Below are 135074 nucleotides of genomic sequence, written 5' to 3'. Positions count from 1 at the left end.
CAGAGCACTTAAAAAAAAAAAAAAAAATGATGGAATGTTTCTTAAGAAAATTTTCAAGTATGTAGAAGAGTGGAGAGGCTAGCCTGGCAATACCCACCACGTAGATTTAATCATGGTTAATATGGTGCCATATTTGCTCCACCTGTTTTTGTTGGCTGAAGTATTTTCGAGCAAGTCACAGGCAGGACGGCAGGACTTTTCGCTCCTAATACCTCACTCTCATACCCTGATACACATCTCCAGAGCACTTTTAAAACGCTTCTTTCATCAGGTTCTCACACCAGTCTTGAGTGACGGGATGATTTCATCCCCATTTTAGACAAGTGGAAAAGGCAGAAAGTGTGGCTTGAGGACAAATGGCTGTAGAAGAGCCCAGACCTCCTAACTCCCAGCCCAGGGCACCGGTCTGGGCCACAGGAGGGGATCTCACGTCCACAAGTGTTTCGCTAGATAGAATGAGACATTGCAGCCACTTTGTGACCTTGGGCATGTCAGTTCACCTTGCTACGCTTCGGTTGCCTCATCCAACGCATGAAGATCTGAGGTTCCCTAGTACTGGTCTGTGATGTTTTCATTGGTTTTCTCTGCTGTCAGCCTAGAGCCTGCTTCAGATCCTCTGTCCCCCTCTCTCTTTCTGCCCCTCCCTCACTCTCTCGCTCTCTCTCTCTCGCAAAAATAAATTTTAAAAAAATTAAAAAAAAAGAAAAGACATTGTGAAGAGTTTTTTTTTTTTTTTTTTACAAAGCTAAACTTATTTGGGTATTATGCCCTTCCTCCTTTTTTTCTTAAAAAAAAAAAAAACAGGATGGTTAAGATTCTTTTATGAAATAAAAATGATGGTGGGTTGTAGTCTTATACACTTATTTTGGGGGGCTCTTACCTGCAAGTAAAATGTCAAGACCTCTCTGGCTGGTCCAATTTTTTGTTTGTTTTCCTTTTTATTAATGGTTGACATCGAAAAGTCTGGAAACCGTGCGCTGTGCCAGATGATCCCTGAGTCCCCTGCAGGGCTAAATAAAGTTCCAGGGCTGTGGGGCCTCCCAGACCCGTCCTAGAGGAATTAAGGAGTGCCTATTGTCAGTGCTGGAGACGGCAGGCACGATGATCTGGGAGACCGCACTGTGGTCAATTCCCTTTTACAGATGAAGAAACTGAGAGGAGAAAGAGCAAAGCTAACTTAGGTAAGAGCTAGTGAGTCTGATCCAGGTCTGACACCCAGTGGATCATCCTCACAGCCACCAATGACGCAGACCCACAGGGTTCTGACTTGGTTGTATTTATGCCTATGACGGGGTTGTGTAGACTGGGCTGTCACAATGACCTCCTCTACCCATTTCCACCATCAGCCAATGCAGGGAGAACTGCTCAGGGCTGGACCAGAGACGGATAGGGTCATTCCCAACCCATACCCGCATAGGGATGATTCAGGGGGCTCCCAGAGAATGAAACAGAGATGAGGTTGGACATGAAAACACCTTAGTAAAGTGTGAAAATGCTATATGACCTTGAAATGTGCCCCCACCCCCACCCCCCGAACAAGTTTACATTGACAGCTAAAGTTTGCTAGGCCTGGTAAGTACCTGGATGAGAGGCTGTTCAGGAATACTGTATCATATATAATGTGTGATCACAGCATGAATCCCGGTGGTGGACCCCGAGACCCTGTGACGTCTGCATGGGAGAGGCTGTTTCAGGATAAGGCTTTTCCTCCATGTTTCTCCAATCATCTTATTGGTGGTTATCTGCTAGGCACAAGGCTGGTCCCATTGGAATCCAGCAGGGTCTAGGAAATGAACAAAAGAAATTCTGCAAAGAGAAATGCTAAGTGTTCTCAACAAACACCTGGCAGAAACTTTAACAAGGAAATAACAATAAACCTTCTTTCACAAATCTGGATTTAGCGTCAGTGGCAGCCATGAGAATGAACTGGCATCTCTTGGACTTTGCGTGGTGCATTTTATCTAAGGCCCTCATAGTCTGCCTTGCTTTACTGATTGGTTCTCTGGTGGCCCTGCTGGAGTGTATCAGAGGCGTTCGCTGTTCCCTAAACGTGGGCACAGCACAGAAGGAAAGATACAGCCTGCACACTGCTGGTCTTACTTTAGCTGGCTCTGTGGGCTGCCCTTTCCCTCTGCCTCCTTGGGCAGAACTTTGGGAGATCTCAAGGGAGGTTTCTTGGAAGGGTATGGACTCTCATGGAGAAGGGCTTCCCTGCTACGAAGCGATCTGTGCGGCTGAAAATTCCACGGACGTTGGCTGTTTTTTCAGCCGGTACCCCCCCACCTCCACCCCGGCCTCTTACCACTTCAGACACACAGTTTCTTTCTTAGGCCTATTATTTACTTGAAATTCCACTTAACTCTTATTTTACGCTTCCTAGCTGTAAAATCCTACATAACTTTATAGTTATCTCACGAGCCCTGTGGTCTGTGCTCGTTTGTAGCTCAATTTGCTTCTCTAGTGGAGTTTTGTATGTCTGGTGTCCAGGAATGTATACCCAAGAAAGAGTCAATGAGAGAAAATCCAGGCTTTGTTCGTTTGTTTTGTTAGTTAATGTAATTAGATTTGTTAATTTTGTTAATTTTTAGAGCAGTTTTAGGTTTACAGCCAAACTGAGCAGGCAATACAGAAATTTCCCATACATCCCCTGTCCCCACACATGCATAGCCTTTCCCATAAAGGCAAGTTTTAAATTACCAAGGGCAGGGTGCCTGGGTGGCTCAGTCAGTTAAGCAACCGATTTCGGCTCAGGTCATTATCTCATGGCTTGTGGGGCTCATGGGTTTGAGCCTGGCATCGGGCTCTGTCCTGACAGCTCGGAGCCTGGAGCCTACTTTGGATTCTGTGTCTCCTTCTCTCTCTGCCCCTCCCCTACTCATGCTCTGTTTCTCTCTCAAAAATAAATAAACATTTAAAAAAATTAAATTAGCAAGGGCAAAGATTGCTTTTTTTAAATTACAAAGTGAAAACATACCCATTGAAAATACGGAAAATACCGAAAAGTAAAAAGAAAAAAATAGAGAAAAAAATTACCCATTAAAAAATTACAGTCCCATCATCTGTAAACAATTATTGCTAACATTTTAATATATTCCTTTCACATCTTTTTCCCTTTGTATTTTCAAAAGCATTTTTCTCTCTCCCTACTTACTATATACTATAAAATAATGTTCTATAAACTCTTCCTAAACATGATTTTTTGAAAAATGATTACATAATATAGCATCACATAGATAATACCATACTTTATATTTAATCAGTTTCTATCCTAATGCTGGGATGATCATTTTTGACATAAATCTGTGGGTATGGCATCATTTTCTTGATTTCACTTGTTAGACATAGAATCATTGACTCAAATGGTATAAACATGTTTAAGTTTCATAATACATAGCACATAAGTATTTCCTCCAATAGATGAGAAAAATAAGCCAGATTGCTGAGAATCAGAGGTTCAAATGTTGAAATAATATTTTCACCCACCATACTGGCAAAGATTTAAAAGGCTGGCAATGCCCAGTGTTGGTGAGGATGAGGGCATATGTGTTCTTTTATAGATATATTGGTAAGAAAGAAAATTGGCTATTTAGAAGTATATATACAAACAACGCATGAATACATCCTTATAAAATTTCAGTTAATACAGAAATATGCAGAGTAAAAATCAAAAGTTCTCCTTCAGTCTCTCAACTCCACTACCAATCAGTTGGTACATTCTGGAGGGCAGTTGAGAAATGAGTATAAAAGTTTGGGGTACCTGGGTGGCTCAGACGGTTAAGTGTCTGACTTTCGCTCAGGTCATGATCTCACGGTTCGTTCTGAGGCTTGCGTTGGGCTCTGTATGTTGGGCAGCCTGGAGCCTGCCTCAGATTCTGTGTCTCTCCCCTCTTGCGCTCTGTCTCTCTCTGTCTCTCTGTCTCTCTCTCTCTCTCTCTCTCTCAAAAATAAATAAACATTAAAAAAAAAATTTTTTTAAGTTAACACATGCCCAGTCTTTGATCCAGAATTTCTACTTCTAGAAATGTATTCTAAGGAAAATATAGTGTACGTTCTAAGAGATATAGACAAGACTGTTCATCCCAATATTATTCATAATAACAATAGCTAACACTTACCAGTAATTTATGATATGGCAGGAACTGGTCTAAAAATGGGTTAACTCATTGGATCCTTACAACAACCTTATAATAACAGCAGGTATTGTGGTTATTTCCCTGTTATTGATGAGAAAGCTGAGGTACAGAGAGGTCACAAAGCTAGTAAGTGGCCCTAGGGATTCAAATCGAGGCAGTCCGGCTCTGCAGTCCGCACTCTCCACCTCCATACTATCTTGTCTACATTGCTACACCAGTGACAACATAAGAAAAAAATCTGTCTAATCAAAAAGGAATTTGTCAAATAAATTATGATATATACATACAGTGGAATATCATCAGCTTTTACAATGTTGTTACAGATGGGTATTCATTAACATGAGAGACCAAAAAAAAAAAAAAAAAAGGAAGTTATAGGACTATGTATTTATAATTCCATTTCAAAAACTGATATAATTAGGGGAAATCATGTAAGTTTTCTGTACACAGAGAAAAAAGTGTGGAAAAAATGACAAGCACCAAAATGTTAACCGTGAATTTCCTTTTCTTTCTTTCTTCCCTTCTTTCTTTCTTTCTTTTTCTTTCTTTCTTTCTTTCTTTCTTTCTTTCTTTCTTTCTTTCTTTCTCTCTCTTTCTTTCTTTTCTTTCTTTCTTTCTTTCTTTTCTTTCTTTCTCTTTCTTTCTTTCTTTCTTTTCTTTCTTTTCTTTCTTTCCTTTCTTTTCTTTATTTCCTTTCTTTCTTTCTTTCTTTCTTTCTTTCTTTCTTTCTTTCTTTCTTTCTTTCTTTTCCTCTCAATACATTTCTATATTTGGGAAGTAAAATGACTCTTTATTGCTTTCATCATCTACAAAAAGCAGTAAAGCTATTTTTAAAGGGCTGTGGCAGTCGCTACTCTGTCTGTAAATGTGAGTGCGCTGCTAGTTGATTTTTAAACAGAAAGTGTTGCTGCTTCATATGCCACACCCCGGTGAAGGGCTCCGAGTGGCTTGCTGGCCCAGCACAGAGGTTTCCTGTTTCTCAGCTGCCCAGATGCAGAGTTTCCATGATTGTCCTACACAGATGGGCGTAAACATCTCCGGGTGTCCAACCGCAGTGGTGTTTGGCTAGATTTCTAGTTTCTGGCCTCAAGACATTCCCGCTGATTGTTGCTTCATTAAGCACACAGACTCCATATCTTACCCTAGTAGTTCTGCCTTCTGGAGCATACGGACTACATGGAACCTCAGAAACAATGTCTTAAATAACCCACAAGGGAGATTTGGTGACGTTGATGGTTCTATGCCCTATCTATCTATCTATCTATCTATCATCTATCTGTATTGATTTTGTTCCATTTAGATGCTAGAAAGATCTGAAATAATGTACCTCTAATGAAGAGATGAAAATCAGTCTAAATGAAGTGCATACAGAACAATTTATTCAACCGAGTCAGCAAGCATCTATTTGGTGACACTTGGCAATCAGGCACTACTTGGAGACACAAGGAGGGAGCTCACAGTCTAAAGGGGAAGATTGATTACTTCAGAGAGGGGGTGACATTTCAGTTGGATTTTGGAAAAGGAATAGGGGTGTATCGGGTAGAAAAAGGAGGGCAGGGCTTTCCGGGGAGAGGGAAGAGTAAGGAGTAAGGGCAGAGACCTGACACAGTGCCCAGGACAGCTCAGTGGCAATGGTGGGTATTGAGGACAGTGGCTCCAGAGGAGGGGAGGCAGCTGCACCTTATATTCAACAGGCAGCTAGCAAAGACCGATTCCACGGAGGGGCATAAGCAGACCCACGTTTTGGAAAATTAATGCCGATGCCAATGTCACTGAGGAAATGGAGACATCAAAAGGGAACTTGCACTCACTCTCGTCACTGGGGCACCCACCTGCCAGCACCTGTCCACGGACACTGCCTTCCTCCACCACCATGGATGAACCAAGGGTTCTCGTCTCTAAAATCGATCCCTTCCCATGTATGAAATCTTGCCCCCACCTTCCTACCTAAGGACCAGCTCCAGAAATTCTCCCCCTGTGGCCTACATTAACAAACTTTATCTTTTCTTAAAAATGTTTATTTTAGTTTTGAGAGAGAGAGAGAAAGAGAGTGCGCAAGCAGGGGAGGGGCAGAGAGAGAGGGAGACACAGAATCCGAACAGGCTCCAGGCTCTGAGCTGTCAGCACAGAGCCCGATGTGGGGCTCAGTCTCACGAGCCATGAGATCATGAGCTGAGCCGAAGTTGGCGCTTAACTCACTGAGCCACCCAGGCGCCCCAACAAACTTTATCTTTATACAGCATCATTGCCATTAACCTATAGATATACTGTTATTCTTTCTATCTTGAGAAACCCTCTCTTGACCCCATCTCTCCTTCCAGCCACCGTCCTATTTCTCTCCTCTCTGCAAAACTCCTTGAAAGAGGTGTCATAGTTAATGTCACCAATTCCTCCTCTTGTCCTCTGCCTTAAATCCACTCCAACCAGGCTTTTTCTCCCTGGGCTCCACTGAAACGGCTCTGATCAAGATCTTGAAAGCCTCTGTGTTACTAATAATTGCTGTGTGACCTGACCTCTCCCGGCTCCTAGAAACACGTTCTTCACTTGGCTCCCAGGAACTCACACACCCCTAGATTTCTTCCTATCTCACTGCTTGCTCCTTTTGCGCCCTTTATTTATTTAAAAAAATTTTTTAACGTTTATTTATTATTGAGAGACAGAGAGACACAGAGTGTGAGCAGGGGAGGGGGCGACACAGAATCCAAAGCAGGCTGAGCTGTCAGCACAGAGCCCGACGCGGGGCTCGAACCCACAAACTGCGAAATCATGACCTGAGCTGAAGGCGGTCGCTTAACCAACTAAGCCACCCAGGTGCCCCTCCTTTTGCTCCCTTTATTGATTCCCCTCTTACCCCAGGCTCTTCATGCTGCTATGTCCCAGGACTCAGATCTTGGCCCCCTTCTCCTCTCTGTCTACACTCACTCCTCGGAGCTCATCCATCTATATACCGACAGCCATCAACTTTCTATTTCTAGTCCAGATCTCTCTCCACTGACGCCCCAGGCTTATTTACCCCACTGCTTTGTCAATATCTTCATTTAGTTGTCTCATAATTGTCTCAGATTTAACATGCAAAACTGAGCTCCTGATATCTCTCACCAAACCTGTTCCTCTATGGTCCTTCTGACTCAGCTCGTGCCATTTCATCCTTCAACTCACTCAGGCCAAACACGTTGGAGTCATCATCAGCGATACTTTATTTCTCTTTGCGCTCCACATCCAGTCTGTTAGCAAATTCCACTGGCTCCACATTCAACATCTATACAGGATCTGATGCTTTGCTACCGTCCTGGTCCAAGACACCTCATCTCTGTGATTACCATCTAGGTCACTGCCTGGAGGCCTAGATGCCTAGAGCCTCCTAGGGCTGTTTCAACCCTTGCTCCCCCACCCCCGGCCTATTCTCCATCCAGTAAAGAATGATCCTTTTAAAACTAATCAGGTCATACTGCTTACAACCTTCCAGTGGCTCCTCATTTATCTCGGAGTGAGGGCTAATGTTTTCACGGTGGCCTTCCATTACTAACTTTGTATGTTATGCCATCTGGCTCCCCCTGCATGAATGTGAGCTCCACGTGGGCAGAGGATTTTGTCTGTTGCCAGCATTTGAGCCACGTTTGTTGAATGAATGAATGAATGAATGAATGAGTGTAGAAGGACCAGAGTGAGGAAAGGCTAGAAGCTGGGGGACCAGTCATGAGGTATTGGAATTGTCTAGGTAAAAAGTTGAAACCCTGAATCCAGAAACTGTAACGGGAAAGCAGTGGACTGTGGTTCAGAGCCATTTTTTGACCATAAGTGACCAGACCAAGTCAGTGGTCTGGGGAGGAGTCAGAGAGACTCCCAGCTTCCAGCTTAAACAAGATAGGTAGTGGGGTGCCTGGGTGGCTCAGTCGGTTAAGCGTCCGACTTCGGCTCAGGTCATGATCTCGCGGTCCGTGAGTTCGAGCCCCGCGTCGGGCTCTGTGCTGACAGCTCAGAGCCTGGGGCCTGCTTCGGATTCTGTGTCTCCCTCTCTCTCTGCCCCTCCCCCGTTCATGCTCTGTCTCTCTCTGTCCCAAAAATAAATAAACGTTGGAAAAACAAAACAAAACAAAACAAAACAAAACAAAACAAAACAAAACAAGATAGGTAGTGTGAGAGTTGAAGCAGAGGGGCAGTTACAGAGTTTGTGTTTGAAAATGTTGAATTGGGGCACCTGGCTGGCTCAGTCAGTTAAGGGTCTAACTTCAGCTCAGGTCATGATCTCGCGGTTTGTGAGTTCGAGCCCCGCGTCGGGCTCTGTGCTGACACAGCTCAGAGCCTGGAACCTGCTTCAGATTCTATGTCTCCTTCTCTCTCTGCCCCTCCCGCTCACACTCTTTCTCTCTCTCTCAAAAATAAATAAACGTTAAAAAAAAAAAAAGAAAATGTCGAATTTAAGCAGGAGATGTTCACTCAGCAATTAGGATAACCATAACCAATCCCCTCTTCTTTTTGGAAGGTACTTAACTGAAAAAATACACAGCTTGTATTATGGTGAGTTTCTGTGGTTCAAATATCAATTCTGCCAGTTCAGTGGTCATCATTAGTTAGAAAACAGCCGGCGGAAGCTTAATGAGTGATCCAGTTATGCTTAGCAGATGGTAAGAGCTAATGTAAAAATAACTTTTCCTATTATACAAATAATATATATTCCGCGTCAAATGATCACAGGAAGTTAAAAAATGTTTCTCTCTCCAAGAGGTGGTAAACCATCCAAACAGTTGGGATACATTTTTAAAGTTAACATGAATTAGGCAAGTTATCTGTTTTGTTTTAGTAATTTGTAAGTGTCTTACTCAAGGCAAAATCCTTCTACGTACTCTGACCCACGAACCTGGCTTTCTTCCAGTGGCATTTTCCTTGTGACGGACTGGAGCCACCGCCACCTCCCACCCTCGGCCCCAGGCACCAGGAGGGACATTGCTCAGGGCGAGCTTGTGCCAGCTGTGTCTGCTGGTGGTCTGGCAGCTCCGGGTGGAGGCTGTGTCCACATCCACATCCAGCGGCTACAGAAGAGCCACGTTTCGCCCCAGGTAGAGAATTCCAGGTAAATTTTAGATCAAAAGTAGGACGAAGCTAGTGGACCCTTTCCTGAAAGGACTTACGCCAGAGAAGCAAAAGGACGGGGCGCCTGGGTGGCTCCGTCAGTTGAGCGTCCGACTTCGGCTCAGGTCATGATCTCGCAGTTCGTGGGTTCGAGCCCCACGTTGGGCTCTGTGCTGACAGCTCAGAGCCTGGAGCCTGCTTCACGTTCTGTGTCTCCCTCTCTCTCTGCCCCTTCCCTGCTCATGCTCTGTCTCTCTCTGTCTCAAAAATAAATAAACATTAAAAAAAAAAAAAAAGAGAAGCAAAAGGATAGTGGGAATTTGTAGAGGAGAAACATGAATGTACCTCTTTGAGGAAAGGAAGCATCCCCTTGGCAGACAGAGGAGTCAGTCTCTTATACGGGTCATTCCATCCGCAGGGAGGCAGCTGAAGTGTGGTTGTGTCAAAGGATTTGGAATCTCAGTAACTGAGACCCACTCTGCGGCCTCACTGACCCTTGGTTTCCTCATCTGTAAAACGGGAGAATTACACTGATTCTCAAGTTTGGTGTGAGGTGCAATGAGGTAACGTGTGAATGTTTTGTAAACTTGAAGGGCCTTAAACTTGCCATCTGAGGCCTCCTAAAGTACAGTGTATTTTGATACTTTGTGGGGGAAAAATAGCTTTAGGCAGCCTTTTCTAAACTAGCTGCCTCCTTCTTCCCACACCCTCATCCCAATTTACAACCCCTTATTGTGCTTTTTCTTCCTAGCAGATATCACGACGACCTGAAAATATACTTGTTCGTTCTCTCTCCCCGGGGGAGACGGCCAGCTCCATGAGAGCAGGATTCTGCTGGTCTTGTCCTCCACGGTCGCTCCAAGTGCTCAGAAGGCAGCCTGATTCACAGTAGGAGCTAAGGAAATAGTTGTTGAATGTGAGCAATGAAACACCTGATCTGATTCTTCCAGGAACAGGACAGTGTAGTGGTCAAACAGCTGGTTCTCAAACTTCCGGTTTGCTTGTTTCAAATGCAGGTTCTCCCCTGCCCCCCAGGATGGAGGGATTCTGATTTTGCAGGGCTGGTGAGGGCTACTGAATTTGCTATTTTTAACAAGTGCCCTGGGTGATTCTGATGTGGCAGGCACTAAGAAGGTTACTCTGAATCAGACAGATCTTGTTCTGACTCCAGCCTGCCACTGACTAGTTGTGTGACCTTCCGGAGGTAACTTAACCTCTCTGGGCCTATTTCCGTAAGTGAGAATGACAGCGTTCTCAGGGATTTGTGACGAGAATTAAATTAGGTCATAGATGTAAAGTTCTTGGCATAATGCCAGTTGTGCAGTTAGCTGCTGCTATTACCTTTATTATAATTCTATCATAATTATGCCCTAGCAAGACAATTCCTCCCTGAAGGATCCCTCTTGGGAATCTCCTCAGAGTAGGGTCCCGCCCAGCAGCACAGTATCTCATGGGAGCTGGTGAGAGATCCAGAATCTCTGCCCCGGCCCCGACCTGCTAAATCTGGATCTTCATTTTAACAAGATCCCTAGGTTATTTGCGCACGCAAGTTTGAAAAGCACTGCTCAAAATCACATATACTGTTTTCTCCCTGTCTCTAATTCAGAGTCTACTCAGATTTGTGAGTTCTGGCATATCAGGGTCTGAATCCTTGACAGCTGCTTCTCATCCTTCTGAGTGTGGAGGAGGAACCCCCAGCTCCCTCGAGGTACCCCTCTCGTTGAGGACATCGGGAGAAAGAATTCCCTCACAGCGCCACAACCGACCTTCTGAGCAAGAGCCTTGTGAGCCAGGGGATGGATCCAAACTCTGGCTTGCTTTCTCCTCTGTCCCGAGCCTGTTCCCACCTGGCAGAACCCTGTATGGAAGGTGAAAGAAGCCCAGCCCCCCGAGAGCAAGGCAGAGACCCCCACTTTCCCTGGAGCCCTGTCCCCAGCTCTAGCTTTGCTGACCCTGACTGGTTTTGCGATGAGAACATCCAGGCAAAGAGGGCCAGAGTGGAGACCATTGTCCAAGGCATGTGCCTCTCTCTTAATGCTCTGGTGCCAGGCAATGCCCAAGCCAGGGACAGTCCGTATTGCCCAGAGAAGGCCCAGGAGCGGAAGAGGAAGCAGAGCCTTCCCACGCAGCAAGGCCCTCTGAAGCCGGGCCCTGTCGGAGACCATGGCAGCAGGAAAGGGGGCCCTCGGGTAAGAGAACAGCTCTATCAGCTGAAGCAACAGCTAAGGCATTTGCAAAAGCACATCTTGCAGGCTGCTGAGCCCAGGGACGCAGCTCAGGACCCAGGAGGCTCTGAGATGGACAAGGGCCCTCTAAGCGTAAAGCAGAGGAAGGGCTATGGATCTAGGCCCTGGGCTATGGACAGTGATCACCACCATCAGGGTTCCCGTGGGGACCTCTCCCGGAAAGAAAAACACAGAGCGTCTGAAGTCGAATACCAGTCTGAGGAGCCCAGGTTCCTTCCTTGTGGAGCACAGGATTTGCTGGAGATTCTGAGGAAAGAATTGACCGGGGCCGTGTCCCAAGCTGTGGACTCAGTATTACAAAAGGTACTCTTGGATCCACCGGGCCACCTGACCCAGCTGGGTAGAAGCTTCCAGGGGCTTGTGCCAGAGGGTAGCAGTGAGCCCTCGCCTCCTGAGAGAGGTATCTGTAAAGATCTGTTTCCTTTTGCCACCTTGCCCAGGAGGGCCCAGCCACAGACTGGGGTCCTGTTGCAAAACTTATCATTGGCCACCCCTCTAGATCCTCCTAGGTACCCTGTCTCTTCAAGAATGATCCCCAGACCCTATCAGGGTCGGCCAGCAAACTGTCCTCTGACTGTGCCTTCCCACATCCAGGAAAATCAGATTCTTAGCCAGCTACTGAGTCATGGACGCAGTGACCACTGGGATAGCAGTCTTCCCCAAGACTCATCTTCCCAAAGTCACTCCTCCCCAGACTCTGCCCTGCGACCTTGGGGAGCAGTCAAATTGCGACCGTCGGTTCTGAGCCAACAGCAGTACCCCTTGCCCTTCACTTCCCCCGGTTTGGAAAGACTGCCCCTTCTTCCCTCGGTGAAGGTGGAACAGGGCGGCCTGCAGTGTGCCCCGGATGTGCTTCCATTTTCTTCAGTCCACATATCCTTTACTAGTAACTGAGGTTCTCAGTGCCACAGCTCAGAGAAATGGGAAATCTGGAAGATGAAGGGAGGTGGGGACAAATAACTCCATGGCGTTTAAATAGCTTTGCTTCCCTGGCGGCCTTCTTACTGTAGCTTCCAGGCCTTCCTTCCCTGGGGCTCATAGTTTTTAGGTTCTGAGAAAGTGGTAGCCACATTTTGGGATTTAAGGATGCTGGGAAGATTCATTCACTTTCTTCTGGGACACATTGGATTCTACCACTACTGACTCTTTCCTTTGGGTCTAAAAGAGTTTTGTTTTTAAACTCAAATGGGCTTCCAAAATATGGGCTTCCTTCTATGGAAGGAAAAACCCCATAATTTGGTTGTCAGTGGCCTGTACAGCTAAACAGAGTGAGGGAATGACCTCATCTGAAGCATGGCTCCCCCAATCCCTTGGCTGCACAGGCAGAAAAGCCTGCATTGTCTAGGTAATTCACAGGGAAGCTATGAGGGACTAGAAACTTCTGAGGCAGATGGAAAAGGGGATGCTTTCCTGAGGGACTAGACCCACGAGGCAGCTGGAAGGGGTAAGAAGCCTTTAGTTTAAGGAACAGCTTCTAAGCTGCAGCTGAGAGAACCAGAGCTTGGGGGCTGGGCATGTAGAGGGAAGGGGGGCCCCTGAGGGGAGGACTGAGGGGCCCAGGCTGGGCTGTAGGGGTCTGGGTCTTATTGCAAAAACTTTGCAACCCTTAGGCAGACTCCACTCTTTCAAATAGTGTTGCCCAGAGTAACCCTCCCTCAGGATATTAATAGTTGTTAAATTAGGAAGAAAGCAGCTTGGGTAAATAGTAGGTTATTTCTGCCGGTTACTTAAATACTGATTATTAAACACTGGTTATTTCTACTACTGGGTAGTTCGTGGGACTTCTTAGAGGCTTTAACATGCTGATGTCCTATGTGAAGCTCTAAGAGGAGAATGTATGCAGCCTCAGACTCACATGACCAAAGATCCTCTTCCAGCAAGCATCTCGTGGGAGTGAAGTTCCTGACGACATTATTTTGGATGTTGCATTTTTAGTGAGCTGAGCCCAACACGGCTGCTTCTCATAAGCGGACTGTAATTCGGCCTCCAGAGGTCAACGCATCTGTGGAGCTGCATATCCAGGCGTGAATGGTTGTGTCCTCTTGGCAGAGGGCGCGGGGGTGGGGGGGTGGGGAGGGCTGGGGGGGGGGGGTAGGTGGATTGTGTTAATGGCCGCAGGATGGGGTGGGACCAGCTCACTGCCACAAGAGGGTGGGCTCTTGTGTCCTAAATGCCACGAGCGCCCTCTGCCTGTCACGGGTGTTGGAAACACCCCTAATGCTTGGGCACCGCTGCGTGCTTCCCAGGCAGGCCAGACCGACTATAAAACCAAGGCTAAGAACACCTCACCGGCCACTGCTGCCTCTTCAGGCAGTAGGAAATCTTCTTGGAGGTGTAGAGATTGCCAGGAAATCGCCCCGGCTGACAGAGGCTACCTGTCTGGGCCTTTGGTAAGAGGCCACTGGTTAAGACTCCCTGTTAAAGTCAGGCGGTGGCGGAAGAGCCTGAAGGACTCCGAGCCCAAAGGTTCTCTGCTGTACTTCCCTTGGCAGGGGCATGCTGGTATTTCTGGGGGCACCTACTGCGTGCCTAGCCCCGCTCTGTAAAATGAGGAGTGGACTCAGAGTCTGGGGAGGCTGGGGAGGCCATCGACCGGGCCTGGCTGCATGGAAAGATTTGGGGCTCCCAGGCAGCTTCCTGGTTCCCCAACTGTCCCCTCATCCCTGTTGCCTATGTTCCAGCATTAGAGATGTGTTCCTGTCGGCCGGGAAAGCCACCGAGCGCCAGCACCCATTCATATTCCCACAACAACCCACGAGACAGGTAGAGCGGGAGTGATGAGACAGTAGGGGGCAGCGTTTGCTGCGCCCGTTCCCTGAGGTCGGCCAACAGTTCACAAGTGAGGGTCCACCGGCACTTAGCCACCATTCTGAAACTCCGAGCTCTGAACATCCCTGTGATTTCTCTCCCCTAAGGTGGATGGGAACATGTTTGGTGGCAAAACCCGACCTGCACTGGTTGGAGGCTATTTATAGACTATCCCACTTAGTGTAAATAGTCCTCCAATTTGCCGTGGCAATGTTAACGTATTGGATTGCAGACTGCTGCCACAGCCCCTGCTCTGGCCGTTAACTGACGTATGGTCTATGCACCATATTACCGTTGTAAAATAGTAACTTCTGAAATCCGAACCCCATTTGGCCCGGCGTTTTGGATAAGAGGTTGTGGGCCTGTGTTACGTCACAATCCTCAAGCGGCCACTCTAGATCAGGTATCTGGGAGGCGGGGACAGAGAAGCAAACTAACTTGCCCAAGGTCACAAGACAGACACATGCAGAGCCAGGATTCAAACCCAAGCACAAGTTTTAACTACTATACTCACATTTTAGAAATGAGGCCCGGAGAAGATAAGTGGCTTGCTCAAGATCACACAGCTAATAATAGGTGGCGAAATCAGTATCTGAAACTGGGTCTTTGGACTCTTAAATCCAGGATTCTTTCCACAGCATTTATAAGCCTTTAAGAAGGATAAGAAGTTGGTCCAGTGAGGCAAGGGCAGGGGTCTTCTGGGCAGCAGCCTGGATGCCAGGGCCAGTTGTAACTGAAAATCAGTTGGTTTAGTCTCCTTTGGCTAAAACTGGCATGTCCTACTGAGAAGCCTTAATCGTCCTAAAGGTACAGGTGTCCGACCTGAGCGCCAAGGTTACTCTGTATAATGCTTCTCACCCAGCCCCAGGACTGTCCCTGGGAATGCTATGTGTTCTCGTGCAAGAACCTTTATTTCCTTCCCATGCTGGTCCCAGGCAGTCACAACACAGCTCCCTTCTCTTGTTAGAGGGGAAGCAATCTGTTCTCAGAGTGACGTATGGGTTGGAATATCATTTCCATATTTCTGTACGGATTAAGGCTGACCATATAATCACTCATTCATTCCTTCATCCAACCAACATTTATTGAGCACCTACTATGTTCCTAGCACTGGGCTAGGCATGTGGAATACAAAGATGAAAAGATAAGGTCCTTGCCCTCAAGGAGCTCACAGTCTAAATGGGGAGACAAACATGCAGTAAAAATTCCAGGGAGGTCATTGCTACAACAGAGGTTTGTACAAAAAGCCTCGATAGCCCAGGGTAAGGAAGGCCTCATTCAGCAAGGAAATATTTCACAGAGGAAGGGTGTCTGGGCTGAACTGGGAAGGGTGAGGGAAGCTCTGCCAGGCAAATGAGGAGCAGACACAGCCGAGAAGTTCAAGCTTCCTGAGCTGGAGCCAACTGTGCTCTTGTACTCAGGCAGGTTAGGTGTTTATTGGCTTAAACACTGCAAAGGGAGCTCTGAGAATAGAATGGGGACCATCTAGTGGGCTTGTCTCATTTTACAGATGAAGAAACTGAGGCCCAGAGGGGGAATGAAATCTCTATGTGGGGCTTTGAAATCTGGGACAGACCTGCCATCTTTCCCCATCCTGTTCTGAAAGCACACACACAAAGTACAACAAACTGTATTTGATATCATAAAGGCTGTAGAACTTTCACACATCAAAATGTTTTTTTAAATTCTGCAAATTTACTGTACATATATGGTATTGAGCATCTGGAAAGCAAAAGCTTTTTTCTTAGTTTTTAAGTAAGCTCTAGGTCCAGTGTGGGACTTGAATTCACAACCCCAAGATCAAGAGTCACTGGTTTTACCAACTGATCCGGCCAGGCGCCCTAAGAAAGAGCTTATCTGATCAGACAGAAGAATGGAACTAATACACCATTCGCCCAGAAAAAATGAAACAAAAGAAAAAAAGAAACCGTCAGGAACAGGACAAGTCATTATTTGGATTAACTGATAAAAATCACGTGATAAATCGGTGTTAGTTTTCCTTGACGCTGAGATAAATCCAGGAGGGCCTAAATCCTGGTCACTTGAAGAAGGCCAAACTCCTGTTTTTCTTCACACGCTACCCCAGCTCCAACCTGCTGAAGGCTTATTTCCCTGATGTCCAGGTAAAGTCATTCTTCACCTCTGAAAGCCTCTGCAAAACTCCCAAGAGGGAATGGTTTTGCCCAGTGGGAGGCAAGTCCTAGGTCATCTTATGTGCACCTCAGGTCCCCTTCATGTTGCTGATGGGATCGGTACAATTTCCAGTTCTGGGCTGAGACTCTGTATGAATAACTTTGGGCCACAAAGGTTGGGTATCTGAATTTTAAGCTTTTGACCTGTAGATATACAAACCCATGGGGAGGAAGGGTGGAGGGGAGAGAGAAACATTAGTAAATGGCATTTTTGGCCTGGTGTTTTATCTCTGCTGGGGAAGACTATGAAAAAGATAGAATACGTAAAAGGTTGGACATTGTCACATTTATATTCAAATTGCTGTATTTCAACACTGAATGAAGGTATGTAGACATCAAGCATGATGATAAGGAAAATCAAGCTCTGACAGCTGGAACCAGACTATGCCTGTTCCCTTACCCTGGGTGTTGGGAGAGGGCAGCTAATACTTTGAATCTACTTCTTTGTGTTTTCCAGATTTTTCCCTCATATTCGGTTGCTTGGTTGACTCCTGCACCAAGCTCTGATTTCGATTCATTCTGCAACTCCAAGGTTGCAATGGCCTGCTCTCTGCTCTATACCCTTATCCCTTCCTTTTGCCCTTGACTCGGCAGAGAGCTCTGGGGCTGCTGTGCCACCTGCCCAGGTGCAGCAGAAGCTGGTACCACACTGGCTTTGACCCGAAACCCTCCCAAAGTCACAGTAGACACCATGGAAATCTTTTCATGGGTAAAAAAGTCATAAATATAGTACATCAAAACAGTATTTTCTAATCGGCATTATAGCTAATTCGGATTTTTCTGTGTACAAGTGAAAAGGCTAGGAAAACGGCTGTGACTTCTTTTTTTAAAGAAAGCCCTTTCTCATGGTGGCTGAAGCCATCCTTATTAAGCCCTATGTTGAAATGGAGGCTGAGAGTTCTGGCTCTGAGCACCTCATGGCAAACATCCGACCTGATGGGCCCTGTTGTTTGTACAGTTCAACCGCTGCATTACCTCCCAGATGATCAAGTGGTTCAGCAACTTTCGTGAGTTTTATTACATCCAAATGGAAAAATTTGCCCGGCAAGCGATTTCAGATGGTGTCACAAATCCCAAAACGCTGGTGGTACTCCGAGACTCAGAACTTTTTCGAGCTCTCAATATGCACTATAACAAAGGAAATGACTTTGAGGTAAGGAAAATCAAGCTCTGACAGTTGGAACCAGACTATGGGTCCCTTGAGGTCTGATGAGTGCCTTCCCTTTGTGATTGAGTTTTCGAGAAGACCTCCTTCCGTGTCTGTCTGCAAATCACCGAGAGCCAGGGCAGCCTAGGGCCAATCTCTGTATCACCCACACAGATGAGATTCAACATCTTTTAGGCAACAGGTAGATATCACAAGCTGAATGTACAGCCAGTTTTCATCTGAAACGGAAGCAGAAGCCAGCCGGGTGTCGTGCCATTTGAGAGTTAATACTCTGTAATTACAACTGGCCGTAACTTGCGGAACTTCTCCCCGTAGTGTCAGGAGGCATCCGACTACATGCTACGCTGTTGCCGCACCCAGACTTGGCCTCCGTTATCTTTACAACAATTTTTGGTCATTTCATCATTTTGTTCTTTATTCTCACTTGATCAGTTTTATTTGTGGGCCTTTCACGACAAGTCACCTCAGATCCTCTCTCTCTCTGGAAATAATGAATAAGCAGTACTCCAGCTTCTGGGTCCTTTGGGGACCTCTGTGAAGGCACACTGGTGGCACCTTAGAGGGTAAGGTGTAAAGGGTGAGCAGTGGCCTAGATGTCACCGGTGAGTACTCCTAATCTAGACACGCATTTCCTTGTGTGCGGCGAACAGCTCTGCTGGGCTGCCATTCTGTTCTGCAGGTCACGGACCACCCTTCCCTCGCCTTACCCCTCTCACGTGACTCTGATACTTCCAACAAAGGGGAGGAACGCTGGCATCCATCAGACGTTCTGTCAGAACCTGAGCCTCCTTTCTGAGGCTCATGGGGTCAGGGTGTGTGGACAGGGTGGTGCTGCCACATCTTTGCGTGTGGGGTGGCCATCTGGCATGTGGTGGTGGCAAGCCCTGGGCCAGACTGGGTTTGGAGGACTTGTGGGACTCCCCATCATTTACGATGCCAGTCTGTGTCAGGGCCTGGGACACACTGAGTCCCCCTCAACCTGCTGCTTGGCTTGGGAAGCAGGAATGGTTCCAAGTCTTTTGGATACAACCCCAAAGGATGGTGGGATGAGGAAAACAGTTGTAAACTTGGGCGCATGCCTTTCCACAATAGGCACTAAGGAAGAGAATACTAAAAACCTGCATTGAACCACAGATTTAATTTCGATCAGAGTCCGTTTCTCATTTACTGAAAACGCACCATTAGTAGAATCAGCTTCTCCTCCATAAGGAGTGTCCCTAATATACTTTTTCCCAGGGCTGTCTCATGGGTACCATCGTTTTAAAGTTTGTATTTGATGAGAGAGCAGGGGATTCTGAGGGCTGCAGAAGTCGAGGGCCGGGAGAGCAGGGATGCTCTTATCAGCCCACCACCCCAGGAACAGGCAGCACTGAGATCTGCATGGTGTCGGTGCTTCAGAGCCTCATGTCTTTTCTTTCTTGTGGGTCTCTTTGGGAATGCAGGTCCCGGATTGCTTCTTGGAAATCGCCAGCTTGACGTTACAGGAGTTCTTCAGGGCTGTCTCCGCAGGGAAAGACTCAGATCCTTCCTGGAAGAAACCCATTTATAAAATTATTTCGAAACTGGACAGTGACATCCCAGAGATATTCAAATCTTCCAGCTACCCCCAGGAGCTGTTTCGGAATTAAGATCTCATAAAGTGAGGTGCAACTGATCAGGTCTTCCTGGGTTTGTCTTAAATGGCAGTCAGTACAGCTGTAGTCATATAAAAAGGGCATAGGGAGAACCCCCCCCCCCATAGGCACTAGTACCATTTCTGATCATTTATTTCCCTTTTCAGAATCATCAGAGGTTTAATCTCAACTATAAAATATATCAACCACATGTAACGGCATGTTGGTAGCATACTGTAAAAGGAACACAACAGTTTGGAAGCAGAACTTAAATCTCCACTTCACTGTTTCTGGGTGTTGTGACCCTGGGAACTTGCTGGGATCACTGCGTCTGTAAAACCAGATTGTGAGGATTAAAAGATAGTAAGTCCTGAAGTACTCTGTGAAATGTTACTCACTACACAAAGACTAGTGTTTCCCCCAACTTGGCTTTCAGATAAAGTTACCTTTTGTGGGGTTTTTACAAATTGCTGGTTTTAGTTACCTATTTATCGAGCTCCACTTGTTTGCTAGACACTTTCAAATACATTAGCTTTAAGCTTTTCACCCTGAAAAGTAGATATTAGCTTCATTTGAAAAACAACCACACCCAAGCTTTGGAGCTGTGAGGTAACTTGCCAAAGTAGAAGGTAGGGCATTTGGGGTGGCGGGGACAGTCAGGAGTATGGAGGAACCCAAGCCCTTCCGAAGCCAGACTGCATGCTGGACCACCTCATGCTGCTCTGTGGTTGCAAACAGACTACCATGGCCAGGAAGTATCCAGCACTGCTGGGACGCTGTCATCTGACAAGCCCTGCCCAGCACTCAGGAGTGCTTCATCACCCAGGATTTCCAGGCGCATTCTAGCATGCCCAACGCAAACTTTCTGTAGGACGTGAGTGTTGCTGTTCATTCATTCATCTGCTGGGAGTTTATCAGCAGGACAGCCCAACTAGTCTCTAGCTGACCAGTGCAACTGATGCCCAGCCTCTTACGTGCAGAAGAAACTGAACTTCAGACTTGGAAGCTTAGAAAGGGCCTTAGGAGATATCTGGCCCACCCAGCTTAAATTAGGAAGGAGGGAACTGAGGTCCAGATAGGATATCTGCACAGCCTGTGCATAGTCTCACAGACAATGAATGGCATAAATCGGGGTGAAACACAGCATCACACACAGAAACAGAAATTCTCCCACTCCATAAGGAAAGTACAGGCCATGGTCAATCTTTCACAGACTCAGGAGTTCACGAAATCAATGCCCCGCCCCCCCCCGACCCCCACACACTGGCCCAATACAAATTGTGACGCACTCTGAGTATACAGGCGAGACATGTGCAAAGCTGAGTAACTGCATCTGTCCTGTGAGCTAGTCAGAGCCAAGTCTTTGTAAAGGTGTGTGAGCTGGGGTGGGGTGTCCTACAGAGTTCAGGCTCTGTCATTCCGAATAAGGGATGTCTGTGACTTCATTAGCTTCCTTGTTTCCCATCTACATAAAACAAGTTTCTATATTCAACTACCCCACTTCCTTGACTTTTTGGGTGGGCTGGATCAGAGGAGATAAAATCCCTAAACTATTGCTAGATGTATCAACAAAAAAAGGTACGAATAAAGAACTTTCTTTTGAATTTTCCCTTACTTCAAACAGCTGAGAGGAAAAACAAAACAGAAGTACTCAGCCCAAACTAATCTTCAGGTTGCTTTAAGGTTATTCGTAAGTGCCCTTTGATATATCCAGTTGCACTCAGATGATCTTTGCCATATTTTCTCCCAGAATTTTCCCTTCAAAAATGAAGGAGTCTGCCAAATTTAAGTTTTAAGAGTAGGCAAGCATGGAGTATCTTGAGCAGGAACAGTTATCTGTGTTTGGAGACGGCAGAAGAACCCACTTCAATAACTATTGAAGATATTCATGAGAAACAATTCCAAGTTCACGTGATTGTCTGATATGGAGCTGCCATTTTCTGTCCCAAACCTGAAATTCATCAGCGTGTGTTTTAAAGATTTAGCCACGCCACATCCAGGGCAGTGAACCTTGTCCCAGGGACCAATTAGATGAAATGTACATGCTCAAATTGAAAACATTTGTGTACTACAGTCCTTCCAGAAGTGTTCTCTAACCACTGACCTAAACACAGAAGAATGTATAAATATACATGCCTGCCAACATAAGAATTCTATCTTTGTTATGTTTTTCTGTTTCTACCAAGTATCTCTCTTTCTCTGTTGGGAATACATTCTGAGCCGGTTATTAAGTTCTTTTAGCTGTCATAACATTGCTAAAGATCTGGCCATTCTTTCCATTAAGGTATATGTGGGTACTGTTCTCCCCCAAATTAGACATTTTCAGAGTCTTTCAATGGTAGACATATTTTTATGTCTAATGAGCTAGTCTAATTTCATGGGTAGACAGTAGGACATGGACTGTGGTTTATGAGTTTGGCACCACTGGGGAGTTAATGCCCTATTAATGATTACAAGTAGGCAGTTAGTTGGCATTGCATGCAGGAAAAGGTTCACTAGGAACCCTATTTCAAACATGGCTTCAAAGAGGTACACCCAGCTCCAAACCAGATTTGCACAGTGAGGAGGACAAAGGCACCACCCAGGCATATTGATGGTGCCTGAACTGTTTCCTTTGCATCCAAGGAAGAGCAAAGCATATGGGGTGGAGGTAACAAAGCAATCTTTAATAAGGTTCTGCACCTCAGCCCCATTACTACATGGAGATCTATAGGTCTTTGTTTTCAGTAACAAAATACAGAATCATCAGGAAAAAAAATCTAAAACAAGACATCTCTTGTATAACTTTTACATATGCCTTTAGAAAATATTTTTTAAGTTTACTCCTTTTGAGAGAGAGTGAGAGAGAGGGGGGAGGGGCAGAGAGAGAGGGAAAGAGAATCCCAAGCAGGCTCTGTGCTCAGTGGGGAGCCTGACACAGGGCTCGATCTCACAAACCTGAGCTGAAACCAAGAGTTGGACACTTGACTGTGCTACCCAGGCGCTGCTAGAAAATTTTTTTTTAAAAATCCTTATAAAAGTAGCTAAAATTTTGGTAAGCAGTTTCCTGGATGATATAATCTAAATTTTCATAATCTTTGATTCTGATTCTTTTCTTTGTATTTTCAACTTTTTGCTCTGTAAAGTAGATCAATTTTATGATGTACGCATTCAGAACAAAATAGAAATTTAAAGAAACCTTTGATGTTTTCTATACAAACTCTATTATGCATTTGCATAGATTTCACATAATGCAAGTTCATTTTCTCAGGACTGAGAAATAAAAAACAATAATGAGGGAGTTATGGGTAAGAGAGGGATGAAAAACGCATTGGCTAAAGTAAGTTATAGTTCTACCAGGCTGGTGATTAAATTACGCACACTTGAATTTGAGAAGTGCTCTACAACTCTTAAGAATTGCTTCAGGACTTGAGGCTCTGGAGGGAAAACATAAGCTTGTGAAAATATAACAAATGTAATACTTCTTATGAAAGTATAAAGACATTCTTGGCCAGATTTAAGTACATATAACACACACTGTAAGGAATGAGCTCTGATTACCTATTTGAGAGTATTAATAATGCATACTGTATCTTGGAGGTAGACCACGGTACCTAAGATTGAAAAATATGTATTAAGTGCTCACCTGTAGAAAAAGATAATTCATGAGCAGTGTATTTTTCAGGGGTATACAATTCCTATTGAAGTAATTCTCTCAGACTATACAAACCTAAGTATGCAGGAGTTGAATACTCAGTCATACTGAAAAGAAAACCCTCAAGCCCCTAGATGTTAGCCTCTAGAGGAAGACGGGAATATCTGAGGAAATGTCGAGGGCAGGTTGAGACAATGAAAACAGTAGAGGAACATCCACCCCAAGCCTCACCAGTTCACACATCCACCTACTCACTGAAGAATCTGCTCCTCCTTCACCAAGAGTCTTTCAGGTCGTTTGGTTTCTTACAATCTCACCCCTTGATGCTCACAGATTTGTTTTGCTATTTCCAAATTCTCCAGTCACCCCTCAAACATGCATTAGGTCCTAGTCTTCCCTTTGAACCCCCCATCCCCTCCATTTACAGATTTCTGTGGCTCAGACTCCTATTCCTTTATAACAGCTTCTGGTCTGGAAATTTAGCTTTGGGCAAGAATGTTGTCTGTACCCTAACCTTTTCCCTACCTGATCCTCAGGTATCTAATCTGCTGCCCCACTCCCACCCTCACTTCTCTCTTAACCAATAGCTTCCTTAAGAAGAGACTTCAGTAAAGTGCATGAGCCTTGGAGTGTGGTTTCATCCTGGCTCAAGCACCTACCAGCTATGGACCTCTGCAAGTTACTCTCTCCGCCTCAGCTTTCCCATCTGTAAAATAGAGATAAAATAGTAACCTACCTCACAGCACTGTTCTAAGGTTTAGGTAAAATAATACATGTTTAGGTAAAATAATACAGCACATTCCTAGTGCATGTTATGTTACTACACAGCAGTCATGAACTGTTAGCAAAGTCATGAGTTTGTACTGCTCCACAGCTGAAAAAGAAGTCTTAGCTTAAGAATGGCATGGATGTGTGACATTATAGATGTAAAACATACTCTGAATTTTGTTTTTACTATAACCATGCAGTAAAATGCACGAATACCTGTGATGACAACATAGAACTTAGCTTCAAACTGAGATGTTAATGGTTTCTGAGAGGTAAAGAAAGTCCAGCTTAAAAAAAAAAAAGCCTTGTGCTATAAAGTCTCTATGCATTCCCTCATTTACTCTTTATAACAATACTCCTATGTTGACGCGTTTACTTGGCACATGACATGACTACTATTGCTATTTGCTAGCTGGTTACCAAAGACATTGACCTGCTTTTGTCTTTTACAGGCCAATACATTGCAGTCTGACACCCTCCTAACTATAAGCTTAGTGACTAAGGCATTATTTCTAAAACTATTCAACTTGCCATCTTTCACAAATGTTTTTGGGGGATGTCTCAATGTCCACTGAATAGACTGTTTGGCTTGAATATTTTCTTAACTCCTGCACAGTTGTTCAAAACATCCTTGTTATTCCACTCCTTAGAAGATTAGATGGGTGTGTAGGGGGAGCACATACTGACACAACCTTGGTTTTCCTCTCCTAACATTTAAAATCTATATTCAGGAGCACATTTCTATAAAGATAAGCTTACTTTTTTATTGCAAGTAATCTGGCCTCTTTTCTGTTTTTCATTTTATAGTCATTAATGATGATCTTCCTCCTCTGCTCTTTCATGAATGTGGGATTTGTGATTATCTTTTTCAGAATATTTAAGGCTCTTAATGTTTTTTGGCTACTCTGTTCCCAAATAAATGGACTTTTTCAAATCCAGTGTTATGAGACAATTATATATATATATATATATATATATATATATATATATATATATATATATATAATGCTTTGCTGAAGTCTTACTCTTTTAAATCCCTAAGACCCTAAGACAGTTACATCTAGTGGGATGTATTCTTTTTATAAACACCCCAAAGCTGCTTTTGCCAAATTACTATCTTGATGTTTAGACATTTCACTTCTCATCACGTATCTCATTACTTCATCAGAGCTGAGCTTGCTGGATCCACCAGAGTTTTCCAACCAACCCACTCTAGAACTCTTCTCTCCTCTAGAACTCTTGCTAAAAATAATGTCAGAAATAAGAGTTTCCAAGAAAGACTGGGTTGCAGGTGTTAGAACAAACCACGCATGCAAACGGTTTTGCTAGACTATAGATTCATCAGCAAATCCTGGGAACAAAAAGTTTAACGACACTGAACTTACATTCCTAAGCACCTTAGTTTTGATATACTAGGTGCAGAGACAATTAAAATCCTCACGCCATGTAAATAGTAGATAGGATTATGTATCCTTAAGTTCTGGAGACAGCAATTACCTATAAAACATAAGTGAGGCGGATTTTAATATGTTGACAATGCTTAGAAGATGCTATTAAGTGACTTTCCATTTCTTTATTGTAGAATCATACCTATTCACTTCAAACATACCAGGTCATTTCTCTGGGGGATCGACAGTCTTCTGTTTCAGGAACTAGAAAGATGCACCATTTATTGAACAAGTCTCAAATGTTCTAAAACTTGGCAGAAGAGGAACTTTTCTAGGATTGAGTCCATTGTTGTTATGCCAGAATTGGTGGATTTGCCCCCAAAATAAAGACCACTAACAGATTTTATGTTTTGGGGTATAAATTTATCATTTCACTTCCTTCACATAAAGTGACCATGATTTTCTTCCTCAAAACATAGTCCTTGAGAAACACACCTTTAAGGATGATCACATAAAAAAAAGTCACTTTATGTTGCAAAAGCTATGCTACCTAGCCCCGCAAAGCAGCAGTCCCCCAAAATAAAAAGTCCTGAACTCAAGCTGGTGGGACCACAAGCAAAGTGACTCATTCTGAATCCCTTTACAGTTCTTCAAACCCCACGTGGAACACTGTATCTTGACCACAGTGGTGTTACATGAAACTATACAGGATGACATTGCATAGAACCACACAGACACACAGACACACACACGCATACACATGAGTGTTTGTAAATCAGAATAAGCTCTGTGGAGTATTCCAATGTCAATTTCTCGGTTTTGAGACATAACTCTATATGACATTACCATAGGGGAAGATTTGGTGAAGGATGCATAAGGAATTCCCTGCACATTTTTTTTTTGCAATTTCCTATGAATCTATAATTATTTGAAAATACAAATTTAAAACAAAAACCACACAGCCCATGCAGAATCAGAATGTTTGACAGAGTTCTATTGAAGAACTGATGTCCCTTAAGCCAGAAGCAAACAGAAGTCCACACCACCATGAATGAGAGTGCTTCCATAAGGACACTTAAAACCACAACTAATTATCTCAATACCAAAGCAGGTCAATTTAATAAGGTACCATCTAGCTTTGTGATTAAATATCAATTTTCATTTTGTTAGGCTTGTTTGGTTCTGTTCTACATACACAGATAATGAGAACTAGCAGCTAATTCTGCTCTCTTTGTAATCAGAAGAGTCATAGAAAAATAGCCTCTCCCTTCTGCCCTCTGCACTTGTCTTCTCCCATCTGTGACCTCCTCTACAAATCAAAATTCTCCTCAGAACTTTCCAGTTTAAATAACATTGTACCGCAACTCATTTCTATTGTTAGGAACCTTCACCACAACTGGGAAGGTTGTGGCTTGTTTTCAGGCCCAGGGGCACATACGTGTTTCACATTAAAAGACACTTTAAAATCTTGGCTTTATTTGCTCCTAATAAGCCAGATTCTCCCTGTGCCTAGGCTGTTTCTTTTCTGTCAAGCACTTTTGGAAACTGCATTAACTCTTTGAGGCTTATGGATTTTATTTTGCATTTAAGAAGTTTTATTGATTATTATTGCTATTGGGGCACCTGGGTGGCTCAGTTGGTTAAGTATCCGACTCTTGATTTTGGCTCAGGTCATGATCTCACAGTTCATGGGATCGAGCCCCACATTGGGCATTGCACTGACAACACGGAGCCTGCTTAGGATTCTCTCTCTTTCTCTCTCTGTCCCTCCCCCGCTCATATATGCATTTACTTGTGCACTCTCTCTCAAAATAAAAATTAAAAAATTATTATTAACAAGTATCCTTCCAACACCTCCAACATCTTCCACACCTGCAAAGTACTAACAGACCAGGGCCTTTGGGAATTATTATTAATGAACTTATCTTCATATGGAGATGGAATAAAATTAAACACTTCCTTTAGAACTCTGGTTCTCAAACTTTGCTGCACACTGAAACTCCCTGGTGGGCTTTAAAAATGACCAGTGCTGGGGTGCTTGGCTGCCCAGTTGGAAGAACATCTAACTCTTGATCTCGGGATTGTGATTTCAAAGTCCCACACTGGGTGTAGAGACTACTAAAAAAAAATAAACTTTAAAAAATTAAAAAAAATTACTGGTGCCCCAGTGCCACCTCTAGACTCTAATTGTTATGAGGTGTATATAGCTTGAGCCTTTGGAGTTTTAACAGATCCCCAGGTAATTCTTACATGTCAAGTTTTATAACTAACTGCTCTAGCATATGACTCTTCACATGGAGCACTATTCGTATTTTGTAATTCTTCCAAACATGCACACATAAAGAGTAATCCTATGCTTATGGAATCTACACAATTATTCAACCAGAACCTTACCAATTCTTGGTTCAAGGCCTCCAATGTCAGCATGCTTCCCTGACAATAAACTTTTAGGAATGCCTTTCAAATCCTGTAGAGGCCTTACTGACACACTCAGATTCACATGTAATGAAAGCAGAAGACTCTTATGAAAAATAAAACCTCCCCGAAGTACTTTTTTTTTTTTTTTTTGGTTTTTTAAAAACCGACTTAGTCATATTGGGTTCATAGCAAAATTGAGCAGAAGATATACAGATTTCCCATAAAATTACTTGCCTTCATAAAAGCACAGGCCCCCTCATTATTAACATCCCCATCAGAGTGGTACATTTGTTACAAACTGATAAAACTACATTGATACATCAGCATCACTTAAAATCCATAGTGTTCATTAGGTTTCATCCTTGGTGTTGTGCATTCTATGAGTTTTGACAGGTGGAAATGACATGTATCCATCATTATAGTATCATACAGAATAGTTTCATTGCCCTGGAAAACCTCTCTGCTCACTAAATCCTAGCAATCATTAATCTCTACTGTCCTCACATTGTTACCTTTTCCAGAACATCATATAGTTGGAATTACATAGTGTGTAGTATATGATTTTTCTTTCATTTATTAATATGCATTTATGTTTCCTCCATGACTTTTGATGGCTTCACAGCTCATTTCTTTTTAGTGTTGAATAATATTCCATTGTTTGGATGTACCACAGTTTATTTATCCATTCACCTACTGAAAGACATCTTGATTACTTCCAAATTTTGGCAATTATGAATAGAGCTACTATAAATATCCATGCTCAGATTATTATTGGCCATAGTATTTGAGTCCTTTGAGTAAATACCAAGGAGCATGACTGCTGAGTTATATGGTAAGAGTATGTTTACTTTTCTAAGAAACTGCCAAACTGGTTTCCAAAGTGGCTGCATCATGTTGCATTCTCACCAGCAACAAAGAAGAGTTCCTGTTGCTCCACATCCTCATCAGCATTTGGTGGTGTCAGTGATCTAGATTTTGGCCATTCTAACGGTATGTGAGGATACCTTGTTGTTTTCATTTGTATTGCCCTGATGACATATGATATGAAGCATCTTTTCATATGCTTATTTTCCAACTGTATATCTTTTTGGTGACCTACCTGGTAAAGTCTTTGGCCCAATTTTAAATTGGTTGTTTTCTTATTCTTGAATTTTAAGAGTTCTTTGAGTATTTTGGAGAATAGTCTTTTATCAGATATGCATTTTGCACATATTTTCTCCCAGTCTGTGGCATGCCTTTTAATTTTCTTGACAGTGTCGCTCATAGAGCAGAAATTTTAATTTGAATGACGTCCAACTTATCAATTCTTTCTTTCATGGGTTGTGTCTCTGGTGATCTAAAAGTCATCACCAAACTCAAAGTCATTTAGGTTTACTCCTATGTTTTCTTCTTCTCCTTCTCCTTCTCCTTCCTTCCTCCTTCTCCTCCTCCTCCTTTCTTCTTCTTCTTCTTCTTGCTTCCTCACTCCTTCCTCCTTCTCCTCCTCCTTCTTTCTTCTACTTTCTTCTCCTTTTTTTTTTTTTGAATTTTTTTTCAACGTTTATTTATTTTTGGGACAGAGAGAGACAGAGCATGAACGGGGGAGGGGCAGAGAGAGAGGGAGACACAGAATCGGAAACAGGCTCCAGGCTCTGAGCCATCAGCCCAGAGCCCGACGCGGGGCTCGAACTCACAGACCGCGAGATCGTGACCTGGCTGAAGTCGGACGCTTAACCGACTGCGCCACCCAGGCGCCCCCTCCTTTTTTTTTTTTTTTAATGTTTTTAATGTTTTAAATGTTCTTTTAAATGAAAGAGACAGTGTGAGCATGGGAGGGGCGGAGAGAGAGGGAGATACAGAATCCGAAGTAGCTCTGAGATATCTGCACAGAGCCCGATGGGGCTCAAACCCATGAACCATGAGATCGTGACCTGAGCTAAAGTCAGACGCTTAGCTGACTAAGCCACCCAGGCACCCCTCCTATGTTATCTTCTAAGAGTTTTATAGTTTTATGTTTTACATTTAGTTCTATGACCCATTTTGAGTTAATTTTTGTAAAGGGTGTAAGGTCTATGTCTAGATTCAACTTATTTGCATATCGATGTCCAGGTGTTCTGACACCATTTGTTGAAAATACCATCTTTGCTCCACTGTATTGCCTTTTCTCCTTCGTCAAAGATCAGCTAATTATATTTATGTGGGTCTATTTTGAGATCTCATTTATGTTCCATTTATTTCTGCCTGTTGTCTATTTTGTCATGATTATCGTAGCTCTGTAAGTAAGTCATGAAGTCAGGTAATATCAGTCCTTCGATTTTGTTCTTCTTCAGTACTGTGTTGGCTATCTTGGGTCTCTTGCTTCTCCATATAAACTTTAGAATCAGTTTGTCAATATCCACAAGAAAACTTGCTGAGATTTTGATTTGGATTGCATTGAATCTATAGATCAATTTGGGAAGAATTGACATCTTGATAATATTGACTCTTCCTATCCATGAACATGGACTATCTCTGCATTTATGTAGTTCTTTCTTTCATCACAGTTTTATAGTTTTCTTCGTATGGATTTTGCACACGTTTTGTTAGATTTATACTTATGTATTTTATTTTTAGGGGTGGTAATATAAATGGTATTGTTTTTAAGTTCCACTTCTTTATTGCTGGTGCATAGGAAAGCAATTGACTTTTATATATATTAACCCTGTATCCTGCAACCCTGCTATACTTATTAGCTCCAGGAGTTTGTTGATTCTTTTGGATTTTCTATATAAACAGTACTGTCTTCTGCAAACAAAGACAGTTTTATTTCTTCTGGCCCAATCTGTGTATCTTTTCTTTCCTTTACTTGTCTTATTGCATTATCCAGGATTTCCAATACAATTTTCAAAAGCAATGGTGAGAAGGGACATCTTTGCCTGTTCCTGATCTTAGTAGGAACATTAAACATGATGAAATACGTTAGCTGTAGGCTTTTTGTAGTTACACTTTATCCAGTTAAGGAAGTTTCCCTCTATTCCTAGTTTACTGAGGGTTTTTATCATGAATGAGTATTAGATTTTGTCAAATGCTTCTTCTACATCTGTTTATATGATGTGTTTTGTTTTTTTTTTTTCCCCTTTAGCCTGTTGATGTGCAGGACAACATTAACTAATTTTTGAATGTTGCATATCTTCCCACTTGGCCATGGTACATAATTATTTTTATACATTGTTGGATTCAATTTGCTAATATTTTGTTAGGGAATTTTGCATAGATATTCATGAGAAATCTGTAGCCTGCAGTTTTCTTTTCTTGTAATGTCTTTGGTTTTGATGTCAGGATAATGCTGGCCTCATAGTATGAGCTAGGGAGTATTCCCTTTGCTTCTATCTTCTGAAGGAGATCATAGAGAATTGGTATAATTTCTTCCTGTATCCTGGGATACAGTGAACCCATCTAGGTCTGGTGCTTTTTGTTTTTGAAGGTTAATAATTATTGATTTGATTTCCTTAACAGATACAGGCTTATTCAAATTGTCTATTTTTTCTTTTTTTGAGTTTTGCAAGATTGTGTCTTCTAAGCAACTGGTCTGTTTCATCTAGGTTATCAGATCTATGGGCAAAGAGTTGTTCACAGTATTTCTTTGTTACTCTTTTAATGTCTGAAGTCTATGGGCTCTTTAGTGATGGCCCCTCCCTTTCATTTCTGATATTAGTTATTCATGTAAAGAATGTCCTTTTAATAAAAGTTTTCATACCTAAAAAAATGAACTAGACCCTCTCATGAGAAGTAGGTATTCCAGACTTCACCAAACCAATACTTTTTTTTTTAAAGCAAGGGTACAGTATCAAAACGTGTTATTTTCCAGGATTTCTCAAACTAGTATTAAACAAGATGTGTAATGTGAGAAGATATTTTCATAGCACCTGTGAATCCAGTTGTCATAATTCCAAAGGAAGAAGAGAAAGAGTTGGAAAAAAGAACTTCATGATTAAGAGAGATAATCTTCTCAAATGACAATTTAATTTCCCCACCACTGAAACAGCACCTATTCCCAAAAGCTTAATAGTTTTGATCTATGTATGTCTACTACTTTGAACTTATTTTGCTTATCCTTATCAATTCTAAATTTATTCAAAAGACTGAATTCAAATGAGAGCAGCATAAAAACCTGGATTTTAAAATACCAAGAAAAGAACTTCTTTTGATATACCAGCCATTAGTTAGAACTCTTTCTAAAACACATATACAGAAAATTATTAGGAGGACATAAAAGGAAGAATTGTTTCCCTATGGCCTAATAATTAAATTCTTCTGTATTTTTCCTGGAAAATTTCAAACTATGTCCCAAAACGGCATTTACAAGAATGTTCAAGGCAACATTGTCATGACAGTGAAAAACTGTCACAAATAAGAGAAATAATCTATGTTATACAGATATTATGGAATATACCCATACACATATGTATATTTATATATATGTATGTGTGTGTATATATGTATACACAGACATAAGGGTCTGCAGACAACATGTAAAGAATATCACTCATGTAAAAAAAAACAATAAAACTATATCCTTATGGGTACATATATATGTGTATAAATGCACAGAAAAAGGTTTGGAAAGCCACACTCCAAAATGATAACAGTAATTACCTCCAAAAGGTTTGTTGCTCAATAGGGATTCTAGTATTATCTGTAGTATTTTAATTTCTTTAAATGGTAAGAATGAACGAATTCGTACTTTATGGCTGAAATGGGTTTGAAAAAGATAATGCCCAAAAACATACTTTAAGAAATCAAACATAGCAAAAGTATACCCACCTTGACACTGACAGGTGCCAACAAAGAAGCTTTAATGACATTCATCCTCTTTCCCCAGTAGAAATAGTAGGAAGCAATGGAGAGTTGTGAGCAGAACATTCTGGTTAAATTCACATCTGAGTATGGCTGCTCAGCTGCTCCACTTAACCAAAGGGAATTCTTGCTGTCTTCTTTCTCTGGGATAGGTGTGTGCACACTATTTAATTGTGCACACACAAGGTGCTTACCTACCATCTTGATAAATGGAGGCACAGAAAGGATGTGCCCAAGGGGGAGGCAAAATACATGCATCCATGTAACAGCAAGCAGTGGACAAAAAATAACCTACTGCATATTCAGCATCAGTGTATTATGTATATGTACGTATTGCTATCTGCCTCAATGAAACAGAATTGCTCATTCCAAAATATCAGTTACAAGGTACTGGCCAAAATATTTACATACTATGTATGTAGCAAACCTGATGTTTCTTCTCCTATGGACATCTTCTTTATAGTAATTGTCTTTCAGACATCTTTTATGGTGTATGTCAGAAGTCCCAAAATGATGGCCTGTTGATAATATGTGGTCTCCATAGTATTTTGAAAAGGCTACATCACATAAAAATCCAGCTTTCAACTTTATCTTCATCTGGTAACATTTGGTCTACCTTGCTTCATGGCAACCATGGCTGGAGAAGAACTGTCTCACTGAGATAGGGCAAGTACCCTGCATCATCCCAGTCCCTGCCATGCCCTACTGCCTCCCCAGGCTGAGAGTCAGGTACCATTATCATTCTGCTTCCATTGTTGTTTTTCACACAATAAAGAAAATGAACACTTGTACTTCTACATCTACTAAATGTGGGAAAACTAAAGATACACAGTGAAAAATGTTTCAAGAAAAATTAGAAAGAGGACTTTTTTCCATGAGAATGAAGAATATTCCTACATGTCTAGTTTGTAAACAAAGTATGTTCCTGATGAAAGAACCAAACATGTATGTTCCTGACAAAAGAACAGAACATGGCATTATGAAACCATTAGCCAATTCTCACTTATCTTCCTGTCCATAGCAGGTATTTGAATTTTAATGCCTGGTTTATAGAATACTTATGGATATACCACCAACTGGGAGATACAGAGGCAGTGAAAAAGCAAACTCAAGAATTAGAGTTCTGTGAATTATACATATGAATTAATTTATATTTAAATTTAATCACATCAACTCTAAATATGCTTGTTGAGCACCAACTACACATGACAGGTATTGCATATTAGGTGTTACAAGGATGGAAGCGGAGCAAAATATAGATCTTGCCTTCTAGGAGCTTGCATATGGGAATGGGAAGAAAGAATGGGATGGGGAAGAAAGAACAGACAGGTATATAAGTTACTCTACTAGAAAGATAAATTGAGAGGAGACCATAGACCTACGGATGGATACCTAGATTGCTTCTGTATCTTGGCTATTGTAAATAATGTTGCAATAAACACAGGGGTGCATCTATTTTTCCATTTTCTTTGGGTAAATACCCAGTAGTAGAGTTACCAGGCCATAGGATAATTCTATTTTAATTTTTTGAGGAACTTCCCTGTTTTCCACAGTGGCTGCATCAATTAGCATCCTCATCAACAATAAGACAGTAATAACACTGTTTAGTGACAGATGGTGATCACAGTAATTGTGGTGAGCTGTTGAATCATTATATTACCCACCTGAAACTAATGTTAACACTGTATGTTAATTCTGCTTAAAAAAATTAAATATACCAAAGCTACATGCAAAAGAGAGCGAGAGAGAGAGAGAGATCATAGGACAAATCAAACAAACCCTGTGAGAGCTGGAAGGAGGGAGCAAAACAGGAAGATCAGGAAGAACACAGCTTCAGGTAGAGGGTAGCATGTGAGCTGGGCCTTAAGATACAATTTCTAAAGGAAACCGGAAATTTTAGGGACAGCGCCTACAGTGTAGTGTGCATGTGGTAAGAAGGGTGGAAGAAGAAGCTGGAGAAGTAGTTGGGATCATGTTACTGACAGACTTAATTACCAAGCTGCTGAGTTTGTCCTTAATAAGATGGGTAATAGGGAACTTCCAAGTGAAGTAGGTTACGATGCTTGTCACTGGAGCTGGAACAAACAGGTTAGTTATATTACATAAGAAATCACAAATTACAGAAGACAAAATTACTTCTAGGAGCCATCTGAACAGCAAAACATGATTTCCTCTACTCTGTTCTTACATAATAATTAATTCAATACTTGTCAAAATTTTAAGCTTCTGTGATTAAAAACATTAAACAATCTAACAAATAATAAATGAGACTCCAAGTGTACAGGTATACCTGTGAGAGTGCAAGGAAGAGGATTTTAGAGGTAACCAACTGAATTGTATTGTTCCTGATAGATACGTTTACATCAGAATGCACTTTCAGGTCCACAGAATTTAGAAAACACACACATGTGCACGTGCATACAACACACACAATACTGGAGCATTCACCACCTTAGCACTTATGAAGGCCCTCAGAAAGAATAGGTATCACAGTAAGGAAAAAAGAAAGTGCTGAGTCAGGGATGAGGAAACCCAAGTTCTAGGCTTGTTTCCCCATCTTTGACCAAGTCATTGGTCTTCTCTCGGCCTCAGAAACTTCATCTCTAAAATGAAGGGACTGGACAGGAATGAGCCCTAAGGTCTTTCCAACCTCTTCTCTAAACATCAAGAGTTTCAAGCCGGCAGCCTTCAAGTCTGAAATGGCAGGCGAACCGCACAGGCCAAAGCATTTGCCAAAAAACCCCCTACCAAACTAAACAAAACCCAGAATAGGTTCCTAGTGCCCAAACGCTGATTTCACATAAAAACCTTGATTTTTCACTTCTCTTGAAAACCCAGAAAATCTGGCAATGGCCCACGTCCCTATATGGCCACAATCTGCTGTGGCTAAGCAGGTGCTGCCTCCCCTGTAACTGGACCTACCTTGTTCTCCAGTTGGCCAGTCTCCACCCTCTGACTCACTCCTTAGTTACCTGTCCGACTCTGAGTAAGTGTGTGACTACTGCCATGCTCGCGGGAGATAGCCTCTCTGTTCACTCTACAGACACATGAGCCATGCACCAAGCTAGCTAGATGCTGTAAAAGAAATAGACATTAGACATACTTAAGTCAAGAATTAGAATTCACTGTCAGAAGTAATAGGTGTGAGGGGGATTTCAAGTTATGGTGGAAGAGATTATTTCAATTCTTGAAATACAGAAGAGGGATCTGTAATCTAGCTTAACATTGTCAAAAACAAGAATGTGAGTACTTGGTAGGCAGTTTAAGCTTCTTAAGTAGAAGACTCAAAGTCAAGTCCTTTCTTATATAATAAACCATTAAATCTACAAACTCTTCATAGGATCACAAATGCAAGGTCCTGCTGGCGGGCAGAGGGCTGTGCCTAACTGCAGCTCAGCCCCAGCCATGGGGATGCTCGTTGACTAGGGTCTAATGTGAAAGCATTGGGGCCTAAGAAGTGAATCAGATCAGTCATTGAAAAGCATAAATATCCAGAGGTACAGAGGAGAGAGGCTTAAGGATTTAACTCTCAGTTATGTGTGGCCCAGGGGATCATCAGAGTCTCTGGCCCTCTAAGATGCATCATGATTCTTTGCTTTGTCAGAATCCTATCATGCAGGGCTTTCCAGGAAACAAGGTCTGTTTTTGTCATTTCATTATTGTCATTTCTCTTGACAGGTCACCATTATGCTGTGCTGGCTCTCAAGCACCTGTCACTCTCTGAAGATGTCTATGTAAAGGATGCCATTGGTAGTATTCCTTCATTGCTAGAAATCAGGCAAGTACAGGAAGTGGCAGAGTGATGATGATATACGAAATTCAAAATTTATAAGAGCAAAGACAGCACGGATATCCATCAACGAAAACTTGGTATATTAAATTACGATAAAGACATACGATATTCTGCAGCTGTAAAAGGGAAAAGGGATGGAACGCTACTAAGCAATAAAAAGGAACAAACTACTGATACACATCATAACTGGAATGAATGCCAAAAGAATTACGTCAAGTAAAACAAGGCCACAAATCCAATCCCAAAAGGTTACATCTTATATAATTTCATTTACATAACATTCTTTAAATGATACAATTACAAAAATGGAGAACAGATTAAAGGCTGCCAAGGATTAGAGATGGGGGTGGGAGGAAGATGGGGGTGGACACACAAACCCACCCATGTGATAAAACTGTAAAGAAATATACCTATACGATATATATCCCATGCCATGAAAAGAACAGAAATATAAATGAAGCAATTGCTAACATTTTTCAGCAAAGCTCCTTAAAATAAGAAGGTAACTTTGGGAAACTAAATAGGGGGGGAGAGAGGGAAAGAGAGTGAGAAGGAGGGAGAGAGGCAGAAAGGGAGAGAGAGAGAGAGAGGGAGGGAGGGAGGGGGGAGAAAGGGAGGAAAAGAGACCGGGAAGGAGGGAAGGAGTGGGCGAGAGAAGGAAAGAGAGAAAGGAGAGGAGAAAAGGGGGGGGGGGGGGGAAGAGGGAGAGAAGAGGGGGAGGGAGACTGAGAATGGGAGTGTTCTATAGATGATCTGAATGACTTCTAAGACATACTATTAGAAAGAAAACACAAAAATAAGGTGCTTTATGTAGCACTCTACCATCTGAGTAAACAAAAACAAAAATGTTAATAATCAACGCTTGTCCACAGAATTATTTCTGAAACGAAACAAAAGAAACAGGCAACACTGGTTGCTTCTACAGATGGGATAGGAGGAGACTGAGGGTTGGGATGGGAGACTTTAATTCACTTGCCCTTGAACCTTCTGAATTTGATGCCACATGGATGTATTGCTTATTCATAAAATTACTATTTTCTCTTTGAATATGTGAAAATCAAGACAAATCAATGCTTCAGCGCTTTCACCTTTGTACACACCTGTTGTCTGGTAACTGCTTTCTGTTACTACTTATCCCCTCCTTGGTGCATATTAGCTAACCTTTGCACCTAACCTCTTAAGCTTCCATACTGGTTCTGAAAATCAGTTTCATTGCTTACCTGAAAATGCTTCCGAAGTATTACTCTCCCGACACACACACGCCACACCATTTCACATGGCATAGCTCAGTCTATAAGAGCTGGCTATAAAAGATGACAATTATCTTCAAGCCAAGCGAAAATGTCAAATTTCTAAAGCACATATAAGTACGAGTCAAAAACGAATTAAAACGACGATGATGACAGCTACCGTTTTTTTTTCACCTTTTACTAGGTGCTTGGCACCGTGCCAAGCAGCTTACAAGCATCATCCATTTACTCCTCACTGCAACCTTTGCTAGGTGAGTTTTGTTACTGTCACTTTATAGATGAGGAAATGGAAACTCAGATAGGTTAAATGAGTTGCTTAAGGTCACATGGCTTCTAAGAGAAGAACTTGAACTTGTACCAGGGTCCGTCGATACTAAGAATGAGGAATCATTCTCGTATGGCTTAGTAAAATTCACCTCAGTTTTGGTATTTCTAAACTGTATGTGAAGCAACTATATGGTCTCTTTGTAGCTGACAACCTGTTGATTTTACGGTCCCACCAGTAAGACAGGCTGTAGACACCACTATTACCAAAAATACCTGAAACTCGCACAGTCAGCAGGACAAAATACTTAACGAAAAAGCCTACCTTAACATAAAATACCTAATAGAAAACCTAGTTTGAAAGTTTCAGTCAGTCCAACTCAGAATTTAATACTTGGTTTGCTCAGTCAACAACTGGAATTCTTTCACAAAGGAAGTAAATCCAACCAGAAAATTTAAGACCTTTGTCTCTGTCAATAAACTTCTGAATTAATCACTGATATCTGAATCAAATATAACTTCTCAAAAATTATGTGAATCCAAGTCAGTGTCAACCAACAGAGAGTGTGTAACTGATGGCTTCTGATCCCTGTAATCAATTACAATGTATTTTGAATATGCCAACTTAACCCTAAATAAATGATTTCTAAATAGAAAAAATTTCTGCATCTCACCAAGCAGAGCTGAATCACTGAAATGAGATTTTTCACAGTTTAAAAGGTCTGAAACATTAAAGATATGAGGAACTCTCCCCAATATCAGATTATTATTAAGACACCAGACACCACAAAAGATTTTAAATCAACTTGATAGGATTAAAATAAAAAATTTAAGACACATACCAAGCAGCTTTCGGAGATAAGGAGAACTATCTCCTTTTTTACAACAGTAAAATGCTAGCACATAAATGGAATCCAAGTTTGGTCCCCTGTATTCCAAGGACATCTCTTAATAAACTTAAAATATTTGTGTTATCAAGGTATTTTCTACCAACACGAAATTTCTCCAAGATATTCTTGGGTGTTCTATTCTGAGTCCAGTGATAATGCAAATTCAAGAATGTAATAGTTCTTTAGACTAGCAAAATCAAATATCAACTGACAGTCTCTATTACTTTCTTTTTGGGGCCTCATCTTTTTTTCATTAATCTTCTTTCATTGAAGTTATTTGTTAGACCAACTTCCGAAAGTAGCCAACATTCTATGTTTATCCCCTAAGGTCATGTTAATCTGTATCTTCTACAGATTGTTTCCTCTTCCCTTATCCCCTTTGGTATAAGATCATAGACACAAAGCCATGGCTGCAAGGCAAAAATATGGCAGGTTTATGGTGATTCACAGGTGATTACCACTTCTTATTTCATTGGCATTCTGAATACTGTTAGAACATAAAATGGTTAAGAAAACTAAAGTAAGACATTCTCTGTAAGAACATATATATCTCCATTGTCTTCTGAACTAGAGAACACATTCTGGAAATACTGTCTTTGATAAGAACAGGCATTTGGTAGATTCAAGTGAGTCTCTGTCCAAACAGTAATTCTATTGGCTATCTTGTGATGGACCTTCACTCAACGTCATAAACGCAGCTGAGAAAGATCAGTACATAGAAGTCTACTGTCAGCCAATAAGCAACCAAAGTAAGTTGTTAAATACTACAAACAGTAGGTGTTATTTAATGAAACAAATTACACGTTCAATATTGACTTGTTAAAAGCCTCTTACATGTAAACATTCAGAATTTCAGAGAAGATAAAAAGAACAGAAAGTTGTGAGGATTCCTGTTAAGTTGGTCTTCAGTACTGTAATTTCACGTTCTTGACACCCAAAGCAGTACTATTCGAATGCTAATAAATATCATCTCTGGTCACACGGTATTTAATGTAGGTCATAAACCTAAAAGGTTTTTGTCTGTAGCCCAAAAGTGAGGATTTCAAAATATTCAAGCCTTTTGTGAACACATTTAGAACTTGCAGAGTTGGATTACAAAGTGGAAACGGTGTTTGAGGAGGAAGGCTCTTCTCTAGGTCTTCTCTCATGCTAGAAAATGATATTTTTTTGCTTTGCAGAATAGAAGAGGGAAAAGAATGTTTTTCTGTTTTTAAATTGGAATGATATTTGGGTTTTAGCACCATATATTTTTAGGTTCCACCTGGTACTATCCACAAGAGGGGAAATTCTGTGCAGAAGGCCATGCTTTCCAATCATGAGCAATCTGGCAAGAACCTGAAAACTTGAAGGGCTTAAAGGCTGCCTGCCAGAGGGCTGCACATCTCCATACTCCTTCCCTGAAATCTTGATGCAAACATCAGTTAATTCAAGTTCAGCAATAAGGCAACAAGTTCCTGAGTTCTATGGAGTACATCAGTTTTGTCCACCAGGAGTCAAAGCAAGATGAGGGAAAAATCAAAACATAACGGGGCATGAGGCAACAGCAAGAGGATCAAAGTAATAATAATAATAATAAAAAACAATAAAACATCATGCTACAGAACTGATGTGCTCCAGGGAACTGATGAATATTTGCAGTTGTCTCTACTAGTCTTCAAGATGCAAAGATAAAGAAAGCTATAAAACAAAGATTACGGAGACTTCCTTGTGTTTACAATATGTGCTATGTATTATATTGAGCTATATAATATTCTATAGGAAAGAGGTTTTGGGATGTTCGGGTAGCATGTAATTAGAACACACCATATTAAAAAAGCAAAAAAAAAAAAAAAAAAATTAAGAAAACGAGAGAAAGGGGCCCATGCTGTATAGCCCATGAATCTCATCGGCTTTATCGTGAAAGTTTATTGTTTTTAATCCTAGTACAATCAGCTACCAGTTACATACAGTAAAAAACAAAAACAGCCACAAAGCAATGATGATAGAGATAGTCTGTGACATTGTACAGTGGAGGAAATATTTTCTGTTGGAATCTTCCAGCAGACCCCCACCTGGCTTCAGCAGTTAAGCTATCACTCCCTCCCTCCCCAAAATCGTTAAAAAGAAAAATTAATGTCTTGCTTGGGTACAGCAAGATTCTAATACCTCTTGGGGACACTGGAGAACTTTAAAAAACTAAAGTGGTAGAAACAAAACAAAAACTGAAACGTGGAAGGCAAGGTGACACACAACGAAGCTCCATGAGGCCGTGGCTTCAGATCACCTCAAAGCGAACCACCTGGAAAGAAAAGAAAAGGCTGTCATGCCAGGAGATAGCAAGTAGAAAAGTTCAGTAGACTTTAGTATCTCAACACTCTACTCTTCAAATCTACAGAATCCAAGCTTTTCTCAAGTCTTACGTTAAGTGAGCTGAGTTGTAGAAAACTGCTCCATTTTCCAATACCTTGCACTGTAAATGTTGGCAACTAGCACATACTTAAAAACCAAAAAATAACACGAGAAGCATTTTTACAAAGCATGCTGTCTCCTTTATCTCAAACCCTTCAAAACAACCACACAGTAGAGGCTATTCATATGAGTGTGCAATCTTACCTTAGAGGAACAATGACTCCGTTCAAAAACTAAGTCTCATATATATTTGGTTCGATTGAGGGCTTTTTCAGCCAGGTGACCACTTTCATCTGTGATCTTCTCCCAATCAGTCTGTCCGACCACAAAACCTATGGCCCTTTTCCTATCTGCGTCCTTCTTTTCTTCCAGGTCTGCCCATCTCACCTAAAAAGAACACAGCATTAGGCTGGGCTTTAGGAAAAGTAAATAAGCAAAGGGCCTCTTCCCTCTCTGGATAGTCTAAGGGGTAGGTAACTAATTTGAAACTAAGAATTAAAAAAACATTGGAGATTAACTGGGGAGAAGTGGAGAAAGTCACATGTCTTAAGCTACAGAAAGGAAACTCTCTAGTCAGTCACCAAGTCCTAACCCTTCCAGCCCCTGGAAAGTTCAGCTCTCAGCTCAGTCCTGGCCCCTCCACTATCCTCTGTGGCTCCTTTCTGGTTCACTGACCTCACTTCTTCCTCTGCTTAGTCTTCCTACCTTACATGCTCACTCCCTCCAATCCATCCTGCCAGAATGATCCCCAAATACACACAGTCATGACTCTCACCGGCTTTAAATCTGTCCCCTGCCTGAAGAATAAAATCCAAGCAATAGGTCCCTCTGGATCTGGCCCTTCTACTCTCCAGTGGCATTTCTGGGCAGTGCCTACAGCTTTTGTATAAGTAGTGCACAATTATTTCTGGCTCTCAGAGCACAATGGGCCACTTGCCACCTCTGTAACCTTGCATATTCTAGCCTCCCTTCCTGAAACGTCTTTGCTCTAACCCTGTCCATCTGGCATGAGTCTAGTCATCAATCCTTGCTTTGTCTCTCTTGTTCTTTGACAATCAAATAATTAACCATTGCTTCCTTAGAGCTACTTCTGGGTTTTGACACGTTTACTTTTGAACTTTCACACTATTTTGCAATGATCTACTTATAGACCTGCATTCCCTAATAGACTATGAATATCCTAGGTCAACTGAGTTTTATTTATCTCTACACAATTACTTCTTGAAATTTAATCTTAGAAAACAGGGAGAGAGTATTATCATTTTCATCCATGAGATAAAGAGATGAAGAGATGGACTCAACTGATATCATTTGGATATCAGTTATAATATTATAACTGTGGAAAAATTATAACTATAAATGCATAGATCAGGGATATTTCCCATTGGCAGGTATTCTGACATTTAAAAATGTAAGGAGATGCATTTTAAATTTTAATAATATATCAAATATAGATTCTTATATTAACAATTAAAAGAACAAGCAGATACATCACATTCTGCAAAAGTTGAAACACCTGAGAAACTATGAAACTGTGGACATAACACCAAAGTCTGCAGAGACTGTATTTTCAATATAGCTTGTGATTTATTCTCTGTGACAAGGAATGGGAACCAGAGCATGCATACTTCATGTTCTTCACACTGGACATGGAAATGCATCAGGGCTCTTAGAGGCACATGACCTTCGGTATTACTATTTACCGGACTGGTAATTAATCCAAACAGCAACCACTTGGCCAAAGAGAGGATATGTAGTAATAGCAGTGGGGAAAAACTGATACCACCCAACTCTTTTTAAAGTAGATTTAGGGGCGCCTGGGTGGCGCAGTCGGTTAAGCGTCCGACTTCAGCCAGGTCACGATCTCGCGGTCCGTGAGTTCGAGCCCCGCGTCGGGCTCTGGGCTGATGGCTCAGAGCCTGGAGCCTGTTTCCGATTCTGTGTCTCCCTCTCTCTCTGCCCCTCCCCTGTTCATGCTGTGTCTCTCTCTGTCCCAAAAATAAATAAAAACGTTGGAAAAAAAAAAATAAATAAAGTAGATTTAGTGCGTGGAAAACCTAAATTTCCTTCATGGATTTTAGTAAAAAAGAAAAAAAAAGCCTACTTAATGTGGGCTTTTTATACAGACATCTCTGGACTTCCTACTATGTATTTATGCTGATTATATTTATTTTGAGGGACTCATACACTCTCTCAGTTGCCCTTGGGATCAGGGGGATACATTTAGCAAAAGATGACTATGGCTGAGGAGGATGAAGGATGGACAGATGGACAGACTGGCCAGTGAACAAAGAAATGTTGTAACCAGTCCATAGTACATCCTTGACACAGAGTTAAACACACTGGTCAGTGCCACCCTGAACAAACTAAGAGCTAATTTTTAAGCCTGCAGTATAAATTCTAAGTCTTTAAAACTCAGATAAAATAAAGAACACAGGATTAAAAGAAAAAGTATGTAATTATTTCTTAGATAAGCAATATGTTTTAGCACAAATGCCCACAATTTTAAGTTGAAATGAAAATGTTTTATTCGGGGCGCCTGGGTGGCTCAGTCAGTTAAGCGTCTGACTTCGACTCAGGTCATGATCTCGTGGTTCGTGAGTTCGAGCCCCGCGTCGGGCTCTGTGCTGACAGCTCAGAGCCTGGAGCCTGTTTCAGTTTCTGTGTCTCCCTCTCTCTCTCTGACCCTCCCCCGTTCATGCTCTGTCTCTCTCTGTCTCAAAAAGTAAATAAACGTTAAAAAAATTAAAAAAAAAAAAAAAAAAGAAAATGTTTTGTTCGTATTGCTAATGTATACTGGTGCTGTATTATTTATTTACATGGTAGACTCCTCCACTGGAGGTCCGCTCCTTAAGAGGTCTCATCCACAGACCTGACAGACATTCAACATTGTAGAATGACTGAATGATTACCAAAATACTAAATATATAAGAAGCAGAATAATGACTTTCAATTAGAAATGGTTTCTTAAATGTCAGTGTCCGTCCTAATCTTCCTAGAGGTACTTTTACTGAGATTTATAATCTTTTTTGCCACTTATCTTAGCCATTAAAAAAATGTTTAATACAGAAAAATCTTGACTAACACTCAAAGGTTTGAGGTACATATATTTTATCCACTGTCACTAAAAATATCTATAAAATGTAAATGTCCAGCAAATAAGGGATCTGTTCACCTTCTACAGATATCAAAGAAACACAAAGTCGCCTTGACCTGCCATTTTATGCCCAATTAAGCAAGCAAAATTTTTAAAAAATTGTATTTAAAAAACCTAGCCATTTTGGTAAAACTCTAGTATGATCAACTCTACATAACTACTTGTTACAGTGGACATTAATCCTAGGAACATATCTGGTATTTGTAAAAAGCTGAATTAAAGGAATCAAGAGACCCCCGCAAATGAATAAATTATGAATTCTGCATTTGTTGCTACCCAAAGGATCTCCTTGTAGTCTGATTTTCATGAGTGGTTTGAGAGTTAAAAACTATTTGAAATGAGGATGTGAGGCAGGGGAGGAGAGACAATGATAAGCCGCTTAAAGAACTGGGATGTGGGGGTTAAGAAGATGGCAGCAAAGTAGGAGGACTCTAGGCTCACCTCGGCTCATGAACACAACTAGATAACTAGCAAATCATCCTAAATACCTAGATATTGATCTGAAGACTGGCAGAACCAACTGCAACAATTAAAGGTAGAGAGGAGGCCACATCAAAGAAGGCAGAAAGTGCAGAGACAACAGTTTGGGAGAGAAATGGATGGTGGCTACTATGGTAGGCAGGGAGCAGTGATGGGAGAGAAGGGTGAGAGACATACTAACACACTGGGGAGCATCCAGGGAAAACAAATTCCCACAGTAAGAGAGCAAGAGGGGCCAAATTTCATGATTTATGGCAACCAGCGTGGAGTTTTAAAGATCGGCAGGCTTGGCTGGAAGAGAGCCCTTAGGGCACTGCCTTGCTCTTAAAGAGAAGGCAGGCAAACATACAGCATGGAAATAGCGATCTGAAGAGCACTGGGGGGGGGGAGGGTTACTCGCTCATCTCAGAGTATGTCCCAGAAAGACAGAGTTCACTGAGACACCCCTCTGGGAACAAAGAAACTGGCCTGCACCATTTCTCAACCCTGTCCCTCAGCACAAGCATAGGACTGCCCGTGGGAACCAGTGTAAAGTGCCAACACTTGCTACCTAACTTGCTTAAACCAAGCCCCACCTCCCTGTGCTCTGGTAGAACTGCCTCTCCCACTCACACTTGCCTCAGTCCCAGCATGGTAGGCTCCCTCCTCCAGAAGACCAGCCCAAACCCTTGCTCACACTGTATCTCCCCATGTAGGAACTTTCTGGAGCCTTGGTTCTGGCAGTGATGGTGACAGGTCTCATTTCACAGACAGACCAGAGCACATATAGTTAAAATGCACCACATTATATAGTTAAAACACACCACATTTAGCCTAGGGACCAAACATTGCCCACAACAGACAAAGAAAGCCTCTGCAGATGACTGGCCTGAAGGATAAAATGGCCAGGACAAAAAAGCAGAAGATACGCAAAACACACTGGACACACTCCCAGAAGCACCAGGCCCTAGGGAACAGAGGATACCACAAAGCAGAGCACGACAGGACCTCTTCTTCATAAGGCCATTACCCTTAAGAATAAGAGATATAGTTGACATTCCTAACACACAGAAGTAAGCACAGAGACTTAAAATGAGAAGACAGAAACTTACCGCAAATGAAAGAACAGGACAAGGCCTTGGCCAGAGAGCTAAGTAAAACAAATATTAGTAACATGCTTGATAGAACATTTAAAGTAATGATAATAAGGATACTTACTGGACTTGAGAAAAGAGTGGAACACATGAGTGAGACTCTTAACACAAAGATAAGGAATAACATAGCAAAGATATGAAATAAATGAAATAAGAAACATGGTTAATAGAATAAACAGCAGGCTGGAAGAAGCAGAAGAATGAATTAGCAATCTAGAAGACAGAGTAATGGAAAGTAACCAAGCTGAACAAAGGAGAGAAAAAGAATTACGCAAAATTAGAACAGACTTAGGGAAATCAGTGACTTCATCAAATGTAATAACATTCATATTATAGGACTCCTACAAGAAGAGAGAGAAAAGGGAGCAGAAAACTTATCTGAAGAAATAATAGCTGAAGAATTTCCTAATCTGGGGAAGGAAACATATCCAGAACCAGGAAGCACATCAAAATCAACAAAAGCAGATCTACACCAAGACATATTGTAATTAAATTGGCAAAGTGTAGTGACAAAGTTTTAAAAGGAGCAAGACAAAAGAAGGTAGTAACTTACAAGGGAAAACTTTTAAGGCTAGCAGGAAATTTTTCAGCAGAAACTTTCTAAGCCAGAAGGGAATGGCATAATATATTCAAAGCGCTGAAGGGGAAAAATCTGCAGCTGAGAATACTTTATTCAGCAAAGGCTATCATTCCAAAGAGAGGCAGTTTCCCAGACAAACAAAAAACTAAAGGAGCTCATGATAACTAAACGAGGCCTGTAAGAAATGTTAAAGGGAACTCTGAGTGGAAAGGAGAAACCAGAAGTGACAGTATAAAGGTAGGAAAGACAAAAGCAGTAACAATGAATATTTCTGTAAAATATCAGTCAAGGAACTCACAAACTAAAAGGATGTAAAATATAACAACATATCCCAAAAATGTGGGGAGGAGAGGAGAAAAGAATGGGTTCAAACTTAAATAAGCATCAACTTAATATAGACTGCTATATTCAAAAGAGATGATATACAAACCTAATGGTAACCATATATCAAAACCATTAATAAATATGCAAAGAATAGAGACAAAGAAATCCAAATATATCACTAAAGAAAATCAGCAAATCATAAAAGAGAGAAAGATAAGAAAGGATAAAAGAAAATCTCCAGACAAAACCACAAAACAAATAATAAAATGACAAATACATATTTATCAATAATTACTTTGGGGGTGCCTGGGTGGTTCAGTAGGTTAAGTGTCCAACTCAGGTCATGATCTCACAATCGTGAGATCGAGTCCCATGTTGGGGTCCACGCTGGGCATGAAGCCTGCTTAAGATTCTCTCTCCTTCTCTTTCTGCCCCTCCCTCACTCACACATGCACACATTCTTCCTCTCTCTCAAAAAAATTGTTTTGAATTTAAATGCATTAAATGTTCCAATCAAAAGACATATGGTGACCAAATGGATAAAAAAACAAGCCCCATCTATATGCTGCCTACGAGAGACTCATTGTAGACACTTGCAGATTGAAAGTGAGGGGATGTAGAAACATCTATCATGCAAATGGATGTCCAAAGAAAGACCAAGTAGGGGCACCTGGATGGCTCAGTCAGTTAAGATCTGACTTCGGCTCAGGCCATGATCTTGCAATTCATGAGTTTGAGCCCTGCACTGGGCTCTGTGCTGACAGCTCAGAGCCTGAGCCCTGCTTCAGATTCCATGTCTCCCTCTCTCTCTGTGCCCCCTCCCCCCACGTTCACATTCTGTCTCTCTCTCTCAAAAATAAGCATTAAAAAAAAAAAAAAAAAAGAAAGCACAAGTAGCAATACTTACATCAGACAAAATAGACTTAAAAAAGACTGTAACAAGAGACAAAAAACACTATATAATAATGAGAGGGACAATCCAATAAGAAGATATAACAATTGTAAATATTTATGCACACAACAAGGAAGAACCTAAATTCATAAAACAGTTAATAACAAATATAAAGGAACTAACTGATAATAATACAATAATAGTAAGGGACTTTAACAGCCTACTTATATCATTGGACAGATCATCCACAGAAAATCAACAAGAAAACAATGGCTTTGAATGACACACTGGAACAGGTGGATTTAACAGATATATTCAGAACATTCCATCCTAAAACAGCAGAATGCACATTCTTTTCAAGTACATATGGAATATTCTCCAGAATAGATCACATATTATTCCACCAAACAAGCCTCAGGAAATTCAATTAGATCAAAGTCATATAATGCATCTTTTCTAACCACAACACTATGAAACTAAAAGTCAACCACAAGAAAAAAACTGGAAAGAGCACAAATATATGGAGGTTAAATAACACGCTACTAAATAGCGAATGGGTCAAACAGGACAAAAAAGAAGAAATAAAAAGGAAATGGAAACAAATGAAAATGAAACACAATGGTCCAAAAACTCTGGGATGCAGCAAAAGTGGTTCTAAGAGGGAAGTATATAGCAATACAGGCCTACCTCAAGAAGCAAGAAAAATCTCAAATAAACAACCTAATCTTACACCCAAAGGAGCTACAAAAAGAACAACAAACAAAACCTAAAATCAGGAGAAGAAAATAAATGTTAAAGATTAGAGCAGAAATAAATGATACAGAAACTAACAGATCAATGAAAGCAGGAGCTGGTTCTCTGAAAAAAAGTCAATAAATTATATTGATAAACCTCTAGCCAGACTTATTAAAAAAAAGGGAGAGAGGACTCAAATAAGTAAAATCACAAATGAGAGAAAAGAAATAACAACCAACACCACAGAAATACAAACAATTATAAGTGGATATTATGAAAAACTGTATGCCAACAAATTGGACAACCTAGAAGTGGATAAATTCTTAGAAACATAAAAACTACCAAAACTGAAACAGGAAAAAACAGAAAATTTGAACAGATTGATAACCAGCAAAGAAATTGAATCAGTAATCAAAAAATGTCCAATGAACAAAAGTCCAGGACCAGATGGCTTCACAGGCAAATTCATTTAAAGAGTTAATACCTATTCTTCTCAAACTATTCCAAAAAATAGAAAAGAAAGGAAATTTTCTAAATTCATTCAGTGAGGCCAGCATTACCCCAATACCAAAACCAGATAAAGACACCATTAAAAAAAAGAACTACAGTGAAGAAATGGGCAGAAAACATGAATAGACATTTCTCTAAAGAAGACATCCGGATGGCCAACAGGCACATGAAAAGATGCTCAACGTCGCTCCTCACCAGGGAAATACAAATCAAAACCACACTCAGATATCACCTCACACCAGTCAGAGTGGCCAAAATGAACAAATCAGGAGACTATAGATGCTGGAGAGGATGTGGAGAAACGGGAACCCTCTTGCACTGCTGGTGGGAATGCAAACTGGTACAGCCGCTCTGGAAAACAGTGTGGAGGTTCCTCAAAAAATTAAAAATAGACCTACCCTATGACCCAGGAATAGCACTGCTAGGAATTTACCCAAGGGATACAGGAGTGCTGATGCATAGGGGCACTTGTACCCCAATGTTTATAGCAGCACTCTCAACAATAGCCAAATTATGGAAAGAGCCTAAATGTCCATCAACTGATGAATGGATAAAGAAATGGTGGTTTATATACACAATGGAGTACTACGTGCCAATGAGAAAGAATGAAATATGGCCCTTTGTAGCAACGTGGATGGAACTGGAGAGTGTGATGCTAAGTGAAATAAGCCATACAGAGAAAGAAAGATACCATATGTTTTCACTCTTATGTGGATGCTGAGAAACTTAACAGAAACCCATGGGGGAGGGGAAGGAAAAAAAAAAAAAAAGAGGTTAGAGTGGGAGAGAGCCAAAGCATAAGAGACTCTTAAAAACTGAGAACAAACTGAGGGTTGATGGGGGGTGGGAGGGAGGTGAGGGTGGGTGATGGGTATTGAGGAGGGCACCTTTTGGTATGAGCACTGGGTGTTGTATGGAAACCAATGTGACAATAAATTTCATATACTGAAAAAAAAAAAAAAAAAAAAAAAAAAAAAAAAAAAAAAAAAAAAGAACTACAGGCCAATATCCCTGATGAACACAGATGCAAAAATCCTCAACAAAATACTAGCAAACCAAATCCAACAATACATTAAAAAATGCATTCACCAAGATCAAGTAGGATTTATTACTGGGTTGTCAGGGTGGTTCAATATTCACAAATCAATCAGTGTCACATCAATAAGTGAAAGGATAAGAGCCATATGATCATTTCAACTGATACAGAAAAAGCATTTGACAAGGCACAACATCCATTTGTGATAAAAACACTCAACAAAGTAGCTTTAAAGGGAACACACCTCAACATAATAAAGGCTATACATGAAGAACCCACAGCTAACATCATCCTTAATGGGGAAAAACAGAGTTTTTCCTCTAAGGTCAGTAACACTCTCACCACTTTTATTCAACATAGTACTGGAAGTCCTAGCCACAGCAATCAAACAACAAAAAGAAATACAGGGCATCCAAATCAGTAAGAAAGCAGTAAAACTTCCACTATTTGCAGACAACATGCTACTACCCAAAGTCAGAAAGACTCCCCCATGGGTGCCTGGGTGGCTTAGTCAGTTAAGTATCTGACTTCAGCTCAGGCCATAATCTCACAGTTTGTGGGTTCAAGCCTCGTGCTGGGCTCCATGCTGACAGTGAGGAGTCTGCTTGGGATTCTCTCTCTCTCCCTCTCTCTCTCTCTCTGCCCCTCCCTGACTCACGCATTCTCTCTCTCAAAATAAATAAAATAAACTTATAAAGGAAAAAGAAAAGAAAGACTCCACCAAAAAACTGCTAAACTAATAAATGAAGTTAGTTAAAGTCTCAGGATATAAAACCAATGTACAGAAATCTGTTGCATTTCTCTAGACTAATAATAAAGGTGCAGAGAGAGAAATTAAGAAAACAATCCCATTTACAACCGCACCAAAAATAATAAGATACCTAGGAATAAGCCTAACCAAAGCAGTGAAAGACTTGTACTCTGAAAACAATAAAACGCTGATGAAAGAAATTGAAGACAACACAAAGAAATGGAAAGATGTTCCATTCTCATCAGTTGGAAGAAAAAATATTGTTAAAATGTCTGTATTATCCAAAGTAACTTACACATCTAAATGTAATCCCTATCAAAATACCAACAGCATTTTTCACAGAACTAGGACAAACAATTCTAAAATTTGTATGGAACCACAAAAGACTCCAAATAGCCAAAGCAATCTTGAAAAAGAAAACCAAAGCTGGAGGCATCACAATCCTGGACTTCAAGTTATATTACAAGGCTGCAGTAATCAAAACAGTATGGTAACAGCACAATAATAGACACAGATCAATGGGACAGGATAGAAAACCCAGAAATGAACCCACAACTATACGGTCAATTAATCTTCGACAGGGCAGGAAAGAATATCCAGTGGTAAAAAGACGGACTCTTCAATAAACGGTGTTGGGAAAACTGGACAGCAACATATAAAACAGAGAAACTGGACCACTTTCTTACATCACACACAAAAATAAATTCAAAATGGATTAAAGACCTAAATGTGAGACCTGAAACCATAAAAATCTTAAAAGAGAACACATGCAGTAACTGCTTTGACACAGGCCATAGCAACCTCTTTCTAGATATGTCTCCTTAGGCCAGGGTAACAAAAGCAAAAATAAACTATTGGGACTACATCAAAATAAAAAGCTTCTGCAAGCAAAGGAAACAATCAACCAAACTATAAGGCAATCTATGGAATTGGAGAAGATATTTGGTGAACGACATATCCAGTAAAGGGTTAATATCCAAAATATATAAGAAACTTGACACCCAAAAAACGAATAATTCAATTAAAACATGGGCAGAAGATATGAACAGACATTTCTCAAAAGACATACAGATGGCCAACAGACATATGAAAAGATGCTCATCATCACTTACCATTGGGGAAATGCAAATCAAAACTACAATGAGATATCGCTTCACACCTGGCAAAATGGCTAAAATCAGTAACACAAGAAACAACAGGTGTTGGCAAGGATGAGGAGAAAAAGGAACAGCTGTACAGTTGGTGGGAATGTAAGCTGGTGCAGCCACTGTGGAAAACAGTATGGAGGTTCCTCAGAAACCTAAATTCTAAAAATAGAATTACCCTACAATCTAGCAATCATACTACTGGGTATTTACCCAAAGAATACAAGAACACTAATTCAAAGGGATACATGCACCCCTATGTTTATAGCAGCATTATTTACAATAGCCAAATTATGGAAGTAGCCCAAGTGTCCAGCGATTGATGACTGGATAAAGAAGATGTGGTATATATATATATATATACATACACACAAACATACACAATGGAATATTATAAAAAAGAATGAAATCTTGCATTTGCAAAGACATGGATAGAGCTAAAGAGTATAATGCTAAGCGAAATAAGTCAGTCAGAAAAAGACAAATACCATCTGATTTCACTCATGTAGTGAATTTAAGAAACAAAAGATGAAAGGGGAAAAAAAAGAAAGACAATCGACAATCAAGAAACAGACTCTTAAGTACAGAGAAGAAACTGATGGTTACCAGAGGGGAGGGGGTGGGGGGGTATATTACAGGAGATGGGGATTAAGGAGTGCAATTGTCATGATGAGCACCAGATGTTGTATGAAAGTGTTGAATCACTATATTGTACACCTGAAACGAGTATTACACTGTATGCTAACTAACTGGAATTTAAATTAAAACTTAAAAAAGAACTAGGATGTGCACAGCTTACATCACTTTGTCCACCCAGCTTATGAAGTAAACGTGGGATCACATACTCTGTAGAGTAATAGTTATTTGACGAAAAATAAACTAGAGAAAAATATTTCTCATTTGAGATTATGCATTGTTACTGTACTACACCAAATTATTATTCTCAAGGAAGAGCTATTTCTTTTTCTTTTTTTTTTTTTGAGAGCCTGTGCATACGAGCAGGGGGAAGGGGAGAGAGAGAGAGAGAGAGAGAATCTTGAGAGAGAGAGAGAGAGAGAGAGAGAGAGAGAGAAAATCTTAAGCAGGTTCCAAACCCAGCATGGAACTGACACAGGGTTCAATCTCACGACTGTGAGATCATGACCTGAGCTGAAATCAAGAGATGGACCATGATTAACCGAATGAGACACCCAGGCGCCTGCAGCTGTTTCTGCTTCTGTTGCTCCAACCTTAAAACTGGAATAGGATGAATCCATGCAAGTAGTTCCTGGGTGGAGCTAGGCACATATAGAATGCCACTAATCTCCCTTTCCCTTCCTCACAAGCCACATACACAGAGGTGGGCCTAGGGACTGTATGAAGTATTTAAAAGAGCTTTTGAAAACTGAGGTTCTTCGTAATGTTATCCAATGTCATGATGTGTTACTGGCATTTTTATTTTCTTACAACAAATACTCTTTTAATATTAAAAGTACTGAAGAAATTCATAAAAAAGAAATGCTGTGTAAAGATAAATGATACAGAACCTCATCTTCTTTTTTGTTTAGTAGAGAGAGAGAAGAGACAGAGAGAGAGTGCGGGGGTATGGGGTGGGGGGGGGGGGGCGGAGAGAATCTTAAGCAGGCTCCACACTTGGCGTGGAGCCTGATGACATGGGGCTTGATCCCATGACCCTGGGATCATGACCTGAGCCAAAATGAAGAGTCAGATACTCAACCAACTGAGCCATTCAGGCGCCCTGATACACAACCTCATCTTAATTAAGGAAATGCAAACTGAGATACCATTTTTGTTTTACTCATCAGATGTCAAAAGTTTAAAAGTTTGATAACAGCACCTTTGGTGCAAGTGTGGAAAAACAGGCATTTACTTACAGTGGGTAAACAGGTGTAACCTTTTTAGAAAACAACCTCACAGTATTTGTCAAAATGATAAATCACACTCTATAAGACTGCAGCTTTAGTGCTAAAAATCTACCCTAGGGATATACTTTCAAAACAATATGCATATGCACTATGACTTTCACCATAGTGTTTATATTAACAATAAAATGAAAATAGCCTAAGTATCTACCAATAAAGGGCTGGATAAATACCTCAACAACCAAACAATGGAGATTAGGCAGCTATTTGAAAAGAATGGTAGTTTGTATACACTTATATACAGAAATCAAGACAAATTAGCTAGAAAAGGCTTATCTGGATCACACATAATATGGTATTTTTTGCTTCGTTATTTTGTTTTAAAAGGATATACATAAACGTCTATGTGGAAAGCCTATGCAATATCCTGGTTTCATTTCTCTGCTCCTTTTCACAGCAAAACTTCAAGAAGTTGTCTACCTTGGCTGTTCTATATTTCATTTCCCATTCCTTCTTCAGTCAGCTCCAAACTGGCTTGTGCCCTTCAACTCTCTAAGAAAACCTGCCTGATTGTTGATCAATCATCAGCAATCTCCATGTTGCCAAATCCAATAGCCATTTCTCTGCTCCCAATTTACTTGTCTTCTCTGTATCATGTAACAATTGACTACTCTTTACTTCTTGAAACATTTACCTCTACCTGAACTTCGAAATTCTGGAGTCCTGAGTTCTATTATCATTTCTAACTTAAATGGTCTCTCACTGAACTTCTCATGTTTTACTCTCTAACTGGACTTCCCCAGTTTTCTCTGACTCAGTAAATGGCACCACACACATGGGAGTGCTCATGGCCAGAACCCCGAAGATTCACCTTTGAGTCCATCCACTCCTGGACTCTCTAGATCTAATCCATTAAGATATTCCACAGATCGTCTTCCACACTTTACTCTGCACTTAGCCATTCTGCCCCAGACAAAACAGCACAAGCGGCCCCTTCAAACTCCTTTAAGGTTGACAACGTGCTAGCCACGTGAGATTCTGTTTTTCATTTTTTAAAGTACCTATACATTTTTAATCTGGTAACTTGTAAGGTCTGACTCATTTTTTAAAAATTTGTAATATGATAGAATATAAACTAAGTCACTCTAAAAATAGCATTCATATTCTTATCTGCCTATAACTCTCCAAAACCAGATGCCTAACGGGGCCCTTCCCCTATTGGCAATTATTGACAAAGTCTCTTACCCTCTTCTTCCCAGGCTCAGAAGCACGAGTGTCATAATCATCAGGGAGCTGAAGATAATCCTCCATTCTGCTGGCAATTGCCTCCCAGTCACGTTTCCTTTTAGTACCAGTTCTCAAGCCATCCAACTTGTCTGAGGGACAAACACAGAGCCGCAGCATTAAGGGAGAGTGTGAATTTGCACACAACACACAACTAAAGGAAAAGAAGTCTGGAGCACTGTCAGAGGGCACATCCACATTTTTGAGGGCAGCATCACTTGCAGATCCAACTATCTTCTTGGCGGAGATAACACCAAGTTCTGTGCAATTTCCATCGTTTATTTGATGTTCATACTGGCAGGCATTACGTTACGATGTTGGTTTAAGTAACAAATACAGGCAGAGTAAGAAAAGTCACTGGTCTCCTGGCCTCCCTGCCCCCGCCCCCCCCCCCCCCCCCTCAAGTCACACTTCAGCTCTCATGTCCTGAAGGAAAATGCAAAGACGGGTTTTTCTAAAAACTTTTTCTTCTCCTTTTTTTTATTTCCCCTTTGACACAATATTAACACCACCCATTTGATCAGTAATCACATGTGATACTGTGTCATACGAAAAGCAGGTAGTACCAACAACTTAATGAGCCAAGCTAACGTTTAAAGAAGGTTTTAGATGAACGGTTCCTTGGGAACGGTTGTACGAGGATTTGCCGTTAAGTTAATGTTTCTGAGTAAGATGATTGTACAGATCGCCCTTTTCTTTGTTTATATTATGAAATACTGTTGACCATTCTGAGGCTAAGAACTAGTCAGCCAAAGTGACCAGATCTAACTTTTCTTTCTGAATCCTCAATCTGAGAGGGCTGAGTTTCCTAAGGGGCCCAAACTGTAACCACTTAAATGAACGGAGATTGCAGATTCAGAAATTAGGAGATAGGAGTTTAGGTGTCTGCAAGAAGAACACGCGATGAAAATGTGTAGTGTTTTCCATTGGTTATTAATACTGATTTTGAATTCTGTATGTAGAATATCATGAGCTATATATATTTTTAACTACATTGAAGCACTGAACTTTGGAATCATCTGCGGTTACACACACACACTATTATTAAGCAAGTCAATAAAAGAAAACCTACAAAATGTCAGAAATACACAATAACCACACCTCATTAAACTCCAGAAAGGGTGCAGAGTGTATATAATAGAAGTCTTTTAGGCACCAAGTTGGAGAGAACTTGATATGAAAAGAAAAGCACAATGGAAGCCGTGGCAGGAGGGAGGGGGAGTTTATGCTTCAAATGTAAAAGATTCACACACAACTAACTGTACCATACCATACAGGCTTCAAAAACCAGTAGGATTTCACATACTTGGCAAAGCTTTTATTTCCTAAAACCCTCCCCGATAAAAGCAATATTACTGAAAAATCGGCAAGGCAAACTACAACACTGTACAAAACTCAATAAATTTTTATCATATCGCTTTAGAAAATTTTTTAACGTGGATGAGTTCAACAGAAACAGTTTCCTAATCTCCTCTGCAAATCACATGCTGTACCAAATGGCTCTATTTTCATGTATATGACAGGCCATGATATACAAATGCTTAAAGAAGTGACCCCTTGATTGCACAGGGATGTAGATTATGGTATTATAAACCCAATGAAGTCTCACAAACAATAAAACTGTTCTAGTTCAACAGTCTACAGTATTACCAGAAGAGTAGGAAGCTCCAACAGACTTATTAAATACGCCTCAGAGGATTTCCAAACTTAAGATCAACTTTGACGTTAACATACTTCAAAGGAATAATTTCGTATCTGAACCCCTGGAATGGAGCATGGCCAGGTGTGAAAACTGTAAGAACTGTGCCTCATACACTGGGTATGTGACAGGAGTTACAGACCAGGAGTCCCACATGTGTAACATGGAACATCAGAAGAACATGAACTACTAGTCTGAACACCCTTGTTCGTAATGTTTAATTTGAAATTTCATTGTGCACACATGTTTAAAGCTTCCTTCTTGGGGCTGAAGAAGGGTTCATACCTCTTCCACATGGCATCCTGGAAACCCAAACACACAGACGTATGGCATAAGGTGAGGGAAGAGGAATCTGGGGTGTTAATTACAGCAGACGGCTGGTATCCCATACACTCATACTAAGGATTTTCAGAGGTTTCAATTTCAAAAATGAAGTTTTACGATGAAGATGAAGGTTTAAATACCCAACTTGGCAGGTCACAGAATTTTCCCACATCTTCAGAACAGTATATATTATTATAGCACAACAGAAAAATTTTGTAGACATACACGTATGCATTTTCTAAACATAAATGGTGTTTCTGAAAATCTGTTCATGGTAAACACACAAGGGTTATGTGCCTATATGAATAATAATTTCATTCCAACTGTGAAGAGATGATATTGCCTGACATGTAGAAGGCCAATACACAATAACTCATAAGCAGAGACAAATGACAGATGAGAAAAGTAAAAGTACTCGGTATGGAGAAACCTAAATTAGGGTAACAGTCTCAAACCTTCTTTCAGTTTCTCACAATTTGAGAAACCAAAATCACATCATTGGAATTTAAGTAGCTTCAGTGCTGAACCCCAGCATCCGACGTGGCATGTAACACCCACCCTTGCATTAGGGTGCCTGTGTCCCAGCTGAGAAGGAGCCAGTCAGGTGCAAGTGAAGTGGGCCACAGGTGGTCTTTAACAACTCCATGACACCGATGCCGGATGTATTTCAGGCCAGTTCTGAATCTTTCTAGAATTACACCACTTCCAATTTAACACTCAAACATTGGCTGAACTGCATACTGTACTTAATTAACACAGATCAAGAATCTGCAATGAGATTTAACCAGTTGCATGAAAGGTAAACGAGCACTTTCTCACTGGCAGACTCATTTGTAAATCCAAGCGCCTCAGTTACACAGATTTATCACTTCTGGCTCAGTGTGTTACACTGATGAAGCTTAGTATGTTTCCATCCACCAGAGTCATGTTACCAAAAGGAATTTACGAATGTTGGTAAAGTACCTAGAAAAATAAATTGTACCCTGTAATCTATTAAATTTGTTAAGATAAGGAAGGGCACTATAAATAGGCTGATTCTCGGGTGAAGAGCCTCATGTTTTAGAGAAGAATCTTCTTCTCATTTGGCTCCATGGACCAATCTCAAAGAAGCAAAAGCACTTTCAAGAATGCTCACACTCAATTTGCCTTCCTCCACAGGTAGATTAGCTCGCAAAATAACACCGTGGTGCAAGATGCCAGTCATTATATAAAACATCACTGTCACTCTTACTAAAATAGCAGCAGCAAACATGTTAGGATTTATTTTCTAGATTCATTACTACACCTTCAGTGCCTTTAACTGAATAAGTAAATGAAAATGATTTAACAAATCCATTTCTGGAATTAACTGCCTAACACTCTCTCTTTAAGTTGGAGTGAATTTGTATAAAATATATTTTCTGAGAAGCAAATGGTAGGCCAGAATTTTTTCCAGAAATCAGTACCAAGTTTAATATCATATATTCTTGAATAGTCATCAGAGCTAAATTCCATTTTCCTTTCTCTTTAGAAATTAGAAAGAAAAATAGAAAATGGACTAGCTCAAGTTTAAAAAAGTATTATCCTAGATCATGTATTTGTAATGCCTGCGAACATTATACGCTTGGCTAAAATATTTATCACTTTTACAATCCTGTTGTCTCTTTATTATGATCTCTTTTTGCCCCAGAAGACAATTGCTATTTACAGAACCAGAAGAAGGAAATGATCTTACAGTCTTACAAGTTATTCTCAAAGTACAGAACTTCAAACAGACTTAATCTAATATCAAAATAAGCAGACCTAAGCATTATTATTTAAAAAGTAACTTGTGCCTGTTATTTTCCTACATATGTAATTGCACTTAAACATTTATAAATGCTTTGAAAGTTTAGAGGAAGAGATCATTGACTAGGATTTCCCAAGGAGGGAAGACTAGCATAAGAATATGTCAGTAATCACATATAACTTTCACATATCATACAGTAGAAAAAAATTCTAGACTGTGTAACAAAGTACCTCTCCCAATAATGCAGTAACAATGAAGTTTATGGAACTGCTTTTTACACAGGGCCTAGTGAACCTCAATTGCCCACGTGATCACGTGAGCAAAATAAAAGGCAAAACTTATGCGGTTGTGTGTAAAATGCACTCCTCTTACATCAGAAACACAATGTGTCCCCAACAGTGAAGCAGCTAAATGACTCAGATTTCTTCTAGGAACTTAAGATATTTAGAAGGCTACTTCAGTTTTGGAGTAACAGCATGATACCAGGAAGAGAAACGCAGAGACTGACAGTCATACTACATACATTAGTAAGGTCAATCTTCTAGAAAGTCCTCATCTCATTTTCTTAGATTATTTATTAATACATCTGAAATTGATGTGTTAAAGGATTCTCTTTAAGTGAGGTGAAAAAAGTAAACGAAAAAAAAAGTTTTGCAGTTATGACCATGAAATATTGGGAGGAAAATCCACTGGATATGTAGGATGTTCTGCTTGACGGGATACCTCACGTTAAGCAACTCCAAGTGTTGATTTAGGCAATCATTTTAACCAGTTTACCTTGTAATCTGGCGCTAAAAACAACTTGAAGGAAACTTGACTCTTACAAAGCAGGCTCCTCAAAAACCTAAATTATAGATCTACCTCCCCATACCCAGAAACTCTAATCTATTACACAAGGAAAATAACTGCCTTTAAATTAATGTTTAAACTTCAATATTTATTATTCCTACTACTATTATTACCCAAAGTATTCACAATCAGGTTCAACTTTGGACTGCAGTTAAATATTCTTTTAAAAAAGCAGAAATCTCATCGCACCAACATTTCTGATTAATATAACAGAACGGATTTTACAAGTGACAGCATTTTGTTGCTAAATGCATCATACTTCCGCTTACTCTAATACCCTGAAGTGGTACTGAAGGCAGTTCCTCTAAAATACTCTTCTTTCACTCTGTCCCAAGATGTAACTACTTAAACAAGATGTAGCTAGCACAACAGACTGAGGACGTAAGGTAGGCCAAGAATCTTGGCTTAAAGCAGAAATTTGGGAGAAATTTGTTCTTCTTACAGCAGAAAGATCTATGACCATTACCATCAGGTATCACATATAAAAACAGGAAAAAGGAAATACCCACCTAGCTTGGCCTCAGATGTGTCCATCTCCCATTTGCTTTTCGGAATGTAACCCTAAATCGCACACAGAGAGAAGCTCGAAGGGTTAGAAAGAGACACATACATGCATATCACTGTTGAACTGGAAAAGCATTAAAACTGGGAACGGATTCAGTTTCCACTCACTAGTTACATATATATATATCTATATATATATATCCTTAGGGAAAACACAGTCTCATTATCTCTGAAGAAACTGAATTACCAATTCACCAAACTTCCCTGCCCAGATTTCAGAGTAGTCACTTCAGAATAGTATCATGAAGGCGCTTTGAGGCAGCTACAGTCCAGGACACCCGGCTGTAGTCTGAACAACAGGTAAACAGTAAATATGGAGAGGACGTACGGTCGTTTCTGTGCTAGTATTAATATCATTCAGAGTAGCAGAAGACTTCTAATAACTAGCTAGCTTATTTTCTAAATACAACTGCAATTCTCAAGTGATAGTAGCCATGAGGTACAAAGAGTGTTCTTCAAGACAGCTACTTTATATTTCAGTGTAACTTTACTCAAAAGAAAGAAGAAAACAATGGTATCACTGAACACAACTATGAAGTTCCAACTTCATTTAAAAATGACTCAACCCATTTACCAGTTAGATCTTACAAAGGCTGGTTTCACTGAATCAATGTGAGAGCGTTTCTTCTGCGTCAGTTGGAACCCAGATTATTATTTTCAATGTCTTTTAAAATGATATTTTCCTATTATACGAAAAACCAGAAATCTCCACAGGCAATTTATATTTTATTTAATAAAATAACTGGGTAGTTTATTTCAAACAAAGTCCCATAAGATCTTCAAGTTTTCCAGTGTACCTATTTAATTATGTAGTAATCCTTTTTGTTTATTCACCTAGCAAGTGTATGGTGATGATTCCTCTTTTCCTTCATTTGGACCCTGTTCTCAATTAAACCCTAACATACAGAGCTTTAATATTAGGACTTACTGTACAGAACAGACTCATCAAAGGTGTCAGCATCTTCTTGTAAGAACTAATATATCTACTACTGGGAATATTCAAGGTCATGGAACAGACTGCCACAAAGGTAAGGTGGAAAGTGTGTTGAACGTTTCATGACAGTAACTGTTGTGTTAGAGTACTGGAGCATCAGAATTCTTCCAGGAAACCTATAGGTTTTGTACATTTCTAGTGTTTAAGTCAAACTAAGAATTCACTTTCAACTTATTAGGTAGTACTTCAGGTTATAAGTCATATCATCTTTCCCAAATACATTTCTAGAACAAACCAAGACAAAGCTATGCTGAAGTGATGGTGCTAAAAGTACTGATGAGATCTGTACAAGTGATATCTCAAAAATCATCTGAAAACCTTAAGCATCACTAGAATAATATATCTATAAATTCTGAGTCGTATCTACTAAATTCACTAAAGCACTAAAGAAGGAAAAATATCATACCGATGACCCCCAAAAAAGATTCTCTTAACCAAGAAAAGTTTGGATTTCACCCAGTTGCATTGATCAGCACAGAGTAGAAAATGCCAAGTTTATTGAGAATTCAACGAAAATGGTCTGAACGACATGAGACTTGCTCTTAACCCTTTGGTTAAAATTCTCCAAGAATCTTTTACTGTTGGAATAGAACCCAATAGTAGAAGATCTGGATTCTGCATTTTTGAATGGGTTAAGAGAAGTTTTATAACATAAAGATAAGCAAAATGAGTATATTAATTTCCTTCTGCTGGAACCACCCTGTTCTTCCTTACAACTGTATCATCTTCTCACTGCTTGAAATGTTAGGCTATTTGGAAATAAAAGAGATAGTCCAGCAGGGTAGAGTTTTAAGGCTTCTTTGCCATGTTTCTGGTGTAAAAATAGAGTATTTACAGCGTGTTTCACTTTTCAAAATAATTAGTACATTCAATGAAAAGTTCCAAGCTTTGATCTACACCTACACAAATCAGATGTTATGAACCATGTCCTGAACTGAAATCTCCACAAAAGGAAGACGGAGCTTCAGAAAGCTAACATTATAGAATTCTCACATGATCACTTCCTAGTACACACGCTGCAAGGAGCTAACGAGGTCATTAGCCATATTCCAGAACAGCGTGGACCTTTAAATGAACTTCCTGCCTACATTTTAGATCATATATGTCAAAAAACAACCTAATTAAGAAAAATATTTTGTTTAAAGACAAAAAAACATACTGAGACTCAAATGCCATTATCTTTAAAGCTTATTTTTTAATCCGCATATGAAATCTAGGAATGTAGAGGTTGACACCATCTCTATGTACACACAGTTTCTTTTCAGAGTCCTCTGTATCACACATGGGTTTGATGGGACCACTTCTTAGAGAGTCTGTATTCTCTAGGGGTAGGAATCAGGGTTCTCGCTTTGTACATTTTCAGAAGAATATGAGAAGCAGCTTTAGCAAGGGCTGAAGTATTAAATAAAACAAATAATGTTTTGAATTAAAAAAGAAACACTCTTTCAAGGCATTGCTAATCTCTGTGTCTCATTAGCAAACACTGAAAAGTAACATAACTCTACAGGTCGCGTATTTTTCAATGACAGGGTAAGGCAAACATCTCTACAGAAGTGTGATCAAAAGCATTTACAGTAGGTACACGGGAACTTTGAACTCACACTACAAAGCCTCTAATCAGCCTAAGCAAAATGCATTACCTACACAGTCAAATCATTTTCCCCATCACTCAATAGGATAAAATGCAGAAGAACAAATCCAGCAGTCAGTGGCAACCCTCTGCCTCCTCATTCTAGAAGATCTTCTGCCTCAGTTGACAGAAACTTAATTTTGAAATCTTGTAGCAAAGACGAGACAATTATGCATATGTTGGGTAGGTTGTACCACATATCTGCTGGAATGTGAGAATGCCCTTTCATATGTAATTGATTTTCTTGAAAAGTATACTCCCCTAAAGCCACCCATAATAGATGAGTGACTAGGAGGGTATGTTTCTTAGCATTCTAAAATTTTCATGTAACAGTACAGTAGAAGGTTCTTTTGGTCAGGGGAAAAATAAAAAGTATCCAAAAATCTCCTTAAAGATGATTATGGAAACTTTGACCATTAAGGTGCATATCAGCAGCAGTAATCTGATCACAGATCTGAGATTAAACCCTTAAGGATTTTAATAGAGACACTTTGTTCAAAGTGGTTGGTCTGTCTCCTACCAGTTCGCTTTCCTCTTCCTCTGCATCTTTCTTTTCTTCCTTCTGTTCTTCAATATTTGCATCAAAATCTTCCATCTCTACCTACATTATCCCAATAAAAAGAAATGAGTTAACATTTAGGAAAATGTTGAGTTCCTTATTGAGATCTCAAACAAGCACAGGTGCCCAGAGCAAGGCAGCACAGACTCACTGTTATACCCTAAGGAAGCTTAAATCCTAAACTTTGAAACAGAACTTATAAAAGACAGAATGATATTCCTGCTTTTCGTTTTCTTGGGCTATCCATCTTTATAATTCCCTATGAATTTGAGAATAATAATCTATTCTAAGATGATGATTACCTGTTTTGAATGCCTATGGATTACTAAGATTTCTTTCTAAACCTTTAGCAGGCATTTTCCCAATCAAGTAAAACATGTGTATGATTCAAATTTCAAAATGTAAGAAAGGACATAGTGAAAAGTATGATGATAGTAGCCTGGCCCAGAATGGAAGCAATGCAAACAGAGAGGAAATGGATAAGAAAAGTGTTTATAAGGTAAGCTTGACGAAACTTGGAGCCTGACCACATGGTGGAAGGATAAGGTTGAAAGTTGGTAGGACAGAGAATAAAGAGCAAAGGGTAACACAGGTACTAAGAGTCAAGGTTTCGGCAACCAAGTGATTGGTGGGTCTAATTACTAAGATAGAGAATACCAGAAGAGGAACAGGTTTGTATGATTTACATACTGGATAGGCTGCATTTGAGATGCACTAAAGTAGTATATGTTTTTTGGTAGAGAATTTGGAAAACAATGGTAGAATTATAAAAATCACCCATAACCTCTCTACCAAAATGTAATTAGTGTTACGATACTGCTAAAATTCATTCCAGTCTTGACAGTTTAATATCAAGGGCACATATGTGGCAATCGAAGCTACCAGAAAGATTATCTATATCAAATGTGCAGAATGATAAGAGCCTAAGACAGACAGAGCCCTAAAGAACTCCAACATTTAAGGGCTGAGTAGCAAGAAAAGCCAGAAACGGACAGCCAGAGAGGCAGGAGGAAAACTGGGAGAAGGTGGACTCACAGTAGCCAAAAGAAATATGTTGTCAAGAAGGTGGACATGGGTCAAGTAAGTCATATGTGGCTGCAAAATTAAGAAACAGAAGTGAGAATTATCTACTGTCATGGAAATCTTTCATGAGAAAGTCTCTGGAGAATGGCTGGGGCAGAAACCAGAGGAAATGGATTGAGGAACGACTTTGGGGGATAAAAACACATAAAAATACAATGATAACATTAAGTATAGAAAACCCTCATTCACAGGTTGTCAAACCAAACAGAAGTACACAACTGATTTAAAAAAAAAACAAACAAACCTCTCTCTTCTTCCATGATATAACTGATGTAGGCAAAAATTATCAATGAGTGATAAATCTTTTGAGGAACAGGATATTAACAAGGTATCTAATTACAGATTATTACAAAGGGATAAAGGTAGAAAAATTTGATGGATACCACCTGAACCAAGTGATCAACATTTCAATCATCAGGAATGAAATAAACTGACATCACATGGCTTTTAATATGATGCACTAAGGACCCCGTATCACTTATGTAGCATTCCTGGTAATGTTTAACTTAAAACTAATCATGTGGGAACACCCAGAAAAAACCCAATTGAGGCGCATTCTACAAAACAAATGGTCTACACTCTCCAAAAATTCTTTGTTTTTCTTGACGATGACATGGCTGAGAAAGTATTTTTTATATTAAAGGACCAGGTCCTAGATTTTTAAAAATAGCTCTAAAGCACATTATGGGAACATCTGGTGAAATGTGAACATGGACTATATATGAGATAATTCAAGAAATTTAATTTAGGAAATTTGTACTACTTAATACAGTACTTTATCAGTATTAAATTTCCTGAATTTGATAATTGAGACTTCTAGTTCCGTTAAGAGAATGCCCTTGTTCTCGGGAGATACCTATTCAAATACTGTATTTAGAGGTGAGGGGTTAAAGGTTATGAGATTTACAACTTAATTCTTAAACGGTTTCACAATAACAGTGATAACAGTAGAAGTAAGAAGACGTATCTCTCTGTGTAGAGAAAAATGTGGCAAAATATTAACAATCAGTAAATCTCAATGAAAGTTGAATAGGTGTTCTTATATTACTCATGCAACTTTTCTGTAATTTAAAATTTTTTTGAAATAAAGCAGGTGTAAAAAAGGTCCCTTTTGCACTGCTTTCAAGGCAAAGGACACTTACCTCTTCAATAGCAGCATCTTGCAGCAGAGAACGAATGTCCAGACGCATCATATGACGAGGTGCAGTTTCCCAGTGGTCAGCCATCTGTTGAGAGATTCAGGAGGTCAAGTTATCTCGGGAAACTACTCAAAGAAAGACCAAGTGAGCACCTAAGACAAATTTAACTGATACTGTGAAGTCTAACAGGCTACTTCCAGGAAGAGGTAGGCCACACCTCTTTCACTTAGATACAAAGGATAAGAAACATTTACTAAAGAAGGTAGAAAAGATTTTCTGAAAGTAAAGGAGATAAACAATTATTTCCAGACAACAGTGATCATACAAACAAAATGAAGTTTGGAATACAACACCTCCTATGTTTTCAAAAATCACCTTATTTATTTCTTTAAGCTTTCTTCCATGAATATTTCTCTTGCCACAAGTCTGGTTATCTGCACTCATTTCAGCCAAATATACCTAAGCAAGAATGAACAGTGATTAAGCAAACAAATGTAGCACTTACATGGTAACACAAAGTACTCTACAGTTCTTTTACCTCAAATCCCTTGGTTTTTGCTGCGCTCCAAAACTGGTCAAAATGTCTAACTCTGTCGTTGATGGCATCCAGGATGATAAAGGGGAAAAAGCCATCATCCAGAGTCTTTTTGAAAGTTTTGAACATGCTGGTCCGGTAGGTCTCCTCCATCTCAGCTTCATATTCATATTCCATTACCTAAGATACCCCAGAAGAGATATGGAGTTAGCAAAGACAAAGAATCTTCCTAAACCTCTTCCCTAGTTACCACCAGGATAGAGATAACTTTGTAGTCTTTCCTTCACACCTAAGTACTAAAATTTGTGTTCAAAAAAGAGAAGTCTTTCTTTGTCTTCAAAAAAGCCACATTACTGGGTCGAGTGGGTGGCTCAGTCAGTTGAGTGTCTGACTTCAACTCAGGTCATGATCTTGCGGTTCATGAGTTCAAGTCACGCGTCAGGCTCTGTGCTGACAGCTAGGAGCCTGGAGCCTGCTTCGGATTCTGTCTCCCCGTCTCTCTCTCTGCCCCTCCCAGGCTTGTTCCCTCTCTCTCTCTCTCTCAAAAACAAAGAAACATTTAAAAAAAAGCCACATTACTCTCTGAACATGTTTTCCTTCCAATACTATTAATGAATCAAGATGTAATCTGAGAGGAATATGCCATACCTTCTTTTTCACTTTCTTTCCAGAATCTGGGTCTTTTTCTTCTTTTTCCACTTCAGTGATGAAGTAATCATCTAAGCTTAGGACTCTGGGTGCAGGTCCTCCAAATTCTACCTCTTTATCCTAAGAATCATACAGTCAAGAGAGTTAAAGAGCATTTATAGAATATATTAATGAACGTTAATAACAAAGTTCCTTCTCATGGCTAAATAATATGCAATCTCGTGGATTCAAATCAAGCAGAGGCAAAAATACCTGTTTAAGCAGAACAAAATGTTTATGGGATAGCATCTCCCACATGGGCCAACAAGAATGGATCAAACGAGAAATACCTGGATTGACACCATGCTGCTTGCATGAAGGCAAGTGACTAACAAAAGCAACCAATTCTCTGGCTTTCCCATACTCACTCGAATAAGTTTTGCAACATGTGTCTTTCCACTGCCAGGCAATCCTCTCATTATAACAACAATCTGAAACACAATGAAAAACCAAAAAAATCACTCAGACGATATTTTTTACAATGAGGTCTTACAGTTAAGTGACCTATCATTCTCCGGATACACCATATGACAGACCATGAAACAAACCTTAGCAAATTTGAAAGGGTAGAAATAATACAAAGTATGTCTCTGAACATAATGGAATGAAATTAGAAATGAACAGTAAGAAAAAATTTGAGAAATTCACAAATATGTGGAAATTAAACACCATACTCCTAAATAACAAATAGGTCAAAGAAGAAATTTAAAAATCAGAAAATACTTTGAGATAAATAAAAACGCCAAAACTTACAGGATGCAACCAAAGCAGTGCTTATAAGGAAGTTTATAGCTATAATTGCCTATATTAATAAGAAGAAAGACTCAAATCAATAACCTAACCTTCAGATACTAGAAAAAGAATAAACTAAACTAGAGCAAGCAGAAAGAAGGAAATAATATTAGAGCAGAAGTCAATAAAATAGAGAACTGAAAAACAATAAAGAAAAATCAATGGAACCAAAAGCTGGTTCTTTGAAAAGATCAACGTAATTGACAAACCTTTAGCTAGTCTAAGAAAAAAAGAGAAAATATTCAAATTACTAGAATCAGAAATTAAAGGAGTGACATGATTACCAACTTTATAGAAATAAAAAATGGTTATAAAGGGATCCTAGGAACCATTGTACAGCAACATATTAGACACCTCAGGTGAAATGGGCAAATCCCTAGAAAGACAAAGGGCAACTGAAACTGACCCCAGAAAACACAGACAATCTGAATAGATCTGTGACAAGTGAAGAGACTGATTGAGTAACCAAAAAACACTACCTACAAAGAAAAGCTCAGAGGCCCAGATGGCTACATCACTGAATTCCAACAAACATTTAAAGAACTCTTTACAAACTCTTCCAAAAAATAGAACAGGAAGGAACTCCCTACTCATTTTGTGAGGCCAGCATCTCAAATCAAGCAGATACCCTGATGCCAAAAGCAGACAAAACATCACAAGAAAACTATAGATATCTCTTATGAATATGGATGCAAAAATCCCTAAAAAAAATACTGGCAAAAGGAATCCAGCAACATATAAAAAGAATTATACACCATGACTAAATGGGATTTATCTCAGGGATGCAAATTAACATCCAAAAGCCAATTACTGTAATTAATATATCATTATCAACAGAATAAAGAAAACAAAAATCACATATAAAAGAATAAAATCACACACATTAAAAAGCAAACAAACAAAATCTCAATTAATGCAGGGAAAGCATTCAACAAAATTCAACATTATTTCATGATGAAAACATTCAAACAAACTAGGAAGGGAAGGGAACCCTCTTCAACCTGATAAAGGGCATCTACTGAAAACCCATAGCAACAGCATACTTAATGGTGAAATACTGAAAGTTTTCTAAAAACAAGAATAAACATAGATGTCCACTCTCACCACATCCATTCAACACTGTACTGGAGGTTCTAGCCAGACAACGAGGGAGTTAAAAAAAGAAAAAAAGGATTCAGATTGTAAAAGAAGAAGTTAAACCTTCTCTATCGGCAGATGACATGACCTCATATATAAAAAATCCTAGGGAATCCACTAAAAATTAATTAGAATAAAAGAGTTTAGCAATGTTGCAGGATATAAGATCAATATACAAAAGTCAGTTTTAGCTCTATACAATTGAATAATACAAAAACGGAATTAAGCTAACTATATCAATAATAACAATAAAATGTGAATGGAAAACTTGATCCAACTATATGCTGTGCTTTCTTTTTTTTTTTTTTTTTTTAAATTTTTTTTTCCAACGTTTATTTATTTTTGGGACAGAGAGAGACAGAGCATGAACGGGGAGGGGCAAGAGAGAGAGGGAGACACAGAATGGGAAGCAGGCTCCAGGCTCTGAGCCATCAGCCCAGAGCCCGACGCGGGGCTCGAACTCACAGACCGCGAGATCGTGACCTGGCTGAAGTCGGACGCTTAACCGACTGCGCCACCCAGGCGCCCCTATATGCTGTGCTTTCTAAAGGAGACATGCTTTATTTTGTATTTTCAATTTTTTACTTAAGTTCTAGTTAGTTAACATATAGTGTAACATTGGTTTCGGGAGTAGAATTTAGTGATTCATCATAACCAGTGCTGATCATAACCAGTGCCCTCCTTAATACCAACGCCTATTTAGCCCACCCCCCACCCACCTCCCTAAAGGAGACATACTTTAGATTCAAAGACAAATAGACTGAAAATTAAAGGATGCAAAAAAAGAAATCATACAAACAGACAACCATAGGAAAGCTGGAATAGCTATACTAATAATAGATGAAATAGACTTTACAACAATGACTTATATAATCATATGTAGTCAAAATATTTGATGGAAATCTCTAGCATCAGTTTACTGAAACAGAATCTAAATATTCTGCAATATAAATTTAAGAATGTATGCATGTGACACTTGTCAGAATGGTTAAAATCAACAACACAAGAATCAACAGGTGTTGGCAAGAATGTGGAGCAAAAGGGGGGCGCCTGGGTGGCGCAGTCGGTTGGGCGTCCGACTTCAGCCAGGTCGCGATCTCGCGGTCCGTGAGTTTGAGCCCTGCGTCAGGCTCTGGGCTGATGGCTCGGAGCCTGGAGCCTGTTTCCGATTCTGTGTCTCCCTCTCTCTCTGCCCTTCTCCCGTTCATGCTCTGTCTCTCTCTGTCCCAAAAATAAATAAACGTTGAAAAAAAAAAAAATTTAAGAATGTGGAGCAAAAGGAACCCTCGTGCAGGGTTGATGCAAATGCAAGCTGGTGCAGCCACTGTGGACAACAGTATACAGGTTCCTCAAAAAGTTAAAAATAGAACTACCCTAGGATCTAGCAATAACACTACTGGTATTTACCCAAAGAATATAAAAACATAAATTCAAAGGGATACATGCACTCCTATGTTTATAGCAGTATTATTTACAATAGCCAAGATATGGAAGCAGCCCAAGTGTTCATCAACAGATGAATGTATAAATAAGATATGGTATATATATAACATACATTTATATATATATGTGTGTATATATATATATATATATATATATATATATAAATACACACACACATATATAAATACATACATATACATTTTTATATAAATTACGGAATATTATTTAACCATAAAAAAGAATAAAACCTTGCTATTTGCAATGACATGGATGGAGCAAGAGAGTATAATGCTGAGTGAAATAAGTCAGAGAAAGACTAACACCTTATGATTTCACTCATATGTGGAATTTAAGAAACAAACGAGCAAGGGGAAAAAGAAAAGAGAAACAGAGAGAGACAAATCAAGAAACAGACTCTTATGTATAGAGAATAAACTAACAGTTACCAGAGGGGAAGGGGGCTTGGGTGGGATAGGTTAAATAGGTGATGGGGATTAAGGAGTGCAAGTGTTATGACGAGCACCGGGTGATGCATGGAATTGTTGAATCACTATCTTGTACATTTGAAACTAATGTAACACTATTAACTAACTGGAATTAAAATTAAAACGAAAGAAAACAAAATAAAGAACATAGATATTTAGGGGTCACAAGGAAAATAAGCCCAAATAAATCAAGTCTCCTAATTCTCCCTTTTTTTGTTCCACATACCATAGAACCAAATCCACTTCCCCTCCTCCCCTCTTCAAAATGCAGTTAATGAAGTTCTTATGAATTGTTTTCTAAAATTTTCAACATCTTTTCTTGCCAAGCAATTAAGTTCTAATTTCTTAAATTCTATAGGGTAGGCAATTTATGAATTTATATGATGACTTGTAGATGATAAGATGCCTTGAATCTGATATTATTACCATGTCACAGAAAAGTAGAGAAATTACGTTCAGGGTATTAAAAAGATCTCCTGATAGCTTCTGATTTGCAAGAAAGCTAGTCAACTACACAGGACTCACTCTCTCAGGTCTGCTCTCTCGGCCAGGTGGTTTCAAAATATCATCTACGTTCTTAGATTCGGGTTTCTTCTCAACCCGTGGGGCTGGAGGTGGCTGGTGGCTTAGTGAAGGAGCTGGCAGGGGCATTCGCTCCTCTGGATAAGTTCTTCGTTCTCCTAGGATTTCAGCAATTGAACAAAATTACTATTTATATGGTAATTATTTAAAATTTTAACTCTCTTCAGTCATCCTAAGGTAATAAAATTCATGAGATGATTTGGAGGCCACTTCTAAACCTTAATCAGAGAAAGTTTAAAGTAATGTAAACTTACATTTCTTGAAATCAAGAAAATGAAAAGATTTAGGTATATGATTTTGGGCAAATAAAATGTTCTGAAAAATACTGACTTCATCTTTGTATTAAATTTAGGGAAAAAGTTAAGCAACAGGACATAGGAGAATAATACATACTTTGCCGATAGTCCCAAGTATGACTTACAGTCTGTCTATAACTTCTGGTTTTACAGTTTTAAGAACAAGAGTTACTAGCTTAGGAAAGCTTGTTCTTACAAATAGGTATGCATTTTTGGTTTAGGTGTATAACAGTGAAAAACAAAAAGCAACCTAAATGTCCAATAATAAGAGTCTTCTACTTTATCCACTCAATGGTATATCATAGAACCATTATTATAATAGGTTTACATACAGAAAAATGTTACGTATCACTGAGAATAAACATGATAAAGAAATTCTATTTACACTTTGATTACAACTTCATTAATACATACGTGAAAAGAGAATGAGAAGAAACATACAAAATTATAGTTGTTGTGGTATGGTAGGAGGTGGGATTATAACTGATTTTGTTTCTATTTTCCAAAACTTCTTTAATAATACCAAAGAACAATTTATGTTTTCTTTCATTAATTACATTGCTATTTTTGATGATAATGCTCCCATCTCTGATAAATCAGTGCATTCATTTTATTCTGAAAGTTTAAATCCACAGCTATAGGGGAAACATCTCCAGTGGTCTGTATTCTCAACATCCTCATAGTTAATAAGGCACTTGTTCTACCTCCAAACATGGATGGTCCTTCGTAGGCTGGTCGGTCAGACTTCCGGTCATAGGATGGCCTATCAAATCCCCCTCTTCTAGATGAGGAATGGTCTTTTTTGTCTCGATATGACTGAGTCCTAGAGGTGTAACAGGAAGTACTTTAGAAAATTTAAAAAAAAAAACGAAAAAAGGAGGTCTCTGTATTACAATGCAATACCACTATCTGCCCAATTTTCTCCATGGGTAGCTACTACACATAGTCAATATTTTTATTTTTATTTTGCTTTTCCTTTTATTTTTTTGAGGGGGGAGGGGCAGAGACAGAGGGAGAGACAGAATCATAAACAGGCTCTGTGCTCAGCACAGGGGGGCCCAACACGTGGCATGATCTCACGACATGACCTGGGCTGAAATCAAGATGCTTAACCGACTGAGCCACCCAGGTGCCCCACTTTTCCATTTAGATCTGCCTTGCACACAGACGTCTAAAGGGCTCATGAACTGCAAAAATACGTTGTTGACCTACTAATGAAGTAATGACTGTACCTTTATTGACAATACTATTTCCTTTCCTTACAGGCTATCTCCATCTCCCATTTAATTCTCTGGAATTCAAGCTCATAAAACTCAAGCATCTAGTTTCCTGCAGATTGGTCTGGAACTGCTTTTCCTTCTCCAAATTACACACACATGTATGAGAAGTATACATCATTTACCAAATTTCCCTTAGATACAATGACTTTTGCTGAACTTAAGTCTATGGTAATTTGTACACCTGGCAAAAAGGTATTTTTCATAACACGTACCTATCATCTCGAGGTCGGCGTTCTCTATCAAATCGATCCCGGTCATAGTCAATAACACCACGATCCCGTTCTCGGTCTCTGTGTGTCTCTCGATCCCTTTTGAAATCTCGATGATCTGCCATGACATTACTTTGACGATCAAAATAAGGCTCACGGTCTCTGTCTCTATCATAACGATCACGTTGGCCTGCATGTTCTACAAAAACAAGTAGTACAAAGTAAGAGCTATATCCCTTTTCTGAAATAAAAGCAGAAAAGTGCAAATCTAACTTTAGAGCTAGTGTAAATTATTGTCCTAAATTCAACTTATGAATCTTTCAGCTATATTAAAGGGAGGCCCAGATAACCTTATCAAAATCACATCATAATTAGGTCCTAAAAGGTTTAAAAATACTGATCTCTCTGGGACTCCTACCTGTCTCAAAAGTTGATCTTTCAGGTAGTGGATCTGGGCGCAAAGTTATTCTTTCTCCATAGGGTATCTGTTCAACTTTATTAGTGGACATATCTGGTGAACCAAATCAGGGATAAAACACTGTAAGAATGAAGCCTAAAGAAGACAAAGCTGAAGCTCACGATTTCCTAAGAATCCCAAATACAAAGCTGTCACCATTACTCACCTCGGCCATGGCCATAATCAACAGTCTGCTGCACTGGGGGTGGTTTGGACATCGGTGGCAGACCCATAGGCATTGGGCCAGGAGGGGGGATGGGAGGGTGAACATGTGGGGGTGGTAACACTGGAGCAGATGGGATTGTTCCAGGTTCTGGTTTAAATTCTGAATTCAGTCCTTGTTCGTCATTTGTATCCCAGAGGCCATAGAAAGAATCTTCATCCCAGCGCTCCTGTTCCACAGCTGAAGTCTGTGGCTTTATTACTGGCGGAGGAGGTGGAGGTGGAGGAGGAGGCGGTGGTGGTGGTGGTATTGGGATAGGCGGCCTGGTCACAGGAACAGATGGTCTTGCTGGTGGAGCAGAGGGTCTTACAATTGTTCCTGGTGGTTTACCCATAGGAGGGGGTGGTCTATAGGCCCCTGGAGGCTGGAGAATAGGGTAAATGGTTTAGTGGAGGAGCATACCATCATGTTCTCACACGTCGGTAGAAATTAAAACCCGATTTTCCGTCCATACAAGAAAAAGTTCTTTTTTCTTTTTAAAACCTTTTTGTGTCTTAAAATACACCATTGGAGGGGTGCCTGGGTAGCTCAGTCAGTTAAGTGTCCGACTTTGGCTCAGGGTGTGATCTTGCAGTTTGGGAGTTCGAGCCCTACATCGGGTTCTGCGCTGATAGTACTGAGCCTGTTTGGGATTCTCTCCCTCTCTCTCTGCCCCTCTCCCACTAGCGCACCTTCTAGCTCTCTCAAAATAAATAAACTTAAAAAAATAATAATCAGGGGCGCCTGGGTGGCTCAGTCGGTTAAGCATCCGACTTCAGCTCAGGTCATGATCTCGCGGTCCGTGAGTTCGAGCCCTGCATCGGGTTCTGTGCTGACAGCTCAGATCCTGGAGCCTGTTTCAGATTCTGTGTCTCCCCCTCCCTGACTCTCCCCCATTCATGCTCTGTTTCTCTCTGTCTCAAAAACAAATAAACGCTAAAAAAAAAAAAATAATTAAAAAAAAAATAATAATCAAATAAAACAAAATACACCATTGGAGAGAAATATGCAAATCATGTATCTAATAAGGGAACTGTATTTAAAATTTGAAAAATTAGTGTAATTTAATAGTCAGAGAAATAATAGAAAAAAAAATCCACAAAAAATTTGGAGATTTCTCCAAAGAAGATACACAAATGGCCAATAAGCACTTGAAAAGACACTCAACATCATTAGTCATTAGGGAAATAGATGATGGTTGCACAGCTCAGTACATTTACTAAAAATCACCTAAAATGGGCAAATTATATGGTATGTAGATTATACCTCAATTAGGTTATCAAAAATTGTCCTCGACCTTTCGCTAGATTGGACTGGCTGGCTCCTGCCATTGCGGTGGTGACCCACTTCATTCCCATCCTTCTGACACTCTTACATCTGGAGATCTTCATATTTCTCTAAGTTCTTCCACCTCGATATGTAAACCTGGGCCTTTCTTATAATCTTGCTCTCTTTTTTTTTTCCTTCTACCTTCAGTTCAGCAACATGAATGTGGATCCAGTTCAGGCCCAGTGCCCTCCTTGCCCTGAAGCACCCAATTCTAGGGACTCTTCTCCAATGCCTGAGATTTATGGGCCTGAAGAAAATTATGCATCCTTGCATGTCATCTGCTGAGATACCCTACACAGAGACCGTCTCTCCTCTTCCTTCCTCCATGGTCTGCTTATTCAGGACAGCTTCGTTTCTTCCACCAGTCCCAGAGTAAAACCACTACCCACTTTTGTAGAGGAGAGCACAGTGAAGAAGGAAGATATGGCCCAGGGCAAGAAACAGAAGATCAGAACCGTGTTCTCTCAGACCCAGCTATATGTACTCAATGACAGATCCCAGAGACAGAAATACCTCAGTCTCCAGCAGATGCAAGAACTTCCCAACATTCCAAACCTTAGCTATAAGCAGGTTAAATCCTGGTCCCAGAACCAGAGAATGAAATGTAAGAGGTGGCAGAACTGGCCAAAGAACAGCAATAGTATGACTCAGAATGGCTCAGCAACTACAGAATACCCAGGCTTCTCTTCCTATCACCGGGGATACCTGACGAACACTTCTGGAAACCTTCCAATATGGAGTAACCAGACCTGGAACAGCCAGTCTTGGAGCAACCATTTCTGGAACAGTTAGACCTGGTGCCCCCAAGCCTGGAATAGTCAGCTCCACAACTGTGGAGAGGAATCCCTGCAATCCCAGATCCAGTTCCAGCAAAATTCTGTCAGTGACTTGGAGTCCATCTTAGAAACTGCTGGGGAAAGCCATAGTGTAAAATGCTTTATTAAATATTTTTTGATATTAGTTAATTAATTAAATATTAATTAATGTTACTTAATATTTAGCACTTTATTAAAGTGCTAAGCATCTTAGTACCCAGCAAGTAATAGGTTTATTCCCAAAGTACTCTGTGAACACACAACCTGAAGATGTGTGACATGATGAGTATATTATTCAATCTCAGTTTGGGCAGTGGCTGTATTACTTCTCTTACGATTTGTCTTTTAGGGTCCTGTATCTCTGCCTTGATATTGTATCCCATTATGCTTATTGTTTCAACTGAGAAGGTACGATTGGAATCTAATCGAAGAGGTTTCAGTAGCATTGGCTGCTATGGACAACATGATAAAAGATGCTTCTGGCTACAAGTAACTAGATATAACACTAATTTGGATATCTTTAGGTTCTAGAATCCAACTTCAAGAATAGGAAGTAAAAATACAAAGACAAATGATGAAGGATTACTTGTATTTTCTGAGTTTGTGAGGCTTTACTTATTAGTAACCTCAAATGTTATGATGAAGGGTCAAGCTATAATGTGCTTCATTGGTTTCCTCTGCCCCCTGTGTTATTTTACTACAACTCCTAATTTCTTCGTTATTCTAGTTATTTGCAGAAAGATGTTTTGTATTTTAACGTATCATGGTAATAGTATCAGTTTGGCTGGTTGGTTTATAGGTTTAAGTACAAATAAATAAAATACCCACTTAAAAAAATTGTCCTCAACACTATCACCCTCCCACCAATGTATCACCCTCTCTTTTTTCTCCTTAAAAAGTAGGGTGCTAGCCACTTGAGATATAAATGTCCCAGGCCCACCCTACATCTACTGAATTTCTGTAGGGGGAGATCCTGGCATTAATTAAAAACCAAAACCTCCATGAGTAATTCTGTTGTCTGGTTGACAACAGTAGTCTGTGGCAAGACTAGTACCAACACACAACATCAGCCCCAGGAAACAACAAAACAAAGAAACTGAATGGGACATTTAGTAACCTCTCCAAGAGGAAGTGCCACTGTCGTGTGCAATGTTTGCATTTGTCTTCCCAAAGCAATCACCGAATGTCAATAGAAATGTGTATTAAGGAGACAGTAGAATCTCTTGACAGATAGGTCCTATCTACTCAATGCTGAAACCCAAATGTCAAATTTTATTTTAATCTCTGCAAGCCTGATTCGAACACTCATTATCCTTTTCTCTTAGTTCGTTGTTTCTGGTTTGTTTTTCATTGACAGCTATTTTAGACCTTCGAGACCCAACAATATACGTTACTTACCTATTTACTCATGTATGGGCTGTACTTTAAGAACAAACTTTTTGGGTAACAAAAGGGATTTGGCCATTATGTAAGGAACATTGTTTAACTAGAGGTCACTACAACCCACAGTAAAAGACAAATGGTTGCTACCTAAGGGTAAACATTTGATTGTAGCACTCTAAAAAATTGCTAATATAGGACAAAAACTATGGTGTCTGGAGTACAGCTATCCAGACCTGTTCCAAATATCTTAAGAACTCTTCAGATTATGTCTATAAATAAAAGTGTTTTCTTTACACTACACAGTGAAAGCAATAGATACATTTGTAAAAAAAAAAAAAAAAAAAAAAAAATCCCTACAGTATTTATATGAGAATTACTATCTACAGTATATTAAGAATGGGGCGCCTGGGTGGCTCAGTTCGTTAGACATCTGACTCTTGATTTCGGCTCAGGTCATGATCTGACAGTCCTGGGATCGAGCCCAGCATTGTGCTGATAGCACAGAGCCTGCTTGGGTCCCTTCTCTCCTTTTTCTCTGCCCCTCCCCCATTCATGTGAGTGCTCTCTCCCTCTCTCTCCAAATAAATAAACTTAAAAGAAAAAGAGTAATATAAATTGGTAAGAAAAAAAACCTTACAAGTCAAACAGACAAATGGATAAAGGACAAAAATAGAATTTTTACAAGAAGAAATATGATATGGAAAAATACTCGTGTTCACTATCAAAAATACATATTAAAACATTTTATTAAAGCTACTAAATCGACCAAAAATATCAAGTAGCTGGTGCTTGCAAGGCTCTAGCATACATTTTATACAACTATTTAAATTTTTTTTTTTAAATTTTTTTTTTTTTCAACATTTATTTATTTTTGGGACAGAGAGAGACAGAGCATGAACGGGGGAGGGGCAGAGAGAGAGGGAGACACAGAATCAGAAACAGGCTCCAGGCTCTGAGCCATCAGCCCAGAGCCTGACGCGGGGCTCGAACTCACGGACCGCGAGATCGTGACCTGGTTGAAGTCGGACGCTTAACCGACTGCGCCACCCAGGCGCCCCATATACAACTATTTAAAAAAAATGTTTTTTATGTTTATGTTTGAGAGAGAGAGAGAGAGAGAGAGAGAAACAGTGTGAATAGGAGAGGGGCAGAGAGAAAGGGGCACATAGAATCTGAAGCAGGATCCAGGCTCTGTGCTGACAGCTCAGAGCCCAACGCGAGGCTCGAACTCACGAACCACAAGATCATGACCTGAGCCAAAGTTGGATGATTAACAGACTGAGCCACCCAGGAGCCCCTTTATACAACTATTTTAGAGAGCCATTAGCTATATTCCAGGAATCATTAAAAATGTCCTTATTCTGTAACTGAAATATCCTACTTTGGGATTTTGGAGATCTTAACATTTAAGAAGTTATCTATGGGACCTGGGGTGGCTCAGTTGGTTAAGCATCTGACTTTGGCTCAGGTCATAATCTCATAGGTCATAAGTTTGAGCCCCACGTCAGACTCTGTGTTGACAGTTCAGAGCCCAGAGTCTGCTTCAGATTCTATGTCTCCCTCTCTCTCTCTCTCTCTCTCTCTCTGCCCCTCCCTAGCTCACGCTCTGTCTCTCTCTCTCAAAAATAAATAAACATGAAATTTTGTTTTTAAAAAATAAGTTACCTAGAGTAAGAACTTGATACAAAGACATTCACTGAAGTTATATTAATAATAAGACTGAAGGATTAGAAGCAAATGTCCAACAGAAGTGGAAGAGTTTTAATAAATTATGCATCAAAAGTAATAAAGTATGTAGGAATATGAAAAATGTTTTTGACTTGTTAAGTGAATAAGGCAGAAATGTGGAACTATAATCTAGAGTTTCAACTATTTGCTAAGAGATACAAAGATAAAAGACCCAGTTCCTATTATTAGGAGCTCTGTTTAGAAGGAAAGACAGACAAGGTAACAGACAAAATACAATAGGATAATGGCTATGACAGAAGCTTGTACAAGATGTTACAGGGGTACATGTGAAGGCAACCATCTTACCCAAGGGGAAGAGAAGATACAAAGCTGACTTCTAAAAAATGAACAAGAATTAACTAGTTGGAGAAGAGGATAAGAGAAAGAAAAGAAACTCTAGGTTTAGAGAACAACATGTACGTGCAAAGGCATGGGGAAGTTAAGAGTCTGGCACACTCGCACAGTTGTAAGAAGCTCCAAGTGGAAGGAAGGCAGAGTGGAATGGAGGAGAAGAGCAAGTAATGGTAAGCAGAGGTCAAGCCAGCTCAGGAGAAACATAAAGGGTCATGCAAAAGACTTTAGATTTTATCACGTAAGCAGCGGGGAATACAGCATTCTAAAGCGAGGGTGCCCGCAACATGGTGAGATTTATGTTTTTAAATGTCCATTTTGGGGCGCCTGGGTGGCTCAGTTGGTTAAGCATCTGACTTCGGCTCAGGTCATGATCTCATGGTTTGTGAGTTCGAGCCCCACGTGGGGCTCTGTGCTGACAGCTCAGAGCCTGGAGCCTGCTTCAGATTCTGTGTCTCTCCCTCTCTCTGCCCCTCCCATGTTCATGCTCTGTCTCTCTGTCTCTCAATAATAAATGTTAAAAAAAAAAAAAAAATTAAGTGTCCACTTTGGCCAGAAGTCCCATCAGTGCTGCCTAAGGTGAAGTGTAGGGGTACAAAGTGGCACTAGAGAACTTTTTGGGGTGATAGAAATTTTGTTCTTCTTTATATTTGTCAAAACTCAAACTGTAGGCTTAAAATGAGTGGGCTTAAAGTGAGTTAAGATATGTAAACTATACCTCAAAATTTGATTCAAAAATACAATAAAATAATCACTCTAGCAGAATGGAGAATGGATCAGAGGAGAATGAGATGGAGAGATGAATTGGGATGTTTCTGAAATAATCTAGGCAAGAACTGATGAAGGACAAAACTGAGGTTGTGGGGAAATGGAGGACAGTATATTTGAACAATATTAAAAAGGTAGTAAAATCAATCAAAAGAATGACTGGATACGGAAGGGCAGGACACAGTAAACAGTTAAGGCTGACTTTCAGGTTTCCAGTTTGGGTGAGTAGGTGATGGTGAGGAGAAAGAACAAGGTTAATGGAAAATGCTACTGAGGTCCATTTTGAATATGCTGAGTTTGACAGGAGACACATCCAGAGAGAAACGCTGGAGGCAGACAGATGCACACACAAGTCAGGAGATATGATATGGGGAGGCAACATCATGGTGGTCATTGGTGACAACTATGTAATCTGTTTTGTGTTAGACTATGTGTTATGATGAAAAGGCACATTGAAAAGTGAAGAGTTAATTTCATGAAATGATTTGGGTTTTCCCTCTCATTGTGTTGTTATAAAGTTATTTGCATGACAACATTTTTAAAGGTCATCACTGGCTTAAAGGTAAAATAACAAACAACAACAACAATGAACGCAAAACAAAGGGAGAACCTGATCACACAAACCTTTCACAGAACTTTACTGCCTGAACTAGAGCATGATGCTTGATCCCTTCCCTAGCTGAGGAACCAGTAGCCCAAGGCAGTGGGGAGACTCTGAGGCTCACAGGAGGCGGGCTCATAAGGGGCCTCTGCACTGCCCAGATGAAAAACAGGACCATTTCAACAAAAGAGATTATTAGGAAAATTCTACACTTGTGTGAACATGAAGCCATGTAGCTCAGGTGTGCTTGGTGTATTTATCAAAACCTAGGGGGAAAAAGTGGCTGTCACACTTTTGACCACATTTAAAAGATTTTCAAAGGCCAATTACCATTAGCTTTTTACTTTTCCCAAATTTACATTAAAAAAATTTTTTTTAGGGGCGCCTGGGTGGCGCAGTCGGTTAAGTGTCCGACTTCAGCCAGGTCACGATCTCGCGGTCCGTGAGTTCGAGCCCCGCGTCGGGCTCTGGGCTGATGGCTCAGAGCCTGGAGCCTGTTTCCGATTCTGTGTCTCCCTCTCTCTCTCTGCCCCTCCCCCGTTCATGCTCTGTCTCTCTCTGTCCCAAAAATAAATAAACGTTGAAAAAAAAAAATTAAAAAAAAAAAAAATTTTTTTTAACATTTATTCATTTTTGAGAGACACAGAGAGACAGAGTATGAGTGGGGCGGGGGGTGGGGGGGGTGGCAGAGAGGGAGACACAGAATCCAAAGCAGGCTCCAGGCTCTGAGCTGTCAGCACAGAGCCCGACATGCGGCTCGAACTCACTGACCATGAAATCCTGACCCAAGCTGAAGTCGGACACTTAACTGACTGAGCCACCCAGGCACCGCAAATTTACATTTTTTATAGAGGAAATTTATACCTATTACAATGGGAAAAAAATCAAACAACATACAAACATACAAAGTAGGAATCATTTCATTTCCCGAGCACACGTTTTTCCATACCGGGTACATTCCAGGCCTTGAAGATGCATTCTGCAACCTCGAGTCCTGGGGTGGCAGATGGTCAGGCATCTGTGGCTCAGACCCAAAGTCTTTCATCTTCTGAAGCTGTTCTTTCTGTTCCCTGTGAACAAATAAAATTGCCATTGTACATTAAGGCATGTTTACTCCAGACCCAGTGACTACAACTGATATCAAAGACAAAGAGATCTTAAGAACCCTGTTCCAAAACCCTCTATGGTGCCCCCAGGGCATCTCCAGAGTAACACTCTCTTGCCTTTATGTAGCTAACTGACTAGTCTTCTACAACCTATAAATGACTATAAATTACTAAACCTATTCAAGGACAGGTTCCACAACCTGCCTCATTAGTCTATTCTAAAATAGCATCTACTGGTCACCTTTTTCTTTCATTGACCAAAAAGTTCTCTCACTATTTTCCTTGTTCAATACTCTCTCGCTAGGTGAGAGGTTGCAAACTGGTGGCCAAATACGGCCTACAAAGTTTCTTGTTTGTTTGTTTTTTAATTGGCTTTCTCATCAGTTTTTAAAATCTGAATTAGCTGCTGTTATTTACGAAGCAAAATATTTCACATATAAATTCAAATTGTAAAGAGATTTGGTAACAATGGGTCTATGTCCCCACATGCCAACAATCAGCTGACTGGAGTGATGGCCGTCCACTTTAGATGAAGCGGGTTGCTATAGTCCTCACCACACTCGGTAGAGTTACCCTGGCCCACTTTCACTCATTATAGTTACCTGTCTGGTTCTTGTGGGCACTTTAGTTTATGGCCCAGTGAGAGCTAATGTCAGTCTATACCTTTAAAAACAACACTTCATATTCCTAAAAAGGATTCATGAAACTCTTCATGCTTTTCTTGAATTCTCTGGTCCAATTCCTTCCTTCCTTTTTTTTTTTTTTTTTTTTTTTTGAGTTTTCCTTACAATGCCCACCATAAACAGGTGTACATCTACTACAACCTCTTTAGACTTTTTACAATTTTCTTCCTACACTGGATGTAGTGCCCCAAATGGACACAAACTAAGGGTCAAAAAAGTTTATTTTCTACCTCATGTAAATCATATTATGACTTCACACCAATACAACATAGCTTACTTGTATTCAACTATGATAATTCTTATCCATCACTTCATATATTTTAGTTATGCTTATGTTGCCTAGAAAGAGCTTAAAAAAAGGATGATGAAGAAGAAGCACCTTTTATCAAAAGGTTTTCTATACAAAGTAATAACGGATGAAAAGGAAATTTTAAATAGAAAAGGAAAGAAAACTTGGCAGTTTGGGAACACTAACCAGCTTGGTGTTCTCCATAAACAAAACAGATTTTAGAGCTGGACAGACTGGGTTCAAATTCTGGGTTTGCCACTGATTAGCCAAGTGGACTTAACCTCTCTGAGCTTTAGTGTCACCTGTGAAGCAGGGTATGTCTACTTATCATTGCAGGCCTTTGAGATAAAAGGATCTGAGACAGGAAGACTGAGACAATGTAGGCTAAATTATTAGCACCGTGCCCAGCACATGGTGGGTGTTAAGTTAAAGGCGTCTGTAATTTAAAAGTGAATGGTGTGGTAACTAAACGTTCTCTATCATGCTTTCCACATCTTCTTCATGAGTAATCTGGAAAAGTAAAATCTCTCAGAGCATATCTTCTATAGACAGAAATCTGTTGTGCTGCCTGAGGCACCGGATCTTTCATCTTTACCTACAGGGATTTTTCCTCATTGTACTTTTCTAGTCATAAAGCTTCAGTTATGATTTCAATCGGTACAATCCACAAACATAGACCAGAATTGAAAAATGAAGGAAACACAATACACTGGAATATGTCAAAACCTAACCATTAATTTATTTTCTCAAAACATTGCTCATTCCTAAGAACTTACTCAAAAAGCTTACAATCTATCAATGACTGCTAAATTCTTATCTCAGGACATAGTTGGTTTAGGGATTGAATGAACATACACAAAGTATTCAGTATTCAGTACAGTTCCTGGCACACAGTAAGCATGCAATGTTTCTTCTTCTTCTTCTTCTTTTTTTTTTTTTTAATTATTACTCCCTGGGAAGCATTAGATAGATACTTATACAGAGGTGATTTTAAATCAAGAAATCCAAATTTTATTCTCCATTTCACAAAGAAAATATTTGATTATGTAGAAATAAGTAACATCCTCAAGTAGAGATATCTGCTTTTAGTTATAAGGAAAAGATAAAACACCCCAGAAAGAAAGTATCAGCAGTTAGCCAAATCTGAGGACGCTTTCAGGTAAACCATTCGGAGCTTCAACAGAGGAAAAACCTTACAGCACTTTCCAAAGTTTTATCAAAGATACGTGAATATGAAGTCTATAAGATCTAATACCAAAGAACAAAATGCCTCCTGGGGAAAAAAAAGGATGTTACATATGAGCTCTGTGAAATCCAGAGCACTGGAGAGTTGAAGTTTGACACTGAAACATGTACAGGCATGATATGTCAGCAACACATCTATAAAAGCCAAGAATGGCTACCAAACTTTCACATTTCAGGACATAGGCTTACAATTAACACAGTTCCAAAATACATTTCCTAACCCTAAAGCAGCACTGAATGGCCAGAAATATAAATTAAAATTTACAAGAACTTGAAGCAAAACGATTCCATTCACATACATCGCATCACTTTAAAAAAGAGCAGTCTGAATGCGGTTTTGACTAAAAGAAAATCTTAAGTAGTCAACTTACCGAAGCATTTTCAGTTCTTGTGCAGCTTTCAAAATGATTTCGTGCTGCCTCTGACTGAGAACCATTACCCCTCCAAGGCCTTGGTCAGAGTCTAAGTTTGTATCCGACCCCATCATTTCAGAAGAATGATGTGAGGAGGGCATATGTTCCGCCATGGGGGAATGTCTATCCACATCAGATGGGTACCATCTGTCTGACAACCGTTCTCTTTCCCAGTCCATTCTGTCAGGGATATAATCTCGCTTTTCCCGCCATGTATCTCCTCTTTCTGGATACTCTCGGATCCTCAACTCACCCCTATCACGAAAATCTCGATCATACCCATGGTCTCGATTTCTTTCTTCTCTCCATCTATCATCCCGATATCTATCCAAAGGTGGAAGAGGTGGGAGGGGTGGTAAAGGTGGAAGAGATGGAATATCCCGTTCACGAAACTGTGATTCTTGTTCATCCAGTGGTCTCCCATAATCTCTGTCCCACTCATTATCCAAATTTCTATCATACATATCCATGGGTCTTCCAATCCGATCCACATCCCTGTCCAAGTCCCTGTCCATTTCCCTGTTGTAGTCCTCATCCATATCCTGATCTCTCTCCCAATCATCCCACCAAGGGCCTCGTCTATCTCCATCATGAGATCGAGATGGTGGTGCTGAGAACCTGTCCTCTCTGTTATATGGGTCTAGTGTATCATCTTGATAGTCACGTTCGCATTCTCTCCAGTATCTCTCTCTATCCCAATCATCAAGTCTTTCTCGTTCCATTGGAGCATTTCTACCATCTAATGGGAACTCTTCATGCCCTCTCTCTTCTCCATGATTCCATGGAGCTCTAGGAGGCTCATCTCGGTGATATGGATACATTTTTTCCCCACCATCTCCTGGTTCTGGTCTAAATGGACCTCTGTCACGACCAAAATCTGGTCTTCCCAGTCCCCTTTCCCTACTGCCAGGCCCTCGAGGTGGTCCCCTCTCCCTACTCCCAGCTCTTCGTGGTGGTACTCTTTCCCTACTCCCAGCCCTTCGAGGAGGTCCTCTCTCCTGACTGCCAGCCCTCCGAGGTAGTCCCCTTTCTCGGCTGCCAGCTCTACCCCGGTCCTGGCTGCCTTGCAGACCACCTGGCATTTTCTCCCGACTGCCTCCTGGCCTCACCAACCCTCTGTCCCGGCTGCCTTCTCCTCTGCTCATCTTCTCTCGACTGTCTTCTCGTCTACCCATCATCTTATCACGAAAGTCTTCTTGCTTGACCAACCCTGGGCCACGGCTGATTGCCTGACCTCGACCTCTATTTACTAGTCCTTTATCCCGTGTGTCTTCCATTCTGCTTTGCCCAGGACCTCTGTAAGATGAGCTGCTGCCTCGATTGCCTTCTAACCTATTATCTCTGTTATCTGGCCGAGGCAGCCCTTTATCTTGGTTGTTTTCTGAATGGGGCAGACCAATACCCAAAGGCTTAAAATCATTATCTGCAGTTAATGATGATGATGTTGTCAATGCTGCTCCTCCCTCCATCCCCCCTGGTTTTGAGGGAAAAGTAGATTGAGTAGGTACAGGTTTATTTGCAAGGGGTACAGGCTGAGTAACAGCTTGGGCTTTGTCCATTTGAGTCTCCATACTTTGAGAATTCTGGTCCCAATTAGAAGGCTCTATGGGCCCTTCCGAGACTTCGCTTTTAGGTGGCTCTTGTTGAGAGTCGCTTAGATTCTCATTTGACTGAGCCGCCTTGGCATCCTTTATATCTGCAGCAATGGAAAATGTAGCTGACTGCATTTTAAAATTCTTCTGCTGGTTACTATTGGTGTCTGCTAATGGTTCTTTGTTTCCTGAAAGAGGTTCTGCTTGTGACTTAGGTTGCTGCTGATGTTGCTGTCCAAAAGCTGGCTTGGGGCCTTTCCACTGTGGTCCACTCTGTCGAGGACTGAGGGATGTATTGGGGGTAATATAAAACTGAGATGCTGGCCCCCGGGGAATCATTCCCCATTTGCTTTTAGTGCCCTCTGTTGGGTGACCTTCATATCTGGGTCTTGGCCCATCGGGGCGATTTCCTTCAAAACGAGGCCCTTTGGGTCTCGGTCCTTCACACCTTGACCCTAAATCCTCAAATCTTCGAGGACCATCAAATCTACAAGTAAAACAAAAGATATTACTCAAGACAGTAAAGCAGAAAAAAAAATATTCTCCATGTAAGAATATTTAAGGCAATCTTGCCTTAGAATCTGTTTTACAAAAATGACTCTTTCAGTCATTAAATCCTGAGGTATCTATCTTAGAATCGGTATGCTAAAGTGGCAGTGCTCAGAAGGTCTTAGGACAGGCTTTGGAAATCATGTCAGTATTATTATCATCCACTCCAAAACAACTCCTGCAGCAAGTCACTGATACACTAAATTGTTAAAAAGCAATCATAAGTATTGTGACTTAGTAGACAGAAAAGCCCACTCATCTTAAATGGGGGAAAAAGTGCCACGGCTAACTCTGAGAGTACTTTCAGAATTAAAATATAACTCAAATCTAAGTAGGAAACAACTAACAAGATAATATAGGATGATTATAAATATTGTTGGAGCTAACATTATCACCTGGACTACTGGACAAAAATTCAAAAAGCCAGTAGCCAGCTATATCTTAAGAATGTGCCCTGATATTTTAAAGTCTGGACAGTGCCCTGACAATTTGCTACGGACCCACTCGCCCATTCAGAAAATATTTACATTCCTTGTCTGTCTAGCTATACTACACCTAGGGGATATACAAATAAAATGTCATCTGTGCCTCAAAGGGTTTACAATCAAGGAGAAAGAGAATCTAAGTATAAATAAATGCCCAAAGGTGCAATGACAGAAGTATGTATCTGCATACAACAAGGGCAACAGAGGAGCGGATGGTCAATTCTACCAGGGTAAGGGGGGAGGGGGTGCTGTCCAATAGAGGCTTTATATAATAGATGATGCTTAAATTAAGTCTTGAAAGACAAATTCTCTGAGTCTAGGCTAACAGAGTGCGTTGGAGATAAGGGAAATGGGTGGCAAGGACATCTAAGGTTAAGGAAGCATTATGAGGAAAGGCAGAGAAACACACACCAGCAAAGCAGTCTGGAAATGCAAACATGGCTCAAGCAAAGAGAGTAGGAAAGCTGGGAAAGGAGTGGAAAGGTAGGGAACAAAGAGATAAGGTAAAGAGTAGGCAAGAATCGAGCTCCAGAAGACCTTGTACACTCTGTGTGGCAGGGACTACTGGTGCTCCTCTAATATGCATTCCCCCTTTTCCTAAAGTATCTGAGCTTCTTCATTCTTAGCTGGACACAAAGCTAGCGAGACTAAAGATTCTCTTTCCCAAACTCTCCTGTAGCTAAAACTTGTAGACATGTTCTGGCTGGGCTGAGAGTGAAAATGACCGACAGCTTCTTCCGGGTTATAGCCTCAAAGGGAAGGGCACATCCTCCTCTTCACCATCTCCTTTTCATGCTGGCTCTGACATGGTGGTGAAACATCCTGGACCATGTAGATAAGGGCAATATACTAGGGGATGAGAAGTAACAAATCAGAAAGAACTTGGATTCTTGACACTGTAGAGTCATCATATAAGTGCTAAAAGAGAATAAGCCTTTAACTTATTAAAGCGTAGGACTTCAGATCTCTGTTACCACCAATGAATTAATTCAGCTGGGTAAGAAGTTAGGAATTACCTAATGAGACTTAGAGCCACTATAGATGGTCTGATTTTTAAAAGATTCCTCTAGCAGAAAAGTAGCAGATAGGTAGGAGAAGTTTACCGTAGGTTGTTTCTACAACTTGAGTAAGTTAAAGTGAAGCCTGTTCTAACGCAGTGACTGATATGAGGATGTAGAGAAGGAGATAAAAGTGAAAGATGTGAAGAAAGGTAAAATGGATAGGACTTTCTAACAAGTGAAATTAAAATGATAATAGAAAGGGAAAAATTTAGGACAATTCCAATTTTCCTGGCTTAGGCGACTAAATGGATGATGATGCCTTTCATGTTTTTAATGAGAAACAGAGAGTTTTTCTTTCATTTGTTTGGGAAATCAATGAAGAATGCTAAATTCAGTTTCAGGAGAATATTTATTTCCTATCCCTGTTGACATTAGGCTTTTTGCTGGTCTAGAAGTCTTAGTTTCAAAGGAAGAATGCTTCCATCAGGAAACACCACAGTAACTCCATTAAATTCAACTTGAGACTGCCACCTGGCTACTTGGGTTCTGAATAAACAGGCCAAGAAAGAAGTAACTACATTGGCTGGTAGTGATTGGTCCTGAGTTGCAAGGGGAAATTGGGTCACTAGTACACAATGAGGGTACGGAGGAAGATGTCTGGAACGGAGAGCCTCTAGAACACCTCTCAGCGCTTTCATGTCCTGTGATCAAAGTCAACAGAAAACTACAATAACTCAATCCAGGCAGGACTGTCAAGAGCCCAGACCTTTCAAGAATGAAGGTTTGGGTCACTCCACTAGGCAAAAAACGAGGACCAACTGAAATGCATGTTGAGAACAAAGGGACTATGAAACGTGTAGTGGAAGAATATAGTTATAAATACCAACTATGGTTACATGACCAGTTGCAGAAAGCAGGACTGTAATAGTTACAAGTATTTCTTCCTTAATTTGATACTATATGTTTAAATACATACACATGTATTAGTTAAATGTCCTTGGTTGATCGTTCTTTGTCATCCTCTAACATTAGATGTATTAATAATAGTTAATTTTATATCTCAGAATTTAATTTTTTTAATGTTTATTTTTGAGAGAGAGAGAGAAAGAGAGAGAAAAAGAGAGAGAGAGAGAGAGAGAGAGAGAGACAGAGACAGAGGGAGGTGCGGCACACAAACAGGGGAGGGGCAGAGAGAGAGAAAGAGAGAGGAAGACACAGTATGAAGCAGGCTCCAGGCTCCAAGTTGTCAGTACAGAGCCTGATGAGGGGCTCGAACACACAAACTGCAAGATCATGACTTGAGCCAAAGGTGGATGCTTAACCAACTGAGCCACCCAGGTGCCCCTATATCTCAGAATTTCAATTACAGAGTATCAAAGAGAGAACGTGAACCAGCTAGGAGAAGAATGAAGATTTTCCCAAAGACAAAAAGATGAAAGGGACTATATATCCTTTCCTGGGAAACAGGTAAGAATCTTTTTTTTTTTTTTTTTTAGTTGTTCAGGGATAAATATTTCACATCAGATGAAAAAATCTCTTTATGTCCCACCCTAATCAGAAACACATAAGGGAACTCTATGAAAGGTACTATAGGCTAGCCAAGTTGACACCACACAGAGTCATCACAAGGAATGTCAATATACATAAATTGACTATAAACAGAAAGGGGACCGCCAGCAAATGGTTTTTAAATTCTGGAAGACAAAGGGCAAACATGAGTGGTAACATATGCAAGAAGAAGCTGGAGTTTAGAATGCTGGTAGAAGGAGATACAATCAAAACGGGGCTGGTCTGCCCACAGAAACCCAGGGAGAGTCAGAATTCTCAGATACCAGAGGTGCTGGGGAAGGACAGGGGTAAGACTTGGGGCTAAAAACGTGTAAATTAAAATCTATATTCAGAACCATCAACTAGACTTTCTCTGGGATGAATGTCCCTATATTCTTGAATCCGAGGGTCCTCTAACATTGGCAGTTCTCTGCCCTACCACATAAGCAAGGCCTGAATCTGCTGACTGGGCGCATCAACAGTTGATGAGCGCCTCATATGCACACAGAGCTTCCAATTAGCTTGTCAGTGTCCCCTGCTCTTAAATATAAATGGACAACCAAGGATCACTAGAAACTTGAGGAATGTCTCCAAAATGGAAGGAAGAGACCGAAGGTAAATGGGTCATAAATCTGGAGAAAAAACAGAGATAATGCAAAAAACAGAAGATAACTTTTAAAAAACCCTCAAATAATATCCTCAGAAAGATTCATAATGAGATACGGTAAATATAAATCAAGAATAAAACTTGATCAGAACCAAGAAAACGGCACAAAAATTTAAAAATTCTCCAAATAAAATGCAATAAAAAGATTAGAAGTATCTCAGAAAGTACAATCAAATGAAAAAGAGACAAATATAATCAACCCTGCAGGTCCAAAAACCTACTAATGAGGAGTTCCAGAAAAACAGAAAACAAGAAAAATAAAATTAATGAAGAAATAGAAAGATTTAAGAGTTAAAAGACTCTAATTTTCAGACAGAAAAGGTCTAGCTTAGTAAATAATAAGTATAACTATTAAAACTAAACAAACAAAAAAACCACTATGAAATTTTGGAATACCAGGAGGGAATAAAGTTTCTAGCAATAGGGAGACATCATCTAAAAAGGAAGAGAATCAGAACAGTATAGCACCTATATTGACTGGCAGAAGAAAACAGAATGGTGATCCTAAACTTTTGAGGAATAATTATGTTCAACTTTACTATATAGTACATAAATGGTATTAAACAGTATGGTACTGGCATACAAACAGACACATAGATCAATGGAACAGAACAGAGCACCCCCAAATAAACCCATGTGTATATGGTCAATTAATTTATGAAAAGGAGCCAAGAATATAAAATGGAGAAAGGACAGTTTTTTCAATAAATGATACCGGAGAAGTGAAGAGTCATGTAGAAAAGAATGCAACTACAGTGTTATCTCACACTACACAAAAATTAACTCAAAATGGACTAAAGACTTGAACGTAAGGCCTGAAACCATGAAACTCCTAGGACAAAACCCAGAAAAACACCATAGGTGTAAGCTCCTTGACACAGGCCTTGGCAGTGGTTTTTTGAATCTGATATCAAAAGCAAGGAGAATAAAAGCAAAAATAAACAGGTGGCATGACATCAAACTATAAAGCTTCTGCACAGCAAAGAAAACCATCAAGAAAACGAAAAGGCAACCTACCGAATGGGAGAAAATACTTACAAATCTTATAACTGATAAGGGGCTACTGATCAAAATATATAAAGAACTCCTATAACTCTAGCAAAAATACAAATAATCTGTTTTTAAAATGGGCAGAGGACCTGAATAGACATTTTCCCAAAGACAATGTACAAATGGTCAAGAGACACATGGAAAGAGACTCATCATCACTCATCAGCCAAGAAATACAAATCGAAACCACAATTATCACCCCACACCTGTGAGAATGGCTGTTTTCAAAAAGGTTAGAAATAATAAGTGTTGGCGAGGATATGGAAAGAAGAAACCTTGTATATTGTTGAGGGGAATGTAAACAGGTGCAGCCACATGGAAAGCAGTATGAAGGCTCCTCAAAAAAGTAAAAGTAGAACCCTCAGATGATCCATCAATTACACTTCTGGATATTTATCTGAAGAAAACAAGAAAACTAACTTGAGGAGATATATGCATCCCATGTTCACTGCACATGAGTTATAACAGCCAAAATATGGAAACAACCTAAGGGTCCATCAATGGAAGAATGGATAAAAAAACTGTGGTATGTGTATACATATGTATGTATGTGTAACACAGACACACAAACACATGAATATTATTCAGCCACAAAAAAGAATGAAATCTTGCCACTTATGACAATATGGATAAACCTTAAGGGTACTATGCTAAGTGAAATAAGTCAAATACTGATTTCTCTTATACGTGGAATCTAAAAATAAATAGATAGATAGATAGATAGATAGACAGACAAACAGATAAAAGCCAAACTCATAGATACAAAGAACAGATTGGTGGTTGCCAGAGGCAGGGGTGGGCATAGGAGAAATGGGTGAACTAATTTTGTTTTTAGTTTAAATAAATTAAAAAATTGTAAATGCTTGACTTTAAAGTCTATACCCAAATTATAATCAAGTGTGAGGTTAGAATAAAAACATTTCAGACACACAAGACTCAGACAATTTGCCTCCAAACCACAATTTCTTACTAAGTTACTTGAGCATGCACTCTGGGAAAAAGAGGCACTAAACCACAAACAGGAAGCCATGACATTCAGTAAACAGTGAATCCAATCCAGGAGGGTAATCAAGGGAAATGCTGGAGTAACAGCCATATGGCAGATCTTGAAAGCAACCAAGCAGCCAACCCAGCCAGGTGAAAAGCAAGAAGATGCATAAATATGGGAGAGAGATCACCTCAAGAGAAAAAGAGATGGTGCTTTTGGGACTAGGGTTGGAGAATTATTTTAAAGATTTTTCAAGAAGACAATTGGAAATTCTAGAAAAGTCATTACACTAAAGGAAATATAATTATAACACACTGCTTATCTCTACAGTGAACATTGTTTACTTATCTAAAAACAGTGACACGTATTAGACATACGGGGTTAGAGTAGTGGAAGAAGCAAATCTCTGTTAGAACTGGGAGTAAATATATAACGTTTAAAATGTGGAAGTTCAAGAAAGCAGCAACATATTTTTTAGTGATAGGAAGGTAACTACCAAAAGAAACAGCTAAAGAACGAAAAGATGTCATTAGAAAACACATCTAGGGTGGCTTGGGGCAGTGGCTGGCTGTTTTTCTTGATTTCTGAAAACTACGTATGTACCACTTTGATAAAAATGTAAAATGAATTTAAGTGACACAGAGAGATTAGCCCTAACTGGGAGAAAGAAGAGCTTCTTCTGAGACTAGAAGAAGAAAGATGAGGATAATAAGGTAAGGTAAACACAAGGGTGGGAAGTGAGTTTCACTGGGCCTGAAAGTCTCGATTTCCTCTGGGAGGCAGGAATCTAAATTAAAGATACAAAGCGAAAGAAAAATGTTTGTGGAGACAAGAGTGCAGATGGTCTCTGCACAGCAGTGAAGGCTTGGCACAGCTACTGTTGGGCACAGGGACAGGAGCTGACTAGAGACTTATCAGAGGACACACCACAATACTAAAGAGGGAGACCACTTATTTACTTATTTAGCCATATATGATACTGTTTCAGGGCTTGTGAGGGTTTCGTTCCATTTCTTGAAGTGCCATTTATTAACTCAAAGTGCCTGGAAAAACACCTTAGATCATTAAAGTTGTGTAAAACCATCTGCTTTGGATTCAATTCAGCAATGATCAGTTCATGAAAGTGCTAAGAGGAGACTATTCTCCACAAGGTAGAGTCAGTAAGAACCCTTGTCAACTCGTTACCTAATATTATAATCAAATTTTGAATATAAACAAACTGCCTTCCTAACCAATTTGTGAATGCCTTGAGAATTTCATCCATAACTGAGACATTCCAGCATAAGTAACAGTTACTGAACATCTGTCAGGTACTATGTTAGTGCTGGAAATAAATGGATACTTAACTCAAGGAGTTCATAGTCCAAGGGAAGAGTGAGACAGGTAAACCAACAATTTAATTTACTTAAAACTTAGAAAATAACTTGATAAAATGGAACATGACGGCTGGCCTTGTTTACAGAGGTATCCCCTTTGTCTGACTCACCAAAGGATTTCAACACATAATTACTGAAGTGTTCCCTGCACTAGGAATTAGTAAAGCAAAAACTGGCAGGAAAGGAACTCTGAACAAAGAGAAGAGCACATATACAGAATGGCCAGAGGGAAAGATAAAGGAAGCAAGAGGCACTAAACAACGTACAGATAAGGAAAAGAGAACATGGTGACAAGGTTGTAAAAGATCATTAACTCACTACTGCAAGCCTCATGCCTGCACATATAATATGCAATTTCCATGACAGGATAGGGTACTTTGCTTTCAGATTAAATTGCTGATCAACAGCCAAGGGTCATCATTTTATTTTTATTTGGGGGGTCAGAAAAAAACCAACTGAAATATACTTTCAACACTACATATAAATGGCAATTATTTATCAATACTGCACTTTCAAATTTTCAAAGTTCAAGGATGTAACAAAATGTTAGACTATCAAAACCTTTTGTATTCATGAAAGAATTTTAAAGCCTTTGGAATAAATATATTAAGATACTCAATTTTAAAATATGCACAAAAATTAGCCATGTTTACATTAATACAATGAAATGCTATGACCTTTTTAACATATAAAAACATTTGAAATAAAGTACAAACATAGCATATATTCACTAAATACAATCACAGAAAAACACATGTATTGCCCATTGGTTAGATGAAAAGTAAAACAAATATTTGGTGTTTAAATATTTAGAAAATTTGTATACAGTTAGGTATTTCATAAACTTCTAAAAAACAAAAACCCTAAAGCTAGGTATGAAAACATTAGAGGTATGTATAAAAATTTCACGATTTAACATAAAAAATAGACCCTAAGTGGGTATAAAAACTTAAGAGGTATGCGCAGAAATACAAATGTCTTATTATCACGATATTTACATAAACATACTCAAATCAGCTGACCATGAGAATTACAAAATATTAAATTCTGGAGTCAAATTCCTGCCCTTTTAGTTTTCATGCGAGATGATTTTTCTAAGTATTTTCTAATATGCATAACTAAAACCCTAAAGTCAAAACTCTCCCTCCAAAAAGTAATTGCTATAAATAGGAACAACCATGGCAAATGGAAGCACAGAGTAAAACTGTATTGTTTACAGTCCCTTGCTAATCCAAATAAGACAGCTACAGAATAGAAGAGGTCCACAATTATAATCCGAAAACCAATCAAAAAGTATGTATGACCAATCAGGAGCCTAGATATTACAAAGATGTCAATTCTTCCACAAAATGGTCAACAGATTCCATGCAACGCTCATCAAAATTCCAGCAGGTTTCTGAAAACTGACAAGCTGATTCTAAGCATTACATGGGAAACAGAGAGGACCAAGAATAATCAAGACAATCTAGATCAGGGGTCAGTAGACCATGGCTCCAAGGCCAAATCCAGTTAAGAGTGATCTTTTACATTTTTAAATGTGAAAAACAAAAGGAAGAAAGAAAAATAAGTGATAGAGACCAAACATGGCCTACAAAGCCTAAAAATACTTACCATCTGGCCATTCACAGAAGAAGTTTGCCAACCTCTGATCTAGAAACACAGAACTGGAGGACTTACACTAAGAGGTATCAAGATTTATTACAAAGCTACAGTAATTTTTTTAAAAATCTTTTAAAAGTGTTTATTTTGAGAGAGAGGGAGCACGAGTGGGGGAGGGGCAGAGGGAGACGAGGAGAGAGAATCCCAAGCAGGCTCCCTGCTGTCAGCCCAGAGCCTGATGCAGGGCTCGATCCCATGAACTGTAAGCCAAAATCAGGAGTCAGACACCTAACTGACAGCCACCCAGGCGCCCCTAAAGCTACAGTAATTAAAACAGTATGACACTGGTACAATGATAGAGTCTAGAAACAAATCCATACATATGGCCATTTGACTCACCATGAAGAAGACAGCATGAAGTAGTAAGGAAAAGATGGGCTGGGGTCAACTAGACAGCCATATGAAAAATAATAAACCATGATCCTTACCTCATACCTCATTAACAAATAAATCAATCCTATACGGATTGTTGATTTAAAAATAAAGGGTAAAACGAGACAGAAGATAAAATAGGATAATATATTTATGGCCTTGGGGTAAACAAAGATTTCTCAAACAGGACACAAAAAAGTACTAACCATAAAAGAAAAACGGATCGATAAATTGGACTGCTAAATTAAAATCAAGAATTTCTATTAATCAAAAGACACCACGGGCGGCTGGGTGTCTCGGTTAAGCATCTGACTTCAGCTCAGGTCATGAAAGCACAGTTTATGCATTCAAGCCCCACGTTGGGCTCTGTGCTGACAGCTCAGATTCGGATGCTGAAGCTCTGCTTCGGATTCTGTGTTTCCCTCTCTCTCTGCCTCTCCCCTGCTCTCTCTCTCTGTCTCTCAAAATTAAATAAACATTAAAAAAATAAAAAATAAAAAGACACCAGGGGCATCTGGGTGCTCAGCTGGTTAAGCCGTTAAGCATCTGACTCTTGATTCTGACTGAAATTATGATCTCAGGGTCATGAGTTGGAGCCCTGCATTGCATTGGGCTCCTTACTGGGTGCTGGGCATGGAGCCTGTTTAAGATTCTCTCTCACTCTGCTCCCCCATCCACCTTGCATGTGCACACACACATGCACACTCTCTCACCAAAAAAAAGAAAAAAAAGAAAAGACACCATTAACCCTTGGGGTTCCCTCTGGGTTCAGATCCTAGTTTTAGAACTGTTATTTTTTTTTTTTTTAAGGTTTCGTTTGTTTGTTTTGAGAGATCACACGCACGTGTACACAAGGTGGGGGGGAAGGCAGAGAGCGAGGAAAAGACAGATAATCCCAAGCAGGCTCTGCACTGTCAGTGCAGAGCCCAGTGCTGGGCTCAAACCCACGAATCATGAAATCATGACCTGACCAAAATCAAGAGTCAGATGCTTAACCAACTGGGCTACCCAGGTGCCCCAAGATCTGTTTGTTTGTTTTTTTAATAGTTCTATTATACTCATACCTGTCAGAGAGGCTAAACTCAACAACACAAGAAACAACAGGTGTTGGTGAGGATGCAGAGAAAGGGCAACCCTCTTACACTACTGGTGGGAATGCAAACTGGTGCAACCACTGTGGAAAAGTGTATGGCAGGTCCTCAAAAAGTTAAAAATAGAACTACTTTGTGATCCAGCAATTGCACTGCTAGGTATTTACCCAAAGAATACAAAAATACTGAAACATATTCAAAGGGGTACATGCACCCCAATGTTTATAGCAGCATTATCAATAATAGCCAAACTATGGAGAGAGCCCAAATGTCCAAAGGTCCATCAATAGATGGATAAAGAAGTTGTAGTGTGTGTGTGTCCATATAACAGAATATCACTCAACTATTAAAAGAATGAAATCTTGCCATTTGCAATGAAGTGGATGGAGCTACAGAGTACCATGCTAAGCAAAATAAGTCAGCCAGAGAAAGACAAATACCATATGATTTCACTCATATGTGGAATTTAACAAACAAAACAGACGAGCAAAAAGAAAAAAAGAAAGGCAAACCAAGAAACAGACTCAAATACACAGAACGAGCTGATGGTTACCAGAGGGTAGGTGGGTGCGGAATGGGTTAAATAGGTGATGGGGATTAAGGAGTGCACTTGTGATGAGCACCGGGTGGTGTATGAAAGTGTTGAATCACCACATTGTACACCTGAAACTAATATTATACTGCATGTTAACTAACTAGAATTTAAATAAAAACTTTTAAAAAATAAAAAATAAACAGCTCCATCATAAGGACTGAAACTTTGTGACTTTTCTCTCATAGGCTTCCCCAAGAACAAAGAAAATTTACTCCTTAAAAAACAGAATGAAACTTACATTATCTTGCAATTACTATATGGGTCCATTAGAACCTTTCATAAATCTAAGACACATTATGGGATCCTAAGTGACTTTTTCTCTGAATCTTAAAGTATTCTGCAATTTCCTTACCCTCAAAATCATTACTCATCATTACTTATCAATTATCCCCACCTATGCTAAAGAAGATTAAAATACAAAGACAATGAAGGAATGATGGACTCGCCTAAAGATGAGGCAAAAGTGAAATAAGTTGTCACCTCACCCCGCTTTGTATTGCTCAAAATATTACAGCCTACTTTTAGACTTCACTGAGTACAATTGAGAATTAAAAATTTTTCATTTCCTGACTATAACAGCAGAGAAAAGTGAGAGAGAAAGCTGTGTCCAAATCAAAAAATAAACACAGAGACAGAAGGACTCTACTAAGCTCTAATAAAGATGTGACATTGATCATGTAAATAAAATCTCCAACTGTAAGTCCTCAGATGACAGTATCCTAGATGAATATTCTCAAATTCAAGATTCGATGAATGAACAATATATTTCTAAGGACAGAAAGGAAATGTAGTACTATCATCCACATAGTTATTAAACTGCAAGGATGTCACCACATAATATTTTGTGCCAAGAACCTGGACCATTCTGCTTTGCCAGAAGAATAAGTGACAGGATTATTTCATCTTTTATGTTTATGTTTTGTGCCAAAATTTACCTGATGCAGGGTTTTGCTCTTCTAAAATTTTTATTAAAATTTTGAATAAGCAGTTTTTCACTATCCCTTTGTTACTTCTGTACATTATTTGTAAAATTACTTTAAAATTTCAAAAATAAAAATGGCCCACTGGATCTAGGTGATACTTTTTTTGGCATACTGAAGATAAGAAAAAGGACTGCACAATGAGAAAACAGTCAAGACAATCTAGACACAGGATGCTATCTCGTGTACATAAGGAACTCCTACAAATCAGTAAGAAAAAATCATAACCCGATAGAAAAATGGGGAAAAGATTTCAATAAGCATCTTGTTAAAGAGGAAATCCAACTTAACAATAATCAAATGGAAAAAGAAGTTAACCTCATTTGTCATCAGGGAAATACAAATTAAAGCCATAGTACAATACCACTAGACATCCACCAAGATTACTGTAATTTAAAATTTTAATAATACCAAGTGTTGATGAGGATGCAAAAAACAAACAAACAAAAAACCCCAAAAAACTGGAACACAAAAAACCTGCTGGTGAGAATATAAATGGATACAATCACTTTGGAAAACTGTTTGACAACATCTACCAAAGCAGGACCGCACATACCCCATGATCAAGTAATTCCAATCCTTTGTATATTTCTAAACAAAATTAAATACACACACACACACACACACACACACACACACACACACACACAGATGCACCTAAAGGGACACATACAACACCAAAAGACACAAAGCAGCATTCTTCATAATAACCAAAAAACTTAAATGACTATCACTATGAAAACAGATAGACTGTGGTAAATTCATACAACAAAATACTGTAAAGCAATGGGAATGAACAAACTACAGCTACACAAACATGGATAAACCTCACAATAACATAATGTCGAGTGAAAGATGCTAGACTCCACCGAGTATGTACAGTATGATTCCATTTATACAAACTTCAAAAACAGGCAAAACTAATCTATGGCATAAAAAATCAGTACAGTGATTATCTTTGGGGCAAGGGAAAATCAGAAGGGGCATGAGGAGGACTTTTCAGACACCAGTAATTTTTATTTTTTGATCTCAGTACTGTAACATGAGTGTGTTTCCTTTGTCAAAATTCACTAAGCTGCACACCCAGGATTGTGCACATCTCTGTATGTTACTCTTCAATAAATAAGTTTTACGATTGAAAAATAAAAGGTTCTAGGAAACCAACATCCACTGACCTAATAGATTCTTGGAGCAGGGCAGTCTTCTAGAAGACTTGATGAATCCAACAATACACACACATACACACAATTTCAAAATAGCTGCTCCAGATGCTCAACAATGTAGTATGATATTTACACATGATGCAGGTCTATCACTTGCCTTTTGGAAACCTTCAGTTTTTTTAAACAGCAGCCTAAATCTGGATTTTGCAAAAACTCTATCTTAACAGTGTGTTATTTAAAACTTCTCTTAAGTTTATTTATTTACGAGAGAGACAGAGACAGTGTGAGTGGGGAAGGGGCAGAGAGAGACAGAGAGATGGGGAGAGAGAGACAGAGAGACAGAGAGAGAGAGAATGAATCCCAAGCAGGGTCTGTATTCCCAGCACAGAGCCCAATGTGGGACTTGAACCCACGAAACCGTGAGATCATGACCTGAGTTGAAACTGAGAGCCAGACACTTAACTGACTGAGCCACCCAGGCACCCCTTAATCGTGTGTTATTTCAATAGTGTGTTATTGGTAAATCAGTTATCTGTGTTCTGCATTCTTGTTTTTCTACCCAGCTGTGTTAAAAAAAAAAACAAGGCAAAACAGAGTGGCTTACCGTATCAGTTATGTGTTTATAGCAAACTCTGGATTCAACTAGTAAGAAAAATTCACAAGTTTCCTTAATAGTGTGGATTATTTCTACCTCATTCTCTTTCATTCACCAGTTTCCACTGATATATGTTGTTTTTACTTAGTTACACAAGAGAAAAAAGAACTATGCTTGGGAAATAGTCACAAACTACACTCAATATGAGCCGAGAGAGCAAAAGCAGAAGAATAATAGAAATGGAAATGACATAAGCTAGACTGGGGGAAGGTTTTAAAAACAGGGTAGATGTGAGCAGGATCCAATTCAAAAACAACAACAAAAAAAGCCATCCTTATCTAAGCTGCAGGCGAAAAAGCTGGAGCGGAACATACATCTAAAAGCAATGTAATCAATGTTTCTTAAGATTTCAACAGGCCAGAATGTTGGCCCAAACCTAACCAGATGACATGTAAAAACCAAGTCTTAGAAAAAGAGAAAAACAAAACAAAACGAAAACTGCACAAGTTCAGGATGAGAGAGACCTGGTTTAATAACAGCTAATGTGAAAAAGACCGGGGAAGCCAAATGGGTGTTAATTAAGCTCAACATAAGCCAACGCTGTGAGAGTGAGGACCAACAAAAGCAATTTGTTTAGTTATCCATTTATGTTCTTCATAGCAAAGTTGGTAATGGGTTCTATGGCTCCCTGCATCTGAAGTGTTTGTTCTGAAGGAGACTGACCAAAGGCCCTTCGCAAGACAATGAACAACGTAGCAGGTGGAGGCTAGAACCAATGTTAGTGTGAAAAGAAAAGAAGAATCTGAGTTTATGTGACGGCAGAGAAGAGCAGGTAAGGCAGGATCGGGGAGACAAGAGCGTGGCGTTTAAATAACTGTAGGGACACACTATAGTAGGGGGACAGGGTAATTCATTATGTGTTGCACCACAAAGGCAGATCGAGTCAACAGGCAGAAGTGACAGCAACACACTCAGGTTCACTCAATATAAATAAACTTCCCCCAAACCTGTCAACACCTTATATAGTGGTACGCCTGATCACAGTGCCAGTGTTTAATCAGAGGCCATCAACCACTTGTCACAGGAAGTAAAATGAACTTAAATGTGGATCAGAAGGCCTTGGATTCTAATTCTATCTCAACCATTTACTAGCTACGTCATCTGAGGCAATTCATTTATAACCTCTCCAAATCTCAGCTTCCTGCCTATGTTTACTTCATGAGATCACGGAGAAGAATAAATCAGGTAATAAGAAGTAATAATAACAGGTGCAAGACCCAGGATGACAGCACCATATGCAGCACATATACGAGTTGCTACAGAGGAGATACTGCACTAGATAGTTGCTAAGATCCTCCTAGCACTGAAATTATTAAGGTAACTTAAGGCAAGAAAAAACTTAAAATAGGTGCTAAATTTACAACAAGATTTGGTAGGCAAGACAGAAAATATTAATGTGAGAGAAAAAAAGAGAGCAGGAAATCTGTTTCACAAGGTGTTAAGAATGTACTTTTCTGATAGCAAATTAGTCACCAGATCTAAAAGGCAATGCTTAATCCAAGAGATAAGTAAGAATACAAATTAAAAAGTTACACATTCCAAATAAATCAAGACTACAAAATGCACTTGTAATCACTGACAGTATGAATATCACTGAATCATGGCATGAAACACAGGGCTTAACTAATAGTGCTTTCACTTTGGGGACTCTCCGGACTCTGCTCCCACTGGGTGTGGACTCAGGCTCTACTTTCCCAGTTACGTGATATTGAACAAATTACTCAAACTGCTCAGTCCCAGTCTGTAAAGGGTAAATGTAGGGTATGAACCTGCCTAGTCCACAGGCTGCTGAGAAGATTCCATGAGATAACATATGTAAAGCCTCTGGCAAGGCTTCTGGTACCCAGAGGAACTCGTGTTAATTATGTGTTGCACCAAAGTGGCAGATCTAGAACAGGTAGTAGTTACAGCAACACATTTAGGTTTAATGTAAGAAATAAACTGTCTAGAAAACTGTCAACACCTTATATGGTGGAGTTGCCTCGCCTCTAAATAGCTTTGACTTTGGATGGAGTTTTGCACCATGTTGTTTTCAGAGTTACAAATTTGGGGAACAAATGATATATTTTGTTTCCAAAGGCTGAAATTAAGTTTAAATTAAAAATGATAATGTAGATACATTGACCCTGAGGTGAAAAATGAATCAACATACTAAGTGGAAAGAGCACGTTGACAAGACAACATACTCAGTACGATCGAATTTTTCTGATGTATATGTTTTTAAATTATTGTTTCTAAATGGTGAAATTAGGGGACTTACTTTTTAAAATATTTTTCTGTACTATCTAGATTTGGTATAAGGAATATGTATTTCTATCACAATTTTCAATTGGAAAAAATACGATTCAAAATGTTTTTCTATAGGAAAATTAACATTTAGGTCAACTTGGGTAGAAGAATACACTTCTATAAACTTGAAAAAATGAATTTAACACTTTCTAAAAAGCAAAGAAGAAACTCAGAAACTACTAGTTAATTTTTCTGTGTGCTTTTTCTAAATAAAAATGTGGTTCAGACAAAAGGAAAATATCTCCCAGATTAAGTGAAATATACAGGAAATAAGCTCCGTGGGGGCAGGGATTTGTCTGTTCTATTATATTCACTGCCATAAGCACAGAGCAGGAATCAATATTTGCTGAGCAAATGGATAAAAGTCCTATTTACCCTTACACTAAATTTTGTTGCTTTATTTCACTAGAATATTGGCTTATTCATTTTTATCTCCAACAGCTAGCATATTATCTAACAAAGAGAAGTTACCAATTCAGTTATTTGTCAAATTAAAAAAAAAGATAAATTTAATAAATATTACTTTTACAGCTAAAAGGTCAATAAAAAATTGGTAAGCATTACTCTGAAACATGACGTTCACCCTGAATTATAATCTTTACATATAGAATAAAAGCAGTGACATCAAAGAAATGGGGCATGTTACTATTTCTAGATTTTATTATGTCACATCGAGTAAGTGAACAACACTAACATTAATTGTAAACCAGGAATATATATAAAAGTACAGAGAGAATATAAAAATCATATAAAAAAAGCTTTTTATACCAAGGCCTACCCAGCCTAAATCAACAAAAAAGCCAAGCCAAACCAACCAATCATCCAAACAAAGGCAGACCTACCTTGGGCCTCTTGGGCCTTCCAAGTAACTGCTTCTAGGAGGATCTGGAAGCAGTCCACCTGACCTCACTGGCATGTCCTTGACTGCAGTGATTGGCTGAGATGGAGCAGCTGAAGACTCCCCAAGTCCTTGCTCAGATGAGAACGAACTATATGGCAGAGTAGACTTGCTCAGAGGGGCTTTAGAATTCACTTGCTCTGATGGGCTAATAGCTGATTGCAGTGGAGGATGGTAGGTTGAGGGTGGGGCTGAACCAAAAGACACAGGAGTGGGAAGCAGTGCTGGTCTAGGTTTCTCTGGAACCTGTGAACTCTGAGAACTGGAGGCGGGTGGAACTGGGGCCGTTGCTAACTGAGGAGGTATCCCTTGTGGAACCCCAGGGGGAGGTAATCCTGGAGGAGGTGTGGCTAAAGACAATGGTGGGAGGGGCAGGACAGGTGGAGGTGCCGCTGAGGAGAGAGATGGTGGGGGAAGAACCGGTGGGGGCCCTGCAGAAGAGAGGGAAGGTGGGGGAAGAACCGGTGGGGGCCCTGCAGAAGAGAGAGATGGAGGCATCACAGGTGGGGGCACGGAGGTTGGGAGAGAAGGTGGCATCACAGGTGGGGGCATGCCAGGCGGTGGCACTGAAGCAGGCAGGGCAGGGGGCATCACTGGTGGTGGCAATGATGGAGGCAATACCGGAGGGGGCATTGTTGGTAGAGGTGGAGGCATCTGAGAATATGGAACAAAAGGAGGTGGCATTGACATGTTCCCCATATACTGGTTCTTCATGTTCTGAAATGAATTGACTTTCTCCTGGAGATAGGTCTGAGTCGCTTTCATATGTCCCTGCCATGTTTTCCACTGCTTCTCATACTCCTGAAGCTGATCTTTATGAGGATAAGAATGGAGCTGCTCCTCCCACAGCTGAAACTCCCGCTCCCACTCTTGGTAGAGATGTTGAAACTGTTGCTGCTGCATCTCATAATGCCGCAGCTGCACGTCTACAGACATGGTCTACGAATAAAGGGGTAACAATTATTCAAGACATTCATAGAGGAGAATTCACCAAAAGTTAAAATATTAATGAATCCAGGGCATTTGAAGTCTTAGGAAATTAAAACCCTAGAGGCTTTGGGACACTAAGGATAAGCTTCTTACATCTCTTCAGTGATGATCTTTCTTCCTTTGACTCGTTTCTGTACGTTATCACCGAGATGCTGATAACCAACTAAATACCAAAGCAAACACCTATCTCAGCAATAATTACTTTTCAGGTTTTTAATATTACCGTGGATCATTTTAAGAACTTGAGAAATGATCCATTATTATAGACACACAGACACAAGTTTGTATCTTCAAGATACAAGAAAAACAAGTATCTTTTATGGTGTATTTCCTTAGGTTTTTATGGTGGTTGCTTTGATCTTTCTGATGGATTTTGGCTTGTCTGTCACTGTAGTGATTTGTAGGCAACCTGAAGCTACCTGGTAAGAATCTCTGGCTCTTAAGATCCTCAGCAACAGTGCTCTAACATCCACCTGGGCTGACATGACCAGAAGACTCCACTATACCTGCCCCACCCCAAGAGCATTTCCATAAAACCATACTTCCCAAATCCCTGGTGATGTGACAGCTAGCTAACTACCTGGGCCCTCCTTGGAAACATCTATTTGTCAGTATTTAACATCCTTCCTTCTTCATACTTAAATCTCTCTCAGGAATAACAACTCCTTTAAATGACTTGGGGCAACTTCCCACGTGTCAGCGGACGAAGCACTTGCCTGCATGTGCGGCGGCTGCTGTATAATCTGCTGGTACTGTTGCAGGATCTGCTGTAACTGAGTGTGCTTCTGCATTATCCCCTGATACTGGAAGCCGACTCGGTGTTGTTGGTGCTGCTGCCAGTGTGCTGCCGCGGCCTGCAACTGTTTCAACCGGGCATCTTCTTCCGGGTCTTCAGACTACAGTTAAGAGAAAATATATTCTTATGTAAGTAACAAATCAGCAACCAAACTAACAAGAAACCTGAATATTTTACAAAGTAGTATACTATAAAGTCCAGAACCCCTACAACCCTGGCTGACTGAGAAAAGCTATTTTATGTTTAGATAAAAGACCTGGCTCTATTTAGACTACGGGTTACAAACACTAATACAAAGGAGTTTATAAATTCCACAGTCTTCATTGGAATAATAATCCATCCCGCTGTCCCTAAGGAGGGCGATCATTTCCCCCAAAAAGCAAATTTACAGCTATGTCCTTTGCCCTCTAGGAGAAACCTTTTTCACGTTAGCCACTTTTCACCAATAGATGACAATGTACTCATTATGGCTCAATAAAGTTTCCACATGGCCTCTGGGAGAAAAGGTGCCTTTGGATCAAAGTGAGAACTTTCCATGTGTCAGTTAATATGTTAAGTGACAAGGATTATCACATTTCATGCTTCAACAGCTCTGTAAGATAGCTACCACCCATTTTGCAGATGAGGAAATTACAGCACAGAACAGTTAACTAACTTGTGCAGAGTCACCACCAGCAAGTGGCAGTGCCTCGACTACAGCCTGGGCAGTCTGACAACAGAAGCTGAAGCTCTTAACTACTGCCCTGTGCTGCCAGTATGAAAACACCCTGGTAGCCCGTTAGTCCTTAGAGACTCTCAGTTCAGAAGAGTGTCTAATTCTTTATTCACTGAAACCATGAAAAAAATGCCTTTTCTAAACTTGATCAGGCATTCATCTGATTATTCCATAACAGAATTCTACATGTACTTAAAAAAAAAACATACAGGGGCGCCTGGGTGGCGCAGTCGGTTAAGCGTCCGACTTCAGCCAGGTCACAATCTCGCGGTCCGTGAGTTTGAGCCCCGCGTCGGGCTCTGGGCTGATGGCTCAGAGCCTGGAGCCTGTTTCCGATTCTGTGTCTCCCTCTCTCTCTGCCCCTCCCCCGTTCATGCTCTGTCTCTCTCTGTCCCAAAAATAAATAAACGTTGAAAAAAAACAAAAAAAAAAACATACATAAAAACATATATCCGTTTTGACAAAGGTATATATAAATGAATCAGGAAAAAAAGCTGAATAATTTAGTAAACACCAAGTAATTAATTTTATGGTTACCTGGGGTTCCTCAGGTGGGAGAGGAGGTGGCACCTCCTCATTAGGAGGTGGTAACGGGGGCTCCTCAGATGAAGGGGGTTCTGGTACTTGACTGGTGGCAGGTACTGTAACTTCTTCTTTTACTGGCTCGGGGGCATCCTTTGCTAGGACAGGACCTTTTTTGTGTCCTGGCAAATGTACTTTTGTCCTCTGCTGCAAACTAAGCAGGTGCTGTCGATACCAATACTGTTGCTGTTCCTACAACAGAAGCCATTTTAAGAATTGTAATTAACAATCCTACATATCTGAAACTCGGTGTTGACAGAGACCTGCATTGGTATCTGTGTTCACAGGTCTATATGTAAGAAAAGGCAAAGCTGGACTGAGAAAGGCACATAAGTACACAAGATCTTTCCATTCCTCCTCTAAATTTACACATTTAAGTTAAGCAAATATATTAATTCAACATACTTCTCTACTCTCTCAACACATACGCTTTTGGAAGTGAGAGCAGTCTTTTTGATAAATGCTTTCAATATTCACAGCTGCTTGTTTTTAATCTGCCATTACTTGGTGTGGATTTATCAAGGAGTCTTGTAGTTAATGAATATAACCAAGTAGTTCTGTCTCTTCTCTGCCTTCTCTCTCTCCAGTGCTCTTCTCTCTTTTAAACACCTGTTATATCCCAGTTATATACACATAAATGAGAATATACTGTGTTTTAGAATGCTATTTATTTTAAAAGTCTCAGCTTTGTCTTCCAAATTATACTTCCAATAATTCAATTTTCTGGAAGCTTGTTTTATGCTTCCACTTTAAAAAAGTTACAACAAAAACAAGTTTAATGCAGAAATAATTAGAAAATACACCTGATCCTCATTATTCATGGCTTCCATATTTGCAAATTTGCCCACTTGCTAAAATTTATTTCTAACTCCAAAATCAATACTCAGGAATCTTTGGCTGTCATTTGTGGACATGCGTGGCAGAGCAGTGAAAAATCTGAGTTGCCTGCCTTGCACATTTCCTGCTGTGACAGAACAAGGCCATGCTCTGCCTTTTTGTTTGGCTCTCATACTGTAAATAAGTGTCCTTTTCATGGTCTACTGAGGACCACATTTTTCAGATTTCTGTGCTTTTTGTTGGTGATTTTGCTGTTTAAAATGGCCCCAAGTATAGTGTGGTGTGCTGTCTAGTGTTCCTAAGTGCAAGAAAGCTGTGACTGATGTGTTTAATACAGAAAATCTGTTGTAGATACTAACTTCATTCACACCCATGTGTTATAGTGCTATTGGCTGTGAGTTCAATGTTAATCAACAATATACATTAAATAAGGTGTCATTAAACAGGAACACATATAAAACAAGGTTATGTATTAACTGGTTGGTGAACATGAGACCAAAAGCTCATAGGAACCTAACCCTGTATTTCCCCTGGGAGCAGTGGTTTAGTATTCATTAATTCAATGTTCTTGGTCACTTTTTTGCCAGTGTTCCTGGCAACACAAATAAGGAGAATCAACTGTACAAATAAGCAGTAACTGATGAATTAAAATCAATAAAAAATCTCACCACGCAGACATAACTACAGGATCTTCATTTTCCCAGTATTCATTATATAACTCCCTATGGTTACAAGGTTGCATAAGGAAAAAAGTTGTCGTAACACTAAAATATTCACTAATGTAATACCCTTTATACTTCCATAATTAACAACAGCATGCATTTCTACTATAATTATAAAGGTGCAGGATTTTACGAAAGTGATGTTGGAGAACTTTGGAACTCATTACTGACAGTTGAGGATCTAGCCTAAGTCCTGTCAATTACAACCAAAACATTTTTTAGAATAAGAACTGCAAAAGAGAAGGACATGAATATTAAAGGTTGAAAACAGCTCCTGGGAAAATTGATAAACCCCTACATTTTTTTCAACATATCCAAAACCAAAATACAAGATGATATATAATACTGCCATACGACTTTGTCACAAAAATTATAGTACAGAAACCAAATCAACACCAGTCTTTGTTCATTCTAAGACTCAGCTATTCCTAGGGTGCCTGGGTGGCTCAGTCATTTGGGTGTCTGACTCTTGATTTCAGTTCGTGAGACTGAGCCCTGCATCAGGCTCCGCACTGAGAGTGGAGCCTGCTTGAGATTCTCTCTCTCCCTTTCTCTGCCCCTCCCCTGCTCACACTTTCTCTCTCCCTCTCTCTCAAAATAAATAAACAATAAAAAAAAAAAAAGACTCACCTATTTCTTATGATTTTGGGCTTTGTTTTTTAAGATTGTGTTCCAAGTCAAATTTTTTACTTTTTACAATAAACTTTTGGTTCCTGTGTTAAATGGATTCATTTTCCTTAGATTCAGGGGAATTCATCATCTTTGGATAACCAGGATTTCCTACATTGTTAATATTTTATTGTACATCCTCTTTAATTTCCCACATGCAAACAAGATGCATAAAATATATACATAATATATACTCTTTTCTCACTAAACATAATGTTTTGTTATCTGTTTTTTCACTCACAGAATAGAATTTTCTTGGGAGAGAGTTGTCTCATGTTTTTCTTATATCCTATCTGGTGCTTACACATACTGCTGGAGCACAGGAGAACGTCAATAAATGGTTATTGATCAAATGAAGACTTCCCTTCTAGGCCACTCCTTTCTATGACCTGAACCTTGCTTCAAACCATCGGGAAGAATAAATTCCATCTCACTAACTACATCTTGCAGTCTGGGTCATGATTGGGCCTTTCTGTTTTTAATTACCATGCACATAATCATCAGCTCCAGGGATATAATTACTCATCCTATTAAACATAAAAACAAAACAAAAAAACAGGACACTGACCATGCAGGTGACAATAATGTACCATTAAAACATTTTCAACTTTCTTCCACTATTTGATGAAAACAGCAACAGTCTTATCTTTCAGCTTAAAAATATTAATAAACAGTCTCTTTCAAGCAGAAGTTAAAAGTTTCCTTTAGTTTTTAGTTGCTTTGAAAGCATCGCTAAAAGATACAAAGACGCAAACCACCTTACATCAACTAGAAGCCAATAGCTACAGACTGTACAAGACCTAGATTCTAAATCAATTTATACCCATCTTATTATCAATGTTTCCTAGACCTAGTCTAGGGTGAAGAACCTTGCTGGAGGGGCACCTTGGTGGTTCAGTCACTTAAGCATCTGACTCTTGATTTTGGCTCTGGTTATGATCTCAGTTTGCAAGATCAAGCCCCACTCTGGGCTCTGTGCTGTCAGTATGGAGCCTGCTTGGGATTCTCTCTCTCTCTCTCTCTCTCTCTCTCTCTCTCTCTCTCTCTCTCTCTCACTGCCCCTACCCCACTCACGGTCTCTCTCAATATAAATAAACCTTAAAAAAAAAAAAAAAAAAAAAGAACCTTGTTGGACCTTGAGTAGTTGTTGATGTACTGATAGCATGCATTGTAGGTCAATTTCAATTTCTACTTCATATGAACACAATAACCAGAAGCCAGATCTAATTCAATCTTAGGACTAGGCTTTGGCACATTTTTAAAGCTCTACAAATGAGCATCATTCAGACATGTCCTCAGTGACTCCAAAAGAAGGGTGTTTTTAGCTCTATTGTAGAAAGGAATAAAACCTGTCTGGACTTCCTAATGAAGCCAAAGCCAAACTAGTGCTCAGTTCTTCTGGTTGTTCCATCGTATCAGACAACTCCATCTCACATGGGATGTTACTTCATAGGTAGAGGAAAATCATTGCACATGTCACATTCAAGAAGAGACTGAACGAAGACAATTAAAAAGGATGTAAGAACTATTTGTCACAAATATCATTACCAAAAAAGATGCTAATTTATTCAACACTTACTGACCACTTGCTGGTACAGTAATGAACTATGTGCTAAATGATTTTCCAAGCAGGGAAGTATAAAGCAAGAGAGTGTGTGAGGTGGGGAGGGGAAGGAAAGACACAGAGAGGGAGAGAGAAAGGGGGAGAGAAAAGAGAGAGAGAGAGATGTTTTAGAGATTAATTTTAGAAGGTTGCCTTTCCTATCCAGGTTATTATAAATGCCTGTAACACTAAATGTCCTATGTCTTACATCCTAAAGCAAGGGGTGGGGAGAAATCTGGTAAAATAATGAATTGGTTTTCCATCTTTTAGATTTATTTAAAGTGTTTATTTTCAGTATTCTTGAAGTGCACATTCTACTCCAGGAATCTTAGTCCCATCTAAAAAAATTAAAAATTAAAAAATAATGCTCCTTTACTTCACCTCTTCCTCCAGCTCCTGCCCTCATTCTCTCTCTCTCTCTCCTTCAGTCAAACTTCTTGAAAGAGTTGTCTATACTCACCATCCCCATTTCCTCACCTTCCATCACTCCTCAAATCAATGCAATATGGCTTCAGTCACTATGAAACTGCTCCTGCCAAGGTCAACAATAATCTACATGTCAGTAAATGCAAAAGATAACTCATGGTCTTCATCTTGCTTGACCTCTCAGTGGTAGTGACACAGCTGACCACTCCCTCCTCCTAGAAACAGTCTTCTTTGCACTTCCGTGGGACTGCACTGTCCTGACTTTCCATCTATCCACTTGGTCTTTCTTCTGTTGGTTCCCCTAGATACTGAGACTCTGCGGGGCTAGGCTCAATATCCTTTAAACTCTATCCTTACTCTACACACACTCCTCAGGAGACCTCAGGAGGAACTAACATCCCATGTGAGATGGAGTTGTCTGATACGATGGAACAATCAGAAGAACTGACCACTAGTTTGGCTTTGGCTTCATTAGGAAGTCCAGACAGGTTTTATCCCTTTCTACAATAGAGCTAAAAACACCCTTCTTTTGGAGTCACTGAGGACATGTCTGAATGATGTTATTTCTGTGCCCCAAATACCATTTTTATGCTGATGACTCACAAGTCTATCATGTCTCCAAGGTCTCGATTCTAGACTCTAGACCTGTATCTAACTTCCAATTGGACATCTCCATTTGGAATCCTGTGTCTCAAGGACCTCAAACTTAGTAGGTTTAAAACCAAACTCATGCTTTCCCCTCCTCCCCAGACCTGCTCTTCCCCCTCTTCTAGGTTTTCCTATTTTATTAGTAAATGGGACTACCATGTACCTAGAAGTCTATTCCAGAAACTCAGGAATCATCCTTGCCACCTCCCTTTCCACTACTACTCAATCTCCAACTAGATTCTAGTATACAAATAGTTCTCCAGTCTTTCCACTTGTCTCTATCTCCACTATTTACCATCCAAGTCCAAGCCACTATTATCTCTTGCCTGGATTATTCTAAGTGCTCTCTCTAAATCACCCTTGATCTTTTCAATTCCACTCCCCACATTGTAAGCACAGTGAGTTCTCAAAAATGCCAATCTGTCACATTTGACTATATAAAATCCTTCAATGTCGTCCTACTTCCCAAAAGTCCTCACAGGCCCACCCTGATCTGGTTTGTGTCTACCATTCACACCCTGAGCTTTCAGTAAGCCTTACTTTAAATGCTATCTGGATAATTCCCACTCATTCTTCAGGTTTCACTTAAATATCACTTACAAAGGGAAACTTCTTCAACTCAGTTACAGCTCTCAGCTATATCCAATCATTTACAAAAATATTTGTTCTTCACCTACTATGTGCTAGACCCTGAGCAGGGCACTGTAAACACAATGGTGAGCTTAAAACAAAAAAGCAAAAAAAAAAAACTCACCTTTTCCCACTCCTCATCAAACAGTCTAGTGATATTTTAGGCATATTTTACAATTCCACAGCACCTTGTGCTGCTCATAATTACCTATTAAATGGCTTGTTCTTCCCATTGGAACAAGTCAGTGAGGGCAGGTGCTATGTAATTTTTCTTCACCATTTCATCTCTGGTACTAAACTAAGGAAGGTACTTGGTACATAGTTGCTACTCAATAAATAGCTGAATTTTAAATAAATGACTAAAAATTCTAATCAAAGTCAACAGCTTTACCTAAATAAGTTTTGAGAATAAAAGGATAAAGTCACAATTTATGAAATAAAGGCTAGTATGCACTTTACCTAGCCAGTCCTTTAAACATACAGAAAAGTTAATGCTTCAAAAAAGATACATTCCATTAAATCATCAATGCTTTACTCTGAAAACTAGAAATTAAATGGAAGCATATCAAGCACATATCCTGTCTTTCCTATACCAACCGTATTTCTAATTAAATAGTCCTAATTTATGAAAGCTTTTCTTTACAGAATTCCATATAGAAAATGAAGAAATGACAGAAAAAAATTACGTTATAATCTTTAATGGAGAAATAATTTACTCAGGCAGAGACTATAATGGATGAAACATTAGAGGCAAAACTGATGGGAAGGTTTACAATGGAGGGACCAGACTGTTCCTCCCGATCAATCTTGGCACCACTAATAGTGGGACAACCAGGCATTGTGTGTCTCTTGATGGGATGCAAATGAAGCACACAGGACCATTCTGGTTATGAAGTACACTTGCGAAAAGAAAGATGAACTTAAACCTAAGTTTTCAGAGTTTACCAGAACTGTGAAAGAGAATGCAACAACTCAAATGATTGGAAAACTATGAGACAGCAGACAAATCCAGAATGCAGGACATTCTACGGGACCACTGAGATAGATTTCTCAAATTCAATGGCATGGGATAGAAAAAGAGAATAGAAGAGACTGGTCTAGATCAGGAGTTCTCAACTGAGGGTGATGTTAACCCCCAAGGGATATTTAGTAATGTCTGGAAACATTTCTGTTTCCCACTGGGGGCTGCTACCAACATCTAGTAGTTAGAGGCCAGAGATGCTGCTTACACATCCTACAACACACAGACTGCCCTCCACAACAAAGAATTATCCTGCTTCACAGAGTCTATATTGGATCCTGATTTGAACAAACCAATAAAACATGACTGAGTCCACTGGGGAATTTTAACATGGATGATATCAGAGAATTATTTTAAATTCCGTTAGTATGATGAGGTAATAGGGGAAATCTAAATGGGTCAGGTATTAGATGATACAAAGAAACTGTTGCTACTTTTAGTAGGTGTTATGATGTATTTACCTAAGAAAAGGTCCATTTTTTTTATGAAAGATGACTAAGAATGTAGGGATGAAACAACATGAGATCTAAGATTTGTTTTAAAATATTTCAGCAGCAATAATAATAAAAAAGTATAGATGAAGTAAACATGATAAAATCTTGATAGTTGGTGAATCTGAACGATGGGTATATAGGGGGAACCATGCCATTGTCTCTACTTTTGTGTATGTTTATAATCTTTCACCATAAAAATTTCCAACGACATATTCCAAAAGTAAAGTATGAAGCAAAGAATAATACATGTGCAGAAGGGTTCATTGTAAGAGACTGGCACTGGCATGAAGAAAACCTTTATAATCTAATAAATCAAAGTATCCTAAGTCTAGAACATGACAACTTTGTAGCACTGTCCTAGGTGCTACAGAAGATTAAAAGATGAGTGAGATAGTCCCTGTCTGCAAGGGACTTACAATCTGAAAAACAGAACCAAACCAGGTGGGTGAGCTCAGGGATGGCTTCAAAGAGACCTGACATTTGAGATGTACCTTTAAAGCAATACAACTATATAAGCAGGGAGAGAGGGTTGAGGAAGTTGGGATGAATTCTAGACAGAGGGAAGGAAGCCTAAACAAGCTTACAAGGTCCTTCTTGGTCTGACCCCCACACTTCTCAAGTCATCTTCCACTTTTTTTCCCCGGATCTCCACAAAAAACCGGAGGCAATGAATACTGAAAGCACTGAAAGAAGTTCAATACAAACAAGGGTACAAAGGCAGAAAAGCAAAACCAGGAAACCAGTGTTTATGGTATTTGTATTAAGGACTGGTCTGATTCCTCCTCCTTTCCCTCCAAAAACAATTCGTTTGTCTAGTCCACAGGAGGATATAGACGTCGTACTTTGGCTTGGACTACCTCTGACAGTGTTTGACAACAAAAGCACTGGTAATTTCAGAATGGGTTGGGAACGGGGGACAGGAATGTTGTCTCTATTATAGAGGAATCTGAGGGAAATAACCCGGTGGGATGGTACTAATTTGGTACAAGCCAACAGAATCCCTTCTTCTATTTTACTCCAGCATTACAAGAGTTTTCTCCTGATGATGTGCCAAACACAACATCTTGCTAACTTAAAACAACTTACTTATGTTCTTAATTTCTAATGCCAAACCACCACAAAATTAGAGTACCATATCCCTATTTTTTGGTAATCTTTTATATGTAAATCTCAGCTTGTAGATTAAAAGACTCCTTTTTCATTAGGGAATCTAAGGTGGATTAGTAATTGCTAAAAGTGTCTATTTCAAGAAATCATAACAAGCTATCTACTCTTATCTGTAACAAGTTATCATAACAAGTTATCTACTCTTATCTACAAGTTATCTATCTATATTTACTTTAGTTCTGTCTTTTTTCTTAAGGGAGGAACTCATTTATTACTGCTATCCTAGATATCTTTGCTCTGTAGGAAGAATCACTTAAAGAAGTTTAGAGGAACAGCTCTCTCATAAAGGAAGAGATATCACTAACTTTTTTCCACCTTGGCCACATCCCACAGCAGTTACTCTGGAGTGAATGGTAACAGTGCAATGCAGCAAACTGGCTATATCTTACAACTTTAAGTGATGTGAGAAAAGGATGTATGGGTCCATTCCTCAAATTACCAAGATACTCCCAAAAGGGTAAAAGGTGAAGAGACTTCCTATGGATTGCATATGTATCTATAAGCATAATTAGGATGCTTCTGTTAGAACATGACTTCATTCTTCATTTGCTAACACCTTGTAATTCACGTAGCTGAGAGCTATCAGTGGCCCCCTAAATAACTTTTTAAAGAAGCTAACTGGCCATAAGGTTCATATGCACTTCAGGTATCAGCCCTTTGGGAAGCTTCTTTTTTATGCTGCCTCTCAAATGGAAATTTGAGTTTAAAATACAATTTTAAAACAAAGCGCTTTGCGAGAGCAACAAAATCTAGGAGGTCAGTCAGAGGAAACCAAAGAATACATCTGAGAAGTAACTCTTAACCCACCTCACTACTCCATGGTGTTTAGGAACATCTTCAAGAACTGTTCTTTTAATAATCCACATTTAGCTACTTGAAAAGCTGGGATGTCAGACTTCTGACTCTCAAGGAATCCTTTGGAGTGTAAATTAGCTACTCATTGTGCTGGAATTAGCCTAAGCACTGGTTAAAGCACTGAGGCCTGCTCACTTAGGGCCCTCTAGGTGAAAGATGCAGTTCAGGCAGATGCTTTCTTACCTGTGGAGTCATTGTTGAGGGATCTGGCTCAGGGGCAGCTTGCTGCTGTTCAGCACTCTTGTTCTTGGCCCCACTCTCCAAAGGCTCTTGCTGGACAGTTGTCTTATTCCCAGAAGGGGCGGACGGTGGTGGTGGAGCTAATAGTTGGGATTTAGCATGGCCCTGGGAGGGGCGGGAAGGAGATGCCTGAGAAGGGGGCAAATAGGACTGGGAATGGCTCAAATAGGATTGCGAGGAGGAGGAAGAGGAAGAATAAGAGGGGGTGGGCGCCAGGTAGGATTGGGAAGGTGGGGACTGAGAAGGGGACGGCTGAGCGGGAGGCAGGTAGGGCTGAGACGAGGCCGGGGGATAGTACGAGGGTGGTGGCTGAGGTGGGGGCATGTAAGATTGAGACGGGGGCATATATGACCCCGGCGGTACAGGGGGAGATTCAGGGGGGGAATCCAGCTCCATGGGAACCAAACCAGGAGACCCGTCTCGTTGGTGGTGGAGCATCTGGTGTTTGTACTGCTGCTGCTTCTGATAGCTGAGGGCCGGCCCAGGTGGCGGGGGCATCGGTGGCGGCGGTGGCTGCCAGTCCCCGTAGCCGCCCCCCGGCATCACCGGCGGGGGCGGCAGGGGGGGCGGAGGAAGGTGATGGGGCTGGAGCACGCACTGCATTTGCTTCTGGTGCATCTGCTGCAGCTGCTGGAGCTGCGCCAGGTGCTGCTCGCGGAAGCTCATGAAGCCCGAAGAGGAGGGGGCCGCGGGAGTCGTCGAGCTCGAATACCCGGGCCCCGGCGAGGCCTCAGGAAGCGCCACCGGCGGTGGCGGCGGCGGGACCGGCGGCGGCGGATAGTGGCTGCTCCCGCCATACCGGCCCCAATTCGGGTACATATCGGAGAAGGCGGCGCAGGGCTCGTCCCGGCGCCGTTACTCGTCGCAACCGACCTCCAGGAGCTGCGGCGGCGACGGCGACAGCCGGAACTCGCGGCGCCTACAGGCCCCGGAGCGTGTAAACGGAGCGCGCCAGTGCGCCGGCGCTACCGAGCTGGGCCCGCGACCGGGAAGGCGGGGACGGCACTGGGGCGACTACGCCTGCGCAGTAGCCACCGAGAGGAGAACAAAGGCGAGATAGAGCGACCCTTTGCTTGGAGACTCTCGGTTGCCATCTTCCTTCGGGTTCGGATAATGTAGGCGCGAGTAGAACGTTCTCATAGAATCGAGGAACCATAGAGTCTCACAGCCGAAAGGGGTGGTAGAGATCGTATCGCTCCACGGGTTCATTTTTGAATGGAAAAAAAAAAGGTTCCATTCACAATAGCAACAATCTCAACAACAACAAAAATGCCATGAAACAAGTAGCAATAACTCTCATAAGAAATATGTAGAATTTATATGAAGAAAACTACAGAACCATACAGGATCATATCCGACGGGGCTAAGTTAGACTTGAAATAATGGAGAGGCTTACCATGATCCTGAATGAAAAGAGGAAAAATTGTAGAGATGTCAGTTCCCCTCAAATTCAATGAATAGATTCAGTTCAGTTCTAACAAAAATTCCAATTAGGAACGAATCTGTGAAGAATAGAAACATTCTGAAGACAGAACGTAAGACTACACCAATATATGCTGCACACTTACATGAAAGGTAACATCTGCAGTTATTGTAAAAGGTGAGAAATAGAATTCCTTAGAATAACTCAACACATAAAAATTCACGTTGGGGAATCTCAGCTAAAGCAAAGATAGCAAAAACCAGATGCAAAGATTGTCTAGAGAGGGTGACCTAGAAAATAATCCAATCTGTCAGCAAAATACTCAACTTTGGCTTGAGTGAATTACTGAAAAACTGGGCTGATACACCCTGAATTCTGGAAAGAAAAGAAGAACCTAACTCTGAGAATGCTAAGTGTGTCAGTGTGTCAGTCGTGCACCACTTAAAGATTTGACCTTTCTTCCATCTTAGCAAACCCAGATCTTCACCTCTCTTAGGAGGTGGATGTGAGTAGAAAGTGGGGCATCCAAGGATCTTTCAGAGGGGAGAGCTTTTCATTCTCTTTTTACTTTTTGAAGTATAACATATATACATTAAATTAAACATCATAAGTGTACAGGTTAGTGAATTTTCACAAACCAATCACACTGTAACTAGCACCCAGATCAAGAAACAGAACATTAGGGCCAGGTCAGATGCCTGCCCTTGTGCCCCTTCATCTCTCAAAAAGAGAAGAAGAAAAGAAAGAAAGAAAGAAACAGAACATTCTCCAACTCATAAACCCCACTTACTTGCAATTTTAATATTTGCTATTGAAATTCTCTTTTGAAAAATATAAAAATACAAGTTATTTACCATAGTAATAGCCTAAAGGAGAATATCAGATGATCATTGCATTAGATGAAGAAAAAGAATATGATAAAATTTAACATCCATTCATGATTTTTATTTTTTTTTAATTTTTTTTAAATGTTTTTATCTGTTTTTGAAGGAGAGAGAGAGAGCAGGCACGGGGGAGGAACAGAGAGAGAGGGAGACACAGAATTCAAAGCAGGCTCCAGGCTCTAAGCTGTCAGCACAGAGCCCGATGCAGTGCTTGAACCCACGAACTGTGAGATCATGACCTGAGCTGAAGTCGGACGCTCAACTGACTGAGCCACTCAGGTGCCCCGCCATTCATGATTTTTAAAAAGCTTAGCAAACCAGAAATAAAAGGGAACACCCAAATCTTATGAAGAATATTTACTTATTTTTAAAAAATTTTTAACGTTTATTTATTATAGAGAAACAGAGCATGAGAATGGGAGGGGTAGAGAGAGGGGGAGACACAGAATCCAAAACAGGCTCCAGGTTCTGAGCTGTCAGCACAGAGCCTGACGTGGGGCTCGAACGCACAAATCGCGAGATCATGACCTGAGCCGAAGTCGGATGCCCAACCGCCTGAGCCACCCAGGCAACTCTGAGTATTTACTTATTTTTAAAGTTTATTTATTTTGAGAGAGACAGAGATAGCGCGAGTGCACATGCTCACTCACACACACACACACACACACACACACACACACAGGGCAGGGGGGGAGGGGCAGAGAGAGAGGGAGAGAATCCCAAGCAGGCTCTGAGCTGTCAGCACAGAGCCCAACATGGGGCTTGATCTCACAAACCATGAGATCATGACCTGAACTGAAATCAAGTATCTGATGCTTAACCGACTGAGCCACTCATGCGCCTTGCTGAAAGCCAAGCTATCCAACCAGCCTGATGGCAGGGCCTGGGCAGTGGACGGATTGGGACTGCATGGCGGCCCACTGAAAGTGAAGCTTCTTGTACTCCTGCTTTTATGTAATTTGGCCTTAGCATTGGTCAGGGCAGCCACCCTACCAATGAAAGTACCTGGGGATTTGTCAGTTGGGGAATTGCCCACGACAGGCCCCCCGGGAAAAGAATCATTGGGGAAAGAAATAAGATTCTGCAGGGAAATTATGCGGCCCTACATCTAGCCCTTGCCACCCCCTATAAAGATTCCTCTACCTAAAGGAAGGATAGCCCCATACATTTCCCAGCCAAGGAGGGGACAAATGGGTTTAAAATCCCCACTCTGGGAACAAAGGAATGTATCTATGGATACAAGTTACTCCAATCCCTAGGCCCACGTGGCCCCCAGGAGGCATTCCAGATGATGATTGGACCTGGTGGGTTAAGGTACAGAATGGTTCATTAGTTCCTAGGTATATATTGTCTCTCTGGGAACGCATAAGGCATGGGTTCCCAGGGTCCTCTTGGCTCCCTCCCGGCACCCCAGACCAAAGCGCATACCTTTGTTCCTTGTACTGCAAATGGTTCAAAGGAACAATTAAGGAGTCATATCCCAGGGCGCCTGGGTGGCTCAGTCGGTTAAGCGTCCGACTTCGGCTCAGGTCATGATCTCGCGGTCTGTGAGTTCGAGCCCCACGTCGGGCTCTGTGCTGACAGCTCAGAGCCTGGAGCCTGCTTCGGATTCTGTGTCTCCCTCTCTCTCTGCCCTTCCCCCGTTCATGCTCTGTCTCTCTCTGTCTCAAAAATAAATAAAAACATAAAAAAAAAAAAAAGAAGTCATATCCCTGTAAACGTTCCACTTGAGGTGTTGAGAGATAGATGACCTTTCATGAAAATGGCAGGGCAAATGCTTTATAGACAAACGTAGATACATAATGAAAATAACATGAAGAAATTAATCAATAAGCAAAAGGCAGGAGGGAACGTTACAAAGAAATAACCATGAGGTTCCTTAATGGGTGATTACACAAAGGAACATTTTTAGAATTAGGTAAAACCGAGAAACATAGATGACGCACGCTACAGGGAAATTGCTAATAAATATAATGCCACATTTGCCACAATAAAGCGGCCAGTCTAACACATTGCCATTGTCTGTGTCCACTTGTTAGTTTCGCTGACGCCGTTCATCCTTCGGGAACCCCTGGACCTGCTGCGGCTGGACCTCAGCAGTGCCTCAAGAGTATTTTTTCTAATGTTTATTTATTTTTGAGAGAGCGGGGTGGGAGGGGGTGGTACGAGAGGCAGAGAGAGAGAGAGAGAGAGACAGAGGAACCCAAGCAGGCTCCACGCTGACAGCAGAGAGCTGCAGGGCTCGAACCCACGAACCGTGTGATCATGACCCGAGCCAAATCCAGACACCCAATGGACTGAGCCACCCAGGTGCCCCAAGAGCACGTATTTTTAAACACTACGGCAAACATCATACTTAAGTGTGAAACGCTGAAAGTTTTCCCACTAGGATCAACAACAGATGCCCACTACCATCACATCTGCTGTGGACTGAATTGCATACCACCCTCTCCCCGCCAAAAATGTGACTTGGGAATGTGACTTTACTTGGAAATAAAGTCGTTGAAGATGTAATTAGTTAAAATGAGATCATCCTATAGTAGGGTCAATCCAATATGACTAGTGTCCTTATGAGAAGATGGCCATGTGAAGACACAGATATGCCCACGTGATGCTGAAGGCAGAGATTGGAGTTATGCAGCTGCAAGCCAAACAGTGCAACAGGTAGAATTCTCAGACACTGACGGCGCACGTGTAAACTAGGATGACCATTCTGAAATACTATTTGGCAGTATCTACTAGAGCTGAACAGACACATATATGACCCAGGAATCCCACTACTAGGCATATAATGCCATAATAATGCATGTAGATGTTATACAGAAGGCATGTTCCCAGCAGCACTCCTGGTAATGCCTGAAAACTGGAAAGCAACCCAAATGTCCACCTAGATGAGAATGGATAATGGAATTGTGGTATATTTATACAACGGAATACAGAACAGTGAGAATGAACGAAGTATAACCACATGCGACAACTCAGGTGAATCTCACAAACAGAATGTTGAACAAAAGAAGCTAGGCAAAAAAGAATATGTCCTGTATGCGTTCACATATATAAATTCAAAAATATACAAAATTGATATGTAGTGTTAGAATTCAGGATAGACCCTTGGGGTGAAGAGAGAGTGACTGAAGGGGGGCGTGAAGACGTCTTCCGGTAACGTTTGGTGTCTTGATCTGGGTGCTGGTTACATGGGTATGTTTAGTTTGTGAAAGGTTCATCAAGCTGTGCCACTTAGGATTTATGCACTTTTCTGTTTGTATAATTCAATGAATGTACCTAAGAAAACCCTGAAAGATGGAAGTTCAAGAGAATATTTACTGTATAATTGGCTTTACATGTAGTTCAAAAATAGGCAAAATGGAATTGTAATGTTAAAAGTGACACCAGTGGTTGCCTTTGGGAAGAAGGAAAAGGGTAGTGACTGGAAGGGGGTACAAGTAGGGTTTCTGAAGTGCTAACAATGTTCTATTTCTTGAGCCAAATAGTAATTACACAGATATTTGCTTTGTTAAAACTTATTCAGCTGTGTGTTTATCCTTCGTGCTTTCTTGTTTGTACGATGTACTTCACTTTTTTTTTTTTTTTTTTTTTAAGTTAAAGAGGTGCCTGGGTGGCTCAGTCAGTTAAGCGTCTGGCTCTGGCTCAGGTCACGATCTCACGGTGCGTGGGTTTGAGCCTCGCGTCGGGCTCTGTCCTGACAGCTCAGAGCCTGGAGCCTGCTTCAGATTCTGTGTCTCCCTCTCTCTCTCCGCCCTCCCCTGCCTGTGCTCTGTCTCTCTCTCAAAAATAAACATTAAAAAAAGGTCTTTTTTAAAAAAAGGTGGGAAGGAGAAAAGTGATATTAGCAGAAAGCTGAGAAGGATGAGATTAGGTGGAGGGAAGTGGAAAGGTTTCAGGGCATAGTAGGTTCTAGCTGTCGTGACCACCATCCCATCTCTCAACCACCATTCGTCTTTCAGCACCTACTTGGGAGACAGCACCTTTGTTTAAACAGCCCATTCCACATTCTTTCTCCTCATTGTTTCAAGATAAAGATCCAATTGGGCATTGTTTGAGATGCGATAGAAATCCTATGCCCTAGATTCTTACTCTCAGGGAACGAAGATATAGTTGGCTACTCAAACCTTCTAAGCCTGCACGATTTTCAAAAATCACAGCCGCCTTTATGATACAGAACCCCTATCTATACCAGTAAAAAGAAGCTTCATTGTGTAATGCTCCCCTGGTGACATTTTAATAACACTGATTTCACATTATGTGACCAACCCCAGGCCAATTTTTCAGAGATAAATTTTTACTAACCTAGCATGAAAAAAGCAAATAACAATAAAAATATAAAATGCTCTGGGGCATCTGGGTGGCTCAGTTGGTTAAGAATCTGACTCGATTTTGGTTCAGGTCATGATCTCAGGGTTCATGAGTTCAAGCCCCATGTCAGGCTCTGTGCTGACAGTGTGGAGCCTACTTGGGATTCTCTCTCTCTCTCTTTTTCTCCCCCCACCCCTGTGCTCTCTGAGAGAGAGAGAGAGAGAGAGAGTGCTCTTATTCAAAATGAACTAAGGGATGAATTAAAGCACAAATCACACAGAAGGTTTTGTGTAGGAGATTCCAGAGGGGGTTAGCTCTTAACTGTCAATGCTGTCATAGTCAACTTGCATGAGTCTTCTCTGGAGTACTTTTATAACCCAGCTATACTTCTCTCTTTTATGTTTCATTCCTGCTGTTGCTAGGGGGACTTGAGTGAGGGCTGGGAGGTAGCACTTGATTGGTTAGTGGTTTGAGGTCATATTCTGATTGGCTGATGGCTTACATGCCGTTTTGAGGAATAAAAATCTCTGCTAGCTCTTCAGCACGTCCTGTTCTAAACAACAAGACCTAGAGGCAGATCATCTACTATTGGACCTATGCATCCTTCGGCAGGCATTTCATAAGGATTTTGGATGGTGTCTAGACTTAGAGTAACCTGGTCATGCATAACCTAGGCAATGTTAGTGTTTCTTCCCCTCCCTATTACCATTTTATCTCATTTTATCCTAAAGAAACCCATGGGTGTTCATATGGAATCCCAATTGCCATGTAGACAGTCCTTTCAACCATTCCCAATGGATCACAGTTTAGGCGAGCCCGGATCTTGAGGATGGTTGTGTCCATTACAGTTCTTTGGATGTTATCCATAGCAACAGCTGCAACTTAAAAAAATGTATTGAAAAGATACTGTGGAAGTCACAAAATAGACCAAAAGGTCATTTAACTAGATCTAGGAGTAGGAAGAAACCAAGGCAGGAGCTAGTCTACCATCAAAGCTCTGAATTCTATAAGAAACAAAGTTCAACTCTTTTTTTTTTTTTTTTTTTTTTAACACCTTTAGCCATTCAGTGCCTTTTCAGATATGTGGGATGGCGAGAGGAAAGATCTGGAAGAAAGAGCCTCCAGTGCCCCCCTCATCTTCTATAGTGAAAAGGCTGGGTACTTTGATCTCATCATAGCTGCACACAATTGGGGAAAATGTAACACTCCAAAAACAGAGCAAAACAAAAAAGTTTGGGTGCTGTTAGGAAGGAGGAGTGGATGCGGGCAAGCAAAAACAACAAGCATTCACTACCCTGGGCCTCTGTTGTCAGGCAAATATGCTTAAAGACAGGAGCATAAAAAGGAGTTAGGCAGTATAGATCAAATGCAAAAAGAACATCACCAAGAAGATCTTAAGAACAAATACAGGCACTTTTAGCAAGGGTAAAATTGTGAATGACTTTAAAACTGAATAACTCATGTATTAATTAGGATGCAGACTAAGCTGCTGTAACAATGAGACACTGAGGTATAGTGGCTTAAACAAAATAACAGTTTATTTTTCATTTATACAACAGTTCAGAGGTAAGCAGCCCAAAGTTGTAGTCTTCAACATAAAGCTTCCGCCTCTAGGTTCAAAGTGGCTGCTCTGGCTCCTGCCATCAAATCTGCATCCAGCTAATAGGCAAGTAGATGGATTAGGGAAGCAGACGTTTAAGGAGCATGCCTTTTAAAGTCATGACCCAGAAGTGATACATATCACTTTCAGTTACATCCTGTTGGCTATAACTTAGTTGGTTGGCTCTGCTTAGCCTCAGGAAGGTTTGGAAACCAGATAAAACTCATTAGATATATTATTAAGGGAAGATGAAAGAGTGAATACTGGGGACAACTAGCAGTATCTGCCACACTGATGACACCAAGTTCTAATAAGGCTGTGGAGCAACAGAAACTCTCATACACTGTTGATGGGAATACAAATGTGAACTTAAAGACTAATTTAACAGTATCTAACAGAACGGAAGACACATAATGCCTTATGACACAACTTCACTTCTAAGTATATATCTTGGACTAGAGATACTTTTATACATATGTACAAGAAGGCATGTAAAAAAAATGCAGCCCTGTTTGTAATAGCAAAAATTGGAAACTCAAAATCCAGAGGAGACTATCTAGAGGAGAATGGATAAACAAAATGTTTAATATTCACACAAATTTCATGCAGCAATTAAGGCGAATGAAGGACAGCTAAATGTATTAACATGGATGAATCTCACAAACTTAATTCAGAAAAAAAAAAAAGACTATACACAATAGGAATATACCCAAAAGAACTAAGGCAGAGATGTGAAGAGATATTTGAATACCCATGTTCATAGTAGCATTATTCATGATAACCAAATGTGGGAGCAACCCAAGTGTCCACTGACAGATGAATGGATAAACAAGTGTGGTTTATACATACAGGGGAACATTATTCAACCTTAAAATAAGGAAATTTTGACACATTACAACATAGATGGATCTTGAACATTATGCTAAGTGAAATAAGCCAGTCACAAAAGTACAAATACTGTATGATTCCACTTAAATAAGGTACCTAGAGTACTAAAATTCATGGACCCAAAAGATAGAATCATGATTGATAGGGGCTGGGGGAAGAGGAGAATGGGGAGTTGTTTGATGGGGACAGAGTTTCAGTTTGGGAAAATGAAAACCAATTCTGGAGTTGGTTGATGGTGATGGTTGCACGACACGGATGCACTTCATGTCGCCATACTGTATACTTACAAATGGTTAAAGTGGTAATTTTGTGTATTTTACCACATTAAAAAAAACTACATATGATTTCGTTTATAGGCAGCTCACAAACATACGCCTTACAAACATATTGCCAAGGTATTCAAATAATGGGTAAAACTATAGTGAAAATCAAGAGGATGACAAATACAAACACAAAATACCATTACCTCAGAGGTGGGGTGGAGTTGGGAGAAGTGAATCCTGCCATCAGCCAGAATTACATAGAAAGTTTCAAAGTTATGGGTAATGTTCTTTTTCTTAAATTGGGATGGGGTGCAAAGGGGTTCCATCTTAGTAATCTTTTGCCTTAAATATGCTCCATATGGGCCGTATTTTATATTACATTTCATAATTTGAAGGCATATATATTTAAATATACAACATAAACTTATACCTTCAAATGCATATATTATATATTTTAATGTGGAAAAATTAAAGGAGAATGGAGAAATATTAAAGTGGGTTAATTGGGGAAAAATTAGAAAAAATTATTAAGACCCTTGTCCTATACTCTAAAACGTAGCTTCAAGTTGTGTAATCCCACCTCAGTCAAGTGTTTGAGAATTAGGTGTAGTGAATACTACTGTTTGCCTGCAGAACATCCATTTCCTTCGTTCTTCCTTCTTAATAAAATTCCAATGTTGTTCAGGTGTTCACGTCTCCCATTATGTATCTCATGTCACTCAGAAAAGCCAACCATCTCCAGCCCTAAGAGTAGGTCCCAATTAGTTTAAGTCCACTGTGATTAGATCATCCCATTGGCATTTACTGGGAGATTCTGTAGGAACCTAATCAGCACGTGATATTTCTTTGGCCACCCAAGGGTTGGCATCTGCCCAAAGTTGGTACAATCATACTGAAGAAAAGGATTTTTATTAAGTGATTGGGAAAGAAGCCCTCTTTCCTTCCAGTGGATGTGAACAAGGAGCTTCTTGCTGTGATTGCTGTTGACAGCCAACTGGGGGCTTTGATGACAAAGCCAACAGAAGGCAAAGTTGGGAATCGAGGGATGTAGAGCTTCAGATCTGATTGTACTGTGCATAGAGCTGCACTACCTTTGAAATTCCTGTTAATCATGATGCATCTCCTTATTGTTTGCACTGAAAGCACCCTAACTGAAAGCCGGATATATACTCTAAGGACACGTATGGAAACAAGAATCTCAGATACACAGTTGGGCCCCATGGAAACTCAGAAACTCCACTAGGCACTACAAGAAGGGCCGCACCTGTGGGCCTTACAGAGATCGGAATGTGTACCAGGATACGAATGGTGCTTAGGACCCAAAGTAGGTGTAGCTGTCACTCCCTCAGCATTAGGAAGTTCTTGATCAATTCCTACCCCAGGACTGGTGTTAGATGCACCCCTGCTTTTATGTATGGCTTCTACTCTGGCTAGAACTGTTCAACTCTTCATGTCTTGAGACCTAAATTCCCCCAAGAGAGGATCTACTTCCTTAGGCAGAGGTACTAAGGTACTTAGGTATCTTAGCAGGTAGAGTACGTAGGAGGTACTTCCTCCTGTTTTCAGTGCTCTTCTGTCCCAAGTTAATGCTGGCCTTCATGTTCTAGATTCCATCCCTCGATATTATTCCATCACTTACCTTTTCTCTCCACTATATGTGTCACTTATCTTTTTCACTACTTTTTATTTTGAAAAATGCCAAACCTACAGAAAAGTTGTAAGAATAGTAAATAAGTAAGAATAGTAAATAAATAGTAAGAATAGTAAATAGTAAATAAACACCCTCTACCCTTCATCTAGGCACACATTGGTTAGTGTTTTCGTACATTCTCCCTCTTCCTCCTTTCTCATCTATTTATGATCTATCGTATCTATCTATGCATCCATCCATCTTTCCCCAAACCTTCAGTTACTTGAAGATACCGTGACCCTTCATACATAAACATTCCACGTGTATTTCCTAAAACAAGGGTATCCTTACATGTATCTACTATATAATGTTCATAAGGAAATATAACATAAATATAATTGTATTATCTAACAATCAGTCCATATTTAAATTTCCCCAATTGTCCTAACAATATCCCTTATGGCTTCTTTTTTTCTTTTAACTCAGAGTCCAATCAAGGATCACACGTTGCATTTCGTTGTCATGCCTTGTTAGTCTCCTTTGATGTAAAATAGTTCACCAGCCTTTTTTTGTCGGTCTCTCATGACATTGACATTTTTTAAGAATCCAAGTCAATTATTTTGCGGAATGTCCCTCAATTTTGGATTTGCCAGATAGTTTCCTCACAATTAGATTTAGGTAAAATAATTTTAATTTGGGAGAGAAATATTACATGTGTAATGTATCCTTTTATATCTATCACATCATGATGTACATTATGTCAGTTTGTCCCCTTAATAGCAACATCAAGTATGATCATTTTGTTAAGGTAATGTCTGCTGAATTTCTCTAGTGCAAAAAAATATATAACTAATTTGTGGCATGATACTTTGAGGCTCTGGAAATATCTTGTTCCCCACAGTTGTTCACCAATGGTTCTAGCATCCACTGATGATTCCTCCCTGAAACAGTATTACAATGGTGATTGTTAAACAGTGATTTTATATTTCTATCATTCCTTTTACTTAATAGTTGTCACATTCCTATGTACAAAACTCTCCAATTCCATTGTACTTGTCTATTCTTAATATCTTATGGACTCACAGATTCTTTACTAAAACTCAGTGTGTGTATCAACATGTTGTACATCTTAAATTTACACAATGTTATATGTCAAATATAGTTTAAAAATCAATGTGATAATCCATTACTGTCATTATTAATTTTGATAATTAAACTCTCAAATTTGGCCAGCATGAGCTTTTTCAAGCTGGCTCCCGTGTCTTTGCATAAGTTCCCATCAATTTTTGAGAAGTTCTTTGCATTTTTCTGTAATTAAAAAATTTCCTTATTATGGAGAAGGACCACAATGCTGACATCAGAAGCTCCTGAACTCCCCCCCTCCCAGGGACACACAGAATGTACACACAAAGCAATTCCTTCTGAGAGAACTCCAGAAACTAGCTGAGTGCCTATTACACATCAGGCAAATGGGAAACACTCACCTAAAACAAGGTAGGAAAGGCTGAGACTCACTGTCGCCATGAAGCTCATCCTCAGCATGGCACCGTACCATTGGGAGGGAACCCCTAACTCCCAACTTCTTCCTCAGGAGTGAGGGGTTTGGACCACACATCTAGTGCCCCAACTGTTAAGGCTCCCACACCAGGAACAGGTCCCCAAAACACCTAACCCTGAACAACACAACAGGGCTTGTGTCCACGAGTCCCACAGACCATAGCAACCAAAGCAGCAGTTCTTAATGGGAACGGGACTTCCTTTGATAGTTAAACTTTCACTTCTCACTGTGTATTGCTTGGAATCTTGTCTATTTTTTATTGCACTAAAAACCACATCACATTAAATTTACCACCTGTATCATTTTTAGGTGTACAGTTCATAGTGTTAGGTATATTTACATTGTTGTGCAACAGATCTCTAGAACTTTTTCGTCCTGCACAACTGAAACTCTATATCCGCTAAACGCTAATTTCCCCTACCCACTCTCCTCTGCACTTGGTAACCATGTTTCTACTCTGTCTCTGATTTTAGCTACTTCAGATACTTCATGAGTGGAATTATATGGTATTTGTCCTTTTATAATGGGCTTATTTTGTGTTGGACAATGGTTGATACTTATCCATGTTGTAGAATGTAACAGGATTTCCTTCTTTTTTAAGTTTGCATAATATTGCACTGTGTATTTGCACCACGTTTTCTTTATTTATTCATCCATCAATGGATATTTGGGTTGCTTCCACCTCTTGGTTATTGTGAATAATGCTGTAATGAACATGGGTGTGCAAATATCTCTTTGAGATCCTGCTTTGAATGCTACTGGATATATACACAGAAGTGGGATTGCCAGATCATATGGTAATTCTATTTTTGATTCTTTGAGAAGCCATTATACTAGTTTCTATAGTGGCTGTACCATTTTGCATTCCCACTAACAGTGACAAGTGTTCCTTGTCAGATATTGATTGCATCCTTACCAACACTTGTTATTTTCTGTTCTGATAGTGGCCATCATAATGGATGTGAAGTAGTATCTCATTATGGTTTTGATTTGCATTTCATTTATGATTAGTGATATCGAGCATCTTTTCATGTGCTTCTTGGTTATCTGTGTTACCTTCTTCAGATAATTGTCTATTCAAGTTTTTGCCCATTTTTAAATTGGGTTATCTGGTTTTTTGTTGTTGAGTTGTGGAGGTTCCTTATAAATTCCAGATTTTAATCCCTTGTCAGATGTAGGATTTCTAAATATTTTCTCCCATTTCATATGTTGCCTTTTCACTCCATTGACTGTTTCCTTTGAAAGAAGGACTCTTCAAAATTTGATGGGGTTCCATTTGTCTATTTTTGCTTCTGTTGCCTGTGCTTTTGGTGTCATATCCAAGAAATCATTGCCAAATCCAATGTCCTCAAGTTTCCCCTCTATGTTCCCCTTTTAGTTTTAGGTCTTATGTTTAGGTCTTAAATCCACTTTGAGTTAATTTTTGTTAAAATTTTTATGGTGTAGGAGTCATTTTTCCTTCTTTTGCATGTGGAGTTCCAGTTTTCTCCAGTACCATCTGTTGAAGAGACTGTCTTTTCCCAATTGTGTAGTCATACCACCGTTGTCACAAATCATTTGGCAATACATGCAAGGGTTTATTTCTGGGCTTTCTATTCTGTTCCATTGGTCCATATATCTGTCTTTATGTCAGTATAACACTGTCCTGATTACTATTGCTTCATAGTGTGTTTTGAAATCAGGAATTGTGAGGTCTCCAACTTTGTTCTTCTTTTTCAAGATTATTTTTGCTATTTGGGATCCCTTGAGATTCCGTATGAATTTTAGCATTGTTTTTCTTTTTCTGCAAACAAATGTCATAGGGGATTTTGATAGAAATTGTACTGAATCTGTAGATTGCTTTGGGTAATATGAAGATTTTAATGCTATTGAGTCTTCCTATCCAAGAACACAGGGTGTCTTTCTTTGTATCTTCTCTGATATTTTTAGTAACGTTTTGAAAATTTCAGTGTACAAGTCTTTCACCTCCTTAATTAGGTTTACTCCTAAGTATTTTATCCTCTGATGCTACTGTAAACTGGATTGGTTTCTTAATTTCTTTTTTTGAATTGGTCATTGTTAGTATATTAAAATGCAACTGATTTTTCCATGTTGATTTTGTATCCTGAAACTTTGCTGAAAGCAGTAATTAGTTCTAACCGTTTTAAAATGGTTTCTTTAGCACACCTGAAACTAATATTACACTGTGTTAACTAACTGGAATTAATATAAAACTTAAAAAAACAAAAATAGGGGTGCCTGGGGGGGTTCAGTCAATTAAACATCTGACTCTTGGTTTTGGCTCAGGTCATGATCTCACGGTTTGTTGAGTTCAAGCCCTGTGTGAGGCTCCATGCTGATAGCACACAACCTGCTTGATACTCTCTCTCTCTCTCTCTCTCTCCCTCTCTCTCTCTCTCTCTCTCCCCCTCCCTCCCTCTCTGCCCTTCCCCCGCTCATTCTCTCTCAAAATGAATACATAAACCTCAAAAATAAAATTAAAAATGGTTTCTTTAGGGTTTTCTACATATAAGATCACATCATCTGTGAACAGAGCTAATTTTACTTCTTTAGATGCCTTTTGTTTCTTTTTCTTGTCTAATTATTCTAATCCAGACTTTTTAACAGGTACTTTATCAGTTGATATAGGCTAAGTTATACTACAGTAATAAAAACATACAAAAAGCCAACCAAAATCTCATAGCTTGAAATAACCAATCCTTATTTACCATTCACTCTAATATTCCCATCATTAGGCTGGGATCTAGGCAAAGCAAGTTTCCATCTCTGTTTTCATGACTGTCAAGAAAAAAACAGGGAGCATACCTAATCATGCAGTGACTGTTAAAGCTTCTGTCTAGAAATGAATAGGTCATCTTCACTCACATTGCCACACCTAACTTCAAACATGGTGGGGGGCAGTAGTCCTGCCCTGGGTCCATAAAACACAGTCAGAAATATTTGCCTAACAGCGCAAACAACTGCTACACTCTACCCTTTTAGTTACCAAATGTTGACCTCACTTCCTCACTTTCCTTACCAGAGGCCAGATATACACAACCCTCTCCAGCACAAAGACATTCTCAAAATCTTATCTAGTCGTGACATCATGTTCAAAGCCCAGGATATCTAGGTAAAGAACAGCAGTCTCCACAGCAGGGGGTGTATATGTAGTAGCATCTTTATCAGGAGGTACAGCTTTTTTTTTTTTTTTTTTTTTACTTAAGGACCTATGCACCAAGACAATGCAAATTATCTGGCCTCATACACCAAATATACAATTGGTGGAATAGGAACAGGACAACCACAGTGAACACTCCCATTCAGAAAAGGAAAGAAAAAAGAACACATAGAAATAACTGGTCTCTGGTTGAGCGTCTGACTTGGGCTCAGGTCACGATCTTGTGGTCTGTGAGTTCGAGCCCCGCATTGGGCTCTGTGCTGACAGCTCAGAGCCTGGAGCCTGCTTCAGATTCTGTGTCTCCTTCTCTCTCTGCTCTCCCCGCCCCCACCCTCCGCTCGCACTCTGTGTCTGTCTCTTTCTCAAAAATAAATAAACACTAAAAAAATTAAAAAAAAAGAAAAAGAAATGACTGGTCTCTAGCAATACTGTCTACAAGATAAGCCATGGAAGGGCACCTTAGTTTTGGGACAAAGAATTCAGAAAAAAGCTAACAATAAAAGGACAGCCAAAGGTATACAAGGGAAATGCTTAGAAAAAAAGAAAAGAGAAAGAGAAAGCAGAGATCCTGTTCTCAATATCAGAAAAAACAGAATTCGGGCCCAAATGCGTTAAATGAGACAAAATGGATACATTATAACGCTAAAGGCTACAATTAAAATATATCAGTTATGAAAACCCATGCACACAACGATACAGTAGCAACTTTTATCAAGTTGAAACTCTAAGAAGTACAAGGAGAAACAGACAAAATATACTATTAGGAAACTTTAAGGTATTTCTCTCAGCTTGAGTCAGATCAAAGTAAAAAATAATAAGGTACTGAAGACCTAAACATGCAGGTAGATCTTATGGACAAATACCAACCTTTTACCCTGATAATATCCTGATAATAGAGATTGTGCCTCCTCTTCAAGTGTACATGGAACTTTCATGAAATTGACCACATTTTAGGCCACCAAGAAAACCTCAATAGTTTCCATCTTGCATATTCAAGCAGCACATTCTTTTTGCATGTCTTTTTCCATCTTTTAATTTACTGAAGTATGATCTGTGTACAACAAAATGCACTCATTTTGTGTACATTTCAATGCATTTTGACAAATCAATATATCCAAGTAACCACCACAATAAAAATACAGAACATTTCCATAACCCCCCCCCCAATTCCTTTTTAATCTGTACACAGCCAACCCCCACCCCCACCTCAGGTAATCAATGATTTACTATCACTATAGATTAGTCTTTTCTAGAGTATAAGTGGAATTACAGTGTAGTTTTTGTGTCTGGCTTCTTTCGCTCAACTTGATTTTTAAAAAAATTTTTTTTTCAACGTTTATTTATTTTTTGGGGGACAGAGAGAGAGAGAGCATGAACGGGGGAGGGGCAGAGAGAGAGGGAGACACAGAATCGGAAACAGGCTCCAGGCTCCGAGCCATCAGCCCAGAGCCCGACACGGGGCTCGAACTCACGGACCGCGAGATCGTGACCTGGCTGAAGTCGGACGCTTAACCGACTGCGCCACCCAGGCGCCCCATGCTCAACTTGATTTTAAGATTCATCTATGTTGCTGTATCAGTTCATTCCTTTTATTGTTAAATAGGATTCCATTGTGTGAATGCACAATTTATCCATCTACCTGTCCATAGACACTAGAGTTGTTTCCAGTTTTTATCTATTATGAATGAAGATAATAAACACTGATATACAAGTCTTTCTGTGAATATTGTTTTCATTTCTCTTGGGTAGGTTCCCTAGAAGTAGAGCTACTGGGTTGTGTGCTAAGTGTACAACCTATCATTTCAAGCTGTTCTGTGTCATTCTGTTTTAGGTGTGTTTTGTAATACCACACGGCCACAAGATTTAAAAAACAACCAACCAGGGCGCCTGGGTGGCTCAGTCAGTTAAGCGTCTAACTTTGGCTCAGGTCATGATCTCACGGTTCCTGGGTTCCACCCCCGTGTCGGGTTCTGTACTGACAGCTCAGAGTCTGGAGCCTTCTTCAAGTTGTGTCTCCCTCTCTCTCTCTGTCCCTCATCCACTCATGCTGTTACTCTCTCAAAAATGAATAAACATTCAAAAAAACTTAAAAACTATCCAACCCGTGCATTCGTCTTAATAAGAAAACTTACCTAGTCACATTCATCATGAGAACTGTGCATTTGGACTTTTCTCTGCCATCTTACTTTATGTTTTCTATTTACCATTATTTCTTCTTTCCTTCCCTCGTCTGAATTTTTTTCTTTTTTGATTTACAGACTGTGAAATGTTGAAATCTCCAGTGGTGCAGTCCAACGGGTTTTGACAAAATATATATATGTTTTTGTTTATTTTTATGATTGAGTTTCCCTTTTCCATTTCTTCTCTCCGTTGGTTGAGGAGACATACACCCTATATTAGTTAGGATTAGGCTTGACTATACAACGAAAGTAAAACCCAGGTCAGCTTTTCCAACGTAGGGCAAATATGATCACTCAGTTCCAAAGCTTACATTACCTAACAATTCTTCCACAGAGAAAAAGAGCAACTTAACTCTCCAGTAAAAGCTCTGGTTAAGGCTGATTGGCTTGAGTTTGATCTCCCAGGGTTGAAATAATCACAGCAGCAAAGGGAGTAAGAATATTTTGATTGGTCCAACCAGGAGGTGAAACATCCATGTTATGTGTTGGGGGAGGAATGAGCCACAATCTAGTCCTATAATAATGGTTTTCTCTAAGAGGAATTCTGTTAGCAGAGAAGGGAGGGTAGGAAAAGAATTATTTCCAGACCTTTTTCTATCCATATATGTATATTACCATATAAAGTTACATATTTTTGTGGTTTAAAACAAAGTAAAACAGGTATCATGCCATACCTAATTGTTCTAGAAGTTGCTTTTTTATTTTTTATTTAAAAAAATTGTTTTTAATGTTTATTTATTTTTGAGACAGAGAGAGACAGAGCATGAATGGGGGAGGGTCAGAGAGAGAGGGAGACACAGAATCTGAAGCAGGCTCCAGGCTCTGAGCTGTCAGCACAGAGCCCGACGTGGGGCTCGAAATCACGGTCCGGATCATGACCTGAGCTGAAGTCGGACACTTAACCGACTGAGCCACTCAGGCGCCCTTATAAGTTGCTTTTTTAAAAAAATGTTAATTTATTTTTGAGAAAGAGCATGAGCCGGGGAGGGCCAGAGAGAGATGGGGACAGAGGATCTGAAGCAGGTTCTGTGCTGACAGCAGAGAGCCCAGTGTGGGGCTTGAACTCACAAACCACGAGATCATGACCTGAGCCGAAGTCGGAACGTTTCACTGACTGAGCCACACAGGTGCCCCTCTACAAGTTGCTTCTTTTTCTTTAAAAAAAAATTTTTTTTTTAATGTTTATTTATTTTTGAGAGAGAGAGAGAGAGAGAGGGCACGAGCAGGGGAGGGACAGAGAGGGAGACACAGAATCTGAACTAGGCTCCAGGCTCTGAGCTATCAGCACAGAGCCCAACGTAAACCCACAAACCACAAGATCATGACCTGAGCTGAAGTCGGACACTCAACCGACTGAGCCACCCAGACATCCCACAAGTTGCTACTTTTTCTTAACATTAGGTCATAGTTGTTTCCAGGAAGTAACATAGCTCCTATTATCATTAATTGTGGTAAAACATACATAAAATTTACCATTTTAGCCATTTTAATTTTTTTATTTATTTTGAGAGAGAGAAAGAGAAAGAGAGAAAACGTGAGGGGTGGAGGGGCAGAAAGAGAGAATCCCAAGCAGGCTTGGTGCTGACAGATGGGAATGAACTCACAAATGGTGAGATCATGACCTGAGCTGAAATCAGGAGTTGGACACCTAACCAACTGAGCCACGTGG

General features: G+C 40.0%; 2 protein-coding genes, 1 long non-coding RNA gene and 1 pseudogene across 5 annotated transcripts; 2 read left to right on the top strand and 2 right to left on the bottom strand.

Annotated features, from left to right (window-relative positions):
* Positions 1-791: 791 nt before the first annotated feature.
* On the bottom strand, positions 792-13508 carry LOC123584082. Its single transcript, XR_006705149.1, has 3 exons — positions 13305-13508; positions 9549-9712; positions 792-1783 (listed from the first exon to the last, which is right to left on the bottom strand). It is a non-coding gene; the product is annotated as an uncharacterized LOC123584082 (long non-coding RNA).
* PROX2 (prospero homeobox 2) lies at positions 11000-19601 on the top strand. The gene is made up of 5 exons (XM_045451517.1): positions 11000-12316; positions 13460-13471; positions 16279-16380; positions 17408-17602; positions 19060-19601. Exons 1-5 carry the CDS (start codon positions 11000-11002, stop codon positions 19243-19245), a joined length of 1812 nt encoding a protein of 603 aa, XP_045307473.1. The 3' UTR covers positions 19246-19601.
* A 20711-nt stretch (positions 19602-40312) lies between these two features.
* Positions 40313-116517, bottom strand: YLPM1 (YLP motif containing 1). 3 transcript variants are annotated; one of them, XM_045448249.1, is made up of 21 exons: positions 115449-116517; positions 106149-106385; positions 104817-104996; positions 103055-104049; positions 84111-86231; positions 81366-81486; positions 73406-73826; positions 73201-73293; positions 72786-72981; positions 71998-72116; positions 70941-71095; positions 66927-66989; positions 66520-66639; positions 65875-66051; positions 65712-65795; positions 65340-65423; positions 63076-63156; positions 59877-59928; positions 54689-54819; positions 41043-41225; positions 40313-40728 (listed from the first exon to the last, which is right to left on the bottom strand). In XM_045448249.1, exons 1-20 carry the CDS (start codon positions 116322-116324, stop codon positions 41079-41081), a joined length of 6453 nt encoding a protein of 2150 aa, XP_045304205.1. In that variant the 5' UTR covers positions 116325-116517; the 3' UTR covers positions 40313-40728; positions 41043-41078. The 3 variants fall into 3 exon arrangements, with proteins under 3 accessions (XP_045304205.1, XP_045304207.1, XP_045304206.1); XM_045448251.1 differs by lacking the exons at positions 40313-40728; positions 41043-41225; positions 59877-59928 and having other exon boundaries at positions 54695-54819; positions 115449-116495; XM_045448250.1 differs by lacking the exons at positions 40313-40728; positions 41043-41225; positions 54689-54819; positions 59877-59928 and adding an exon at positions 62101-62317 and having other exon boundaries at positions 115449-116495.
* On the top strand, positions 74927-77131 carry LOC123582035 (annotated as a pseudogene).
* Positions 116518-135074: the final 18557 nt, after the last annotated feature.

Source organism: Leopardus geoffroyi, chromosome B3 (assembly GCF_018350155.1).
Source record: "Leopardus geoffroyi isolate Oge1 chromosome B3, O.geoffroyi_Oge1_pat1.0, whole genome shotgun sequence".
In the NCBI taxonomy this organism is placed as follows: Eukaryota; Metazoa; Chordata; class Mammalia; order Carnivora; family Felidae; genus Leopardus; species Leopardus geoffroyi.
This window is presented reverse-complemented; position numbering and strand designations above follow the sequence as displayed.

Bases quoted from the DNA above. Each gene is read 5' to 3' on its own strand.
- PROX2 (XM_045451517.1), top strand. From the start codon at position 11,000: ATGGATCCAAACTCTGGCTTGCTTTCTCCTCTGTCCCGAGCCTGTTCC. The intron at 16,381-17,407 runs GTAAAGTCATTC...TTGTTTGTACAG, and splicing joins CTTATTTCCCTGATGTCCAG to TTCAACCGCTGCATTACCTC. The intron at 17,603-19,059 runs GTAAGGAAAATC...TTGGGAATGCAG, and splicing joins ACAAAGGAAATGACTTTGAG to GTCCCGGATTGCTTCTTGGA.
- YLPM1 (XM_045448249.1), bottom strand. From the start codon at position 116,324: ATGTACCCGAATTGGGGCCGGTATGGCGGGAGCAGCCACTATCCGCCG. The intron at 72,117-72,785 runs GTACGTGTTATG...TTACACCTCTAG, and splicing joins CGCCGACCTCGAGATGATAG to GACTCAGTCATATCGAGACA. The intron at 41,226-54,688 runs GTAAGAGACTTT...TGTTCTTTTTAG, and splicing joins CTGAGCCTGGGAAGAAGAGG to GTGAGATGGGCAGACCTGGA.